Source organism: Peromyscus leucopus, chromosome 7, assembly GCF_004664715.2.
Source record: "Peromyscus leucopus breed LL Stock chromosome 7, UCI_PerLeu_2.1, whole genome shotgun sequence".
NCBI classification, from domain to species: domain Eukaryota; kingdom Metazoa; phylum Chordata; class Mammalia; order Rodentia; family Cricetidae; genus Peromyscus; species Peromyscus leucopus.
In genome coordinates this window covers 9,974,768-10,100,000 of record NC_051069.1, presented here as the reverse complement: position 1 = coordinate 10,100,000, position 125,233 = coordinate 9,974,768, and the positions used below count along the sequence as shown (strand labels likewise).

The 125,233-nt window shown below is 45.9% G+C and overlaps 5 protein-coding genes across 8 annotated transcripts in view; 3 read left to right on the top strand and 2 right to left on the bottom strand.

The window, feature by feature from the left end:
* The window catches only part of Itga11 (integrin subunit alpha 11), a 101,340-nt gene extending 99,576 nt beyond the window's left edge, over positions 1-1,764 (top strand). Inside the window, exon 30 of the mRNA XM_028867101.2 lies at positions 475-1,764. Coding sequence (XP_028722934.1) covers positions 475-546 — 72 coding nt within the window. The 3' untranslated portion in view covers positions 547-1,764. The remainder of the gene's footprint in view (positions 1-474) is intronic.
* Positions 1,765-8,374: 6,610 nt separating this feature from the next.
* On the bottom strand, positions 8,375-28,787 carry Fem1b (fem-1 homolog B). Its single transcript, XM_028867089.2, has 2 exons — positions 28,219-28,787; positions 8,375-14,288 (listed from the first exon to the last, which is right to left on the bottom strand). Exons 1-2 carry the CDS (start codon positions 28,464-28,466, stop codon positions 12,653-12,655), a joined length of 1,884 nt encoding a protein of 627 aa, XP_028722922.1. The 5' UTR covers positions 28,467-28,787; the 3' UTR covers positions 8,375-12,652.
* Positions 28,788-49,545: 20,758 nt separating this feature from the next.
* Cln6 (CLN6 transmembrane ER protein) lies at positions 49,546-64,421 on the top strand. Its single transcript, XM_028867076.2, is given in 8 exon segments — positions 49,546-49,649; positions 49,652-49,685; positions 56,016-56,130; positions 57,576-57,674; positions 58,430-58,618; positions 59,382-59,437; positions 60,925-61,047; positions 63,039-64,421. Coding segments are annotated over 8 exon segments (942 nt in total). The 5' UTR covers positions 49,546-49,594; the 3' UTR covers positions 63,310-64,421.
* Positions 64,422-69,975: 5,554 nt separating this feature from the next.
* On the top strand, positions 69,976-83,259 carry Calml4 (calmodulin like 4). 3 transcript variants are annotated; one of them, XM_028867065.2, is made up of 5 exons: positions 70,222-70,299; positions 70,379-70,409; positions 75,304-75,444; positions 79,267-79,455; positions 82,986-83,259. In XM_028867065.2, the coding sequence occupies exons 1-5, from the start codon at positions 70,297-70,299 to the stop codon at positions 83,081-83,083; spliced, it is 462 nt and encodes a 153-aa protein (XP_028722898.1). In that variant the 5' UTR covers positions 70,222-70,296; the 3' UTR covers positions 83,084-83,259. The 3 variants fall into 3 exon arrangements, with proteins under 3 accessions (XP_037063318.1, XP_028722898.1, XP_037063319.1); XM_037207423.1 differs by lacking the exon at positions 70,379-70,409 and having other exon boundaries at positions 69,976-70,299; XM_037207424.1 differs by lacking the exon at positions 75,304-75,444.
* A 2,754-nt stretch (positions 83,260-86,013) lies between these two features.
* Positions 86,014-125,233, bottom strand: part of Pias1 (protein inhibitor of activated STAT 1) — a 113,937-nt gene continuing 74,717 nt past the window's right edge. For both annotated transcript variants that reach the window (XM_028867044.2, XM_028867051.2), the window contains exons 7-14: positions 121,946-122,051; positions 111,115-111,188; positions 104,329-104,489; positions 101,579-101,709; positions 100,395-100,575; positions 95,869-96,011; positions 92,998-93,035; positions 86,014-89,849 (exon numbers count right to left, since the gene is read on the bottom strand). In XM_028867044.2, coding sequence (XP_028722877.1) covers positions 89,556-89,849; positions 92,998-93,035; positions 95,869-96,011; positions 100,395-100,575; positions 101,579-101,709; positions 104,329-104,489; positions 111,115-111,188; positions 121,946-122,051 — 1,128 coding nt within the window. In that variant the 3' untranslated portion in view covers positions 86,014-89,555. The remainder of the gene's footprint in view (positions 89,850-92,997; positions 93,036-95,868; positions 96,012-100,394; positions 100,576-101,578; positions 101,710-104,328; positions 104,490-111,114; positions 111,189-121,945; positions 122,052-125,233) is intronic.

Below are 125,233 nucleotides of genomic sequence, written 5' to 3'. Positions count from 1 at the left end.
GCGCATGCCTTTAATCCGGCACTCGGGAGGCAGAGCCAGGCGGATCTCTGTGAGTTCGAGGCCAGCCTGGTCTACAGAGCGAGACCCAGGACAGGCACCAAAACTACACAGAGAAACCCTGTCTCGAAAAACCAAATTTTAAAAAAAAGCAATAAAACTGCACAAAATTTCCTCCTCTGAAGCTCTGGTTAAGAACTCTGGGCTCAGTCTCCTTCTGCTACAGATAAAGTGAAGGAGGCCCAGAGAGGGATGTTAACTAGGGTGGGTGACAGAGCATGACTTCTTGTCTCCTGCCCAGGACTCCACCCACCTGGCTCCAATCCACACAGTTTGGGAGTAGGGGTACTCAGAATGAGCTGGAGTATTTAGGGAGCGAACCTGAGGGGGCTGGTGGGGGAACGGCAGGAGGCGACCCAAACATGGCCAGGCATGTCTGTCCACCCTGAGACTTTCCAAACCTCTGCCTCCCCACAGCTCGGATTCTTTAAAAGTGCCAAGCGCAAGAGGGAGCCTGGACTGGGACCCGTCCCCAAAGAGCTGGAGTGAGCATCTATTGGAGGCTTCGAGTTGATCGGGGCCAGGCACCAGTCCAGGAGCGTGCAGGCCCAGGCCTGTGGCCCCACAGAGCCGGAGTGAAGAGGACGCCTGTGGACTTTGTGTTGAGCTCATCTCTGGAGAGATGACACCTGATCCCTGTGGGATGGACCTCAAGCCCGTGTCCGCAACTTCTCTTCTAGAGGTTGAGATGCCTCGGTGCTGATCCCTAAGGACTTAAAGGGGCCACCCAAAGACCCAGGCTCTGTGGAGGGAATCTGCTGCCCCAAACATGAAGGTGCTAGGGCTCTGTTATCATGCCCACCTCTGAAGAAACCCAAGGGGAAGCGGGCAAATACAAGCCCACTGTGCACGCTCCATCTGGACCTCTAGTTTCAGGACTCCATAGCCCGGCAGCATAGCCCCACCCCTGCACTTGGTTCCCAAGCCACAGCCATCCCTTCTCCAGACAGACCCCAAAGTTCTCCAGACGGAACCAGAGTTGTGTAGCTTGATGTGACAACTGCTGGTCAGTGGTGAAAACAGCCGTCCGAGGACTGTGCTAGATGGGCAGGTGAGAGCCAGGATGCTGGGTACTCCAAACGTCAGAAGGCAGCGGAGCTCTCTTGCAGTGACCTCCACCCACACACTCCTGCCCGCCTGCCTCCTCTGAAGCTCCTCCCAGCTGCTTTGGTTGCTAGGCAACTCACAGGGAGCCTGTGGATGATATAAATCCATGGCTCTCCATACCCACTGTCTTACAGCTGCAGCTTGTCCTGGCACAGATGCACTGAGGTGGGGAGCCTCTGTTCCTTACATCAGCCCTACACACACATACACACACACACACACACACACACACGCACACGCACACGCACACGCACACGCACACACGCACACATAAACACAGGCACATGTGCACACACCTCCCACTCACTAATGTGTGGGAGAGGGGTTCCTGTAGGGGCACTGTGGAGGGGCCCTCTTTGGCATGCACTGAACGAAGCCCATGCAAGGCCCCTCAAAACCTTAAACCTCAGAGGCAGACAGGTATCTCACCTGCCAGCTCGCAGGACAAGCCCCAAAGACAAGGGGCATGTATGTGGGTGCCCAGCAGAGTAATTTATGCCTTAGCCCTTTTGTTGAGATGGAGATGGACACATCAAAGCCATCTGCTCCCCTGTGCAGTCCAACCTTTACTGTCAGAAATATATTTAAGAAAACAACCAACAGACATTCCATTCTGTGACAGATCAAGGCCGAATTCCGCTGTAAAGAGGAAAGGGAGGTGGGTGTCTGCTTCCAGCTAAGTGTTGGGGGCAGTCTTATCTATTGTGCGGCCATCTCTCTCCCAAGGACTACCTGGCCTCACTTGGAGTGGTGCACTGTTCCCCCCAACATCATCACCTACCCCATCTTTGGGTAGGTGCTCTCCCCTCACAGGTCCCCAGTTCCTCCAGGCTGGGCCTTCAGTGTTGACCCTCTCACGTGCTGACTCATGTTTCTCTTTTAGGGAGAGACCACACTTAAACCAAAGCATCTCCATTCTAGTCTCACGCTATTCACTTCTCATAGCCCTAACAAATAACTTACAAAGTATTTGGGTTGGGCTTTTTTTAAAGATTATTTATTTGTGTGTATGCGCACATAGGTGCGTGTGTGGTGTGGTTTGTGCACGCGTGCGTGTGTGTGTGTGTGTGTGTGTGTGTGTGTGTGTGTGTGTGCACAGTGTGTCTATATGTATGTGCACATAGGTGCCCAAGGAAGTCAGAAGAGGGTGGTGGCACCATTCACCATAGCAAAATCAAAACTTAAGCCAAGAATGCCATCTCTCCAGCTTCAGGAGAGCTAAATTGAGGGCCAAAGATAGAACAATGGAACTAACCCGTGAACTTGGAACCCATTTCCTTCTAACAGAATCTCAGTGTCCGCCCTTAGGAGTGAGGCCACTGGGGAAAAGAAAATGAATGAACCTACACTCAAAAGCGTGTTATCAAGCCGGAAGTGGTGGCGCATACCTTGAATCCCAGCACTCAGGAGGCAGAGGCAGGTGGATCTCCGTGTGTTCAGGGCCAGCCTAGTGAACAAAGCCAGGGCTGTTACATAGAGAAACCCTGTTTTGAAAAAACAAAACAAACACCAGCACCTGTGTTGCGGGACTCAGCATGCCTTTCCTCCAACACCATCAGATCTCACCAGAGTGCTGCCGTGGAAAGTCGGACATCAACAGGCTGACCTGTTTTTGGAAATTGACACCTGTACTACTATGACGTTAAACTGCTCCAGTCATAACAAGGCAGACAGCTCCAGGGCTCCCATCCCATCATGTCCCCTGCCTACCCCAGACCAACTAAATGACCAAAAGGCAGATAAATCAGGCCCACTTGTACCTACTCAGCCTTCAGCCCTTACTCTTTTTCTTAATTCTACCTTTCCGAATCTGTTCATTCTTAAGCAAAAACATCCAAGACTGGCCACAGAGTGCCTGCCCTTTAGAGAGAACAAAGCCTCATCTAGAAGGCAAGGGCCGAGGCCCCTGGGGATTCTGATCCAGGGTATCACCTGGTGAGCAAAGCCTCTGCGGGTGGCTTGTGCTGAGCTGAGCTCGCAAGCAAGTGGCATGACAGACAGCAAAACGGGATGGGGGGTTCAGCACACACAGGCGGCTTTCTGTGATGAATACTGGAAACTGTTTTATTCTCAAGGTTGGTCATGTTAACCCAGCCCTAGCCTAATCTGGAAGGTCTTGTGGTTACCCTACAGCAAGTTTTCAGGGTGGGTTTGTGCTAGATTTCACCCCATCAAGGTCCTGAGAACCCCAGGGACACTGACAGGGTGTGGGTACATTTGCTATGACTGGAAGGACTGAACGGCAGGTTGATGACAACCATCTTTAGAGAGATGCTCCCTCAAGTGCAACCTCCAATCAACAGGGAAGTCCCACTCCAGCGGCACGGCACTTGTAATGCTAGCATCATGAGGTGAAGTCAGGTCAAGGTAGGTAAGCTGGGTTACATAAAACCCTGTCCTAAAATAAAACATTGAAGTCAGGCACAGTGGAGCATGCCTTTAATTCCAACACTCCAGAGGCAGAGGCAGGCAGATGTCTGTGAGTTCAAGGCCAGCCTTGTCTACATAATGAGTTCCAAGATAGCCAGGGCTACATACATATTAAGATCCTGTCTTTAAAAACAAAAAAAAACAAAACAAGCCACGCAGTAGTGGCACACACCTTTAATCCCAGCACTCAGGAGGCAGAGCCAGGTAGATCTCTGTGAGTTCAAGGCCAACCTGGTCTACAGAGCGAGAGCCAGGACAGGCACCAAAACTACACAGAGAAACCCTGTCTCAAAGAAAAAAAAAAAAAAAAAAAAAACTGGGAATTAATAACTGTGTTCTAGCTGCTAATTCACAATTATGTGCAGACAGGGGTAGTACACAGCTGTACTCTCAGCATGTAGGAGGCTGAGGCCTCAAATTCAAGGATACACTAAGACCATCTCAAACATTGGTCTTTGAAACACTGGTCATATAGTCCAGTGGTAGAGTACTTACCAAACACATTCAAGGTCCCAGGTTCAATTCTTCAATCCCCGGTACCACAAAAAATAAAATTCAGATGAAGTTAACAGGAAATAAAACTAACCTAAAAATGATTCCTTGAAGGGAGAGCATTTCATGTCCAACCTTGAACACCACTCTAAACAGCATGTGTGGAGTGCCTATGGTCATTGGATAAATTACCATGGAGGCGGTGGAGATGGGATGGTGATGGTGGAGGGGTAGAGCTGTCAGGATTTCTTTTTTTTTTTTTTTAATATTTTTATTATTTTTATGTGCATTGGTATTTTGCTGTGTGTCAGGTCCCCTGGAACTAGAATTACAGACAGTTGTGAGCTGCCACATGGGTGCTGGGAATTGACCTCTGGTCCTCTGGAAGAGCAGTCAGTGCTCTTAACCACTGAGCCATCTCTCCAGCCTGCTGTCAGGACTTCTGAGGTCTCAGCTTGCTACCTGTAGAGCAAACAGCTGCAAGTAGCTGAGAAGCAGAGGGGCAAGACTTGCCAGGGGACACTGAGGTGTTCCCTGAAAGCCACTCCTCTGTCCTGGTGGGGACAGTCCTCAGAGAAGATGCAGAAGCTAAGGGTCAGCCCTGGGTAGACTTGGGAGAAACTTCTGTAATGTTCTGGAGAGTGGGTATCATTTAGCACCCCTCAGTTCCATTGTTCTGTGAGCTGAACGGAGGAAGCCAGTCAGGAAAGCATCTTCCTGGCATTAGATGCTGAGGCCTATGGGCTGGGGGTCTCCAGGTTGTTTCAAGTGTGGTCCCAGCGTGGCCTCAGTACTAACTCGCAAGTGCCATCCTGGGCCTCACAGATGCAGCAGCGTCTGATTCGGGGGTCTGTTTCCTACACAGCCTGCCCTTGTGGCTTTCAGCTTGGTCCAAGCCTAACTTGGGACACAACAGTCTATAAAAGCACCAGGAGTTGTCCTTCTGGTCCACACAGTGGGTATCACTTGTGATTTAAAAAAAGGTGTTGGTTCTCAGGAGGGGCCAATACAAGCAGGACACATGCAGAGAGACAACATGGAGTGCAGCTGAGAAGGTGACCTCTCCTCCCCAGAGGTCAGTCAGCACAGGACGGACTGCTCTCTCCACTGCCACTCACTGTTCTCGAAGAATAAGACACTGGAATTGAGTAGTCCCTCTGGCTTCAAGTTCCAAGGTGCCAGCGGGTGACAGAAACAGCTGGCTTCATCATGCCCCTTTCCTGAGTCATTGCTATTTCATCTACCAGAGAAGGGACAACCAGGTCTCTCTCCCTACAAAGGGGCCATCTGTAGTTAGTAGGTCCCTATTAACTGATGGAGGAGAAAAGCCCATCTGCTCTGGTGGATGAACACACCAAAATTTAACACACACAGACAGACTGGTCCCCAAGTGAGACTTGATGGCCCGGATTTTGTGTCACATTGTGGTCTTCTAGAGCAGGTACTGCAGTTTGCCCTAGACCTGTCATGTCAGTACACAGATGTCACCTGAAACAAGGAAAAACATGCTCTGAAATCTCAAAGCCATCTGGGTTCTTCAGGCCAGGAACAGAATGCAAAGCCACAGCAGCCTCACAGAAGCATCAGGGGCATTACCTGGCCCCGGTGCAAGTACAGCACCATGGGCCGAGAGACACACAGCCCACTTCCAACCCTGAGCTGGAAGAAAAAGTCAAGTCTGGGCCTGAATCCTCGATGATAAAATCAAAGGGTTGCACTAAGTGAGATTTCCTGATCTCTATAGGTTAGAGTGGCCACCCCAAATCTAAGCCTCTAACACATTAACACTTAGAAGAGTGTACATACAATTAAAATAAATGGAATATATTTGTTGGACGAGAGAGAGGGAGAGAGGGGGAGGGGGAGGGAAGGAGAGAGGGGGAGGGGGAGGGAGGGAGAGAGGAGAGAGAGGGAGGAGAGAGAGAGAGAGAGAGAGAGAGAGAGAGAGAGAGAGAGAGAGAGAGAGAAGAAAAACAAGAACTAGAAGAAACTGGGTCTAATGGCATAGACCTGCTATTCCAGCTACTCTGGAGGCTGAGGCAGGAAGATCCCAAGTTCAAGGCCTGCCTGGGGAACCTAGTAATAAATAAATTAAGTAAAGTAAAAAGAAGGCTGGAAATATAGCTCAGTGGTAACCTTGACTACAAGCATGAGACCCTGGGTTCAATACCCGGTCCCAAAAGAGTAAAAAAATTTAAAAAAGTAATGCCGGGCGGTGGTGGCGCACGCCTTTAATCCCAGCACTCGGGAGGCAGAGCCAGGTGGATCTCTGTGAGTTCGAGGCCAGCCTGGGCTACCAAGTGAGTTCCAGGAAAAGGCGCAAAGCTACACAGAGAAACCCTGTCTCGAAAAACCAAAAAAAAAAAAAAAAAAAAAAAAAAAAAATTTAAAAAAGTAAAAAATTAAAAAATTTTAAAAACCTCTGGATATAAAGATATTTTTATTACTCAACTAAAGGCTGTATCTTCTTGGAGTGGAGAGGACTCCATAACTGGGCCAGGTATGGTGACATGCATCTATAATCCCAGTCCTCAGAAGGCAGAGGCAGAAGGATGGAGAGTTCTATGTTGTGTCAGGTTTTTGGTTCACACAGGTCAGTGGAAGAAACAAGGTCACTCTAGGATGACTTTTAGCCTTGGGGCTGCAGGGACTCAGCTTCTGGTGAACTGACTGTAGCTTTGCAAAAGGCTTTTTTATTGTTATACAATTTTCACCTTAGCAAGTCAGTTTCCACATACCAAAACCTCTTCTCTGAAGCTTCACAAAGGAATTAGCCACAGAATCTCTTAGTTCTCCAAGTTCTTCTGCAACCAAGTTTTTGTATAGACTTTGAACCTTTAGGAAACTCAGGTAAGACTTGCATACTTCAAACATAAGGTAGTGGACACAAAAGGCAGCAATCACAAAAGGCAGACCAAAGCCCAGGTGCTAACGCTCCGGAATCAAATCAGCTGCAAAGCTCTGTGGAAACTCTGCTACAGTTCTAAGCTAGCCTGAGCTATGTAAGAAGGCCCTATCTCAAATACAGAAGAGAAGCACCAGAGAGATCAGAGAGATGGCTCAGAGGTTAAGAGCACTGACTTCTGAAACTCAGGTAAGACCTCCACACCACACACACACACACACACACACACACACACACACTCACACTCACACAAGCATGCAAAATAAATGTATTTTTAAAATGCAAAGTTCTAGCCGGGTGGTGATGGCGCATGTCTTTAATCCCAGTACTCGGGAAGCAGAGGCAAGCAGATCTCTGTGAGTCCGAGGCCAGTCTAGTCTACAGAGTGAGATCCAGGACAGGATTCAAAGCTACACAGAGAAACCCTGTCTTGAAAAACAAAACAAAAAGTAAAGTTCTGATATAACTTTAAAAAAAAAAGTACTAAATGAGAAAGAAAACCTTTAAGCTTCCACAAAATTTCTAATAAATACTAAGTAAACAGCCACAGCCACAACTCACAGGAAACACAAATATGTGTTAAAGGAACACACATAAAAACCAAATGAAACTGTTCTTCATTAATCACCCTGGAAAAAAATGAGGTAATCTCTAGCATCTGTCAATACAGGACCAGGAAAGATGGCAGACAGTTTAAGCACCTGTCAGAACTGTAAATACATTTAGACATTTAAAGCAGAAGATCCAATGCTAGCAGTGAGCTTAAGTGGCTGTAAACCATGTGAGTGTTCACTATCACATTACTTAGAAAACTAAAAACCTAAATAAATGACCCACCAATAAAAATCTGGGTAGCTGGGCGGCGGTGGCGCACGCCTTTAATCCCAGCACTCGGGAGGCAGAGCCAGGCAGTGTGAGTGCGAGGTCAGCCTGGGCTACAGAGGGAGATCCAGGACAGGCACCAAAACTACACTGAGAAATCCTGTCTCAAAAAACCAAAAAAAAAAAAAAAAAATACAAATCTGGGTAAACAGACTTTAAGACCATATACAGAAATAAATGCTATGTATTTTTTAAAATACATATGGAAATGAAAACATGCTTATTATATTAACTAAACATGAAGTCCACCTGCATTTTCAAGTGAAAAGAAATTATATATACACACACAGAAAACTTAGGAGAAGCCACTAAAAAGATGTTTTGTGATGACTGGCTCTAGAGAGTCCAAATGGGACACGGGAGAGTTTGGTTTTACTAGTTGAGCTGTTCTTTAATATAGGATATTTTCCCCCCCACACAGATATAACTTCAACAACCCTTTTAAAAGAAACTCAACAAAAGATCTCACATTGAACAATAAAGACACAAACTTCAAGATACTTTTTTTTCAAACATTTACTGAACACAACACCATTTTTCCTTTTACACAGCAAAGTTGTTAGTTTCAAATTAGCCGAGCCATTAGGACTGTCAATTGCCATGAAATCAAAAGTGATTCTACATGTCAAACTCAAACAGAAGACATCATGCAATATATAAATCACTGATAGACCTCGGGTGCAGTCAGCAAGGTTACTATGCTTATTAAAGTCACATGAATGGCTTGACAAGAGTGCACGATAGAATGGCATCACTGGCTTGTAATAAACCATGGTGAATTACTAGACTACAACTATGTAGCTCCTCTGCCCCGAGGACGGCAGGATGCAGGGAACATTACAAAGGACAGGGTCTTGCCAACAGGTTACGGCCAGATGTTACTCCCCAGCTGTGGACCTCTGAAAAGACTGGGTAGGAAAGCTGGGGGGAGGGTCCCTTCATCCTTTCTCCTCTACCAATTACTGAGCAACAACAACAACAAAAGCCATGCACACATTTTACAACACCCAATAAGAAAGAGAAAACAAAACCTGTCTGTTTCCTCGCCTTGCAGGCTTGCATCCTCATGCCTTCATTTTTCTGGTGAGGCCACTCATCCCATGATTCACCCCTAAAGGAAAGCTGACAGTAATTCAGCAGTAGTCACCCCTGCAACACACCAAAGATATCCTCCCCATAAGCATCAAGCCACTGTCCCTTCCCAATACATTAACACAAAGGTACACTCCACAAACCTAGGACTAGAGACCACATTTACTTTACATTGGAAAAGTCAATGTATCAGCATTGTCACTGTAGGATTTGTTCCAGATCCCAGGGTTGGGAAAGGGGATGTTGTATGCCCTGGCCCATCTCAAGGTTTGGGCAGGTCTATCTATCAGACATGTCTAAGGAAGCCCCTCTGTGTATGTACATAGTGAGGGACTGGTCGACGATATTCAGAATGGAGCTGTGCACTTTCAAAGTGGGAGTGGGCACAGCTTAGAATCTGGACTGAAATCAGTTCATAGAGCAAAAGACAGAGTTGAAGGTTTTACTCCTATTAACATAGCAGGAAGTCTTGTCAGTGAGAAGGATGTGCTCCCGAGCGCACTGACATCTGAGCAGCTGATAAAGAACACTTCAGATTTTTATAACTGTCCTAATGAAGTATATATAGACACTTTTATCCACCTACTCAGAGTTCAGCCACTGGTCACTTCTCAACCAGCAATGGGCAGACAACTCTCTCCTCTGGCTGCCCTACTCCAAGAATAAGGAAGCTCTTCTGCTTGGATTATCCAATGTGGATCTCCCAATTTTGAGGAGAAAAATGCTGTTAACACAGAACTGCTCTCTGGAACTTGAATTTTCAGAAACATTCGTCTAATGCCGTGTTGCCTTTAGGGAGGCCTTGCTCCTAAATCATAGCTGATGCCAGTCAAACAGTGCTCAAGTCCTCCCAATCACCATTTATCAACTATTGGTGTAATGAGATCAAAACCCTGTCAGAAACTAGCAAAACCAAAGCTTGGCAGGTGGGCTGCTCTGGGGTTTGCATGTTTCAAGTTCCTACAGTGGGGAACCTTCAGGTGGTTGGGCTGTCAGAGCGACCAGGGTGGACTATAAAAAGCTATGGTGTCCAAGTCAGTTACCCCCTTCTTCAGCAAGTAAGGGGATGGGTTTGCTGCCCAGACTGGGGTGAGTCACTGACACGCAAGTGTTCACTTCCTAACTGCAGAAGTGGAAGACACCCTCCTGCACTCCTGGCTCATCCAAATTTACGTGACAATTTACATGACAGAGAAGTGTTCTGGGAAATCACTAACATTGCCAAGGAAGAGTTGGAATTCAAAGCATGATTCTACCAATCACAAACAAATGACAGCCGAGGCTGCAGGAGACAGCCCAGGAAACTAGCTACAAAGCTCCTACCTTCCACACCTACTTATTTTTCTTTAAAAACAAAAGTTTATGGAACATTTGGCTGAGCTTATTTTTAAAGAATTCTACCAAAAACCAATGATGGAAAAAACAGGCATGAAGATCACTTCTTCCAGTAATGGCTTTATACAGGTGCTCCCCAATGCGCAAATGTGGAGTGACGTGACAGACAGAATTAGACCCTCAGCCAGAGTGCACAATGTGCAGCTACAGTTTAAATAAATCTAGCCAGTTTACCACCAACATGGCTCAGCCTGCTCCCCATCATCAGCAGTCTTCCCCCTTCAAAGCTGTCCTTAATTCCATCTTTGATATGGACATATTATCATTATCATCATATATAATATCTAGAACAGTGTTGATCCTGGGTAGTGAAGGGGAAAAAATGTTTTTAAAACATGCAACATTATCTGATATTTTAAGTTTAGGTGCTTAAAACCATACACATTAAAAAACGGAACCAACTGAATACTAAGTGTCACAGCTATTCCTCACTGTCCCTTTCAGGCCTTCAAGTCTGAAAAGGAAAGACCTGACCTGAGCCTGGGCAGAGGCAGGACTGACTCACCTGTGCAGTGCATCATCTCCTCCAGGCTGCTGAGAGCTGCCAGAGCAAGTGGAGACATAATCTCCTTGAGTCATGTCAGGAGGGTCAAGGTCAGTAGTTCCCAAATTAGGGTCATTCCAACACCTCCCCCCTTTAAGCCATCAGGAAGCCTTCCTTGTAAACTCTCAAGTTGGGAACACAGAAATCTATTACCATGGAAGAATTCACCATCCAAACACTCCTAACTGAAGCAAGAACACACACGAAGCACAATGACAGCAACTGTGTCTCGACCCTTGGAGCAGGAAGTTCGTCAAGTCTCTCCTGCCCTCCCAGGTAGTTCATTTTGTGGGGTATCTCTGTTAAGGCCCTAGGTGCTGATTTTGGCTTGGTCATTTTTTATACTGCTCCAACTGCAACCTTCCTTGTCCATTTTAAAAAGCACAGGTAAAATGTTTGTGAAATCTTACAGGTTGTTTAAAGTTTATATCTGATGTTGCATCATGACAACGCTTTTCACTAAAGGAAAACAAGAAGCTGCGGGTCTCCACTTATGGTACCATGCACTAGGGGTAGCTCAGGCATTCATTTGGCACTAGAGAAAAATTACAGGAACAACTAGTTTTACTTTCATTATCATTCCCAGCATCAGGAGAAGCAGGTGTTCCTTCAACTTGAATTTCTGTGATGCTTATAAGAAAAATCACAGAATACTCTTGAGAATTGAAATGTTGCTGATATAAGAAAGCAAAAAAAGACCTCAGTACCACATTCCGTGGTAGAAAAGTCTGCAGCTCTGAGATATACCTTCCGTGTGGCATTGAGAATCATTTTTCCTCATCAAATACTTCATTTCCTATACCCTACTCCCGGTTTTCCTACATCTTACAATGGACTAAGTAAAGACATCAGAAGTGTGTCCTCATTCATCTTACACCTAACAGGGAGACAGAAATAAATGTCCTCTGGAAAGGCAGTTTCCAAATTTTAAAGATACAACACAAGAAGAAAGGGCTAAAAGGGGGCAAACAGACTATCCAGCTATACTACGCCAATGTTTCATAATACAGTGTGCTCCTTATTTAGGGCTGTGAGCCAAAAATCAAATGCATGACTGCAATTTAGATCCATCATTACAACAGAGACCGGAAAACAAGACTAAGGGTGGAGTCTAGCAATGTCCACAAGGTTGAGCTAAGATCACCAGTTAGAAGACACTACCCAGCAGAATGCAATCATTTCCATGAATTCAACTTTCCAACAATAACTGCACATAATTTCCAGATTAATAATCAGTAGCTAAGTGTTTCGAGTCCTCCTGATGTAAAATGTGCTGTATCATTCTGCACGCACAATGAGAGTGAGAACCATCCACGCAGGGCATGAGCATCTCCCATTGCTCTCAATGTTCCTTTTTAGTTCATTTTCTTCATGAAATCCTCAAAACTGCTGCACAGATGACATGCTGACATCAGCTTAACAGAAATACTTTTGTAGGCAGCTGTTTAAAACATCATCAATTTCAAATCACAAATGCCCTCTATTACACAAAATATCTTACATTCATTCCTTTAAAAAAAGAAAAAGAAACCAAGAACTGTCCAAACACCTTCCAGTTATACCTGAACAGTGCTGCTCTGTTTAGTGCTGAAATCAATACATGAGACAAGAGCCAAAGGGAACCAAGGACGGATGGGCTGAAGGGAGTGGAAAGAAAAGGACAACCTATGAACACATACTTCTATTGTCTGTGATTAAAGTTCTTTACTTTTTAGCACCACATTAAACGATTTTACACATCCAGTCACTTAATGAAATCCAACAAACTCTTCAAGAGTCCGGGGGATCTGGTCTTGGTAGTTAATGTCATTAGCCCGAACTGCTCGGGCAGCCAGGCACTTGAGGCTCATCTTCATCTGAGTTTTAAGTAGTATTTCAGACACCCCAGTCGTACTTTTGTCTAGTGGAGTCTTATTTTGCTTGTTTGTCATGTCGGTGTGAGCGCCGGCCTCCACAAGGCTGATGATGATGGAGTGCAGGGTCAGAAAGTCACTGATGGGCCTGTTGTACTGGACGATAATGTGGAGGGCGCTGTTCCCCTCGTTGTCGACGGCATTCACCTCAGCACCACAGTCCAGCAGGAGCTTCGTCACCAGTGCGTTGGGAAAGCTGCAGACGTCGTTGGTGTGGAAATCATCGACTGGTGTGTTCGAGTTGACAGCCAGGTGTAGCAAGGTAAAGCCTTCCCGTGTCCTGGGGTCCAGGTGGATCAGGTTGTAGATCTGCTTGTTAATTCTGCACTGGTCTTCTTCACTACACTGGGTCTTGGTGGAGATGCACACCAGATACAGGAAGGTATAGAGGTTACACTCATAGTTGTCCATGGCACTGTGGACGTCAGCATCGGAGATACTTTTAACTCTGTTCATACTCTGCTCTATTTCCAAAACACTGCATCTCAGAACACATTCTATGTCCGGGGCCTTCACAGCTTCATTGAGGTGTATCATCTGGGAGAAGACTTGAGCAAATCGCAGGAGATCCTTGTGGGTGTTCCTATTACCTTTCTGCCTGAGGTGGAGAGCGTGAAGCCACAACTTGATGCACTGCTCGAACTCCATGTTGTCAGCATAGACAGCCCCTCTGTAAATGATGGGGTGGGAAACATCAATGTTGTCAGCACCTAAAATCCGTTCCCGCACTATAAGGCCCTCCATGTGAAGAGCATCTCTGTCTTGCCGGATGGACTCCAGTTCCTGGGGGTTCCTACACTCAGTTCTGTTCCCATAAGCATGGATGGGTGGGAGAACCTCTTTTTCAAGAATGTTGTCACCATCCTGAAACCTCTCCAACATGGCTAAATATAAATAGTGGTATGTCTTCATGATGTCATAGTTCTCACGGTCATTTGCAAAGGAGGCACCCAAAAGCTCCAAGGCTTCAATCCGACTTCTGCGGTCACAATCGGCATGAGAGAGCAACAGTTCAACAACATCAGCTTTACAGCTTTCGGCAGCTACTTTTAACGGTGTCATCCCATGGCCGTTCACCACTATTGCAGCTCGCCATTTTATCAGCTCTTTCACGATGTCGATGTGACCAGCTTCAGCTGCGAAGTGCAGCGCTGTGGCCCCACAGTGTGCTTTCGCGTTGGGGTCAGCGCACTGTTCTAAAAGGTATCTGACAACATCGGTGTGACCCTTATATGCTGCGATCATCAGACAGGTGTTGTCATACTTGTTGGCAATGCTGATGTTGGCATTATTTTCCACCAAATATTTCACAATGTCCAGTCTGCCATCAAAGCATGCTGCCCGCAGTGGGGTTGAGTTAGTGACTGTGGTGTGGTTCACATTGGCTCCATGGCTGACTAGAAGTTTAACAACTTCAAAATGTCCGGCTCCTGCAGCACACCAAAGAGCAGTGGCACCATCAATGACATACCTACACACAGAAAGAACAGTCAGTCAGACAATGGGCTCACAGGCCCTGACGCGTTTAAAAGGGTGCATTCACAGACACTAACTGAAACGCCTCTCTCCCAAACGTTAATGGAGTATCAGTTTGGGTAGAAATAAAAACCATTTCAGCAAAGCGCTTTATTCTAATATGAAATCAATAAAATTATTATTACTGTTATTTCTAAAGTTTCAGTTTTTTTAAATCTAAAGAATACTCTCAGTGGTTGCAGAGATGGCTCAGTGGTTAAGAACACTGACTGCTTTTCCAGAGGACCCGGGTTCAATTCTCAACACCCACATGGCAGCTCACAACTGTCTGTAACTCCAGGATCCAACACCCTCACATGCACACAAAATAAAAATAAATAAATTTAAAGAAAAAAATACTCTCTACTGGCAACAATACCCTTCAGAAAACACAAGAGGGTCTGGGGCCAGGCATGGTGGCGCACGCCTTTGATCCTAGCACTTGGGAGGCAGAAGCAGGAGGATCTCTGTGAGCTCAAGACCAGCCTGGTCTACAAAGTGAGTTCTAGGATAGCCAAGGCTGTTACACAGGGAAACCATCTTGGAAAACCACAATCACAATCAATCAATCAATCTCTCTCTCTCACTCACTCACACACACACACACACACAAGGGGGGTGCTGGGAAGATGGCACAGTGGGGAAAGGACTTACTATGCAAGCATGAGGGCCTGAGTTCAGATGTACAGAACACACAGAGTGCCAAGAGCGGCACGTGTCTATTATCCCAACGTTACTACTGTGAGCTGGGAGGTAGACAGGAGAATCCCAAAGCTATGGGCTAGTTCCTCAGGTGCACATAGCATCTAACAACAAAGTAACCTGTCTCAAAGTGGAAGGTGAGGACAAATACCAAGGCACATACAGATTTAAACCACCTCCCCCCGAAAAAGAAAAGCAAGCAAATGAGAGAAAATGTCTGCAGGTCTGTATGGTCTTCACCAAAGGCATGCTGACTTTTCAGAACATAGCATGATCTGCCTCTCAGTAGACCAGGACCACTCCAGGGACCAGGATTCCCATTTAGGAAAACATCTCCAATTCCTACATAATGTTCTGTTAGATGTTGCTTTAGGAAGGAAAAAATAAAAAGCAGCAGATGATTAGCCCTAAGACAGCAATTCTCAACCTATGAGTTGTGACCCCTTGGCAAACCTCTATCTCCAAAAATATTTACAATACGATTCATAACAGTAGCAAAATATGAAGAAACAATGAAAATAGTTTTGTGGTTTGGAGATCACAACATGAGGACTGTATTAAAGGGTCACAGCATTAGGAAGGTTGAGAACCGCTGTCCTAAGATTACCTGAGCTACAGCAACAAGAATGAACAATCACTGGTCCATACAATATAGACAGCTGTATACTGCCTTCCTTTGGGAAAGGTACTGGATGGCAAGATGCACATGGAGACTTACTAAACAAATATGCTCAGCATGTAAATATAATGCTGTATATAATAAATGTGTTTTCTTTATCATGCTATGCTATGAAAAGTTAAGCTGTGTGTGTATACTGTGTCAGTATTTATTCCTGAAGCAAATCATTATGCGGTAGCAAGAGCAGGAAACACTAGCATTTGGAATTACCCAGGTACCTCCCTGACTTGACATTATGAACACCAAGGCTTCGGTTACCAGTTACTCAGGGCCTCAGCTACATGCAGGGTTTGCAACCTCTACCAAGTTAGGTTCTTTTGACAAGTCCAGCCTGTCCCACTTTTCCCCCAATCTCCTTTTCCTAATTTTAATCCTACTGATAATGGTTTCATGGAACCTAAAAAGATTTTTGCTAAAGATATTTAGAATTACTGTGCTAGAACCAGTAAGTATACCTGACAGGTATTAGGGTAGAACACTGACCAAATCATTATTCACTACAATTAGGCACACCAAAAATCTATTAATGAGCTTCTTACTACACAACCTTATGCTGTGAGGCAGGCCAAATTATAACCCCTACAAAGTAAGAGGATGCAACACCCATAATGCCTCGCCAAAAGTCAGGTGCTACCACGGCAGCTGGGGCACCTCCCTGTCTCTTTCAAATTCCAGCTCTTATGAAAGAGGCTCAACTCTTGGCTGTGGCAGGCTGCCCTGCTTTTCTGACTTCTACCAGGAAAGACAGCATTCTTCTCTGCAAGATGAGGCCCTCACCAGACAACCTAACCTCCCTTCATCTTGACTGTCCCAGCCTCCATGATATGGGAAATAAATTTCCACTCTAAGACTCACCTAGTCTTAGCTATTCTGCTATTGCAGCACAAAATGCACTGTGACTTAGAAAAGCAGCTGGGCGTGGTGGTGCACATCTTTAATTCCAGCCCTTGGCCGGCAGGGGGTGGGGGTGGGGTGGGGGTGGGAGTGGACACGATGACACAATGACACACGATGACACAGATACAGGTAGATGTATGAGTTTGAGGCCAGCCTGGTCTACAGAATGCATTCTAGGACAGCCAAGGCAAACAGAAAAACTCTTCAAAAAACAAAGACTTATGGGGGGTGGGAGGAGGGAGGAGAGGGGATCTGTGGCTGGTATGTAAAATGAATAGAGAATCTAATAATAAAAAAGGCACTCCAGTATGTGTGCATGTGTATGTGTAATGCACAGGCACAGATGTCACTGCACATCTGGAAGCGAGAGGACAACTTGAGGGAGTTGGCTCTCTCCTTCCACCATGTGAGTCGCAGGGATGGAACCAAAAGATCAGGTCTGGCCACAGTGATCTTTACTGACTGAGGCCATCCCACAGGCCCTGTGTTTGTTTTTGATACAATGTATTAATAACCAGTCTGGAAAAAGTCCTTTTGAAACTGAAACAAATGTTGATATATGATGTTTCCCTGCAGTTGATACTTTTTATGATATTCAAAGACCTTTTGGAGTATTTGGTCATAGGCAAACCTATTAGCTACTTATCTGTAAGATGGGCATGGTAATACTATCTACCACATAGGGCTATTGGCAAGTTACTGTGAAGACTGAACTATATTGCATAAGTAGTTAATATAGCACTAGAGATAGTGAGGTACAACCCTGAGATAGTCTGAGGAATTTGATGCATTTGAGCTATTTTTCTTTAAAGTCAGCTGTACCTCTTTAAGTCTGTATAGCTTAGAACTATAAACCTAGTAAAATTCAAATTTTTTACATTTGAATTTAGTTATCATATATGCATGTATATTTGTGTGTTCATGTAGCACAGCATGCAGGTGGTTGGAAGTCAGAGGACAATTTGTGGGAGTTGGTTCCCTCTCCTTCCATTATTCAGGTTCTGCAACTGAACTTGACAGCAAGTACCCTTATCTATGAGCCATCTCACCAGCCATGAATCTTGAGTGTAAATCTATGGACTCATTTTCTGATCCAGGTGTAAAACATTATGGTCACCCCAAATGTTCTCCTTGTGCCTCTTCCCAGTCATTTCCTCCCTAGATCATTTACCTGCATATGAACTTCCTATTAATGAAGCCATGCAGCATCTTCTTCATATTTGGCTTTTTTCACTAACTTCTGTGAGAGTCTTCCATGTAGTTGGATGTATCAGCAATTTCTTTTTGAGTGCTTTATTGCATTTTATTGTATGAGCTTTCTATAGTTTATTTTTGGTTTTTCCAAGACAGGGTTTCTCTCTTATAGCCCTGGCTGTCCTGAAACTTGCTCTGTAGACCAGGTTGGCCTGGAACTCAAGAGATCTAGCAGCCTCTGCCTCCTGAGTGCTAAGATTAAAAGCCACCAACTACTTCCTAGTTCCCTACACTTTACTTATCCATTGTCCTCTTATTGGGCATTTTTGCTTGTTTCCAAGGGTTGACTTTTATAATAAAGTTATTCTGAACATTGTTTTGTTTGTTTGAGACAGCGTCTCAGTACATAGTCCTGGATATCCTGGAACTCACAGAGATCCACCTGACTCTGCTCCCACACCATCCTCCTCCTGTACTGGGATGAAAGCTATGTGCCATCACTCCAGTTTCTCATCATTGTGAAGGCTGAAAATCCAAGACCAGGAGTCAGCAGGTTTGGGTTTTGAGCCTTCTCCTCCTTGCATGAGGTCATTTCTCTGCTTCCCTGGTTTCTCTTCTTCTAAGAACACTTTCTTACTGCATTGTGCCCTGTTTAAAATAATGAACATTCTCCCCAGGTTCCATAGAGAGATGTACTGTGGCAGATTTCAGGTGGCCGTGTCCTTTGATAATGCAGCTCCTCACAACAAGGCAAGATGGAGGGACAGGAGTCCAACACCATGGGCAGGCAGTCTCACTATGTAGGCTAGCCAGCCTGGCCAGTAGATAGCTCAGGTTGGTCTCCAACTCACGTTAATCCTGTCTCAGCCTCCCAAATGCTGAAATTACAGACACATCCCACTTCCCAGAAGCATATTAACTTTTTTTAAAGTTTATTTATTTGTATTTTATGTATGAGTGCTCTACATGTATACCTGCATGCCAGAAGAGGGCATCAGATCCTGTTATAGATGGTTGTGAGCCACCATATAGTTATCGGGAATTGAACTCAGGACCACTGGAAGAGTAGCCAGTGCTCTTAACCGCTGAGCCATCTCTCCAGCCCATCATATTAACTTTTTTATAGTGTCTTTTGAAGAAGAGAAAATTTTATAGCTGTGATTTTCATAACCATAATTTTGATTTTTGATTTATAAGAAATCATGACCGGCCGGGCGGTGGTGGCGCACGCCTTTAATCCACATCGGGAGCAGAGCAGGCGGATCTTTGTGAGTTCGAGCAGCTGGACTACAAGTGAGTTCCAGAAAGGGCAAAGCTACACAGAGAACCTGTCTCGAAAAAAAAAAAAAAAAAAGAAATCATGACCAATCCTAAAATCATTAAGGTAGTCTTAAGGTAGTCTATGATCCTTTTGGGTTTCTCTGTGTAGTTTTGGCTGTCCTAGAACTCACTCTGTAGACCAGGTTGGCCTCCAACTCACAGAGATCCACCTGCCTCTGCTTCCTGAATACTGGAATTGAAGGCATGTGCCATCACTGCCCAGCAGTCTATAATCTTTAAAACTTCATTTTTTGCATTTACTTGGGAGAGGAAGGGAGGCATGTGTCAAGGTCGGAGGACACCTCTCAGGAACCAATGCTCTCCTTCCACTGGGTAGTTTCATGGGACTGGACTCAGGCTGTCAGGCTTGGAGGGAAGCACTTTTATTCATTAAGCCATCTTGTCAACCCTGAGATAGTCTGAGGAAGAGAGGAAGGAAAGAAGGGGCGGGTAAGGAGGAAAAGAGGGAGGGTCTCTAATATTTGCTTTTTAACTTTGAAATATTCGATTTATTCTTATGTATATGGGTATTCTGTCTAATGTATGTCTGTGTACTGCATGCACGCAGTGCCTGTGGAGATCAAAGGAAGGCATGGGATCTCCTGGAACTGGAGTTACAGGTGGTTGTGAGCCTCTATGTAGTGCTGGGAATTACACCCAGATCCTCTGCAAGATCAGTAAATGCTCTTAACTACTGAGCCATCTTTCCAGGCTCTGATAGTTGAAATGTTTGTGCACCATGTGAGGTAAGAACAAAGGCTGACTTTCTCCCACACTAATTGTTATGTAGAAAGTGTGTCTCCTACCTGAATCTCACTGTTTTTCTGAACTTGAACCCAGGGTATCACACACCCTAGGTAAGTATTCTACCACTGAACTACATTCCCAGGCCCACTGGAGCCTTTTTTCATTAGCAGGTGACTCTACGTGAGTTTATTTCTGGAATGTTTTCTTGATACATTATTTTACCCTTGCATCCGTGACACACTTAATTACGGTAGTTTCTTATTTTTTCTTCAAAACTGTCTTAGTTACATTTCTACATACTTTCAGGGCTGACGTGTCAGTTTTCACACAGGTGCACATGCGCACAGAGCCTGCTAGGAGTATGACTGGGGTAACAGCAAATGCAGATTCCTTCGGTGGAATAGTCACACTCTGAGGCTACTGAGACTTCTAAGCCAAGGACTTGGAGTCTTTCTGTTTGTTACCTTCTGTTTATCTCAGAGATACTTTGTAATTTTCAGTGCAGAAGTTCTGTACATTCTTCCTTTGGTTTACTACTACAGAGTGATTATTTTATGATAGTATTTCAAATGGTATGTTGTGACAATGAAAAAACATTTTAATTGAACTCTGTATATTAAGTGAAATTTAGATATACTAATTTTTTTATCATTTTATTTATTTTTTTAAGATAGATATACTAATTTTAATTAGAATGAATTTTAATTAGACAATTACTTTATTTCATTTTTGAGACAGGGTCTCACTATGTAGCTGCTGGCTGGCCTGGAACTTACTATGCTCTAGGACTCAGCTGGCCTCTCTCTACCTCCCAAGTGAGAAAAGGTAATATTTTAATTGCTAGAGTTAAAAATAACCTATGTAAAGGACCCATTTTAATGTAACACTTCTTGAGATTTAAATAGATTATATTTGTATCCCTAGCATATAACAATTTCATCTTTTAAAACCAATACATAGGGCCTAATGAAGCAGCTCAGCTGTAGAGTATTTGCAGAGCACGTGCAAGGCCCTAGGTTTAACCTCTAGCACCAACAGCTTCCTACTACTCATGTATACACACAGACACACAAAAGCAAGAGCTCCCCAAGCCAGTGCAAGGACATGTTGTAGCTAACCATGTTAATACCAACATATATTAACTATGTATTTGTTTTTTATTACATTGTACTTACTTTCCTTTTTTGGGAAAGTGTGTGTGTGTGTGTGTGTGTGTGTTCCCTGAGTCCAAGTACTATATGAGTACAGGTATCCATAGAGACCAGAAGAGGATGTTGGATTCCTTGGAGCTGAGTTACAAGTGGTTTAGCCACTTCATACAGATTCTGGGGACCAAACCCGGGTTCCCTGGAAGAGCAGCACAAGCTCTTAACAGCTGAGCCATCTCTCCAGTCCCCTCTTTTAAGCATTAGGGGGAGGAAATGAAACAAAAAGTTACTGGAAGAGTTTTCCAACCTCAAATTTCCCATAATCTATGGTGAAACCGTAAAAAATAATTTCAGGTACATATGTACTTCACTTGATTTTTTTAAAACTTATTATTAAATTTTATCTTTTGTTTTTTGAGACAAGGTCTCGTTATGTAGTTCTAGCTGTCCTAGAGCTCCCTATGTAGACCAAGCTTGCTCGAACTCAGAGAGATCCTCCTGCCTCTACATCCTGAGTGCTGGAATTAAAAGCATGCACCAGCACACCCAGCATTATTACATCTTAATTACTTAGTGTGTATCTGCACACCCATGCACATCTTGACATGAATGTGGGGATCAGAGGACAACTTGCAAGAACTGGTTCTCTCCTTCCACCTTGTGAGGTCCAAGGATTAAACTCAAGTCCTCGGGCTTGGTAGTAAGCACCCTTCCTCATTAAGCCATCTTGTTAGTCCTTCACTTTTTATAATGGAAAGCACTTGGTCATTTTACTCTTTCCTGAGATAGTATGGTAATTTCCATTTTTCCTTTATTCATATGAAATGTGACAGGAATTACATAACAATTCCAATAACCTACTCTTTGGCTTATTGTTTTGCATGTTCATGTGTGTATGGTGTGCATGTGTGTATGGTGTGTATGTGTATTTGTTTTTACTGAGTCAACTAAAATTCAGATATTTTCTTACAAAAAAATGTATATATACATGTGTGCATGTATGAACATGTGTCTAACCTATATAGCCCTAAAATAAAAATACCAAATTTTTTAAAAATAAAGATTTTTAGATGATAAAGACATAATAAAAATAACACACCATTTACTAAGTTCCCATGAGAGAAGTGCTGTAGAACAATGATCTTGGAGCTGGTAAGATGGCTCAGCCAGTAAAAGCACTTGACACACACCCTCAACTGAGTTCAAGCCCTGGATCCCACATTTAAATTAATTATTAATTATTGGTCGGGCAGTGGTGGCTCACGCCTTTAATCCCAGCACTCAGGAGGCAGAGATTGGCAGATCTGAGTTTCAGGCCAGCCTGGTCTACAGAGTGAGTTCCAGGACAGCCAGGGCTACACAGTGAAACTCTGCCTCAAAAAACAAAAAAAACAAAACAATTATTAACTATTAAATAATTATTAATAATTTAAAAAGCAAGATCCAGTGGCTCACATCTGTAATCCCAGCCCCAGCACTGCTAAAGCAAAATGGGAGGTGGGAACAAGAGCCTGCATATACAACTCTACAAGAGAAAAAATAAGACCCCCTACCTCAAAAACAAAATAAATAGAACATAAAATAAGCCTGCTTAAAAGCTGATCTTTCAGGTCTTGATCCAAAATTTTAATGTAAATTCTCTACTATATTTTAACTTTTAATAACAATAACCTGATCAATCCAATGTCTTCAAGAACGAAGGCCCCCATGAGGCATGGAGGTCTACAGTAGAGAGGGTGTTCCTACCACTATTTCCTGGTTCTGCTTGCCACGGAACTAAACCACCTGGTTCAGGCACTGGGCGTGACATGAAAACTCATTAGACAGGCATCATCAGCACCTTAACTAAAATCCTGGAAATCATTCTCAAGGTCAATGGAGCTCCCTGACACACTGCCAGTTTTTTCTAAGCAAAGTTGGTGGAGAATGTGGCCCTCCTGCCTTTCCTATCACTGGACATTGATCGGTTCCTAGCACTAAGAACACTCTACAGAAGACTTCAGCATTCTTCCCATGTCCCCCACCCATGGCTCAGCAAACTTGCTCAAGAACAAGTGGTTCCCAAACTCGGCACAAAGGAGTCAGCCTTCAGCATCTATGGCAGCACGATTATCCCCCAGCTGCAGGAGCCTTCCTTTGTTCTGTTCCCTTTCTGCAAAAGTTTTGGTAGCTTCCCACCACCAACTAAAAGTTCTTTTTCATTACCTCAAGGAGCTCTACTCACCTCTGCCAACTCCAGTGTTCACATACTGAGCCACAAGCAAAATAATCTCAAATAGTATTCCAAAAAGTGTGAACACGGAATCCAATTATTGACATGAGGCTTAATCTAGGTGGTGACCCCTTCCCTCTAGAGCAGTGGTTCTCACCTTCCTAATGCTGCAACCCTTTAGCTCCTCATGTTGTGGTGACCTCACCATAAAAATATTTTTGTTGCTACTTCATAACTATAATTTTGCTACTGTTATGAATCATAATGCAAATACCTGATACGCAACCCCTTGAAAGGGGTCATGACCTACAAGCTGAGAACCACGCTCTAGAGCCTATACTATGAATCCACTTTGGTTTCCTAAGAGGTTATAAAAGCTTTTAGGGGGAACACAGTGTGATGGTTTATCAACTACACGAATCTGGAACTACCTAGGAGACAGGCCTCCAGGCACACCTATGAGGGAGGGATTACTGAGCCTCTGAGCATGCCTAAAAGGGATTATACTTATTTAGGTAGTTGAGGTAAAATGGTCCACACTGAAAGCAGGCGACACCATTCCAAGTTTGGTCCTGGAATGTATAAAGGAAAAAGGTGAGCCAAACACCAGCATCATGCTCTGCTTCCTGACTATGGATGCCATGTGACAGATGCTTCTAGTTCCTGCTGCCTTGACAACTTCAAGTTGGACCTTTGAACTGTGAGTGGAAATAAAATCTTTCTTCCTTGAGTTGCTTTTGTCAGAATATCTTATCATAGCAATACAAAAAGAAACTAAGGCACACAGTAAACAACAAAAGCAAGCAAACAAAAACCCGAAAGTGGGTGTGGCAACACATACCTGTGATCCCAGCACCAGGGAGGACTTGAGTTTTTGGCCAGCTTGGGCTATATAACAAGTCCCTGTTCTCAAAAATAACTAACAACACAAATAATTTCAATGTCTATGTCTCTCTTAGACACATATACACACAAAGCACAGCATATTGAACCTGTCATTACATGAACACTGCTGTGCAAGAGGAAACTAAAATATGACACATGCTACAGCAAAGTTATCAAGCAAACACCTGAAACTTCAAAGACTATATTTAGTAAACAACAGGATAAATGAACAACTTTGCCTAAAACTTCGGAGGATGGTATGTAAATCGCTACAAATTAAAAACATTAAATCTACTTTAGTAAACAAGAGCCTTACTGGCTTCCACCTGGCCATGGGTATCCAGTGCCAACAAAATCTAGGGGAAGAGGTTAATTTTCAAACTTCAGCCCCAGGGTGGGGACACAGCAAAATGGCGGAGCACCTGCCTAACACGGGTGGAGGCTCTAGGTTCTGTGCCCAGTGTCACAAAAATTGTTTTTAAAAAACAAAAACTAGGCTGAGCACGGTGGTGTACCCTTTTGATTCCAGTTGTCAGGAGACAGAGGAAGGCAGATCTCTGTGAGTTCAAGGCCAGCTTGATCTATATAGCAAGCTCCAGGCCAGCCAAGGCTATATAGTGAGATCCTGTCTCAAAAAACAAATAAATAAATAAAATAAAAGGCTAGGAGCTAGAGCTATGGCTCAGGAAGAGCAGAAGCCTAAGAGTTCAGATCTCAGGACCCACCCCGGGGCAAGCCACAACCATCTGCAAGGCAACTCCGGCTCCAGGGGATCTGCTGCTCTCTTCTGGACTTCTCGGGCTCCTTCACTACCATGTGCACGTAAATATGTATCCCATACAGACATATTTAAAAATAAATCTTCCAAAAAAAGTTGGCCTTTACTACATGAGTGAGCTTCATACTGTTACCAGCACTCAGGCTAACAGGCTCTACACAGCTGAAATTAGTCAGTGAAAACCATTACACATGTAAATGACCATCTTATCCTGGTTTTCAAATGTGAAAATCTGAGATAACCTACAAAATCATCTCAGAAACTTGTGAGTCAGCTGAGATGTGGTCGTGAACTTCAATCCTTCTCTTTTATTAATTGGCAAACTTGTCAAAAGTAAAACCTTCCATTTTTTTCTCCACAGAATGTGACTCGGGATTGGACCTACCACAGGGATTTAAATACTTTAATACAGCAGCTCACAGCCATAACAAGCCATAGGCTAAATAGACAGATTCCAGAAGTCTCCTCTGGCAAAACTGCAAACGGTGGTAACACTTCGGGCTGCAGTTTCACTACTCTCCCTTAGTTTTTGATGAACAACATCAAAACCTGATCTCTGCATCCACCCAGTACCCCACACTCAACTGATCCCTCCATCCTCCCAGTACCCCACACTCAACTGATCTCTCCATCCTCCCAGTACCCCACACTCAACTGATCCCTCCATCCTCCCAGTACCCCACACTCTCTATTGATCCCTCTATCCTCCCAGTACCCCACTCTCTATTGATCTCTCCATCCTCCCAGTACCCCACACTCTCTATTGATCTCTCCATCCTCCCAGTACCCCACACTCTCTATTGATCTCTCCATCCTCCAGTACCCCACACTCTCTATTGATCTCTCCATCCTGCCAGTACCCCACACTCAACTGATTTCTCCGTCCTCCCAGAACCCCACTCTCTCTCAAATGATCTCTGCATCTTCCCAAGATCCCAAATCCTTTCTCAATTGATCTCTGCCATCTTCCCAGTATCCCATACTCTAAATTGTCCTAGCTTGTATCTTTTCTTGCAATAAGCACTGAAACACTGAAGAATATCAGACTGCTGTCTTCTCTTCATGCCCCACTGTTCTTTAAAGTCCAGCTCAAATACTACCTCCTCTGTAAAGCCTTTATTCTCCACCACCACAAATCTGAGCACTTCCTCTTCCTCTGTTCTCCCTCAATGGCCTCAAAGACTCCTATAAGCCTAAATGGCAGGGCATGTGCAATTACTCATGTTTGACACCACCCCCCACCCCCACACCAAGCTGTCAGCCTCTACAGTGGGAACAGTCTCATCTGTCTCTGAATACAGATCCCCACCAAAAGCTTGGCACACAGTAGGTGTCTGACAATTGTCTGCTTTAGAGCTCCCTAATCTCACTAGCTCGTGCAGAATGGTGAACAAGATATTCAGATACAGAGGCTCAAAACTGCATTTTTAATCATTTCAGGAGTTAGGGGTACTTATTTGTTTTTAGTTTGGGGGGATTGTTTTGTTTTGGAAACAGGGTTTATGTAGCTCTGGCTGACCTGGAACTCACTTTATATACCAAGCTGTCCTCAAATTTACATGATTTTCCTGCCTCCCAAGTGTTGGAATTACAGGCGTACATCACCACATCTGGCATCAGGTTCTTTTAATTATCACCTCAAAACAGCTTTTTCTTTGATGATCCAAGAAGAGCATTAACCAGAGCGTTTCTAAATCCTTAAGATAACTAATTTCTTTCCTGACGGTTCTCTTATCCACCCAGATCTCAGCAAGGTCCGTAGCAGCAGCTGCTCTTGCAAGGATTCCTTCCTAACTTAATAGACACAGGTGTTTACATAGTGGGCCATCCTGCTTCACTCCTCCAGGTGTAGGTAAGGCTGTGAGATGCTGGAAATTTCCAGGACACAGAGACCAAAGGGGAAAAGCAAACATGAAGCAGGTTGCCATCTTTGTTCAATACCACCTTGCTACTATCTACAGTAGGACCAAAGATAAGCCACGGCCCAGGGGCTAGCATTTCATTAGACTTTAACAGTCCAAATAATTTCCCTCTCATTTAAAATAGAACCAAAAGCTTTTATTGTTTAAGGGGAAAAAAAAGCAACCAGAATTTAACATTACTCTAATCACCTTAAAAACAAAACAAACAAACAAAAAAACGTTTTAAAACCCACACCTATAATGCTAGCACTTAGGAAGCTGAAGCAGGTTGGGGGATTCCAGGACAGCCTGGGCTATTTAGCAAGACCTGGTTTTGAAAACCAGAAATAGCAAAGATGGATAGATGGATAGATGGATGGATGGATGGATGGATAAATAGACAGATGCTTTCAAACAGGTTTTTGGTCAGGCAGTTTTCACTAACCAAAACTTAACTGCACATTTCTATGCTTAGATTCCATCTATTTCAAAAGAAGAAAATGTTAAAATATGAATGCCTTATTTACTTGCAGGTCAACAAAAACCAGCGTAATCAACAAAGCAAACTCTGCATGCAGCTGCAATGTGCCAATCATTCCACGATCCTTCAGCACATTCAACAAAAAAAAAAAAAAAAAAAAAAAAAAAAAAGATAACGTCAAACATGATGATTCTGTTATCTTGCCCCCCCCCAAATGTGTACAATTAACCTTAAAGGAAAAAAGTTAACTAAAATAGTAATTTGTGAACGATATTAAGTGTTCGTGAAGCCTTCCCACCATATCATCTTATAACATGTAATTTAGCAATGGCGTAACTTCTACTCCAGGTCCAGAGCCACCTGTGCAGCCAAAAATACCGGCCAGCAATGTGGGAGAGTCAGAATCGTGTCTAGAGATGCCTGGCTGCATGACGAAACCAGGAGTCTGCATCTACTGCTCGTTCCAGGGGCTTATTTTGATAGGAAGCCCTAGAAATCTGCTTGAGGCTTGATCCGACCACACCGGGGGTGGGGGTGGGGGTGGGGATGGAGAGGTTAAATAAAGCACCAGAAGGTCTTCAATTTTAATTGCTGATCTCGTTAATTTCCTATCTCGATTACGACAGTGCTGAGGGAATGGTATAAAAACCTAGAAAGGCAGCCACCACTCCGACCCTGCGTGTTCGCTGACTAATGGAGAAGACTATAGCTCTCAAGACCCAGGGTGTGGCTACCACCTACAGGGGGAATGAGGTAGGAGCGGATCAGAAAAGACAGCAAAAACATAGCCTTGGAAGATGGGGTGGGCATCAATGGGGACTGAAAGGGGATATGAAAGGATAGGAGTCCACATATGAAAACGGGGGGGGGGGCCGGGGGGAGGATCCAGGACTTGGGAGGTCCGCGCGCATCCGAGGGAGGCTGGGGTTGGGCTGTACCTACCCGTCGAAGCGGACGGTGCCAGTCTGCTGGGTCTGCACACGGTAGTGTTCTAAGAGCAAGCGCACCACCTTGGCGTGCCCGTTGCGGGCTGCGATGATGAGGGGTGTGGAGCGCTGTCCTCCCTGCTGACTGACATAGCCCAGCAGGTAGCGGATATCGCTTTCCGACCGGTTAAGGAGCAAGGCAGCCAGAGTGAGCACCTTGCCCTCGCTGGCCGCCTTGTACACATAGCCAGCCAGGCCCTCCATGGCCGCCGCCAACTCCAACACCCGTTTGGTCGCCACCGCTGCTGCTGCCTTGCGCCCCCGGAGGCCGCGTCCGCCAGCACTTCAGACCCGGGCCCTCACAGCCCATTCAACAGGGCGCCGCCGCCGCCGCCGCGCCCAGGCAGCAGCGCGACCCAGCGAGGGCGGAGACACAGAGGTGGCCGAGCGCCGCCGGGGGCACAACTGTGACCCGGCCGGGGCGGGGAGGAGGACGGTCAGGGCCGCCCCCGAGGCCCCAGGCACCGGCCCTGGGCCGAGGGGATCTCCATGGCGGCCGCCGCCCCGGGCCTCAGGCCGCCTCCTTCCTGCGGGCTGCGACAGGCGCGCGCCCGAGCTACGGGTCGCCGCTGGGGTCTCGAGAGGCCCGCGCGCGCCCCGGATGGGCGAGCGATGTGCAGCGCCGGCCCCGCGCCCGGCCGGAGGGCCTGGAACGGCCTCCGCTTCGCCCCTCGCCGCAGGAAAACAACCGCGGGCACTCGCCCACCCGCAATCGGAAGCGACGAGTGCGAGGAGGGCCGCCGCGAGCCGCGCGTGGGTGTTCGCGGAACGCTCCGGCAGCACCAGCACCGGAACTTGGGCGAGAGGAAGGCAGCCTCCGCAGGCAGGGCCGAAGGGAGGGAGGGAAGGAGAGAGTGGGAGGGACGCTTAAGTAGGTATCGCCTCCTAAACCGACCGGCGGGCAAACGAGGCACTCCTGAAGAAAGGTTCCGCTGTGCGCTGCTAGCCGAGCCCTGATTCTGGGCTTCAAAGTCCCTAGTGTCCTTGACGCAAGGAGCCATATCCTCGCCCCCACAGGGACCCTGGGATCCTTAGTCAAGACTGGGGGCGGAGAGAAGGCTACTGAACCTACAGGCTAGAGAGCCCAGCCAGTTTTATAATTGATAGTGTGGGATACTAATACTTTCTGCCTTTGATGGGGGAGGGCAGGGAAGGGTAAGAGCACCCAAAAGATCCACTTTTGAAAGAGGTCTGTATGTCTCTGAGCCTCCGAAATTTGGAAGAGCGTAAGAGACGCTGCACTGAGAAGGAACTGAAAGACTGAACAGACCTCCCAGGAAAAGGGGATTAAGTGTGTAAGATAAAGAGCTAAGAGGCAGCAGTCATAGGCAGACTGGTCCTGAGCCTGCAGAACTTCCGTTCTCACGTACGTCACTGAATTGTTAGGATTTGAAATCAGCATTTATCCAAGGATAAATGGTTCATCCACGTACCAGGCTTTGCTTAGCATCAGGAATTTCTTGGTATAGGCCAGTCCTTTCTCTCCTGTGGTTTGTGTGGAGGAAGCAAATGATGTGGAGTAGTTGGATTCGTATCGTTACTATTTGCTATGAAACAGGGATGTGGTTTTGGACTAGGAGACTTCGTTTGGGTGGTCAGAAAAGACCTCCATGACAGGTGACCGGAACAAAGGCCGGGCAAAGAGAATAGCTAGTACAAAGATCTTGACCATCTGCTGAGCTCTGAACAGAAAGCAATGTGGCTGTGGACTGTAGGAAGAGTTCTAAAGAATTAAGTCAGCAGGAGGCAAGTCACGTGGACCCAGTGACCTATGTAACGGCTCCATTTACTCTGATGGCATCTGGCAGAGTTTTAAATAGGAAAGTGACAAGGTAGTGCACTTTTTTTTTTTTTTTTTTTTTTTATAAGATCACGTTGCCTGCTGCCCGATGTGTGGAGAGCATACCCCAGGATGCAAGAGCAGAAGCACAAAGGCCAGTTAGGAGAGGCTGGGATTACAATTAGTGGCGTATCAGGCCGCTTCTCAAATTCTCTTCTATTCTATGGCACAGCTTTACCGATTTACAGATCCCTATTCAAATGTTGGGGTTGTTCCCCTCCTTACAATATTAAACAAAAACAGCCTTGGAAATAGGACTGAAGATGAGGGGTTTTGATCTAGCTTCAGTTCTTGCCTCCAGGTTCCTTCTTTGAGTTCTTGACTTAGCTTCCAACATGGAGAGACTGTGACCTGGAAATGTAAGCCAGACAAAACCTTCTGTCTCAGTTGCTTTTGGTCACAGTGATTATCACAGCAAAAAGAGACGATCTAGAGGGGCTTAGCACTGTGTCCCTGGCTTCCTTCTGTGACTCTGGAGCACAGGATTGTCATCGTCCCTCTCTCTCCCTCTCTCCTTTCTTTCTATATCCCTCCATCCCTCTCTCAAACTGACAACCTGGACACAAACTGGCAACCATGAAAGTGTGCCTGCCTCCTAAGGAAAGGCCATTTCACAGCCCTTTTGACTCTGCCACATCCTTACATTCTTTTCCCACCTGATTAGCTGAAGAAAATAAGTTAAAAGTCTGGCCATGGACCCATTATTCCGAGTTTGTTTTCTACCGGAGGAGACCTGGTTCGTTCAGATACCCACTGCTCCGTGTGAGACTTCCTTCTTCCTCCTCTCTCCCTCCTTAACTCAGTTCGGTACTGTAACAAACTAGACAAGGGAGCCCTCTGAGAGGCACTGCATGGTCACACACACACACACACACACACACACACACACACACACACACACACGTAGGCCTCTGCTCTGGCAGCCCGAGGTCAAGAGTCCTGAACCACTAACACAGTACTCACTACAGGGCTCTGGGCTCCCATGGTTGCTCAATGGCCATCTGCTGACTGGAGACTATTTGGTTGCCTCTATTTACCTGGCCTTGGAGGTTGGTTTTTCTGTGGTCAGGCTGTGCAAATCTGGAGAGAGGATGTGTAAACAGGATAAGGCTGCACAGCCAAAGGCCAGAGTCCAGAAATAGTTCCTTGTGCTTCAGACCCCTCACCCTCTCCCTAGACAGAAAGCCACTGAGCAACTGAAAATAGAAAAACACAAGCAGGCGCATCCTCGTGGGTTCGCTGATGGCAGTGAGCTGAAGCGTTCTCTCCCTGGACAAAAAAAGGGCAGCTGGCCCTTCCCAGCCCCTGACTTCCTAGAGAGTGTGGTGGCCTGCAAGCAGAGTGGCTCTGCCTTCCACAGAATAGACAGTCCTCTTTCCAAACCAGGCTGTCCAGTTTGAAGCAATGGGCTTTTCATAGAGAGATCTTATGTCATTTTCAAACACCAATAAAGACACTCATTTTAGTGCCATGATCCTCCTATGGTATGAGAGAAGAGCTGACTCTGGTGTTAAACAGATTCCCAGTGGGACTCCCGTGGCTGCAGGCTGATGTGGCTGCAGGCAGGTTTCACTTGTGCAGTGGAGTTTAGTCCATTCCTTTCGGGACTGTGTGATGAAGACATGCAGGCTTTATTACCAAGTTGATCCCATGGAGGGGTGTCTGTCTGTATGTGTCCTCTTCCTTTTTCTCACCCTGGCATGCATCCTTCTACTGTGCCGTTATCCTGCTCAAAAGAGGAATGCCCATACCATGTGCATTTTCTCCGCAGGATGTATGTGTCTCTGAGAATAACAGCATGGTGTACAGGGCTGGAGGTGGGTTGGCAGAAGGTTCATTCAGAAGGGTTCAGAGCTAAACATGACAGCTTATGTTTATGAACCCAGCACTTAGGAAGCTGATGCAGGAGAATTACTATGATGAGAAAGGATATTAAAAATCCCAACAAAGCTATAGAAGGAAAATTTCAAAAATGAGAGTAACAACCAAGAAATTACAGCTGAACCCAGGTTCAGCAGACTGTGTTAGCCCAGGTTCACGGGATGGGCAGCTCGTCAACCTCTACTTCCTTTGCTTCCCGGTTCTGGCTTTTCCCTGGCAACCAGATCTCCTTCTGGGCAGCACTGAGGCCGTTGAGAGATGGCAGCCAGTGTGTGTTACTTCAAAGACCAGCCGTGCCTGGTTCAATCGGGAGGGCAGAGTGAACAGTGAGGCTGCTGTGTTCAGCCATCCTTCCCTGGAGGTCACTCCAGCCAGGTGTCCGAGACCCTAATGATGACAGTGGCAATAGCAAGCTCTCATTGGATGCGTCTTTGTGTGAGGGGTCATAGCAACCACTTCATGCAGGCTAGTTCAGTTTGCGTAAGCTGCTTAAGTGCGGGCTATTATTTCCATCTGCCACTAAGGAACTGAGGCAGGAACTGTGGAGCAGCTCATCTGTGACCTCCTAACTAGAAAGTGCTAGAAAGCCTTATCTCCTCTCACTTGCCTCCACCCAGTCAGCTCTTGGGGTAGGTGCCTTGGGCTTCCTGTTGCCCTGGGCACTTCACCTGGCCAAGACACCAGTTAACTTATCTGTCACTTTATGCTCCTGGAGAAGGGTTCAAGCAAACCTCAACCCACCCACCACACACACCAAACACTCCTCATTCCCAGAAATGCAGGTAGGTCCAGATCCAAACTCTTGCTGTCTCCTGCTAGAGATCTTCTCACACTTTCCCTGAGAGCCACAGCACCTCCTGAGTCCCTTGTCCCTTTCTGATGATAGTTTGTGTCTTCTGCACAGCACCTGGCCATCTGGAGAGCGCTTACCTACCCACCTAGTATGGCTTCTTCACCTCAGTCTTCCTAACCACCCTCCAGAGCTGGGCTGTATCCGCTGTGCTGAAACCCTCATCCCACCACTTCCTAGCTGAGTGATGCTGGATAAACTACGTGCTGAACTTCCCAACCTCATGGTTTCCCTGTGTGTGAAATGAGGGTAACAGTAGCACCTGCCTGTTGGTCTAGAGGGCTGAGCAAAGTAAATACTGCTGTTTTCATTATCTCACTGAGCCTTTCCCCCAAACCCTGTGGGGATAAGCAGAGCAAGTCAGTTCTTGTCATCCTCCAAAACGAGTTTAAACCACATGACCTCTAGGCGCTCTTCCAGCTCTACCCAGCTATGATCCTGCCATGAATCAGTTATTTAAGGAAACGTCTTTGCTCCTTATGCCGTAGCCATCTCCAAAGACCCAGCCCTTCACACAGGGCCTTGTGTATAGTCCACAGTCCTGCCAGATCAATGTTAGCATATAACAATAGTCCCTGCCTCAGCCAGGCAGTGGGAAGAGCAAATGAGGAAACTTCTAAATAGCATTTAGCATAGTGCCTGGCATTGAGTGAGCCAATAAACCATAGTTATATTGTTATGCTTCTGACGATAGCACTCCCCAAGCCCATCATTAAAAACACAAGCTCACAAGGCATGGTAATGTATGCCTATAATCCCAGCACTTGGTTGGCTGAGGTGTGAGGGTGGATAGCTTGAGCAACATAGCAAGACCCTATCCAAAAAAAAAAAAAGAGAGAGAGAGCTTAGACTGCAGCCACACTTCCTGTGACCTTGAAACAAGTTAACTACTTTGTGCCTCAGTTTCCCCATCCGTAAGACAGATATAATGATCACCAGAGTTGCCTATCATTGCATGGATCAAGTGAGCACATATAAGAAGAGCTTATATGTGAAGGCTTGATGTGTGGAAGTGACTTTTATTATCATTTCCAGATGAGCCCCATGCTCAGTGACATCAAGTAGCACTGTCAAGCTGGAGGGAAGCTGGGCTCTGGGCCTAAGTCCAACTGGCCCCAACTCTTGTTCTCAGACAAGACTACACCGGGGCTCCATGGGATCCACGCATGCTCTAGCAGGGTTCTGGATCCAGCCTTCCAGATTTCCCTGCTAGCAAGGAAACTCCTCCAGTGGGGAGATCTAGGGAGGTCTGCATAGCGACCTGTGAGATGGGAGGACCACAAGAGCCCTGAGAGGGAAGCAGGCTTTTGCTCACTGGTGTTTGGCCACAACACTTCAGCATTTATGAAGCAGGGCCCGAGTCCCACAGCCCTGAAACAGAGCAGCATTCACACCTGCCTTTCCAGCCTGGGACCTGCAGCAAAATCCTTAGCATGCACATTAATGTCACCCTTGGAACCTGGCCCCAGCTCCGTCAACAGAAATGGGCCTCTGGGTCTTTTTCCATTTCTGAGGCATGATTCACCCAGCAGACAAGACCAGACAGACTCCTATCAGTAGGAGGAGGGACTGAGTGGCAGACCCAGAATTAAAAAGAGCAAAACAAGCCTGTGTAAGAGCTGAGCAGGGCTCACAGGTGCTGGGCTCAAGGCAGCAGGGGCAGAGCAGGCAGAGGAAGAGAGCCAGCTGCCTCGTTAACCTGAGGAGTGTGGCCTCCTTGACCAATTTATCTTTCAGGCAGCCAGCTGCATCCATTTCAACATGAATCCAACTGTGATTCTAGAGGGAAAATGCCAATGACATTGCATGTTAAGATCTACAAAGACTTCTGTAAAACAATAAACTATAATTTCCAATTGCTTTTTAAATCATTTGCTCCTCAGCCTGGTGAGAAAAGGCACTCATTGCCAATTCTAACAACCTGAGTCAGGATCCATGTGATGGAAGGATCTAGAACTGATTCCCACAAGTTTCCCCCTGACCTCCACATTTGAGCCAAACACACACACACACACTCACACAAATAAATATTTTTAGACAAAAAAGGTTTTGCTTTTCTCTTGTTACAAAACAGCACGTGCTTGTTGAGAAATTCTGAGAAAAATGTTCAAATGTGATTTTTAAAATTCCAAGTGTGTATATAGAATTCCACCAGCAGGAAGAGTTTCTATAAATTGCCAGCTAGTCTTTTTTTTTTTCTTCTAAATCTGAATACACATGTACTATTTAAACAAATTTGTACTACATTAAACAAAACTGGGGCTGTGACGGCTGGGTTTGCCCACATGACACAATATAAAGCCACCTGGAAAGAAAGTCTCAATGAGGAACCGTCTAGATCAGGCTGACCTGCTGGCATGTCTCTGGGGGATTTTTGTAACTGAGCAAATTGGAGGGGGAAGACCCACCTGAGGGGCAGCATTGCATTTCCTGGGGGGAGGGGCGTCATATGCATTCTCTCTCGGCCCCTCACTGTGGCCGTGATCCAGTTGCTGCTGCTGCCTTGACTTCCTAGCAATGATGGACTGTAACCTGAAATTTCGAGCTAAAAATAAATCCTTCCTCCCCTAAATTGCTTTTGTGGGAGTATTTTATGGCAGCCACAGGAGGAAAAGGAATCTGGGAGGGGATGCACTAAAAAGATAGATTCATCAAGAATTTTGTGTCTTGTCTTCACTTTACAACATTGTGATTTACAATGTTACCAAACATTCTTCTGTAACAACTCCATCCTGGAAATATCCAGGTGTGTTGCTATTTCTTTTCTTTTCTTTTTTTTACAGAGAACTATCCTAGGCTAGCAGTGTTCTTTCTCCACCTCTCCAGTACTGGGGCTAATATAGACTGTCTCGCCATGCCAGGTATATGTAGTGGGATCAAACCCAGAACCTGTGCAGCCGGGTACTCCCTCCCTCCAACTGAGCCACATTTCAGCCCCCAGGAACATCATTTTTAATTACATTTTTAAATAAGTCTTGAGATTTATTTCTTTGTGTTTTGTCTGTGCACCATATGCACCCCTAGTGCCCTTGGAAGTCAGAAGGGAGTGTCAGATCCCCCCCCAACAGGAGTTATGGATGGTTGGAGGCACCATGTGGGTATTGAAACTCAAACTCAGTCCTCTGCAAAAGCAACCAGTGCTCTTAACGACAGAGCCACCTCTTCAGCCTTTCTTTATGTTTTCCTCATCTAGCAATATCTCAATAATAATTTTTCAGTGATGGATTTACCAACTCAAAGTGTCTGAAGTGGTTTTGTTAGTTTGTTTTCCTCCCAGAAGCAGGGGGTCACTGTGCTAAACAGACTAGCCTCAAACTCCTGAGTTCACGTGATCCTCCTGCCTCAAACTCCTAAGCAGCTGGTACCACTGTCACATGTTGCCATGCCAAGCTTGCATATTTTTTGAGTTATACTAATAGTCCTTTTTATCCGTGGTTTTGTTTGCCACCATTTCAGCTACCCATGGTTTGATAAAACTATTTGTCTTGATTCTTTCAAGAGAAACCACACTCATATTTTTGATTGTAGTATATCATTACAATTATTCAATCATTGTTGTTGCCAAACTCTTACTGTGCTGAAATTAAAAAATTTTAGATGTGTTTACATGTATGTTTTGCCTGCATATATGTGTGCGCACCACAAATGTGCCTGGTGCTTGAGGAAGTCAGAAGAGGGCATTGGATCCCCTGGAACTGGAGTTACGGGTGGTTGTGAGCCACCGCATGGTGCTGGATATCAAACTCAGTCCTCTGCAAGAGCGACAAGTGCTCTGAACTTCTGGGCCGTCTGTCACTCCTGCCCACTGTAATTGTAAATTAAGCTTTGTCATAGGGATGTATGCACATGAACAACAGACCATATAGGCCTCAGGTACCACTTGGAGTTGCATCCTTAGGAGTCTTAGAACACATCCTCTATGGATAAGGAGGGAACGGATGTGCTCACAGATGAATGATTACCCAAAGGACATACATATTCAGTTCACATGAAGTGTAAAAACACACCTGTGGCACGTGAGCATCCTTGAAGCAAGCAACTGTCATCTCCAGGAGTTCAGCTGTGCTGGCTCACAAAGGATCATCCCAACTGGGCTTGTTGACTGTTTACCCGGCCCTCCATACCACCTGTTCTATGTAATTCTTCCCTAATGGCATGTGGCCTCGGGGAGGGGCTAGACTATGTAGGCCAGGAAGATCAGGGGTGGGGGTGGAGGACTCGCCACCTATGTTGCTATGGGTAAAAGTTTCCTTGATGGGTAAAAGTTTCCAGTACAGGTCTTTTGGGGAGAGGCACTCCAAACTCCCATAAGTCATTCCTTACCTATGCTTTTCAAGTAAGCCCCATAACTAATGGGTTCCCCAGAGTGCACTTTGGTGGAATGGTATCTCCATTTGTCACTGGAACCTTAAGAGGAGGGATAGATGTTGCTTATGTGTCCCCCAGGGAAAGAATTTTAGCCACAGCACCTCTCCGTTTTGAGACTCTGAGACAGTGAGTTAGCTGTATGTCTCTTGTTCCAGATGAGGAAACAACCTCAAAACATTTGTGTAAGTACCATGGGTGGTGCCTCTTCTGGACGGGTTGTCCTGGGTTTTCTAAGAAAACAGGCTGAGCAAGCCATGAGGGGCTAGACAGTAAGCAATGTTCCTTTATGGCCTGTGCTTCAGTTCCGGCTTTAGCTTCCTCAATAATGGACTGCCATGACCAAGTGTAAGCTCTTTCCTCCCCAAGTTGCTTTCGGTCATGACCTTTTCACAGCAAGAGAAACACTAAGACACTGTTCCTGCAGAGGCCCTGGGTTCTGTTCCTAACAGACATCAGTCAGCTCACAACCACTTGTAACTTCGGCTCCAAGTGCTCTAGCTCCCCCTTCTGACTGCTGAGGGCACTGCACTCACATTCACAGACACAGGTAGGTGGTTGTGGCACACTTTAATCTCAGCACTTGGGAGGCAGAGGCTGGTGGATCTCTGTAGACAGAAGTTTCTCTCCTGTCTGCCTGTTTCCAAATACCCAGCAGCCACTTCCCAAATAATTGACTCAAAGGCTTAGTAATTTATAAATGCTCAGCTGGTAGTTCAGGCTTATTACTAACCAGCTCTTATACTTAAATTAACCCATAATTCTTATCTATGTTTAGCCACATGGCTTGGTACCTTTTCTCAGTGCAGCATTCTCATCTTGCTTTCTTTGGCTGGTGACTCCTTTCTCTGTTCTTCTTCTTTCCAGAATTTTCCTAGTCTGGTCACCCCGCCTATACCTCCTGCCTGGCTGCTGGCCAATCAGTGTTTTATTAAACCAATTTGAGTGACAAGTCTTTACAGTGTACAAGAGCATTATCCCACTGCAGATCTCTGTGAGTTGGAGGCCAACCTGGTCTACAGAGTGAGTTCCAGGACAGCCAGGACTACACAGAGAAACCCTGTCTTGAAAAACCACACACATACACACACACACACACACACACACACACACACACACACACCCAAAACAAAACACCAAAGACATGCATAAACACATTATCAAAATAAGATGGATCAGCAGTTAAAGGCTAGACTCACAACCAAACTATTAAATAAAGATAAAGGCCAGGTGTGGTGGCACATGCTTTTGATCCCAGCATTCAGGAGGCAGAGACAGGTGGATCTCTGTGAGTTTCTGGCAAACCTGATATTCACTGTGAGTTCCAGGCCAGCCAGAGCTATACAAAGAAACCTTGTATCAAAAAATAAGGAAATATTTTTAAGAAGTGCAGCACTGGCACCTGGAGCTTTAGGTTTTCAAGACAAGGTTTCTCTGTGTAGCCCTGACTGGCCTGGAACTCACTCTGGCCTGGAACCCAGAGATCCTCCTGCCTCTGCCTCCCAAGTGCTAGGATTAAAGGCATGAGCCGCCGCCGCCGCCGCCACCACCACCATCACCACCACCACCACCGGGCTAGCTATAAACTTTTAAAAAACTAAATAGTTTGGGGTCACAGCTGATGGAGAGAAATTTTCTGGAACAAGAGCACAAGAGCAAAGCCCGGGTCCCAGCCCGGCCCCAGAGCAGGAAGAAGAAAGAAATCAAAGGCAGTTCTTCAGGGCTTGGATGTAACCCTGATGAGTGAACCTGAGAGAGTGGTGGTCTGAGGGCAAATGTCCCTCAGAGGCTCCTGGGTTGGAACATCTGGTGCCCAGTTGGTGGTGCTGTTTGAGGAGGTTTAGGAACTGTGGCTTTGACAGAGGAGGTATGTCGTCGCTTGGGGTGGGGTATGAGAGAATGAAGACCCCTGGTGTGTTAGTATGTCGGTTACTCTCCCTGGTTCCTGTTTGTGTCTCGAGGTAGGAACTCTCCCGTTCCTGTGCTTGCCTGCTGTCAGACCTTCCCACCAGGAAAGACTCCTGTCCCTTGGAACCATCAGCCAAACAAACCATTCCTCCCGTGGGTCCCTTAGTCATGGTGTTTTATTACAGCAATAGAAAAGACACTGAGACAGAGACCAGCCTGGAACGCGCGAGACCTGTCTCAGATGAGGAGCGGAAGGAGCACAGAGGGGAGAGAGCGACTCTTCTAACGGAAGACCCAAGTGCCTAAGCAAATGACAGGCTCTGTTACACCCAGTGAACGGAAGGCTCGGCGCTGTGAGGATGTCAGTCTTCCCTATTCTCCTGCTGATTCAAAGCAATGCTGCTCAAATGTCCCCTTTCCCGGCCTTTCTGTAGAAATACAGGAGCCTGGTAGGATTTCTACGGACCACAGAGGAGCAGAAGAGGATCTTGAGGAGGAGGAAGGACCATACTGAGGATGTAAAGTACACGCATCAGGGAGGAATACAGAGCCACAGCCATTAACGCTGTGCGCATTTGTGCAGGGATAATCACAACCGTGGGACAGAGACTAGAGAGTCCAGAAACAAGCTACACATGCGACCTGCTAATCCATCACCAGAATCACATTAAAATACAGATGAGGAGCGGGGCGATAGTGGCACACACCTTTAATCCCAGCACTCGGGGAAACAGTGACAGGCGGATCTCTGTGGGTTTGAGGCCAGCCTGGGCTACAGAGTGAGTTCTAGGACAGCCATGGCTACACAGAGAAACCCTGTCTCAATAAAGAAAACAAAACAATCAAACAAGCAAATACAGTTGTGGCTCTCTGTCTCTCTGTCTTTGTCTCTGTCTCTTCTCTCTGTCTCTTTCCCTTCCTCCTTCAAACAACTAAAAACAAGCCCAGTATGATGGAGAGACGGCTCAGTGTATAGGAGTCCTTGCTGCTCTTGCAGAGGACCAGAATTACATTCTCAGGACCCACATCAGAACCTGAGCTCATTTTCCAGCACCCACATCTGGCTTTGGCTCTGTTCCCTCTCCCTCTCCCCCTCCCCCCTCTCTTTGAGAAAGAGTGTGGGGGGGGACTGAAGGGGCAGGGTCCTCAGGGCAGCCAGGGCTCCCTGGTATCCCCAGTATCTTGTTATCTTCTTCTAGCACAGTGAGATAAGACTTCGGGTTTCTAGGATCCACAAAGTCCTGTGATGCAGGACAGTGTCCAGGAGGCTCCAGAAGTGGCTTCTGGTTACCCAGGCAGGGATCCCAGAGATGTAAAGGACCAGAGTTTGGTCCAGAAGAGAGGTGGTGGGGTGGGGAGCTGGAGGGATGGCTCAGTGGTTAAGAGCATCTGAGTTAGGTTCCCAGCATCTACTCTAGGTGGCTCACACCCACCTGTAACTCCAGCTCCAGGGAATCTGGCTGTGCAGGTTTGAAGAGATGGACTGGGTCTGGTGAGATGGTTCAGTGGTAAAGGCATTTACCGCCAAGCCTGACAATCCTCCACACACACAACTCTCGTGCCTGTGTGCATGCCTGTGTGTGTGTGTGTGTGTGTGTGCGTGTGTGTGTGTGTGTGTGTGTGTGTGTGTGTTGAATCCCCTGAAGCTGGTTTTATCAGTGACCCCTGAGCGAGCCTGAACACACATACACACGCACACACAAATAAAGATGTTTCAAAAAACACTCTATTTTATATGTCCTATAGGAAAGTAGAGCACTACTAGATAGAGTTCATATTGTTTTATTTTTCCGCAACCTTTCCCAACCAGGATTTACTTTACTGAACACACTAAACTGCCACATAGCGGTGAAAAAGAGGAACTACAGGCTCCTTTTAAAGACTGATCGTAATATTTGATGTACGGAAAGAATAAATGCAGTATCAAATAAACACTCGGAGACAGGTGTGGTAGCACACCCCTTTAATCCCAGGTGTGGTAGCACACCTCTTTAATGCCAGCGCTCGGGAAGCAGAGAGGGGAGATCTCTGTGGATTCGAGGTCAGCCTGGGCTACACAGCGAGTACTAGGCCAACCAGTGTGTGTGACCTTGCCGCAAAACAAACAACAGTAACACACACAATAATAATAATAATAATAATAATAATAATAATAATAATAATAAACATTCAGAGAGACCCAACTGAAGGACTAGAACATGACCTGTCGCTGCATCCTCTTTCCTATCTTACTATGTTTCCAAAGGTACAGCACCAGGGCCAGCAGGAGAAGCCCCTCCCTCGCTGAGAGGCTCTCCAGGGTTCCCTGTTGAAAAGAGCTGAGTGACATTCCCGGTCAGTTTGCACATTATCACAGAGCAAATACTGAAAAGGGAGTTTGGAGTTAAAAGGCAAGAAATGGTCTTAAGTACCCAGTACAGAAAATCCCGGGCTTATGCAATCTGTGCAATCTTCAAGAAGGCGGAAGGAGAAAGGCAGTTTGAACCGCATCTCCAGTGTGTGGCACCCAGGCCTGACCTGAAACCATGGTAACATGATTAAGCGCTTCGTTGCCGCTCCCACGCACGAGCTTGAGCTGCAGCGCCCCTGCAGGCTGTCCTTAGAAGCACACTCGGAAGCTGCAGGGAACGCCCTTCGGCCTATGGCTCTGCCTGCAGCACCTCTGCACAGATGTTCTCTTACACCCACGTGCCAAACGTCTCTTCACTGTTGCGGTCCCTGGGGCTGACACTCACGCGGTCAAGGATTCTGGGAAATGTAGTTCCCGGCTCTCTATGAGGAAGAGTCTTCAGAATGGGAACTTCAAGTCCATTCCCCTGCACTGCGTTTACAGGAGCTGGCATGGGCATTACCCTCAAACAAACCCAGCCTTTCCTTGTCTCTCCTGCCTCAACTCCTTGATTTTTTATTTTATTTTATTTTAGTGGTGGTAACATAATTTTGCTCATTTTTTTTTTTTAGGCAAGGGCTGATCCTGTAACTCAGGCTGGCTTCGAACTCAGCAATGTAAAAAGCTGTCTCCTCCTCCAAGTCCGATTGTTACATGGAACAATCCTAGTTCATCACACTGGCAAAGACAGAACACCTAAGATACTGGCTTTATCTTGCTGTGCTGAGGATCAAACCCAGAGCCTTGCACTGAAATCACACTGCTTCCCGCTTACTCCTCCTCTAGCTAACGTGTGTCGTTTATATGTGTGTGTACACACGTCTGTGCTGGTAAATGTGACTACAGAGGTCAGAGGTCAACGCTCGGTATTTTCCTCCATCCCCCATGTGAATAGAGGCTGGCCCTCAAGGCCGGAGATCCTCCTGTCTTTGCCCCTCAGTGTTGGAATAATCAGTGTGTGCCATCATGCCCGGTGATTTTTGTTTGTTTGAACTGGATCGGAGGTGTCAAACTCAGACCCCCGTGCTTCTGTGGCAAGCGCTTTACTGACTGAGCTATATCAGCAGTCCACCTAGGCTAATTTTTAAAAGAATGATTCCCAAACTGGCCTGGTGGTACACACCGGTGTTCCAAGTCCTCAGGGGTTTGAGTCCAGGGCCTCCTGGGCTACACAACCGAATTCTTCAAAAAAAGGAATTCTAACTCAAAACTCTCCTCTAAAACCAGGAAAATAAACACATTGCTTGTGACACAAAAACAAGAAAAATTGAGAAACAATTCAAGTTAATCCCAGCACTTGGGAGGCAGAGGCAGCCCATCTCAGAACTCAAGGCCAGCCTGGGCTACACAGTGAGTTCCAGCCTACATAGTAAGGCCGGTAGAACCTAGTGTGAGACTCAGAACCTCAGAAAATCTCTCTGTTCAGTTTCCATAAAGAGGCCAAAATCATTAGAGTTCTTCTTCTGACACTTTCTAAAAGCACACAAACATTTCTAATTAAATATCCACTGTTAACTACTGTTAGCCCATTAGTTTTAAGTTGTATTAAAAATACAGTATAGTAGCTAGGAGTATAGGTCAGTGGTAGGGCACTTGGCTAGCAGTCATAAGGTCCCAGGTTCCATCCCTAGTACACACACACACACACACACACACACACACACACACATTCACAGAGACAGAGATTGGTTGTTACATTAAAGATATTGTTCTAGGGGATCTAGTGCCCTCTTCTGGCTTCTATGAACATTATACACACATGTAGGCAGAAAAAGAAAAAGAAAAAAGAAAAAATTCATATAGAATTATTGTGGAATATAATTTTAACTGGGCAAAGATGTGTTACACTTGTTTATGCTGTGGAATATTACTTTAACTGTGTAAAGGTGTATTACTTTTGTTTATGCTGCATTTGTTTAATAATGTAAGGATATTGTTTAATTATGCAAAGATGTGTTGCATCTCTTTCACTTTGCCTGCCTAAGGCACCTGATTGGTCTGATAAAATGCTAAACAACCAATAACTAGGCAGGAGAAAGGATAGGCGGGGTTCATAGGCAGAGAGAATAAATAAGGGAGAAATCTAGGCTGAGAGAAGAAAGACAAGAGAAGGAGGAGAGAAGGAAGGACATGTCCAGGGCAAGAAGCCGGGCAGATGCCAGCCAGACATCACGAAGCAGTGAAAGTAAGACGTACAGAAGGAAGAACGGTAATGAGCCCCGAGGCAAAAGGTGGATAAAGAGAATCAGGTTAACTTTTTCTTTTTTTTTTTTGGTTTTTCGAGACAGGGTTTCTCTATGTAGCTTTGCGCTTTCCTGGAACTGGCTTTGAGAAACGAACTCACAGAGATCCGCCTGCTCTGCCTCGAGTGCTGGGATTAAAGGCGTGTGCCACCACTGCCTGGCTGGGTTAACTTAAGTGAAAAGAGATAGCCAGAAATGTGCCTAAGCTAGGCCGAGCATTCAAAACTATTAAGTCTCTGTGTCATGATTTGGGAGCTGGTTGGTGGCCCCAAAGAAAAAGTCTGGTACACAGAATTTCTAAAAACTTAAAATAGTAAAGATTAAAAAAAAAATACTGTTATAGCCAGTGTAGTGGCACGCCCCTTTAATCCCAGCACTCAGGAGGCAGAGGCAGGTGGGCCTCTGTAAGCTTCAGGATAGCCTGGTCCATATAGATAGTTCCAGGCCAGCCAGGGTTACACAGTGAGATTCTGTCTTTAAAAACAAAACAAAACAAAAATACAGAGGCTGGAGAGATGACTCAGAGGTTAAGAGCACTGGCTGCTCTTCCAGAGGACCTGAGTTCAATTCCCAGCAACCACATGGTGGCTCACAACCATCTGTAATGAGATCTGGTGCCCTCTTCTGGCAAGTAGGCACACATGCAGGCAGAACACGTATGCCTTTCCCACAGCCTGTCCCACAGCACGAGGACCTACATTCAATCTCTAGGACCCACGTAAATACCAGGCGTGGCAGCACAGGCTGTGCCCCCAGGCCTGCACTGGGGAATGGGAGACTGGGTGAATCCCTGAAGCTCCTTGGCCGGCTGGCCCAGCCCATGGGTGAGCTTCAGGCTCAGTAAGAGACACCGGCTCACACGATAAAGGTGGAGAGTGATGGCAGGAAGACACCTGACTGGGACCTTGGCCTCCACATAAGCACGTGAACCTGCAGACACTGGAACACACACACACACACACACACACACACACACACACACACACACACACACTACAAGTATACACCTCACGTTACACAAAATAAAATAGAGGAGGAAAGAAGAAAGGGAAGGGAGGGAGGAATGGGGGGGAAACACTGGTCTGCGGGTGCCTCATTCCCCTGCAGCTCAGCAGATGCTTACTGATCGCCAGGCATCTGAGAACTGCCTCTGGCTTATTGTCTAGCTGGGAAGGAAGAACCAGTTTTGCCTCCCGGGCCCATTAAGAATTATGACTAGCTTATTGTTTGGTTGGGGATCTTGTATCCAAGTCAATGAATAGTTAATTTAATGTCCAACAAGTAGGGTTTTCTACGCTGGCTGGAAAGTTAATTCCCAGGTCATCCATGCATTATGCATAGATTGCCTTGGCCTGATTCTTTGGCACCGAAGTCCATCCAAAGAAGATCAGGAAAGGCAAGGGAGTGTGAGAGACAGGAATGGAGGTCAGGGACCCTGTCTAGAGCATCTCTCTTGAACTGCAGGCATAAGGAGCCTCTAGGCCAAAGGAGGTTGGCTCTTAGTTTGGCTTTCCAGCAGGCTGAGGATGCTCCAGTCTGTCACCCACTGCTCTGAGCTCAGAAGTAATCAATCCCTCTTGCCTCCTGCAAGACAGGGCATCTCAGGTTTTCAAGATTATACATCACTTGAGTTGGTTCAGGTATTTTGGAAAAGAGTTAAAAATTTCCTAGAAAGTTAAATATGTGTTGGCACATGACCCAGCCATCCCATCTCTAGATATTTACCTAGCATCTGTCCACACAAAGCCTGGTGCCTGATGTGTCCCTGGCAGCCTTACTGTAATAGCCCTGAACAAAAATAACCCAGGAGAACTCACAGTTGCATGGATTAACTGGCAGTGGTACATCCAAGTCATGGAGTCTACTCCCTCACAAGAGCAACTGAGCTCCTGGTATAAATAAAAGCATGGCTGAATCTCAAAATTGTGGTACTCTGTGAAAAAGTCCAACAGGCAATTCTGAGCCATTCCATAAAATCTAGGAAAAGGTGAAACTATAATGATGGCAGGCAGATGTTGTGGCACGAGACTGTAAAGTATGGTAAAGACAGGAGGGTCAGGGTTCAAGGTCGTCCTCGGCTGCAGAGCAAGTCTGAGGTTTTCGGCAAAACAAACTAAAATAAATAAATACTAGCTGCAGTTTGCATTGGAGAGGACTAAGAAACTTAGCCCAAGGAAAAGCCTATCTATGCTCTAATAACCCCTAAGGGCTCCTCTATAGATTCCTCGATTGCTGGACACTGAAACTAATGCTCTTTTGGTGTACCGGAATCATGTCCCCAGAAAGTCACAGGCAAGATCCTGAAGATGCATGGCCCTCAGTGGCCAGGAGTTGGCACTCACTTTACCCTCCACAGCACACTTCCATGAAATTTAAGAGCTAAAGGAGATAGTGTTCTTCAAGGGGGCTGATGGGATGGGAAAGAACAGGTCTGTGAGTAATCAGAAGCGGGATTCTGGGCTGTGTTCATCCAGGAAAGCCTGCCCCAGCAGCTTGTATTCCTTCCCTGGGGGCCAGGGGGTGGTATGTGTGTGTGTGTGTGTGTGTGTGTGAGGTGGGGAGGGCGATGGTCCTTCAGGCAGAATGCCGATTTGTTGGTATTTAAGTAACTGGAGGATTAAATGGGCCACAGGCTCCCCCCTCTCTAGAGGCCCCCCCAAGGGTTATTAAATTAATGATTACATCTGGGTACTGCAAACCCCTCCCTCTGCAGCCCAGCAGCATTGCAAAGCCACAGAGAGGGAGAGAGATTGGGGTCAGAGTGGGAAGGCTACACTGGCATCGGTCTGCAGATCAGATTCCTGGGAATTAAGCCCAGGACCCAGTTTCGGGGTTGCCATTGGCTGACCTTGAACATGTCACTTCAGCTCAGGATGTTGGTTTTCTGTGCTCCCAAATCAGGACATTTCCTGCTCTGGTTATGACATAGGCAAGATAAAAGAGATAAAAAAAAAAAATAAAAAATAAAAACCACTGAAGAGGGGCTAGGGATGGAGTTGCCTAGCTTCAGAGAGTCTTGAAACTGAGCAAAGTGAATAGCACTCAGGGATGGAGACAAGAGCATCAAAAGTTTAAGGTCATCCTTAGCTATATAGTACGTTTGAGACTACCTTGATTTACATAAGACCCTATTTAAAAAAAAAAGGATAGTAAGGAAATAAGATAAAGAAAAAAATAAAAGAATGCATTGAAACAAATATACCACCCGGTAGAGTTGGCATAGCAACAAGCTAGGTGTGACCTGTGGGCTGAGGGAGAATGACCTTGAGGCAGACAGCCCCTAGCCTTCCATGGTCAAGCAGTCCATGCAGGTCTGACCAAAGTAGGGAAGAATAATCTCAATAAAACTCTTGGGGGGGAGGGAGAAGTGGGGAGCTCTTCCGCCCGATACCATAGAAGAGGCCCTCAGAACAGAGAGACACTGATACAAAGAGCCAGCCCAGGAGCTGGGCAGACAAGTCAGTCAGTGAGGTGGTGCTGTACAAGCAGAAGGACCCGAGTTTGAATCCCACCTTCATTTGAAGAGCCAGGTGTATGGGGCACATTGTTACCTACGGCTGCAACATGGGGACAGGTAGATCCCTGATGCTCACTGGCCAGCCAGCCAGTCTAGCCAAATTGATAAGCTCCAGGCCCAGTGAGATACCCAGTCTCCAAAAACAAGAGACAGAGCAGCTGAGATAGCCAATGAAGACCTCTGACTTCCATATGCACCTGCCTGTACATGTGCACATTCTTCAAGATCACACACACACACACACACTCCAACAAAACCAGCCCAACAGTGTCAGATGGTCTGCAAGGGCTCGTGTTTTTTTTTATTCCACCGTACCCTAATGCTGTAGACAAAATAGTTTTTCCCTTGCTACAGATGAGTAAACTGAGGCTGGGGGAGGGGGGGCTGAGCAATTTATCTCAGCAATTGCTAGACTGGAACTCAAGCAGTATACCCTGCAGGTGCTTCTTCTGTTTGGCTTCTGTTCTCTTTTCTCATTGGGACGTTGTCTTCTTAGGTTCTGGACGCCATCTGTGTTCCCTCGACTCAAGTCCATCTGCCAGGCTCCAGTGTGTTACCTGAGCTTCAGATCCGTGGGTCCAACAGCACCCCAACCCAACTCAAGCTTCATGTATCCAAAGATGACCCCTCATTTACCCTGTACCTGCTCCAACCCACACCCGCCCTCGCCCCACTTAGACACAGAACCCGGTGGCATCTAAACTCCTCTCTCCCCTTGCAGCCATGCATCCAGCCAGAGAGGATACCTCCCACATCACTGTTCATGCCCCACTCCCTCCATCCACCATTATTACTACAGTCCAGAACCCTCATCAGAACTCGGTACCCTGCAGGCTGCACCCCCTCCATCTCCATCTTCTGCCTCTTCTCACCCACCTGGACTCCGTGGATGGGCTATGTCTAAAATGCAAATATATGCCAGTCTCCTGCCAGTACCCTCAGCTGCTTCCAGTGGTTCTCCGGGATGGAGGGGGTCTGATCTAAACCTGTCCCTTCTCCACCTCAGCCCCTGTCACTCATTTCCCTGCCCAATGTGGCTCTCACAGGGCTTTCCATTCCTCCAGAAACCAGCCAGTCTCTGGACAGGGGTGTGGGGTGTGGGGTTTGGGGTGGGTGAGGCTAGGTGAGGTGGGTAGGTGGGGGCCATTCTGGTTAGACCCTCTGCCTGGAGCTCTTTCCCACCTCTAGTCCACACTTCTCTGTCAGCTCAGAGGTTCAAAGCCAAAGCTAAGATTTCCTTCTTGTGCTTCCATGGTTCCACGTCCGCACACCGCTGGGTACTTCCTCCATCGCTATCATTGCCTACATACAGGAGCATTTCTGAACAGGGCTCATGGGTTCCTCCTTGCACAGAACTCACAGCAAAGCTGTTAACACATGTGAATGAGGGAGGAGTGTGGCCAGTGACAGAGCCAGGACTGGATTCTGGACCTCCTCACTGCACCTCCATTAAGCCCAACTAAGAGAAAATTCACTGCTTTTGGGGGCCCTACCCTCTTCACCCACCAAAGCACAGAGTTGGTAGTTCATTGAGCAGTCTTTAATGCGAGGAAGGAGGGTTCTCAGCACAGCTTGAAGGGCTCAAAAGACCCTAGGCCTCCTGACCACTCTTGGGTCCCCAGTACACCTCTGTCCATCACCCTCAGCCAGGCTAGGCAAGGCTTCCTTCCATCAGAAAAGCAGAGGACCCAGAAAACACACACACACACACACACCACACACACACACACACACACACACACACTCACACACACAACACACACAACCACTACCAAGGCGCCAGGTGACCTCACTCTGCAGATCCAGCTCAGACCCAAGAGACGGCCAGGACTTAGGTTAGGCCCCGCCTTCCCAAGTGGAGATCACCCTTCCCACTACGTTCTCCCTCCTCTTTTCCTGCGTCCTCCTCCTTCTCTCGTCCTCCTTCAGTGTCTGTGGTCCCCCACCCTCTGCCCCGCCCCGCCCCACATATCCCTCACCAGCCTCCTCTCCCTTCCCTACCTAAGTCCCTCCCCATCCTCCGCCCTCCTCCAGTCCCTCCCCTTGCTCCCTCCTCCCGCTTTCCCCTCCCTCCTCCAGCCCTCCTTGCTCCCTCCTCCCGCTTTCTCCTCCCTCCTCCAGTCCCTCCCTTGCTCCCTCCTCCCGCTTTCTCCTCCCTCCTCCAGTCCCTCCCTTGCTCCCTCCTCCCGCTTTCTCCTCCCTCCTCCAGCTCCTCCCTTGCTCCCTCCTCCCGCTTTCCCCTCCCTCCTCCAGCTCCTCCCCGCCCCGGGGCCCCGCGCTCGCCTCTGGGCCGGTCTTCCCCGCGCGGCCGGCGCAGTCGTCTCTGCTCCAGGAAGGCGATGCCGAGCGGGGTGGCCATGGAGGCGGTGGCGCGGCGGCGGCAGCTCCCGGGAGCGGCGGCGGCCCTGGCGGCGCGTTCGTGCAGGCCAGGTGCGGGCGGAGCGGGGACGGGAAGGCCGTGCGGGGGGGCCCCAGAGTTTGAGAGACCTCGCCGGGGTCGGGGGAACCGCAGGGGCCGGCTGCTCGGAGGTCACCCCGGCCAGCTCTGCTGAGTCCCCGCGCCTCTTGCAAGTTTGCGGAAGCCTCCTGCTCTGGGCAGGACTGTGACTCAGGAGGCTCGGGGGCCCAGGAAAGTGAGCCGGTAACCGGGAACAGCGGGAAGTGGCACGCTCCCATTCGGAATGAGGGGAGATGTTTGGGGTTTAGCCGGCTGGGCGGGGCAGAGCCAGAGGCACAAAACCCGCCCTTTGCTATTTCCCTCCAGTCTGCCTCCGTCCGCTTTACCGACACTGACCGTAAGCATGCCTCGCGTGTCACCTATGTTGATTAAGCGTCTGTCGTGCGTGTGCCTAGCACTGTCCCAGGTGGGAAACAGGAAAGTCGGAGCCCACTCAGGTGACAGCTAACCCTGGAGGGCTTTCTGGAGGAGTTGAGCAGTACGGGACTTTGCAGAGAACACTTAAGGCTTGTGAGGTCGGGCATGGTGGCTGTGTCTTTAATCCCAGCGCTCAGGAGGTAGAGGCAGGTTTCTGGGGGAATGTAGTTTAGTTGGTAGTGTCTGCATAGTATGCAGGAAGCCCTGGGTTCAATCCCCGGCACCGCAGAAACTGGTTATGGTAGCCGGTGGAAGAATGTGAGGAAAGGCAAGGAGTATATTGGTGTGGACAAGTCACAGCTGTAAGAAAAATGACAGGGGGCTGGTGACTTGAAGTGCCCTAAATGCCCCAGAGTTAAATGAGAAGGCCCTAGAGTCTGAAGTTTGAGGAGGTAGGTACTCTGGATGGGAACAGTCCTGAAAGGAGATTGCTCACTTCTTGAGCAGTAGGCCCTTACTTCCTCATCCTAAATGACCTGTTTAAAATGTATACACTTGCACGCCTTTAATCCCAGCACTCGGGAGGCAGAGCCAGGCAGATCTCTGTGAGTTCGAGGCCAGCCTGGTCTACAGAGCGAGATCCAGGACAGGCACCAAAACTACACAGAGAAACCCTGTCTCACGGGGGTGGGGTGGGGTGTATACTCCCCTGTCCCATAGGTACCAAAGAGCCATGGAAGAGTTTTGAGCACTAGTGTGGTCCATGTGAATTTTCGGAAGTTCCTGGTGTGCTCTGGGATGGTGGGAGAAGTTTGGGGGGCTGGGCTGAGGTTAGCTCTTGCATTGTTCCCGAAGAATGTGTGGACTGTTTGCCTTTCGACTTGGAAGCCAGTTTTCTGAGCATGTGCAGTTTTGTGCCTGGTAATAGTTCCATGGCAGGTAACACAGACGCCATCTGAGTTTGTATGTGCTGGGTCATGTCTGCACGGGGGCAGATTTGTTTGTAGACACACGACTGAACATCATGTCACTTTGCAGTCCTTTTACTTTTTAAAAATATTACTTCATCATCTCCCTTGATAAGGAAATAGGTCCAGAGCAGGCTGAGGAGCCTGATCAGATGGAGGCTCAGACTGTTTTACCGGTCAGAAACATCCCACAACTTCAGCACGCATTTAGTAAGCGCCTCTAGTATGCCTTGTGCTGCCCACGGTACTAAGGAGGTCAACCTTATCTTCCACATTGGGGGCTGGCACAGGTGTTTTCTACCTGTTATCTCTGGATTAAGTCTGAACCCTGGAAGTCAGTATACAATGCTTACACTATTTAAGCTGTCTCTCGTTTTCTGTTTTGAGACAGGGTAGCTCTAGCTGTCCTGGAACTCACTCTGTAGACCAGGCTGGCCTCGAACTCACAGAGATCTGCCTTTCACTGCCTCCCGAGTGCTGGAGTAAAGGTGTGTGCCGCCACCACCACTTGCTCTTGGTTATCTTTCTTTTTCTCCTTGTTCTTGTTCGTCTGCATTTCCTCATTTTTCATTCAAGTGTCTCTTCATGTCTGGTATTTCCTCGTCCTTCATAAAGAGCCCAGAGTCAGTCTCTTTCTATCCCCATTCACACTTCCTTTACCTCTCAGACAAGCCCTTTTCTTCCCTGCCATCCAGGGTTGCAGAAGCCGCTGGGCTCACTGGCTGCCCAGCTGTCGTGGTGTCAGTTTCCCCAAGTGGCAGCCTGGGGAAGCTGTGGAGGGGCAGGAGCAAAGACGGGCGGGCGGCTCGCCTCAGGTTACCCGGCATTGTGCTCTCACCGCGCACACTCCTCAGTTCTGCCCGCGATTGCTCCCCATGGGGACCCAGGACCAGCATGGCCTGCGGGGCTCAGCCTGGGAAGTCTGGAATCAGGAACTTGGGACAGGCTTGAGATCACTCATCCTCAGGACCATGTTGAGGGGAGACATCCTTACCCTGTGTGATCTGCCTTCACAGTCAGCCCCAACAAAAGAAATTAGATATTGGTCAGTCTTTTGTTTATTGACTGTTGGTAAAGGAAGGCTTTTACTGTTGTGAGGAAAAGCACTCACACACACACAACAAAACACGGAGTGAGGGAAGGAGAGAGAGAGGAGGGGGAGGAAGGAGAGAGAGGAGAGAGACCTTGCAAAGCAGAGCCAGGATTCTGGAAATCCCTGTGTTGTCAGCCTTGATTCCCAAGCTGCTGTCTTCCCTGTTGCTACCTGTTTCCCCACCTGCCCTTCTAAACTAGGCTGGACTAATGTCGGGGTTCCCATGGATGGAAGTGCTTCCTGGGGTAGAGGAAGAAATCGTCACTGAGCCTCTACTGTGAGCCAGTAGATTCTAGAGGCGTGCACCAAGTACCTCCCTCCCCATGGGCTTCCCAAACCCCTTTATTCTTTGGACTGAACATCACAGCTCTGTCTGAGTTGGAGGGTTCAGAATGGAACACTGAGGGCACTCGGCTCCTCCCTCCTAATCCTTCCTCACTGCTTGTTTGAGGAGAACAGGGACTCCATGGGGGCGCTGTCACCCAACTCTGAGCAGTCTGCATAGCTAACTTGCATATCTGCCCTGTCTTAGGCCTGGCCAGCCCCTGCCGGTTTGTCCCTCACAGGCCTGGGGTTTCTTCGGTGCTCCCCTCCCTCCCCCCAGGCCTTTCCCTCCTGCTCACAGGCAGCTTTTCTTCCTGGTGGAAAGTGCCCATCCCTGCCTTAAAGCTCCCTTCCGTTCTGCAGGTTCTTCATGTTGTTCCTGGCTACACTGGTCCTTTTCTAGTTTGACCTCAAATGTCAGCTGGCTTATTACAGTAACACATAGTAATCAGTAATATACAGTAATCAGAACAGTAGGTGGTTAAGAGCACAGAGACCCTGGCTTGAGTTCTGTGCTAGCCAGAACTCCTGCATTTGGGTGTCAGTCAGTGTGAGCTCAGCACCCCCAACAAAGAGAAGGTGCCAGTTCATATGGTCTGAGGCAGCCTGCCATGTGACACATGAACACTCTGCATGCATGCATGCATGCATGCATGCGCGCGCACACACACACACACACACACACACACACACACACACACACACACCCTTTCTTTGAGGCCCTTTCTTTTTCTCTTGGCTGTCTCTGGAGGATGGAACCTTGGCCACAGTCAGCCTTGGGGCTTGCATCCCAGAGAGCCAGCATCGGAAGGAGCTCATCCCCCAGTCGCCAAGGCCTCCCTGTGGCTAATGAAACACTACCTTTTGGGAAGAAGTAAGAGTCCGGAAACAGGTGGTAAAAGTCGTAGTCACAGCAGCTCTTTACTAAGTGGGTGACGTGGGTGACGGTGACTGACCGCTCACCGCTGAGCCTTGGCATCTTCATCTGAAAGCAGTGGGGGGCCAGCTCCTGCCTCTGATGCCTGGGGCAGCTGAGATGGCACAGGTACAGCTGTAGCATCATGCGGAGTTGGTGATCAGTGTGTGGTGGGGGAGCACTGAGTTGGGGACAGGAAGGCTGTATTGACTTGGGGGGATGCCTACTCTACCTGCCTTGCCTTCTTATAGGATCACAGACCCCCACGGGCCTGACTCTCAGGCCCCGGTGGCTTGATCTGTCTATTCATCTTTGGGATTAGCATCAGCTAATTAGCTGAGGATCCCAGCAAATTATGGAAGTCAGCATGTGACCGAGGACCGCCTTCCTGGTGCTGCCCAGCTCATGTGGGCCCATAGGGGAGGGATACGGAACACGGGCTGTGGTGATGGTTTTAAGTCAGCCTGAGCCAGGGACAAGAGCTGACAACTCTGGAGGCCAGGGACCCGGTCTGGTTTGACCACATACACAAGATGAGGCTCTCCCCATCATCTTAGGAGTTAGTACTGTCTTGTCTCTGGGTGGTAAGCATGCTGTAAGAGGATCCGACTCTAATGAAGAGGTTACAGAGTCGGGGAACCTTAATGCTCTCCCCTTTGGGGCTGCTGATAGGGCTTTGTGAGTTAAGGCAACCACTAAACCTGAAGACCTGGGTTTGATCCCAGGACCCACATGATGGAAAAGAGAGCAGCCTTGAACACAACCTTTTATCCTCCACATGCATGGCATGTGCACATGCTCACACACTCAAATAAATAACTATTTTAATTTATTTATTTATTTATTTTTTTTTTTTTTTTTTTTTTTTTTTTTTTTTTTTTTTTTTTTTTTTTTTTTTTTTTTTTTTTTTTTTTTTTTTTTTTTTTTTGTGATAGGGTTTCTCCGTGTAGCCCTGGCTGTCCTGGAACTCACTCTGTTGACCAGGCTGGCCTCTGCTCCCCCACGCCTCTGCTCCCCCACCCTGGATTTGAGGCATATACCACCACCACTAAGCTATTTAATTTTTTAAAAAGTCTCCCCTCCTGAGGGCTTAGATGGAAGAACCCAACCCCAGGCCCACGCTGCCATGACTGGCCTGAGTCCGTGAGGAAATGCTTGTTCCCTGTAGGACTAGTGTGGGCTGGGAAAAGCTTTCTCAGAGAAGCCCTCCCATAGGAAGTAGCAATGCCCTTGAACTTCAGAGCATCTGTGAACAGCAGGGAACCAACTGCTTTGTGAGAGGGACTTTGTGCGTCCGTGGTATGTTTCTTACACCACTATGGCCCTGCTGGCTTCTTTCTCAGGCTCTGGTGTGGACTGGTAAGGAATGTAATATTCCAGCGGCCCCAGGCACCTCCACACAGCTGAAGAGCCAAGGTGGAGGGAGGCTCTGCTCCCACCCCCCGGTCCCTGTTAGAGAACCATGATTGTTCTCAGGAACCAATCACCATGGACACACTGTGAGATAGAGATTAAAAAAAAAAAAAAAAAAAAAAAAAACTGAGCCAGCCCTGGTGGCGCATGCCTTTAATCCCATCACTCAGGAGGCAGAGGCAGGCAGATCCCTGGTCTACATAGCAAGTTCTAGAACAGCCTAGAAGGGAACCCTGAGTTGAAAAAAACATAAATAAATAAACTCAGCCAGGAGGTGGTAGCACACACCTTTAATCCCAGCGCTCAGGAGGCAGAGTCAGGTGGATCTCTGTGAGTTCGAAGCCAGCTTGGGCTACAGAGTGAGTTCCAGGAAAGGCACAAAGCTACACAGCGAAACCGTGTCTTGAACGCCCCCCCCCAAACAAACAAACTCTTGAGGCCTAATCATTTAGATTCTAGTCCTGGGCAAGAAACTTAGTCTGTTGGACCCTTTACCTCCAATTTATAAAATGAAGGCAACAATGAGATCTCGGCGAGTTTCCGTGAGGACTAACTAAAGGAATCGAGTGAGTGACGGGGTGTAGCTCAGTGGTGGAACACAGGCTTACCATGTGCAAGGCCCTGGGTTCCCTCCCCAGCATCATTCACACACAGATTAATCGACTAGGGGCTGGCGAGGTGGCTCAGTGGTTTGAGTGTGCTCTGCAATTGCAGAAGACCAGAGTTCGGTTCCCAGCACCCATGTCGGGCGGCGCACAACCGCCTGTCACTCCCAGAGATCTGGCCATCTCAAGGCACCTGCACTCTGTGCACATACAGAGGTGCATATTCATGTCTCTTAAAAATTAATTCATAACAAATAAAGAAGTGAGCTCACACAACAGATAGCATCCCATGGTGCCTGGGGGGACAGTGGGTGCTTCGTGAAGGTTGTCTGCCTCTGTCCATCATGTTTGACAGTTTTCATTCATCTTTCCTGTTTTGCCTTGTTTTATTTCCCCATCATTTTATAATGGAAGCTTGATGTTACTTCACCCATGGGTCAGTTTCTTCCCGAGTCACAAAGAAGTTAGGACAACTGAAATCCACTGTCCTCTTGACTAGACTCTGGGTTTCCTTTCCCTAGATAACACGCATGTCCTGCCTTCCCGTGCCTGGACCTCTTTGTCTTTCTCTTGGGTTGATGGCGAAGCGGGGAGAGAGGGCTGACTCTCGTCTTGTTCCTTGCCAGGCATGGCTCCGTGAAGGCTGAGGAGACAGAGCGCACAGCTCCCTTCCACTTGGACCTCTGGTTGTACTTCACACTGCAGAACTGGGTTCTGGACTTCGGCCGCCCCATTGCCATGGTAAGTGTGAGGCTGAGTCCGTGTGACTGGCCAGTCATGCCAGTAAGAGAGCCTGGCTGGGTCCCAGTAGTCATCCCATGAGGTAGAGCATAGTTGCTGTCCTCCCTCATTACCTTGGGACAGATAGTGCTGTCCTCTGGAGAAGCCCATCAGCTGCATTTGCATACGGTAAGTGACCAAACTAAAGTCACTTCCAAGTAGTGACAGTAACATGTAGACCTTTCGGGTTGGGGATTTAGCTCAGTGGTAGAGCGCTTGCCTAGCAAGTGCAAGGCCCTGGGTTCGGTCCTCAGCTCTGGAGAAAAAAACAAAAAAACAAAAACAAAAAAAATGTAGAAGTTTCAAAATAGGGAGGTGCTAGACCTTGCTGAGGCTCGGGCACACTCTCCACTCCTGTCTCTGTTTATGTAACATATATAGAAGTTCTTTTTTTTCTCTAACCAAAAGAAGATTTTGTCTTACACCTTATATATCTCTGCACCTTGATTGTTTTACGTTAGAATGTATCTCTATAGCAGTGGTTCTCAACCTGTGGATCGTGACCCCGTTGGCAAACTTCTATCTCCAGAAATATTTACATTATAATTCATAACAGCAAGATTACAGTTCTGAAGTAGCAATGAAAATGATGTTATGGTTGGGGTGACCACAACATGAGGAGCTGTAGTGAAGGGCATTAGGAAGGGTGAGAACCACTGCTCTAGAGCAATATATGCAAATTGCTGTTTCTATTAATGGCAACTTAGCCTCCCATGGTAAACATGTGATATCATGGCCTGTCAGAGCTCCATGGTAAGACCCTGTCACAAGACAAAAGAAACCTAAGTGCTGAACACTTCCAGCAAAGAGGCAGGCCTCAGTTACCACAGTTACCACAGTTACCACAGTTACCACAGCCTTCCTCCATACCAGATACAGACTGAGAAGGAAATCCGGAGACAACCCTGTTCCATCCCACAGAAGCCTGAAAAATAAAACAAAATGCCTTGAAACAAACCTAATCAAGGAAGTAAGACCACACCATGAAAAGTTCAGAAGGCCCATCCTGCTGTCCCCATTCAGCAGAATAAAAAAGATGTAAATATGATAGAATATTTTTGGTTTAAAAAAAGATTAAAGGAGAAAGGACCTTTTTCAAATTAGGAAAGATTTTAGATTGTAAATGTGTTTTGTCCTAAGATAAAAGAGTAAATAAAATATAAAACAGTAAAAAAGTACTCTTCTGTAGAGTACTGTTATGTAGAGAGCCTAAGACACTCCCTGGATATCTGTGTATCAAATATGACTAGGAACAGTCCATTTACTGTCTACAGGACTCAGTTTCTCTCTCTGGCAGTCCCTTTGGCCTAGGGCTTCCAAGAGAACACAGGAGGAGCTCAGTGTGTGAGGGGGCTGGTGTCCAGTGGCCTGCAGGCCTTCCTGTGAGCCCATGCCCTCTTTCCCAGTTGGTGTTCCCGCTCCAGTGGTTCCCTCTCAACAAGCCGAGTGTCGGGGACTACTTCCACATGGCCTACAATGTCATCACGCCCTTCCTTCTGCTCAAGGTACAGACTGGCCTGTCTCCCTCCCATCCTCTCTGGTAACAGAGGCGCGCGTGTTCGTTCTCTCTCTCTCTCTCTCTCTCCCTCTCTCTCTCTCTCTCTCTCTCTCTCTCTCTCTCTCTCTCCACGAGCTGGTGAGCTGGTTCAGTGGGTCAGGCTGCTGACTGCCAATCCTACATTTTATCCCCACATGATAAGAAATGACTTCCACAAATTATCCTCTGACCTTTACATGTCTACCTACATATATATACACTCACACAATAAATGGAAAGTGTTTCTTCAAAAATTAAAAATGAAAGAAATTTCAAATCTCTAAAAGTAGGAGAAGCATCACTTCAGAACTGTGGTTTTAGAACGCCCACCCCATTCTGGACTCCTTGACATTTTCTTTCTGTTTACTGGGGACCTGTCACTTGGGAAGCAGACCCCTTCAGCTTGCTGGCCCCCCCAAGAGCACACATGGGACACCCTGAGGTAGTGGAAGGGTCTGGCCTGGTCAGGACTCCTGCCTTGAAGGTCTGGTATCACACTGCCCCCATCCCCCACCCTCATCTGATCTTCCTGAAGAAGGGTGTCCTTCAGCAGACCCTGCTGGACTTACACCGTGCCATGGTCTGGAGCTAGGCTGTCCTACTAAGGAACCCATAACCCCCAGAGGGACTTTCTATCCCACTTTTCTGGGGGAAGGGAGGCAGAGGTTTTCACACATTGTGATGGAGTGTGAGACATGCCATGGACCTCATTCTGAACCTCAGCTCATCGAGCGGTCCCCCCGCACGCTGCCGCGGTCTATAATCTACGTCAGTATCATCACCTTCATCATGGGAGCCAGCATCCACCTGGTGGGCGACTCCGTCAACCACCGCCTGCTCTTCAGTGGGTACCAGCACCACCTGTCCGTCAGAGAGAACCCCATCATCAAGAACCTCAAGCCAGAGACGCTGGTGAGGCTCTTCCCCCACCCACTCTCCCAAGGCTGCCCTACTGGGTGTCTGTACTTGGAGACTAAAAAGGCTCCCCAGCCAGTCATGTCTCATGTAGCCCAGGCTGACCACAAATTCTGTAAGTAGCCAAGGATAACCTTGAACTTCTGATCCTCCTGCCTCTGCCTCCTGGAGTGCTGGAATTACAAGCATGTATCTAAATGAGGGCACTGTTGCCTACCCAAATTAGTATGCTCCTAGATTGTAAAGGGACACAGTATCTGTCTGAATGTGGGGTGCATGTCTGGAACCCCAGCACTCAGGAGGGAAAGAGAAGAGGATTGCTACAAGTTCAAGACAGCCTGGTTTATATAGTGGTTCAAGACCAGCCTGGTTTATATAGTGGTTCAAGGCCAGCCTGGTTTATATAGTGGTTCAAAGCCAGCCTGGTTTATATAGTAGTTCAAGACCAGCCTGGTTTATAGTGGTTAGCATGTTTATATAGTTCAAGCCAGCCTGGTTTATATAGTGGTTCAAGACCAGCCTGGTTTATATAGTGGTTCAAGCCAGCCTGGTTTATATAGTGGTTCAAGCCAGCCTGGTTTATATAGTGCAACAGCCTGGTTTATATAGTGAGACTATCACCAAAAAACAAACAAAACCGTGGTACAGTGGCTGGCTCCCCGTGCCCCTCTGGTACCCTGGGGAGGGAATGAGAATGGTGTGTGGGAGGTGGTGTTTCAGGTCCAGCCCCTCTCACTCTGCCACCCCTATGCCTTCTCAGATCGACTCCTTCGAGCTGCTCTACTACTATGACGAGTACCTGGGCCACTCCATGTGGTGAGTGAGGGGCTGACTGGGCTGTGTTCCGTCCAGGGCCCAGGCACCAGGAGACACTGAACAAGGCTCCCTGGACCCCGGGTCTCTAAGAATCAAACGGAGCATCAGGAATGGAATTCTCTTCTCAGCGAAGGCGCTGTGGGGGACCCCTGGTCAGCGTGCCAGGGAGACCCAGTTGCTTTCGGGTGGCCTCCTCCCTAACTGAAGTTCCCACGGTAGCCACTAGAGGGCAGCAAGCAGGTGTTTGTCCACCTTAGCCATGTCTGAGCCTGGGGCTGGGGAGGGAGGGACGGCTGTAGCCCTGATAAACAAACACCCTAGAATCTAGTGACTAGATGGTTGCCCGTTGGATGCAGGAGACAGATGGGATGTAGGAAGTTGATAAGAACCAGTAGGGCCAGGTTTGGGTGGCACAATTTGTGTTCCCCATCTTGGAACTCCCCAGGGAATATCCCCACCCCACCCCCACCACTGCCGCCACTGCCACTTTGAGGAAAGTCTCAGAAATGTGGAGTCAGAACCAGAGACTGAGAGCTCAGATACGGAGGCTTTCTCTGCCACCCCTCATCCTACACTGGATAAACTAGAGCCGGCGAGAAGAGAACACTCGTCAGCTGGGAGGTGAGGGGCTAGCCCTGCACCCAGGAGCCTCACCTGGACTGAGGCGCTTCCCTCAGCACATGCCCCACACCACTGTCTGTGGGTCTGTCTGAGGTTGAGGAGGTTGATCCTTCTGGTTTGGAGGGCGATAGGGGACCCCTGCACAGGCTCTTGCCAGCTCTTCCTGACTCTGCCAGAAGTTGGAAAAGGAGGAGGAGGTGGAACAGGCCTGGGAATTCAGGAGAGGTTGGGGGAGTGGACTGAGTATTGGAGGGTGGGGGTGTCATGACAGAAAAGGGTTTGTGTACAAGAGTGTGCATGTGCGTGTGTGTGTACTGGAAGGAGAAAGGAAGCCCCTGTGTGGGGAGGAGAGAAGCTGTACTCTTGGATGAGGTGGGGATTGTTGGCTAAGTGTGAATGAAGGGCTCCACCTCCCTCCTCGGGATCTCCCAGAACTATGTTCTCTCTGACTTCAGCCCTGCTGGGCACCCCATGTCCAGGTTAGTGTGGTACTGGACCTGCTGGTGTCTAAGTCACATAGGCGAGACAGCCCCACATCCCCTAATCTCCATGTGGAATGAAGGACAGGGTGGGCACCAGGTCCAGAGAGGGAATCCTGGCAGGGTGCAGTTGCCATGGCACCCACGCCCTTCACATTAGTACTTAACACAAGGAAACCCGGACCCTTCTTTGTGTGAGCCTCACCTTTTGGTTTCTGTTCCTCCCGCCTGGACTCCCAGGGCAGGAAAGGCTGAATGTAGAAGGGTGTGCCTAACCCATGCCAAGGGTTTTACAACACCCTCTGTGACAATGCAAGGGACCAGTGGAGAGATGATGGGACCCCCCCACCCCCTGTCAGGTTTTAAACTGTCGCCTCTCCGTCCCAGGTACATCCCCTTCTTCCTCATCCTCTTCATGTACTTCAGTGGCTGTTTCACCACCTCCAAGGCTGAGAGCCACATGCCAGGGCCAGCCCTGCTCCTGGTAGTGCCCAGTGGCCTGTACTACTGGTGAGTGGACACTGACATTTGGGGTGGGACAGAGGGTACAGACACGGAATGAGCCACCACAGTAAAATCCACACGTAAACAGTGCTGGGTGTGGTGACCCACTTCTGTAAATCCCAGCACTTGGGAGGTGGAGGCAGGAGGATCAGGAATCCAAAGTAAGCAATGGCTACATAATGAGTTTGAGGCCATGTTGGGCTACATGGATCCTGCCTCAAAAAGAGAGAAAGGAAAAAAAAAATCACGTTTGACTAGAGACCTGCAGTGTGACCCCAGGTAAGACTTGCTATCCCCAGGCCTCTGCTTCCTCCTGGGTAGAGGGCTGTGCCTTGTAGTGGCTTCTCTGTTACCGTGATGCTCAGCTAAGTAGACGGAGAGAGTTGGGGCTATCCTCTGTACCCTACCTCCCAGCACATCAGAGCTGCCTTGAGGCCAGGCGTCTACCTCTAGCTTCATGCCTTGTGAATCCTCCTGAGCCTCAGTTTACCTCAATAATGGAAGTTATACCTGCCCGTCCCCCTCGCAGGAGATGTTGGGATCCAGTGGGGAGAGACGAGCACCATGGTGACAAGATGACAGGGACCAGGGACAGACCAGGGACATTCTCAGCCTAGCCCTGCCTCTCTGCCTCCTTTGTTCTCCTGAGGTCCCTTCCCCTACTCTGGACTCCCCTCTCAGACCTCAGGCAGACCCTTATCTTCCCATTGCTTCTTCGGAGGCAGCTCTCTCTCACACGCCCAGAGGACTGGGATTACAGGAAGGTCCCAGCACAGTTGGGCCTCCTTGGATGGGGAGCCCCCTCTACATAAGAAAATCCCTTCCTCCCTGGGCCAGCTCTAGCTACTTCCAGGACCTGTCCAGCCTGCAAGAGGGCCCACTAGGGCTAACCTGTGCTCTCTCGGAGGATGAGACGAGGGATAGCAGCATTTATACCAGGGAGAAAGAGCTCGACCTGGGCATGTTGACTGCCACAGTCCTCCCTTGACACGTTAGTGCAACAGCGGTAGATTCACCACACACCATTCCCTGAACAATATGCGTTTCCAAGTGAGAGATGTATACAGCCCCTGTCAGACACCTTGAGAGGTGGGGCTGTTTATGTTTCCCCCGTAAGAGAGGAAGCAGCCTTGAAGTTGTCGTTCAAAGGAGTCCACATGCCATCCCCAAGGTCGCAGGCCAGGAGGCTGTGGAGCTGGAGTTCCTTAAGTGAATGGGTGGGCATCAGGACTTCTAGAGGCAGAGACCTAGATAACACTGCAGAAGCCTCCAAGTGCCTCTGGGTGCGCTGCGCTCCAGGGTGCAGCATGCCAAGGAGATGACAGTGGCCTCCATGTATTGGGATGGCATCCCCAAACTCAGATGCCTCCAGAAACCAAGCAGGTAGCAGAGTGTGGAACTGAGGCCATGCATCCACATGTTCCCAGCGAAGACTGCATCATCCTCTTGTTCTTCCAGAGCCAGTGTCCATCATGTGGGTGTGTCCTCATGTGAGAAATGCCAGAAACCAAAGCCAGATAGCTTCTGAGTCTCAGTATGTAGCCTTGGAATTCGCTGTGTGGTAACCAGAGACCTTCTTGCCTCTGCCTCCTGGGTGCTGCATAAACGTGTGAGCCACCGCACCTAGCTGACTGTTATATTTAGTAGTAGTAGTATTACTACTACTACTACTACTTATTATTATTATTATTATTATTATTTTGAAACATGGTCGATGTAGCCCTGGCTGTCCTGGAACTAAGTACTGGCCTCAAACTCATAAAGATCTGCCTGCCTCTGCCTCCTTCGTGCTAGGACTAAAGGCGTGCACCACCATGCCCTGCAATCTAGCTGAGTATTATTAAACCACTTAAAGTCATAGGATGCCTCTGGGCTGTGGTTTAGATCGTCCTGGCACATTGGGTCCTCTCACTAGCGGCGCCATTCTGATTGGCTACCAGGCAGGATGGTGTTGCCATGGCACCCACTTCATCTCCGCACCTGTCCTCTTTCTCCAGGTACCTGGTCACCGAGGGGCAGATCTTCATGCTCTTCATCTTCACCTTCTTTGCCATGCTGGCCCTCGTCCTGCACCAGAAGCGCAGGCGCCTCTTCCTGGACAGCAACGGCCTCTTCCTCTTCTCTTCCTTCGCCCTCACCCTCTCGCTGGTGGCTCTGTGGGTTGCTTGGCTGTGGAATGACCCTGTACTCAGAAAGAAGTACCCTGGTGTCATCTACGTCCCTGAGCCCTGGGCTTTCTACACGCTCCATGTCAGCAGTCAACACTGAGGCTCCCTGGGAGCAACAGGCCGTGGGTGTTTGTGCCGGGGTGTGTGTGTGCATCGTGGTAACATGGGCTGTGCACTGTGCACAGATATCTCTGCAGAGTTCATTGCTGAGAGACTCGACTGTTTGGGTCCGGGATTTTTGTTTGGTTTTTTGCTTTGGACTTCAGATGGAATTTTAGTTTGGGGACGTATATGAAGGCCAAGATCCTGGCCCTACCCTACCCTGTATTTCACTACTATTAGGGGTGCCTAAGTAACACTCCTATCTCTCAGGCCTGGGCTGGCCTCACACGGAAATGTCTTCTGGTGGCCATGCAGGTGAGGGGTGGGTAGGGCAGAAGCAGGAGACTCTGCCACCCACCCAGAAGCTGGCTTGCCCTGAAGCTGCCTGCCCCTAGACCCAAGGTTTCTAGGTCACAACTTCTGTGCTTTGAACAGAGTATTTCCATCTGGGCTTCATTTGTTCTAGAGGGCCCTGTGGTCCCCAAGTAGCTCTGTGGACTGGGGGTTACTGGTTCCCCTGGGGTAGCCTCAGCAAGGAAGAGTGGTTCTGTCTGTTACTGCGTCCCCACCCTCAGCCTAGAGGGGTATGTTCCTCCCACTCTTGTCCAGCCTAGGACCTCACTGACATGCTACTGAGAACCCAGTCTCCAGGGAGCCAGAGGTCACTGTCAGCTGAACTCTGGAAACCCGGCCTGGGTTTTGAGCTACATGGAAGGTGGAGTTCTCAAGTCCTTGTTTTATAGATTCCCTGAGACCTGTTGTAAGGGTCTGGGATGTTACAAATCCCAATCTCTCTCAAGATTTCACATCTCCACCTGAATCTCTCACCACCTACCTGCTGGGTGCCTTTGTTCCCAGCACGGTGGCTCCTGCTTCTCCCCAGCCCCGCCTCCTCCCAGGTTTAGGTACAGGTCTCCTTGGCACAAGGCACCACCACCCCCGTTGGCAGACAGCATTGGCCTGTGCTGTGAGCTTTGGGACACTCCTATGCATTCTTTTCTGTTGCTCTCGGAACAGTGGGCCACAGATTTTCTCTTTTGTTGTGGTCTTTCTACTGGCTAGACCATGCTGAGTGCTGAGAGGTCTGAATAAAGGCTGATGTGGAGCCCAGCCTGGCTGGGGGCTGTTTCTAGCTTTGGGAGTGTGCTGGGAGGCACTGGACTAAGGGGAGAGACTGGTTGGTCTGGGGCCTAGGCTGCAGGGTAAGAGGCTTTCTCTTGGGGCAGGCCTTGAGGGCCCTCTCACTGCCCCCTCCTCCCCAATTCGCCTAGAGCAGTGGCTCTTAACCTGTGGGTTGCGACCTTCAGAAAACTTATTGCTGATGGTCTTAGAAATTGAGACTCTGCTCAGTCGCAACAGTATGAAGTAGCAACAAAAATAATTTTATGGCTGGGGGTCCCTACAACATGAGGAACTGTATTAAAATGTCACAGCGTTAGGAATGATGAGGACCACCAACTTAGAGATTCCTGGGGCTGTGGGTAAGAAGGATCTCTTCCCAGTCAGTACAGTGTCCTTAGATGAACCTGGGCCACTGCAGGGGGGGAGGGGGATAGAGCATCTCAGACCTGTCGCTAGGGGTTCTCCTCCAGTCATCCCATGTGCTGGGAGGCAGCAGGAAGCTATTTTGTAGGAGGCGGCCCTGAGCCTCGGGCAAGTTGACTGCACTCTTGGTGGCCAAGGTTCTCAGCCTGGCCACACCTCACCAGAGACATGGGGACCATGGCTCCATCCATGCGTCTGTCCCCTCAGCTGCCCAGCACATTCCTTGTCTGCCTCTAGGATTCTACCATTTCAGGACTATCATCATCAGGTCTAAACAGCTATCTCATAAGCAGGGACAGGCCTGATTTGTGGGGCCTGAAGACTTTGCATTTTGGGGAGCCCTTAGTAAGAAAACAGTGGGAATGTGGGCAGTGTGTAGGCCAGAGGACAACCTCAGGAGTCCTCTAGGGACACTATCCACCTTGTTCTTGTGACAGGGTCTTTCACTGGCCAGTGTGGGCTGCAGAGATCCAGACTCCACCTCCCCAGGCCTAGATTGCAAATGTGCCACCCCTGACCTTTCTTATGTGGGTCCTGGGATTAGAACTCAGGTCCTTGTGCTTGTAAGGCAAGTGCTTTACTGACTGAGCCGTTTCCTTGACCCTAAGGGAACATTTAAAAACATTTACCAAAATGAGTATTTAGGAATAGCAAGTTCCTGGAGCCCTGGGCCACTGTGTGCCTCTCGGGCAGTTGACTAGCGATGTGGTGCTGGAAAGCTGTCTGGATGGCAGCCTGGCTTCATCTACCTGGATTTCTACCAGCAAGCTTCTAGCAAACTGGGTCCCAGAGTGAGTCAGGTTGTGGGAGAAACCAGGCACTGGGGACGGGCCCTGTAGGCCACTGTGATGTAGGCTCCTCTGGGGACCACCACTCCAGGCCCTGGCTGCCCAGTGTGGCCCTGGACTTGAGCTCCAGTTCCCTCTGGAAACAGCGTCTTGACCCCCTTCTGGGTTGAACCTAGCGGGATCCACGAGACCCTCGTTCCTTACTGCCCAGGTGCAAGTGCGCAGCCCATGTGGCCTTGTGAGGCAGCTGTCATGGTGCCGTGAACACCGTGAGGTCGAGAACAGCCGCTGTTCATCCGCTCGCTTCTGAGGGTGAGGCGTTGACTCAGAGGCTGTCCCCACAGGCTCTAGAGGATGCTTCTCTGCCTCTTCCAGCCTATGGTGGGACTCAGGCTATCTATCCTGGGTGTTCTGGGCTGTGGGCCCACCCTGTGTAGTGTCTGAACCCCCTTCCTTGAGTTAGGACCTACCCCACTCACTTGGGAGGACCTCATCTCAGTTTAATCCACAGACCTGCTTAAGTCAGATTAAGTCCCTTGGCTCTAGGTGGACATGGATTCTGGGGACAATAGTTAGTCCGGGAGAGGCCTGAAACAAAAAGGCACATAGAATGGAGGTGAGGAGAGCAAAGTCAGAAGGCCTTCTTGCCCTTCCACGCTTTACCCAGCAGGCACACAGGAAGCCTGCCAAGACTCACTCTCCTGGAGGGGGGAGGGCTAAGGACTGCCCTATCAGCTCCCACCTGTGTGAAAGGAAGGGGCCTTGGCTAAGAGCTTGGCTGAGGAACACAGCTCCATAAGAAAGTGTCAAGAGGAAGATCTCGCTGTCTGCATCCCTTTCAAGGGCAGGATATAGGAAGACAGGGCTGGGGTCAGGGACTGAGTCTTCCATGGTACAGGCTGGCTTTGAACTCACTCAGTAGCCCAGGGTGGAACTGAACTTCTGATCCTCCTGCCTTTATTCTCTACTGGGGTTACAGGCATGTGTGTCTGATTCATGCAGTGCTGTGGGTCAAACCCAGGGCTTGCATGCTTGAGACAGGGTGTTTCTAGCTTTGGAGCCTGTCTTGGAACTCGCTCCATAGACCAGGCTGGCCTCGAACTCACAGAGATCCGCCTGCTACTGTCTCCCGAGTGCTGGAGTTAAAGGCATGCTCCACCACTGCCCGGCCCCTACATAATCTTTCTAAGACATTCCGGAGGGGAGGAGGTGCCACTTGCCTGAAGCCCCTTCCACAGGGAAGGGGCTTAGTCCAGGGTGGTAAAAAGAGGGAAGGGACCCAACAGAAGTCGGTGATGCCCAGGGGAGGTGCCAGCCCCTAGCCAGGAGGGCCATGTTTCAAGAATAAAGTGAATAAATTCAGCCCCAAGTGGTACTGGAGTGGTTTTCTGTTCCTTTTGACATGAAGAGTCACATGCAGAGTACAGTGTAGCCCGGTGGGCATAGACCATGAGCCCATATGTAGTCCCAGCCTTGGAGCAGGTCCTTTAAACCAGCATGAGACATCCTCACCACCTACAAACAGGGAGGTGGGTGTGGCTGCAAATACCTGACGTTTACTTGGGAGGTGGAGGGAGGAGGAGGAGCAAGAATTCCAAGTCATCCTCAATTGTATAGTGACTTTGAGGGCAGCCTGGGCCACGAGATCTGTCTCAAAACAACAAATGGCTGCTGGAGAGACAGATGACTCCCTGAGCACCTGAATTTGCAGAGGACCTGAATTTGGTTCCCAGAATCTACCTAGAGTGGCTCACAACTGCCTGTAATTCCAGCTACAGGGGCTCCAACTTCCTTTCCTGGCCTCTGTGGGCTCCTGTACTCACATGAACACACAGACATGCAAACATACACATAATTATAAATTTTTTTTTAAAAAAAAGCGCTTTTCTGTCTGGTGGCAGCCCTCAGGTGAGTCAAGGTAGGTACATATGAGTACAGACTATAAAGCAGCAATTCTCAACCTGAAGGTTGCGACCCCTTTGAGGATCTTATGGCTTTCACAAGGGTCACAAATATCCTGAATATCAGATAGTTACATTATGATTCATAACACTAGCAAAATTAGTTATGAAGTAGCAACAAAAATAATTTTATGCTTGGGGGTCACCACAACATGAGGAACTGTATTAAGGGTGGCAGCATTAGGAAGGGTGAGAACCACTGCTCTAGAGGAAGAAGAGGTCTGACAGGAAGCACTTTCTTCAGGGGTTGCTGCTAACTCAGTGCTACACAGGGTTCCCCACCCCACCTGGCCAGGTAAAGCAAACAGGCTGCTTTACGAGGCTAGGCAAAATTTCATCAGATGCAGGACTTCATGTCCACAGGGGAGGCTGCAGACACCCAGTTCCTTAGAGGCAGGCCCGACCATCATGGTGTTCACCAGCTGGATTGCCCACCCTTCAGTCTTGTTGAGAGAGCTGGACTCTACTGCGGAGCTTTGAGGCCTGAATTCTTACTGGGTGGAAGGATTCATGTACAAATTCTTGAGGTTCTCCTCAATGACCCACTCCATAAATCAATTACCAGAACAAACCCCAGCACCCAGCCAAACCAGTTCATCAGCGCTGGGAGATGCGTGGGCTGCCATCTGCTGGCCACAAAGAGTTGTGGTCTCTGTAAGGGCTACAACGTTCTAACAGTCAGTTCTCCAACACCAGTGGGAGAAAGCGCATAACTATTCAGCTCCATTACCGATGATGTAAGTAATGTTTCTAAAATTTATGCCAATAAATGATTTAGGATAGATGCACACGCATGCACGCACACATGCACGCACACACGTGCGGCTCGCGCACGCAACAAAAAAAAAATGGGATTGTTGACAGGTGTCAGGACACTCTTAGGGCACATGGCTGATCCCAGTACCCACTTACTGAAACCCAAGAAAATGCCTTACCTGTCTTTGGGCCCTTCACAAAGGTAGGTGATTGAGGCCTGTGCCCACCTGTCAAAGTCCTGCCTCCTTGCCTTACTCTCTTAAGGCCGCTGAGGTGCACCCTCCAGTTTCCCCCACCATACCACCCTATAGAGTGCAGTTGGAACCTCAAGACTATTAAGTGAAAAGGTGAATCAGGAGAAACTTGGGGAGAAAAAACATTCCACATGGAGGTGGTCAGAACCAGAGGGAGGTCCCCATGTCCATGTGCCCTCATACAAGTTAGCAGGAGGCCACATACCCATGTGCCCCCAGAGTTAGCAGAAGGCCACATACCCATGTGCCCCCAGAGTTAGCAGACCACATACCCATGTGTGCCCAGAGTTAGCAGACCACATACCCATGTGCCCCCAGAGTTAGCAGGAGGCCACATACCATGTGCCCCAGATTAGCAGGAGACCACATACCCATGTGTCCCCAGAGTTAGCAGGAGACCACATACCCATGTGTCCCCAGAGTTAGCAGGAGGCCACATACCCATGTGTCCCCAGAGTTAGCAGGAGGCCACATACCCGTGTGCCCCCAGAGTTAGCAGGAGACCATATACCCGTGTGCCCCCAGAGTTAGCAGACCACATACCCATGTGTCCCCAGAGTTAGCAGGAGGCCACATACCCATGTGCCCCCAGAGTTAGCAGGAGGCCACATACCCATGTGCCCCCAGAGTTAGCAGGAGGCCACATACCCATGTGCCCCCAGAGTTAGCAGGACAGCCCTCTTCCTCTGGCACCTGCAGCCTTCAGCAGCTGTTAGCTTCCTGTGTAGTGCACAGCCTGGGTGACCACACACAAGAGCCAACTGCGCCTGCCTGGATTAGGTGCCTTGCAGGCAAAGCAGCCACCAGGTGTGGATGAGGGAAGGAGACTTCCAGACCCGTGTGAGGACCAAGTCATGTCCAGGGCTTAATGGCAGTTCTGGGAGCCACCCATATTCCAGTCTCGGGGGTGGGGGTTGGGTGGGGGAGGAGCAGCATAGAGAGATTCAGAGTCAGCGCTAATACAGGAAGGGGTGAGGAGCAGAAGAAGAGTTAGAGGAGCTTCCTGCCTGGGAAAGTCACTGAGAGGTCAAACTCCAAGGCTCCTGAGCAGCTCCAGCAGCCACCATCCCCAGTAGCCACCACCATCCCCAGCAGCCACCCCCGGGAGGTAGAATTGGCAGTGTGCTGGTCATTGGGTCCCTGCAGCCTATAATTATGGCATCATGTATCTGGTGAGGAAACAGGCAGAGGAGAGGAGGGATTCGGGTCCCAAGCTGAAGACAATGTCCTCAGTGTGTCCCCAGCTGCAGTGTGTCCCCAAGGCTGTGTATGAAGTCTCAGAGCCGGGCTCCTTTGGGTAGCCTCTTCTGGAGAAAGTGTGTGTGGTGTCTGGCTCCAGCAAGGGTCCCAAGACAGGCTCAGGCCAGGCCAGAGTCAGTCCCACCCAGGCCCCCTTTCCAGAATCTAGGCTCCCAGGGACACTGGCATTTTTCCTGGGGCTGCAGAGCCTCAGCCTCCAGCGGCAAGGACCTCCAGGAGAGTCTGTAATGGTTTCCTCACAGTCAACGTCAGGATGGTGGGGCATCACTGCTCTGAGAAGGCTGGAATCTGACCCTCGTGGCATTGGGCCCAGTCTCCATGGCAGCAGGGGATTTATTACCAGGCCTCCACCCAGCCTGGTGGACTTTCGACTCCAAGCCAGAGGAAAGAGAACCAAACACGGAACAAGGGGTGCCTGAAGATGGTGAGTGAGGGGCTTTTCCGGAAGTAGGTGAGAAGGCCCCTGCTGAAGCTTCCTCCTAATTGTTCTTTCTCTGCTGCAGGCCAAGTTCCTTTCCCAGGACCAAATTAATGGTAGGTTGGGTTTGCTCTTTAATTAGGAACTCCCCACAAATGTGTGTCTCATTAGGCAATTTGCTCTGCTGGGTTCTGTTGGTAGGAAGGAAGGCCTGATGGGTGGAGAGCTGGCCCATCCACAGGCGTGGGGCCAGGTGCTGTGGGGCGGCTGGCTATCTGGTTGGGGGTGACTCCGAAGATGGGTTTGCTGACCTCCTGGGGCTTATTATATGTCAATGTGACTTTAAAGCTGGGTCATAGACGAGAGATTGCTCCAGAGAGTGGGTCTGGGTGGGAAGCTGGTGATGGCTGGAGAGAGAACATTAACATAGTAGCTGAAGGCCCTAGACAAAGGGGTGGGGCTTGGTAGTCAGTGCAGATGGGGAACAGAGCCCAGGGCTACACCCTCAGCAGGATATTTCCTTCTCTTTCTTTATTTTTTCTTTTTGTTTTGTTTTTTTTTTTTGAGACAGGGTTCTCTGTGTAGCCTTGGCTACAACTGGAACTCACTCTGTAGACCAGGTCTGGCCTGGAATTCACAGAGATCCACCTGCCTCTGCCTCCCAAGTGCTGGAATTAAAGGAATGTGCCACCACCGCCCGGCTGGCAGGATATTTCTTCATGAGCCATAGTCTCTGTAAAACTAGGGCTTCAGCTGACACCGTCCGCCCAACTCAGTGTGAGCACCTTGTTCTTAAGTTTCCTGCAGAGGAGAGGTCTGTTTCCCCAAGACCAGAAAGGCAGAATTGGGTTACACAGGACTTGGCCAAGACCTGGCCAGGGGTCTGGTGGCTGAATACCTGGCAAAAATGGCCAGAGCCCAGCCTGGGACATTCAGGGGACAACCAGCTTCCCCTGGGGCTGTGCCCCTAAACCTACCCCAACAGAGGATGGAAAGAGCCCCACTATCGACTTGTCATTGTTGCTGAAATGACACCTGGTCAGTGAGATAAACTGCAGGTGCACAGAGTGCAGGAAGCTCTGATGCAGGACAGTGGCCAGAAGACCATAGGAGTGGCTTCTGGATACTCCAGCAAGGATCCTAGAGGTGTAAGTGCCCAGAGCTTGGTCTAGAAGAGGGGTGGCAGGGATGTGACCTAATAGGTCCAAGTGGGTACCTTCTCCTAGAATCCTTAACTCCCTATCCCCCAAACCAAGGCCAAGGCCAGAGGGGACAGATGAGGGGACTTTAAAGCACTGGGCCTAGCCCACATTTATGGGCTAGGAGCTGGCAAGATGACTCAGTAGTTCAGAATTTGTACTGCTTTTGCAGAGGACCCAAGTTTGGTTCCCAGAACACATATAAGGACTGCTCACAACCACCTCTAACTCCAGCTCCCAGGGCATCGGACACTTCTTGTCTCCACAGGCACCTACCTGGATGCATGCACACACATAATGAAAAATAAAGCCTTTAAAGGTAGACCTAAGCTAGAGGCCGCCTCCAGCCTCAGAAGTCGCCCCACCATGTAAGGATGGAAGACTCACTGTTCCTCTCTATGGCTTTTGAAACTACTAGAAAGGAAGAAAGCAGATTCTCTTTGTATCCCAGTGTCTGATACCAAGAAGGTGGCCCTTTAATATTTATCAATTGGATAGGGATGGGGGAGAAACGGGGCGGCTGGAGGCTGCTGCCTGGCCATTCACCTTGGAGCACTGGTTTTCTCATTGGAGAGAGGGACAATGATGCCACCTTATGGGGCTGCCGTGAGCTAGGGTCAAAGGAGAGAATAGCATCACGTGCTGGATACTGGGTGTGAGGATACTTCTTGGAATTTTATAAGCTGATATTAAAATCGGGTATTATTAAACAGGGAAGGTACAAACTATGTTCAGTCTGTGTGGAAAGCTAAGAAGACAACCTTGCTGCAATCAGGAGCATGAAAGACTAGAAGAAGTTCCAGTTTAGGAGCTGGAGATGTAACTCAGTTGGGAGAGCTTGTTTAGCATGCATGGGGTCCTGGGTTCAATCCCTAACACCACACAAGCTAGATATGATGGTGTTTCCCTGTAAACCAGCATTCAGGAGGCAAAGGTAGGAGGATCAGAAGTTCAAGGCTAACCTGGGCCACATGAGACTCAAGAAAGTAAGAGGTTTCAGTTTAATGAATATAATTTATATCATGGTGAGGAACAGTTTACTAGAGGACCATTATTGGATTTAATGGAAATACAATCTCAATTCACTGGGAAAAGAATTGCATTATTTTGTTAAATTGAAGCTTTGGGTTAACTCTGAATACAAGAGTGGGCAAAATTCACTTGTAATGTTGAGCTGGTTAGACAGAATTTATTCTATTTATTTATTTAGGTTTTTTTTTTTTTGAGACAGGGTTTCTATAGACCAGGCTGGCCTCAGACTTGGAGATCTGTCTGATTCTGCCGCCCAAGTGCTGGGATTAAAGGCATGTACCACTACCTCTAGGCTAGATAGAATTTATAAGGGAGAACATTGCATATTTTATTATGTGTGAATTGTGCACTGCACATCTTTAATACCTGTAAGGTACATGGTAAACGTATGAATGTGTTAGCACAGCTGTTAACCATTTCTACACACAGACCTTCTGTGGGAAGGGAGGAGGCCTGGAGAAGGTCCTTTTCTTATCTGGAGTATTTGCATATCTCTAAGGATTTTTAACCCAATACATTTACCTCAACTTATTCTTTACTTCAGCAAGTGTCCTTTTTCTGTACTAGCCCTGCCCTAGTTGTTAAAAATTCAGCAGTGAGCCAAAAGATAAAAACCCCCCATTCTTGGAGTCACAATCGAGGGGAGTGAAAGAAAGAATGGAAAGCAGTAAAAGATGGGTGGCTAGATTAAGAGGATGGAGATGTGTGTGCAGGGGATGTGTGTGTGTGTAGGGACAGACTGATAAGAGGGCTAGGTGGATGCCAGTGTCAGAGTCAGAATGTTGTTACAGCAGGATCCAGAGATGTTTGGTCTAGAAGAGAGGTGGTGGGGTGGGGAGCTGGAGGGATGGCTCAGTGGTTAAGAGCATCTGAGTTAGGTTCCCAGCATCCACACTGGGTGGCTCACACCCACCTGTAACTCCAGCTCCAGGGAATCTGGCTGTGTAGGTTTGAAGAGATGGGCTGGGTCTGGTGAGATGGTTCAGCGGTAAAGGCACTTACCGCCAAGCCTGACAATCAGTTCCACCCCCCCATCTCCACCCCACAAGATGAAAGAAGAGAACCGACTCCCTCACAAGATACCCTCTGGCCCCCCCACACAGACACTAAATAAATAAATAAAATGTATTAACATATTTAAGAGAAGAAAAGGTGGATCTGTTGAGACAGGAAGAGAAAACAGTTTGTTCAGAGGCTGGCCTCTGTTTAGTCCTTACCATAGGCCCCAGTTACCAACATGGGGGAATGCGATGTGCCTGTCTGGACAGCCAGCAAATCCCGGGCCCTCTCACAGGCTTCAGCTTCCTTCTTTGGAAAATAGAAGGGATTAGGGGGTTAGGGGAGCTCACCCCGCAGATCTCCATCTGCAGAGCTGCGGTCTTCCCCAAGCTCCCAGGTGGCTGGGCTTTGCCGGCAGGGGCTGCTGGGAAGAGCCCGGACAGCTCTGCCAGCTGTACACCTGCGGCAGGAGGAGGAGGAGGGGAGGAGGAGGAGGAGGAGGAGGAGGAGGCTGCACAGGGAAGGAAGGACTGCAGGGAGAGCTGGGGCAGCACTGCTCATGTTCTGGGCACACTCCGCGGCAGTTCCGTGGTCGGGCCTAGGACCTGCTAGAGGAGGACTTGAGAGTTCAGGAATTAGGGCCTGGGGCTGGACATGTGATAGGAAAGATCACATGCAGCTGTGACAGTAATAAACCCCTACCGAGGAGAGCATCATGGAACCGATGTCCACCACTTGCTTCTGGAGGCATCGGCAGGCAGAGGCAGGACAGTTGCATTAATTTTGCAAAGGTCCCTGTGAGTCTGGCAGCCCTGGAAACAGCTTCTGAGTGGCATCTTAAGAACGGAGAAGGAAAGGGGGCATCCTGGCCAGATAAACCACAGGATACCCTGTTAAGTTTGGATTTCAGATAAACACTCTTTTTGAATCTCGTACAGCCCATGTAAAATTTGATATATGCTTGGTATGTGCTTATACTAAAAATGAACTCAGTGGGGCCTGGAGAGACGGTCTTTCCAGAGGACCTGAGTCAGGTTCCCAGCACCTGTGTGGGGAGGCTTGCAATCACCTGTAACTCCAGCTCCAGGGCATCCAACCTTCTGGCCTCTCTGGCAGAATGCTACACACGTGGCATTCATTCACAGAGTCACACACATACAAATAAGTGAGAACCATATAAATATACCATCAACTATTCGTCTTTCTCAGAATTCTATTTAACTTGGTGGTCTTCTATTTTTATTACGTTTATTTATGTCCTGTGTGTGTGAGTGTACGTGTAGTGTGGATGTCAGGGGACAACTGGCAGGAGCTGCTTCTCGCCTTATACCACGAGAATTCTGTGGATCAAATTCAGGTCATCAGGCTTGGCAGCGAAGACTTTTACCGGCTGAGCCGCCTTGCTGGCCCTTTCTTTTATTCCGCTTTTGAGATGATATCTCATACAGCCTAGACTGAACTCTGACTACTGCACAGTGAGGGAGAACTTTGGACTCTTGATTCTCCTGCCTTCCCCTCCCAAGTGCTGGGATTACAGGCATGCGCCCTCACACTCCATTTTTATGGGGTTCTAGAAATGAGGGAGGGCAAAAGGGAAGAGACCTGGGAGGAGGGGGGAGCTCAATGTCATGGTGTCTGCACAAGTGCAAGGTCCCAGTTCATCCCCAGCATGTGGTGGTTGTGGTGGGGGTAGGGCAAAGGAGAAAGGAATGAGGAGAAGGAGAGGAGCATGGGTCATGGAGTGACCACCTCTACTGACTTCCTTGCCCAATCTGTACAGAGTACAAAGAATGCTTCTCCCTGTATGACAAGCAGCAAAGAGGGAAGATTAAGGCCACAGATCTTCTGGTGTCCATGAGGTGCCTGGGGGCCAGCCCCACGCCTGGGGAAGTGCAGCGGCACCTGCAGACTCATGGGATTGGTGAGTGGACCGTCCAAGTGGGCTTGTGAAGGGCCCAGCTGGGAGAAGCAGATGGTGGTGGTGGAGAAAGCTCAGAAGCCTGAGGTGCTGGTGGTAATGTGCCTCACCAGGACTGAACTGTAGAGGTAGCTGGCCATGTATACAGTGTTTCATTCCCAAGGGGACCCTGGTCTGATGTCCCACCAAGTCTGTCACAGTCCCCAGGAAAGCACACTAGCACTGGTCCCAGTGGCTTTTCCCCCCTTTGCTTTAATTTTGAGATAGGGTCTCATGTAGCCCAGGCTGATCTTGAACCCACCTTGTGCTAGCTCAGGGTGATACTGAGTTCCTGATCCTCCTGCCTCCACCTCCCGAATGCTGGGCTTACAGACGTGTGTTACCACACTCAGCTCCTATATTTATGGGAAAACAGCCTTTTGCAGAGAGTTTGGCATATGCTTAGTGGAATCAGCCCAGCTGTAACAAAGGCCCAGAAGTGCCGGCCTCAAGGACCTTCTCTGAGTCTGAAGAAGACTAGACAAGCAGCTAAGGATCTAATCTGAGGGATAAGGAATGAATCTATGCACACACACCGTGCTCTTTCAGTCCATGTCTTTAGTGTTCTAAGTAAACTTCTTTAAATCTACAGCTTCTTTTCAGCTTTTCACTCTTAGCTCCTCTCTTGCCTGATTATCCATACATTTCTAATCAGAGATTCCTTGCAATCCTGAGAAAAGTTTCAAGACCCTCAAGGTCATAGCACATTCCTAGAATAGACAGTAAGGAGCAGAGCCATTACCATGGTAGTGCAAGGTTTCAAGGTTTCAGGACCAAACAGGGAAGGCACAGTGCCCAGTGACAAACTTTGAGACACAGGTCTACTGTCAGCAGACTTGGCAAGTGAAAAACTGGCAGGCTTTTCTTAGGGTGTTTTGTGTTAGTAACCTAGTAAGACACCTGCGACTCTGACCTTATGGATAGCTGTAAAGTTTTAAACTTATGATCTATTTACAAAGGCCTTTAGTCTAGTTTGAACTTGCTCTGAGGTAAAAATAACCTAAAAGCGTGTAGTTTGTGTTAGACTGAGAGATTATTATTTTCTGTGTTAGTCTGAGCAAAAGGAACAAAGCAGGTTTTCAGTGTCTACAGTCTCATGGGACAATGGATCTGGCTATGAAGCATATCCTAGTATTTTTTTATATATCAAAATTATACAGCTAAATGAAAAGCCATCTTCCTGCCCACCCACATATATAAGTGCCCATATGACTGAGATGTAATTATGAGATTACATATATACATCGCATGAAGATGCATGGTAATGGGGAGATATCATAGTGTAATTGCACAAGAACTTTACAACAAGTAACAGCCAATTCAATCAAAAGGCAGTAACTCCAACATACCTTGTGTGATGGCTTAGTCCTCTACCAGAACCCTTGGTTCTGACAGGTTGACCTTTTGAACACTAGTCGTCTCCTGCTGTATACTTCCATGGCCTTTTGCTACCAGCAGCTCTCAATACAGCTGTTTAAGTCTCTGTGTTGTTATTGGGGAGCTGGAAATCCCACAAAAAAAAGATCGACTACATTTGAGAAAGCTTGCTACATTTGGTGCCCAACTGTAATAGTACTTTTCTTGTCAGGACCACCAGCTCGCAAATAACAACATATATTACTATTATTATTGTTATTATTTTTTAACTTTTTTATTTTATGTGCATTGGTGTGCATGTATCAGATCCCCTGACTGGAGTTACTAACAGTTGTGAGCTGCAATGTGGGTGCTGGGAATCGAAACTGTGTCTTCTGGAAGAACAACCAGTGCTCTTAACTGCTGAGCCATCTCTCCAGCCCCACAGAAATTTATTATTAATTATGAAAGCTTGGCCTTAGCCTAGGCTTTTTTCTAACTAGCTCTTATAATTTAATTAACAGCTTTCTATTAATCTATGTTCTGTCATATGACATTACCTCTCTTCCATCTTGCACCTCCTGTTTCCTCTCTGTGTCTGGCTGGTGACTCTGCCTTTCTTCCTCCCAGAGTTCTCTCACTGCCCTGAAGTCCTGCCTATACCTCCTGCCTAGTTACTGGCCATTCAGCTTTTTATTACACCAATCACAGCAATACATCTTCACAGTGTACAAATATCCCACAACATTTCCCTCTTTTTGTCTAAATAAAAAGGAAAGGCTTTAACTTTAATACAGTAAAACTATATATAATGAGAACAATTATCAGGTAACAATTACATTTACAATTTCCAGTCCATTTGTATTTGGAATTTTGGAGAAAATAATCTATTGTCTATGCTATCTTGATGAGTCAAAAGGTTTTTTTGTTTTGTTTTGTTGAGGCAGGGTTTCTCTGTGCAGCTTTGGAGCCTGTCCTGGAACTCTCTCTGTAGCCCAGGCTGGCCTTAAACTCACAGAGATCTGCCTGCTTCTGCCTCCTGAGTCCTGGGATTAAAGGCAAGCACCACCACTGCCAGGCTGAGTCCAAAGTTTTATACCTAAGCCATTTTCTATCATAACTTGTATTATCATCCTAAAAATATCTTTTAGACCTTAAAGCATTTTCTTAGATAAACAACTTAAGCTTTTATGTCTCTCAACTTGATAATTGTTCTTATTGTATATAGTTTTACTGTGTTAGAGTTAAAATCTTCCCTTTTATGTAGATAAAAAGGGGGAAATGTTGTGGGATATTTGTACACTGCTGTGAAGATGTATTGCTGTGACTGGTGTAATAAAAAACTGAATGAGCCGGGCGGTGGTGGCGCACGCCTGTAATCCCAGCAACTCGGGAGGCAGAGGCAGGCGGATCTCTGTGAGTTCGAGGCCAGCCTGGGCTACCAAGTGAGTCCCAGGAAAAGGCGCAAAGCTACACAGAGAAACACTGTCTCAAAAAACCAACCCCCCCCAAAAAAAAAACAATAAAAAACTGAATGGCCAACAGCTAGGCAGGAGAGAATAGGTGGGGCTTCCGGGCAGAGAGAAAGAGGAAGTCAGAGGTATGAATCAAAGTGCGTGGGAAATGCCAACGGGATGCAGAATAAGTAAGAATAGGAATAGGAGGAAAGGTAATTGAACTACATGATAGAACATAGATCAATAGAAAGATGTTAATTAAGTTGTAAGAGCTAGTTAGAAAAAAGCCTAGGCTAAGGTCAAGCTTCATAATCAGTAATAATCTCTGTGTTGTTATTTGCAGGTTGGCAGTCCCAATGAGAAAGTACTATTATATAGCTTCATCTGGTCCTATGCCATGATTCAATACTCTGAGTTTCTGTTGTCATCTTAGCAAGCAAGATTGGGGGAGAGATTAATAAGCATAGTGTCTTATGTTGCTTTGTTTTGTTTTTTTTTCTGTTGCTATAAAATACCCTGACCAAAGCAACTTAATGATGGAAGGGTTTATTTTAGCTCATGTGTCAGGTAAAGTCCATCATGGCTTGAAGCACCTGATCACATAGTAAGAAAAAGGTAGCAATGAATGTGTGCATGCTAGGACTCAGCCCACTTCTCCACTCTGATATAATTGGGAATGGTGCCATCTATAATGGACTTGTCTTTCACATCAACTAACAAAATCAGGATGGTCCCCACAGGTATGCCCACAAGCCTTTCAGTAAGGTCCTAGGTTCTGTCAAGTTGACATCAACACTATCACACACTGTTACTGAAGACTGTAGGCAGGGTGAGATGGAGACTTTCCATCCTGGGGTCAGGACAGCTCTGTCCCCCTTACCATGACCAGTGCCTTGAGAACTAGGTAGCCTTGGCGCTGGCTCTGACAGCCAGCCAGTTTCCTCCAGCTCACTGTGCTGTTTGGGGTTTCCAGACAAACATGGAGAGCTGGATTTCTCTACCTTCCTGACCATTATGCACACGCAAATCAAACAAGAAGACCCAAAGAAAGAAATCCTTTTGGCCATGCTGATGGCAGACAAGGAGAAGAAAGGTTACATCATGGCATCTGAGTTGCGGTCAAAACTCATGAAGCTGGGAGAGAAGCTCACTCACAAAGAAGGTAACAGCCTGGCCAACTTGACTCTGAACCGTCTGGGGGAGGGTTAGGGAATCTCAGGGAGGACAATGCTGTGTACACCACCCAAGGCCGTGCAGATGGCCAATTGATGAATGGCCCAGAAGCTTTTAAGCACAAGTCAAGCTGGCTGAGGGCTGAACTGGGGCTCCAGGCAGAACCAGAGGGGACAGGCAGAAGTGGGCCAGGGTAGAGGGTCTGCCCAGAGACCCCAGTTGGGGTCCTAGGAACGGTGGTGGCTATTTTCATGTGAACAGTTGGGGCGTCTGTCATTGGGGGTCTTGATGTGACTCACGATGGCCAGGGATGCAGCCAAAGACAGAATCCTGAGCTTACTCTAGACATTCTAAGTGTTTTGTTTTATTTAAAGAACTTTACTGTGTGGTTATCAAATATCAACTGTGTAGGTGATATTCTGTCATAATGTCAAAAGGCCATGACGGGGGCTGGGGAGATGGCTCCATAGGTAGTTTGCCCCACAAGTATGAGGACCTGAGTTTGGATCCTGGGGACCTGTGTAAAAAAGCTGGATGAGTGTGTGTGTGTGTGGCTGCCTGTAATCCCAGAACACACTCAGGAGGCAGAGACGGGATGCCAGGACAAGCTGGCTAGCTAGACTAGTCTGAACTGTGGGCTCCAGGTTCAAGGAGACTCTGCCTTAAACAAAGGTAGATAGCCATAGAGGAAGCTACCAGATGTCAACCTCAGGCTTCCACGGGCATGTTGCACACATGTGCCTCCACACAAATGAACAGGCATACCCATGTGCACACAAGCTCCACACATTAAAAGCTATGACACAGGACACACTGGCAGCACCAGTGGCCCTTCAGTTGATAGAAAGGGCCAACTGAGTGAGCAGCTCTTGAGTGGAGCTGAAGCAGAATGCAGGGTCCTTCATTCCCAGGGCCATCCTCTTACCACAGCTGGCTCTCATGTGGCCACTGATGGTGTTTCCAAATTGAGAGGCCATTGTGCTCCTGCCCCCAGCAGCCCTAGGAGCTGGGGGTATGAGAGCTTTTCAGAGAAAAACTTGCTAAAGAAACCTGCCCTGGCCACAGATCAGGAGATAGTCTTGCCTGTTACATTCCTTGCTTCAGAGCAGGATAAGGGCACGGGGATTCTGAGAAAGCTTTAGGTACATGCTTGGGCTATTTGCAATCTTTCCAGACTGACAGTACTGTTGGCAGCCCTGGTGCTGACACAGTTGTGGACCACGGCCTGGCCCTAATCTTCATCATTGATCTCCAAAGCCAGGCTTTTCAGGTTGGCTGGCCAGCTTGAGGGCTTAGCTTAGGCACAGTGGGTTGAAAAGGACCCAATACCCACAACTTTTGGTCTGATTGCAACTAACCAGTACAAAGGTTTCAGGTTGTGGTTTGAATTGAGTTTGAATCTGGGCCCCTCTTTTAGGGAGCCCTGGAATGTGACAGACATCCCTGGGGTCCTCTAAGAGCTAGCATTCTATGGACCAGCCTGCTCAGATTTTATCTGCACTCATGAAGGTCCTGACCAAAGCCTTTAGACACAGTGCCTGGCAGGTAGATTCATCTCCCAATTCCTCTCAGTTGGCAGCTTTTACTGCAGCTGTTTTTCATGTGAAGGGGAAAATGGCCTGCCCTTACCTCGGACTCCCATGACACTGCTGGTGGAGTGTCCTCTGAGGTGGTTAGTGATCTGTTTACAGTAACAGGTCCCTAGACTTCCCTCACGTGTTAACCAGCACAACACACTCAGAAGGAGCTGATGGAGACTAATCTCCCTCTTGGCTGCAGTGAAACACAAGATACCAAAAGTAGTAACTATTTCTTCTGGGGATTTGGGAGAAATGGTCTGTTCTTTTCGGGAGCATTTTTATCATGTGTAGCACCCTCACCAGCCATCACCCGCCTGTGGAGTGCTGCCTCCTTCTGGTCAGCACTGGGCTGTAGTGTGCTGCCCACTTCTGGTCTGTCACTGATGATGGAGCTGATCCTTGCTTGGCCTGTCCAACTGGCTGGAGGTTAGAAGCTTTCCCATGAAATACAGTGCATCTGTCTCCTCAGGCTCAGAGCACCTATGGGTTTGAAGAGAGAAAACTACATTCTGTCTATCATCTACCTATGTACTTATGTACATATCTATCTATCCATCATGTATGTATGTATGTATGTATGTATGTATGTATCTCTCTATCTGACATGATCTCACAATATAAATCAGGCTAGCCTTAAACCCAGAGATTCACATGTCTCTGCCTCCAGAGTTTTGTGATTAAAGGTGTACACCACGATATCTGGCTAAATTAGTATCTTTTTCAAGAGCAATGCTATTTTCAGAAAGATCTCATGTGGCAAGCATGGTGGCACAGGCCTTTAATCTGAGCACTTGAGGCAGAGGCAGGCTGAGCTCTGCTGAGTTCCAGCCTGCCAGCCTGGTCTGCACAGTAAGTTCTAGGTAGTGATACCCTCTCAAAACAACAAAACAAACAAAAACCTCGTAGAATTTCAGAGAATCCATGTGGGCATGGGTTAAATAAAATGGAAAAAAAAAAAAAAGATCTTGTGTATGTACCAGTGTGAGGGTATGTCATATATGCAGAGGTACCCCAGGAGGGCAGAAGAGGGCGTCAGATCCCTTGGGACTGGAGTTAAAGGCAGTTGTGAGCCACCTACGTGTCTACTGGGAATGAAATTAGGGTCCTCTCAAGAGCAGTTTTAACTGCTGAGCCATCTTTCCAGCCCCTGAACAATGAAGTTTGATGTTTTGAACTTCAGATGCAGTTGGATTTTTTTTGCATGTACATTGACAAGATGCATTTCAAATTAAGCTAGGGATCCAACTCCAAACCCAAGGTGCACATAAGCCAAGTGCTCTTGTCACCCAGCCTTCTGCAATGAGGTGATGATAACAGAGAGCTTGTCACTCTGTCTTCTGTTGGCAGGGGGCAGCGATGGGAGATGTGGGCTTATCTGGAGGAGAGGGGCAGGAGTGAGCTTGAATCAGTGTGGCTGTGTTTGGAGCTGGGGATGATGCCTGCGTGACTGGAAGGTTGCAAGGGTAGGCTGTAAGGTAAAACATCCCTGCTAAAGGTTTCTTGAAAGACAGACACAGCGGTCAAATGTTTCTTTAAAAGAGTTCCGTGCTGGCTGCCGAGTCTGCTGACCTGAGTTTGATCTCTGGAACCCACATGGTAGGAGAGAGCTGATTCCCACAAGTTGTCCTCAGACCTCCACACATGTGGCATGGACAATAACCCCCACCCTCAATAAAGAAATAAATGTTAAAATTAAAATCAAGTACAAGGCAGTCTCAGCGACCGAATCCTCACCAGTATACTCTGCTATATGCTGGGCCCTGTACAGAGTGGGAAAGTTGAACCAAGTGGTCTCTGGGGGCCTTGGAAGCAGGTTATCCTTCCTTTTTTGGTTTGTGGCCCAGTCCATGGGAAAAGTCCATCAGGTTCTCAGGGAAGACTTCTGGGAACCCCTAACCTCAGCAAACCCAGACTGAAACATTAATGTGATTTATTGCAGTGGACGATCTTTTCAAGGAAGCAGGCATCGAACCAAACGGCCAAGTGAAATATGACACATTTATCCAAAGGATCACCCTTCCTGTCCAAGACTACTGAGGGAGCTGAGATCCAGGGAGCGGAGTATGAGAGCTCCAGGGCCTGAAAACCCAAACTGATTCATTTTTTAAAAGGGAAATCTAAGATGGCAAACATGACAAGAAGACCACGCGGCACAACTGCTGCAGGGACTAAGTACCAATAAATGATGCCGCCATGGTATGACGCACCTGTAATGAGGTCTGTACTGAGTTTAGACTAACTAGTTAGTCTAGCTCCTTGCAGCATGGAAGGGCCTATGATTTGAAGTCAGGTCTGTGTGCCAGTGCTGGGTCTGCAGCTTCATTACCCTCACCTTGGGTAGACCATTGTGCTTCTCAAAGCCTTTGGATCTCAGAGGAAAAAGATCATGACTTGAAAATGATTGGCAACTTGGGAGCATGTGCAACCGGCATTTCCATGGTAGTGTTTCTCCAAATGAACAGTCTGCCAGAAGACCAGCCTGCTTTTGGGTACAAGAACCAACTTTGGCACTTCCAAGATAAGGCTAGGGTTGGCTGGGAACCGGGAATAAGCAAAGTACATGCACACGCATGCACATACAGACAGCAATGAGGACACACACACACACACACACACACACACACACACACACACACACACCAAGCACTGTGCACATAGACACAGAGCAACAAGCACAAAGCATGGGCACACAGACACCATTTCTTACAACTCTACAATCCCACCGACAAATCTCCATTTTCAGTTTACCAGCAGGATGCTCTTTCATAAACAGGTATAAAGTGGAAACACACATTAGAGTGAGTGCTAAGTGTAGGATCAGTGGAGTAGTGGGAAGTGATCCAACTTTATATTCCACACCAAAGGAAGTGGGAGGCGTGGCCCCTTCAGAGGCCTTGCAGAGTTAAGCAGGCCTCTGATGCTCCTGGAAGAATGTGCTGACCATTTTTAGGTTCCAGGAATTAGGATGGTCTGCTCAAGTGATCTGTGATCACTTCAAGTGACTTTAAGCCACTTTCTTGGAACTAACAGAATAAGGAGATGTAACAGGCCATGTCCAGAATCTGAGAGGCCCTGAAATCAGGAGCAGGAAGCAGTGGCTCACCCAAAAGTACCCCTGGGACACACCAACACGGGCGGGTAGAGCTCTTGAACAGGAGGCCCTTCATTCCTGTGTTAGGACTGGCTGTGGCTTTGTTCCTTAGCGAAAGCACAAAGATGTATCAAGTCACGAGTGTCTCTTGGGAAGTTTGACCAGAAACACATCTTTTACTAAGGTCTAGGCTCTGGAAACACTCCAGGGGACCAAAGAGTGTCAGTCTTGATTCAGCTACCTCACATACACTGTATAGCTCAGACCAAACAGAAGACCTGAGAAAGGAAGGCCTCATTTTCCTGAGAGTAGATACTATGTGTTCCCTGAGAAGCTTGATTATAGGCAACCTGGCAGATTCCTTTAATACAAAAAACAGGCTAGATAATAGTGGCACATCCCTTCAAAGAGGATTTTGGTTTGTGGCCAACATGATATACAAAGCAAAAGTCTGTCTGGGAAACATAAAAATAAAAAATGAATTCTGGGCTGTTCTAGGGAGCCTGAAAGAAGCCAGAGAGCAACACATGGTAAAAATCTTCTTGACTCCCATAGCAAGTCCTCCTGGGGGAGGCTAGAGTTCCAAAGAGAAGGCTCTATTTCCGTGCTGGATGGGAAGGTTCCAGACCCAACACCTCTGACTCCAGCCATGGATTCAGAAGCACATCCGTTGTTCACCAGTCTAGAATACCAAAGACCTGACAGGTGCTCTAGGCTGATGCTGAATGTGGGACAGGGTGAGGATAGTCTGGACCCTTACAGAAGAGGTTCTTCCCCTTGTGTTCTGATGTCTGTCAGCAACTGTTCTCTTTTTTTAAAGATAGGGTCTCGTGTATCCCAAATTTACCTCAAATTTGTGGAGGATGCCCTTGAACTTCTGGTCCTTCTGCCTCCACCTCCTGAGTGCTGAGATAACAGGTGTGCACTGCTATGCCTCTTTTATTTGCTGCTGGGGATTAAGTCCAGTGCTTCTTTATACATGCTGGGTGAGCACTCTGCCAAATACTTCCAGCCTTCTGGTAGAGCCCCTATCCCCACTCCGGCTTCTTTTGAGACTGGGTTTCAATGTAGACAGGGTCTATGTAGCCCAGGCTGGCCTCGAACCCACAGAGATCTGCCTGCCTTTGCCTCCCCGAGTGTTGGGATTAAAGGTGTGTACCACTGGGCCGGCAGTGGTGGCGCACGCCTTTAATCCCAGCACTCAGGAGGCAGAGCCAGGCGGATCTACTTGAGTTTGAGGCCAGCCTGGGCTACAGAGTGAGTTCCAGGAAAGGCGCAAATCTACACAGAGAAACCCTGTCTCGAAAAAACAAACAAACAAACAAACAAACAAACAAGTGTGCACCACCATATCCTGCCCGCGGTGTAGTTTTAAAGCATGCTTTCTGAATCTTACTTGGCTGAGTGGGATCTCCAGTACTGCTTGCAAAGAGCGCTTGGCTAATGGTCTGTCTGCATAACCTGGGCTGACCTTCCCCACCACTGCTCTAGTCATGGTGGCAAAGTAAGCTCAAACTCCTCCAGTCCGTTTACACAGCACCATCAGGAAAGGCTGTGTGGCTTCAGGGTCCCCACTTGTGCATTCCTCAAATTCCAACGGGTTTACCTAGCACCAGGTCTGCTCACTATAAATACTGGAGGTCCAGGTGTTTGGACAGCCGACAGACAACAGATACCGCTAACATTAAAGGTGCTGTGGTTCAGTGTAGAGCTGGCTGTATTCTAGTAAGGAAAGACCTCAAGGCATGACGTGGAGACAGCAGTTACTTGTCATGCTTGGAAACCTCTGACTGACCGGGCCCTGGGAGCACGCTGCACCAGCACTGTTCTTTCTCATCCCTTAGAGAACCAGCAGTAGTACTTTACAGAACACAAATTAACTGAAGGCTTTTCTTTTATTACATCTAAAGAGCTCTACATAAACAGGTAACATTCAATAAGGAAACAACTTTTCTCCAATGCATGTAATAAATATTTTCACTTGGTACTTTTATACAAACTGACATTGGTCTACTATACATTTTTAAAAGCCATTTTACTGGTTTGGCATGCGGTATGGAAATTCTAAGAGAGAAAGTTTTAAGGCAATGAATCACAGATTTAAGTTCATGGAGTTTATGGTAACTTTTATCTATTTATATACATTTCCCCTTTGTTAATAAAACAACAGCAGCACACTCTGGGCCCACCAGCTATTCTCCCTCCCTCTTTGAACTCTGCTTTGTGTTTAAAAAAAACAAAACAAAACAAAACAAAAAAAAAAAAACAGAATGCAATGTGTATCCATAAAAAAAAGTTCTTACCAAAATAAATTCAAATGTGCTCTTTACGAGTCCTGAAGATCCCGAAAGTTTTATGTATTTAAAATTCAAATTGCTTTAAAAACTAGGTTCTTTCTACATTAATTCATTTACAATTGGGGTATATTTTCATTCAGTTTCACACACTTGTCCTCAAAGGAAAACTGGCCAAAACACTCCCCACGTTTTTCAAACCACTTAAGTGATTCTTTAAGTCAGTAATGTAGATGTGTAATACCTAAATTAGCAATGGAAAAACTTTAATACTCAAAATGAACTGGCCAACCAAGTATGCATGGTTAAGTTTCATCCTAGAAAATGTGTCCAGCAATGCCCACATAGTAAATAAGAAGCCACCTCCACCCTGCTAGCTGATCAGCTACTTCACTGATGATGTGTGCTACAGAGAGACAGGGGCACACACACGCGCACTGTACAGAGGAATGTGTACATGCTAGTAAGAAAGACTAAGGAGGGGTTCCTGGCAACTTGCTGAAAGATGCTGAGAACGAACGATATCTGTCCACAGCCTATCAAGGTTGGCAGGGTTGCAGAGTGAAGGTGGGCTAAGGAAAAACAACAAAAAAAGAGATGGAGTGACCATGCGCTTCTTCTTGTAAATGTAGGAAAGTAGTGCATGACTAATAATTATTAAAGATTGTGAAAGTCTCTGAACTTAACCACATGCAATGTTTTAGAAAGTCAACAGCTGAAGAAATGAACTCCTTCCTTACTACATGGAATGAACTAAAATCCACAGTCAACTAATGGTTGGCTCTCCCGTGGGGACATGACAAAGCCACAGGACATAGGTTTCTCCCTGTTACTCACTCTCCCCTTAGGTTGGTACAATGCAGGACTCAGAAGGAAAGCAACCCTCCACCACTGGGCTGAAGAATGCAGAGGGCGGGGTTTCAACTGGATCGTTCTAGTTCGTAATTCAGCATCAGACACAAAAACTGCTGATCAGAATCCTAAAACCACTAACAAGTTAAAAAAAATAAATCCAAGAATAAGGAAAACTATTCATTTTATCTCAGATAGTTGAAATAATAAAAATATGCTTTCTATTGCAATGTTAACAGAAACACCCACAATTTTAGTGATTCCTACTCTAGTCCCAATTTAGACACAAATTAAGACCTTATGTGAAACGAGCCTAAATTAATACAGTAATGAAAAAAATCGAACGTGTACTCACCACACCAGATGAATTTAACAACGTAACCATTTCTGGTTTGAACTGACAACAAATGCCTTGTTTTATTGCAGATTGTTTTGTGACTCTAACAGCCGTTTCTGTGTGGAACACACATGCGCAGGGGAAGACGATGTTACTCACACACACTTGTTTATAAATACATATATACACACACACATATACATATCAACACCAACTTTTCTCAAAATTCAAGTTGACAGTTTAGTAGCAGAGACGCTATAAAAAACAGATAACATTTTTAGTTGCCACTCTGTCATGTGAACCATTTACTTTATCATACAACTCAAGATACAGCCATCTTGACTTCTACCTGGATTAATATAGGTACTTCTGTTACTGATGCAAGGTTTGAAAACAAGTTTACTATACACAAAGGGGGTCCTTCAACTCTGAGAACACAAAGTGGTAACATAAAATGCCAGTCTGGGAACTGGCGATGGTGTGCCCCTTCTCTGCTGAGAAACCTGCGCCCTCCACCAGCTGCCATCCATCTGCCTTCCACTGTAAGCGCAGTGCATCTTCTCTGATGACTCTCAAGTATAAGACGCGCTTTTTCCTTCCTTTGACCCTTAATCATCTTCTGAAGAAATTGTAGTATATTTACATAGTCTGCTATTGAGAGTAGATAAAACCAACTGATTCTTGAATTAAAAATGGCTTCCTATGTCATGCTTGTCATTAAAAGGTGAGTAAAAAATAAACAAGGCTAAGAAAGGAAGTATACTCAGAACCAGAGGAACAAAAATAACTAAGGTTAGTTTTGAGTTTCAACTGTTGATCCAATAGATTTGCTACAGATCCACATGTGGGTTGCACTGTACTGTCAACTTTGGAGGAACTCAATTCTTTCTTTTTTGAGGTGGAATAATGTCCTCTGCCAGCGGCATACAGCACCCCATGGGGCTTCTAGGGCTCTTTCATATCCCACTTTGGTATGAAGATTCTCAAGGAAACTTGCTACCCTGTGGCCAAAATGCAGGTACTCACAGACTTGGCTTACATACAAAATACTGGCAATTCAGATTCAGAATCAACCCAAGTGTATCATGGTTCACAGGCCTGCCCTCAGACTGCTTATCCAGGCAGCTTTTGCTCTAGCACTTCTAGGAAACACACTCTTAGGGGGTACTCAGCAGATCACAGAAGACCTGTGATGGAGAACATGCATTGGGAGAGCTGAGAAAGATGCTCATGTGAGCATTCAAGACCTCTGAAGCACTCTGAAAGAAGCAGGCAACTGATATTAACTAAATGCCAACCCAGGAGGAGAGGGGACAGTGATGACAGAATAGTACACACAGGAACACACTGAAAACACACACCCCCACGAGCTATGTCCTGAAAACAAAGGGAATGAGTGGGACAGGTGAGATTCATAACTTAAGGCTGGTAAAATCCACGCATACACAAACAGAATCCAAGTCTGATGCTTTTAAAAAATGGAAATCAAAACTATCCCAACCCCCTCCCCACAACAAAGCCCACAATTTAAAACTTCATACATGCAATTCTGTTTCTGTTATTGCAAGTAAGATAATGCCATTGAAGTAAAATAAAACCCAAACCATAGGACAAACGGTGAAAAGTCTTCAGAATCCAGAAAAAATGAACTGAAGGAGGTTTGTGGGTGCTTGTTTTTTCTTTTCTTTCCTTCCTTTTTTTTTTTTTTTTAAACAAGTGTTTTATCAGACAGGCAGTCTTAGATTTATATACAAAAGTAAAACTGAAAATATAGTTTTGTTCTCTGTACATTTCTTTTAATTTTTTTTCCCTAAAAACAGGAAAAAAAAACCACGCTTGTGTACTTTTCTAAACAGGATAAGGTAAAACAGCACAGAGTTCTCTTCTGCCAAGTCATTTAATGTGGGACAGGGTGGGAGCAGCAGGACGAGGCCGTCAGTCCAACGAGATAATGTCTGGGATTATGCCAAAGATGGATGCCGTGTCCGCGCTGCTCCTGCTGGCCACACCATGGCCGTGGCTCTCCCTCAGACTGTTGGAAGACACAAGGCTGCTGTTGCTGCCACTACTGCTTCCGTTGGTGGCTGGCAAAGAAGTGCTTCCTCCAGCACTTAGCTGGTCCAGAAACATCTGCGAGGAGGTATACGGGAAAAAGCGGGAGGAGTGCAGGAGGTCCTGGTCATCTGAGACCGCCGCCGCCGCTGCGGCAAGCAGGGAGGTGTTGTAATGCTAGGAGGGACCAGAGACAAAACACTCTCGTTACAATCAGATGCACCTCGGTACTCTTCTCAGCAGAGCAAGTCCCAAGTTAGCATATCCCGAGTGTCTGGCTCCTCAAATGACAACACATTCTGCAGGGAAATGACTGCTCACTCATACTGAGAGCGCTTTGGCATGGTATCTGAAACTGGAATAACATTTTTGATTGTGGTGTGTGTGTGTTTTAGTTTGCACTGCATGCAGTTCTTAAAACTATTTCTGAGATGCTCAGAAGCAGCAGGAAGGAGCGGCCGCCCCTCTCCTCAGACACACCTCGCATTCCCACTGACAAGTTCATCCTGAGAACTGCAGCATGGGGCAGCTCAGCTGCTATCGTGCCCAGCCCGAGGCCGGCTCTGTGCAGCCCATCACTGCTTTCAGCACTGCGGGCATGGGGCACGTGTCTGTGCACACGAGCGCGTCTGAGCTGGAAAAGGCAGGGAGGATTTGCTGTAAAAGATAAGCCACGTCCCACTCGTGTGGGCACTTCCAGAGTCGGGTGTGTGGGGCTGCAAGTGTCTCAGTCAGGGACTGCAGCTGAGTGGCTGTGAAGGCTGAGGACATTATCTCTGTACTACTGTGGGCTTTACCATCACTCTATGCTTAGGTTACTCTACATTTATTTTTTTAAAAAAATACCAATGCTCATCTTTTCTTTAATTAACTACAGTTATATAACAATTTTACTTTGTTTTTAAACTTTTTCATTTTTAAAGATTTTATAACATGTATTAATTTTACACAATGGGTTTCACATGTATACAATGTCTTTTGATCATAATTACTCCCTCCTACTTTCTCTTAGTCCCCTCTCCCTCTAGCTGATCCCTCCTCTTCTCCACACTCTACTTCCAATGTGTATGTGTCCCAGTGAGTTACTCAGTGTTATTTACGGAGCATGGACAACTTACCAGTGGCTAACCACTGAGGAAAAAATGTCTCCCCCACTAAACATTAACTGCCTATAGATCTTCAGAGAGGCTGGGGCTCCCTAAGCCCTTCCAATTACTTTATTCTTTAAAATAACACTTAAAACATGAATAGACTGTATAGCTGTGCAAAAACATTCTTTCATCATCTCTATACCCTATGAGATCTAATTATGTATTCTGCTGAAAAGTAAGACAAAAATATACATATACTCCTAGGTCTACATAGGCCAGGGGTCAGTATCACTGTCTTCTAGGCACATCTTGTTTCCTGGAAGGTTTTCAGGGCAGGGACAATGCCTACTTCTGGATCCCCCCTGATGACCCACTAGAGCTCATCCGAAGCAGGTGCCATTCTCCCGAAACATGCTGTGGTGCTTTGCTTGGCCTGTCCCTTTCCATGCGAGATGCGCTTGTGAACAGTGCAAACAAACACTCTCCTTCTCTGACATTCTCTTCTCAAGCATCGGAGAGGACTGCTGCTGTCTGCACAAGTTCCCCTAGCTCCTCTATGAAGCTTCTTGGGGCTCCTTCTGTCTCCTCCTCCAGTTCCCCTTTCTTTGCCTGCTTTTCAGTTCCAAGGCTCCCATAACAGTTTCCTTAGGAACCTCTCTGGGGCACCTGAGTGTCACACATACCATTTTGGAGTTACTACAGCATTGCTTTGCAACCTCCTCACCAAAAGCAAATTCTCTGCAATCAGTAATAATGTCTGGAGGGTTTCCTCCAGATGCCATAAGTTCTGTTACATCAGCCCAAGCCTAAACAAGGCTACTGAATAGCACTGGTGCTGCCACTGAGGACACAGGTATGTCTCCTCAGTGTTCCTGCTGCAGGAGAGCCTGGACAAAGGTCCTACTCGGGCAGTGGGCTCAGAGGCCACGGAATCTCCTTGATCAGCCAGCAAGATGGCCCAGCAGATAAAGGTGCTTGCTGTACAGCCTGAGCACTTGAGTTCAATGGCTGGAACCCATACAGAGGCAGAGAGAACTGACTCCATACAGCTGTCCTTTGACTTCCAAACATGTGCTGTGTTGCACATATACAACCATGCATACAATAGTTATAAAAAATAAAAATATATATACAGAGAGGGGCCACAGGAGGAGCTGGAGGAGGGGTGGGTTGAAATAATGTGAATATAGTATACTCATGTATGAAATCCTCAAAAACGTTTAAAAAAAATCTCCTTGATCTATTTCTCTTGGTTGGGTCAGAGACATGGTGTCGGAACGAGACCACCACTGTGATACTGGGATGAAGGACGATGTATGTGAGCACTATCACCAATGAACATCTTGCAAAGTTTGCTCATCTCCAACCAGTGCTCCAGCTTGCTGGCACGAAACTCAGGAAGGCATCTAGACAGTGGCTGGATCACTGCTTTGGTGGTGAGATGCGCTTCTGCCTCCTGTCCTTAATCCATGTCCTTAGCCATTTCTCCATGGCTGAAGCAGGCCTTTCTCAATCTGTGTTGTCTCACTGTTTTCGATGAGACTTTGGTCACTTTGTTCTTGCTCTTCAAGTCTGTAGCTCTAGTGCAATGGGACAGCCTGACTGGTGAGTAATACTCACTGACTTTCTCCTTCTATGCACCGTGATCACTTTTAGTTTTGTTTCCAGGTCACTACATGTGGCCTTTTAGCAATTGATTTTGTACATTTCGGGCCTGAGATTAATAAAACAGCAGGAGCTCAAGACAAACGTGGGAGAAGCAGCAGCAGCAGCAGCAGCAGAGCTGCAGTACACAGCGTGTGAGGAAGCACAGCATACTGTACGACTGAAGTCAACAGTCACTCGCTACCACTACCTAGTGCTTATGGACTGCACACAACCGTTTGCTTTAAACACCATTGGCGATGCAGCAGCAGCACAGCCTAGGATGCCTTGGGCAACAGACACTCTCACACATGTGGCCAAGAATGAAATCTACCAGTCACATGGTTCACTGCCCTGTGTCTTTATACAGCAGTATTGAGAAATCAATAGGCAGACATTGCTTTTACCCTCTACTGGGGGTGAAGGTGGTGATGAATGGTGGCTTTTATTTAAATTCTTACAGCCAGAGCAACACTGGTCATAGGTACTCTACTTTCCAAGGAAATTTACTCTTTCTTCTGGCTATGTATTATACTTTTAGATATTTTAATATACAATTAAAGAAATGGATTGTTTTCACATTAACGTACCTGATTGTCTCCTGATAAGAAAGGAAAGAAATCTAATCCTGTGGAAAGAATAAAAAAAACTTAGTTTAGAGGAAAAAAAAACCCAACAAAAAAGAAAAGCAAACCTTTCTAAATATCCCAGCACTTAAGTCTTACACTCTATGCACTCTGGATTCATGCTTAAACACAAGGAATGCTGGACATGGGGTGCACACCTTTGATCCCAGCACTTACAGGAGGCAGACAGAGGCAGATCTTTATGAGTTAGAGGCTAGCCTGGTCTACATAGCAACTTCCAGGCCAGCTAAGGGGACATTAAAAAACTTTCAAACAACAAAAAAAGCCTATCAAAACAAAACAAAAAAACGAAGAGCAAAACAAAAGCCATAGAATGCTAAGCTGGGTGTTCTATGGCTCTTCCACCTCTAGGGTATGAAGGAGGAAGTCCAAGTTTGGAAACAAACACCTTGCTTTCACTGATTCCTCACAAGTAAACATTCATTTATTCATTTATTTTTGGTTTTTCGAGACAGGGTTTCTCTGTGTACCTTTGGTGCCTGTCCTGGATCTCGCTCTGTAGCCCAGGCTGGCCTCAAACACACAGAGATCCACCTGGCTCTGCCTCCCGAGTGCTGGGATTAAAGGTGTGCGCCGCCACCACCTGGCTAAACATTTATTTATTTAGATAGAATCTCATATAGTGCAGGATGGCCACAACCTATACTGACTTTGAACTTTCATTTTTTTGGGGGGCGGGGGTGGGGGGTGAGGAGGTATTGGTTTTTCGAGAAAGAGTTTCTTTGTGTAACAAAGCCCTGGCTATCTTGGGCTTGACTTTGAACTTCTTAATCGTGTCTTTACCTCTAAGTGCTGGGATCACAGGCATATATCACCATGTTCAGTTTATCTGGTGCTGCGAATCAAACCCATTGCTTCATGCATACTTGGCAAGCACTCTACACACTGACCTATGTCCCTAGCCCTTAGATTTCAATCTAATTTACTGTACATGAATGCCTCTTGGGGTCTTTCATTACTTTTGGTTTGATTTTACAACTGAAACTTTAAGAGGCCACCCAAGTTGTAGCGAAGCTTTTCATTCTCCTCCTCAGATGTGTTGTTCACTTCCCATCATCTAGACCAGATTAAAACCCAAGTGTGACTGTAGAGCCCGGCATGATGGTGCATGCCTTTAATCCCAACATTTAGGAAACAGAGGCAGGCGGAGCTGCTACACAAAGAGACCCTGACTTTAAAAACAAGTGTCTGGTGGCACCACAGAAAAGCTCAGCCCTGATTCCTGGCCGCAGGCAGACCCTTCCTAACCTACATACTGCTTTACACCGCTCAGCACTACATAACAAAGAACACGAAAAGGAGTGTCTCCCGCTGACGCCTGACCGTGACGTACACGAGCAATGCAGTGCTTTGGCAACCACCCCCGCCCACACCAGGAGAGACTCCAGTATGAGGACCTACAGAACGTGGTTCAATAGTGACGGGTGTGTGCAAAGAGCTAGGAAAGCTCTTTAGAAAACTGCTGGGGTAACCAGCTTCTGGGAAGTTCAATGACTAGTCCATAAGCCATGAAGTTTTAAAGATAACACCCAGAATTGACATTCTTTTTGAGATACAAATGAATATATTGGCATTTCAAACTCCTCTTAAAAAGGCTAAAGTCTGGGCCGGGCGGTGGTGGCGCACGCCTTTAATCCCAGCACTCGGGAGGCAGAGCCAGGCGGATCTCTGTGAGTTCGAGGCCAGCCTGGTCTACCAAGTGAGTTCCAGGAAAGGCGCAAAGCTACACAGAGAAACCCTGTCTCGAAAAACCAAAAAAAAAAAAAAAAAAAAAAAAAAAAAAAGGCTAAAGTCTGGGCATGGTAGTGTACACCTGCAGGTGGATATCTGTGAGTTTGAGGTCAATCAGGACTACAAAGAAAGACTGCCTCAAAAAAAAAAAAAAATAAAATAAGAAAAGAAAAAGAGGATTAAAAAAAAAAGATTAAAAAAAGAACCAAATTAAAAAAATTTCTAACGTCTGGGCTGGAGAGATGGCTCAGAAGTTAAGAGCACTGGCTACTCTTCCAAAGGTCCTGAGTTCAATTCCCAGCAACCACATGGTGGCTCACAACCATCTGTAATGAGGTCTGGTGCCCTCTTCTGGCCTGCAGGCGTACATGCAGGCAGAACACTGTATACATAATAAATAAATCTTTAAAAAAAAATTTCTAATGTCTTAATTCATTGCTATTACAGGGCTAGCAAGAAGTCTCAGTGGGTAAAAGTGCTTGTCACCAAAGCTAGTGACTTGAGTCTGATCCCTAACAGCCACACAGTGGAAGGAGAGAATGAATTCCTGCAGGCTGTTCTCTGATCTCCACACGTGTGCCATGGCATGCAGCACCTCTACAATATGGTGCAAGCCTAAAAACCTAGCTCTTGGGAGGCAGAGGCAGGAGGATGACAGCAAGTTTGAGGCCAGTTTGGTTTACTATATGGTGAGCTCCAGGCCAGCACCAGGGCTACACAGCAAGATCATGTCTCATAATACAACTCAGTTACACACAGTGTCTGTTACATGAAGCCATAAAGAATAAAAACCAGCATTCAACCCCACCAAAATGAAGGCCACATGCAAGAAGTGTTCCAATGGCCTACAGAATACTGGGAAGTTCACAACACCTGAAGACCACTGCCTCAGTACTCCTACAGCAGTGAGCCCTGGCTGCTGAGGAAGGTGCCACCAAGCTCCAGGCTGTTTTTTCTGGGATCCAAAGGCCTGTTCTCCCCATCTCCACTTCTTCCCTCTATCCTTCACCCCCAGACTGCAGCCACACAGAGTGAAGGCATTCCTCAGCCTGTGTGACGGCAGTTGAAGGACCAGGGACTCACCTTGTAAGTCATAAGGCATGGGCGTCATGTGGAAAGGGTGCCTGTAGTCCTGGATGAGGGAAGTGTTGATGTAGCTTGTATCTACAGCAGGAAGGCTGGGGGTGCGGGACACAGGTGATGCTTGATGAGGAAGACTTAAAATACTGTGGGGAAGAAATGTTTAGAAAATGTAATAGTCACTCTAACAGTTTAACAAATGAAACTGTATCCCACAATGAGTCCTACTTTTTATTATGATAAAAGAATAAACAATAACAACCAAACAAAAAGCAAAACAAATGGTAAGAAATAGCTGGCATGCAGTAGTCTTTTTGCAGAGGCTGTAAGGAGAATCAGATAGATGCAATGGAATCACCATTTCTAGTCCATACAGTCCTTAGATGGCCATCCTCCACTCTAAGGATGCAGGAGCAATGCAGAGCTGAGTCACCGTAACAGGACGTGAGTGAAAGGTACACACAACAAAGGAAACTGTGGCCCTTTGAACGCAGATACTCAAGGGGCAGAGAGTGAGAAATCTAGGGATACCCTTCATGCTGGACAGTTTTATGTTGACTTGACACAAGCTAAATCATCTGAGAGGAGGGAATCTCAATTAAGAAAATGCCTCCCTAATACTGAGCTGTAGACAAGCCTGAGGGCATTTTCTTAATTAGTGATTGATAAGAAAGTAAGCTAAACAAGCCATGAGAGCAATCCAGTAAGCAGCTCCCCTCCATGGCCTCTGCATCAGCTCCTGCCTCCACGTTTCTGCCCTGACTTCCTTCAATGATGAACAGTGATATGGGAGTGTAAGCCAAACCAACCCTTTCCTTCTCACCTTGCTTTGTCATGGTGTTTCACCACAGCAATAGACACCCTAACTAAGAGACTCTGGTAAGGAAAACACAAAGAGAGGCAACTACTGGAATGCAGCAACTCGAGCACCGAGGAGAAAACAGATTTATGAGCTTGGTGAGAGAGTGAACTCGGAGCAGTAACTTTGGTTCACCCAATGTCTAGCTTGGCTATCAGTACAGTTGAAATGACAGAGCCTTTGAAGCCAATCAAAGCCTCGAGACATGGTAAAGAAGTGTCCTGAGGTGAAGAGGAAGAGAAGTTTCCAAGGGAGAGTGGTACAACTGCAAAGGAAACACAGGAACTCCAGAAAAGCAGTGACACGCTTCATCAGCTAGAGGCCAAAGCTTTCTCCTTATCTCCTGTAAGAAATAAGGAGGAAAGCCCAGCAGTGCTAGTGCACACCTTCAATCCCAGCACCCGGGAGGCAGAGGCAGGTGGATTTCTGAGTCTGAGGCCAGCCTGGTCTACAGAGAGTTCCAGGCTGGTCAGTGCTACAGAGAAACCCTGGGTATGTGGGAGAGGGGGGGTGGAGGGGGGGGAAGAAGGAATAAAGAACTGACTTTGAAAAAAAAATAGTTATGATAGTCCTAGGAAGGCTTATGCATCATTACACATGATCCCAATCGTGTAAGGCTAACAGGCACAGAGGAAAATCAATTAACAGAAACAGAGGAATAGAGACGTCTTTTACTTTGCATGCGCACGACGAGTGTTTGTATGCTAGTGTAAGCGCACAGGTGCTACAGCACACACATGGAGGGCAGAGGACAACCTGATGTATTGGTCCTTGCCTGTCCCCTCATTGCTCATGATATGCTAGGCCAGACAGGGCTTCTCCTGTCTGAGTCCCTTCTTGATGCAGTAGTGTTGGAATTAGACATGCACAATACTGCAGCAGGCTTACATGGGATCTGGGGATCTAAAATCAGGTCATCATGCTTGCACAGCAAGTACTTTATCCAATGAACCACATCCCCAGCCCGAGCTTTTGCCTCTAATACCCCACATGAAGTACTTGCAGGTAGGGGTACAATTTAAATGGTATGGAGTACTTCATACCAAGGTTAGAGTTCCTGGAACAGAATCCTAATTATGAGTATGCATTACACTTTTGTGAGTGGGACAGTAAGTATAAGACACGTTCAGGTGCTGCACAGAAGTGTTCCATCCAATGAAAATGTAAACCTCTTACACCTACAGAGAATGCCATGTTCCTTAGCTATGTTCTTTGTCTATGCTCAGAAGATTGCAACAGGAAAAAGCAGTTGACTGCTAGTCTTTACAAACATCCCAGTCTACCACACAGTATGGAACTTCTGGGTGAATGGAACACTTGGCAAGATGCTGCAGTCCTTATCTCCTGGCTATGGGATGGCCGCCATATCGTCTTTCAATTCTGTGACTGCTTTCAAGTGCACTTCCATATTACAGTACACAACAGCAGGGACAGTACTGTTCTAGCTGGCAGCTGGTTGCTGCTGTGACACTCACAGTGCTGCACAGTTGTCATTCTTTTAAAGATGCTAGAGACACCCAGGTTTTATCTACACAGTCAGAGATCAAGGTGTAGCATTTGCAAAGCTATATCTAGGCACAATCCATCACGGGCAAAAATTCAGGGAAGTAGTTAATGCAACTAATGTAACTTTCCAAACATAATAAACAGAGCTATTTTGGGAGGAACTGTAAAGTAAATATACAAAGAAGAAATACTAGAAATACTAGATTTCTAAAGACTCCAAAGTTTTCCTGATGAAAAAAATATACTCAGATAGTAAAACTACTGTAGAGTTCACATATGACTATTTTGAAGAGTAGAAAACAACCATACAATTAACCCTAAAGTATTATATACTTGTTTTAGAAAGTGTATTGGGGTTTGGGATTTAGCTCAATGGTAGAGTGCTTGCCTAGCAAGCACAAGGCCTTGGATTCAGTCCTCAGCTCCAAAAAAAAAAGAAAGTGTCTTTTAATTTTGCAATTATAGCACAAAAATTTGACAATACAGTTTTCTCCAGATATCTGTGGGGGGAGAGGGGTTGGTTCTAGGACCTCCTGCAGATATCCAGATCCAAGGTCATTTTTTTTTTGGTCCCTCATGTGTCATAGGATTTATGTATCATCTAAGCATATCCTCTGGTCTCTAAGTTCCTCAGAACACTTACTACATTAAAATTGTTATGACAACTGATTTTTTTTATAGGATGTCATCTAGTTCAGGCTGGCCTCAAACTTGTGGCAATCCTATTGCCACTATTGCCAGCCTTATGAGTGATGAGCTCCAAGTTACAACATGATAGGAGGCTCCTGGGAAACAAAGGCAACAAGAACAGGGCTACTGTGAAGGCAAGCCAAGTCATCACAGATCTTGCCTGGCAGCTCACACACACATCTATAGCCAGCTTCAATGGTCAGGTGTGCTCAGCTTTCTACTGTAAGTGCTCAGAGTTAACTTGATAGCGAGTAGGTTCCAGTTTTTAGCCAGTGTTCTAAACCCTACATGCATGCCAAAATGAAGTCTAATCCCTTTGTGGCTTCTGACAACTATGAAAGGCACTTCAATCACCTCCTCAGATTCAGAGGAAGATCAGTCTTGCCCTCTTTCCCAAGAGCTGAGATTGCACTCTTCTGTCCATCCCTCCCCCGCCCCCGCCCCCAAAGGGTGAGGAAGTCTGGGTTGTTCAAGGACACCATGAGGGTCGGCAGAGCAGTCTGAGTTCACAAAAGGAAATGTATTGTCTACATTGAACAAACCCAGTGTGGGAAAGACTAGTGGTTCAACTGTCTGTCATGTGGCACTCGCTCTAGCAAGGTGGCTGTCACCAGGCACCAGGATAAAGACTGCAAAAAGATACTGGAAGGAAAGCCACACCACAAACGAAGAGGAGAGGACACAGGGAAAGAGCATGGGGGTGGGGGAGTCCCCATTCTATAGACCAGGCTGGCCTGGAACTCAGAGATCCACCTGCCTCTGCCTCCCACGTACTGGGAGTAAAGGTGTGCACCACCACACCTGGTCCAAGAGTAATTCTATTTACAATATTAATCAAAAATTGGTTCAATGAGGGCTAGTGAAATTGCTCAGCAAGTAAAGGCACTTGCTACTAAGTCTATCGATTTAAGTTTGATCCTGGGACCCACATGGTGGAAGGAAAGAACCAGTTCCTGAAGGTTGTTTTCTGACCTCCCGACACAGACACAAAACAAACGAGTCTTTATTAAAAACAAAACAAAAAAGAATGGTTAAATGTAAGCAAAACTCTTGATGATTCTGATGTGTATCAAAACTACTGTGCACACTAGAACCATCTTTTAAAAAAAATTGTGTGTGTGCATGTGCACTCCTGGAGGCCAGAAGGCAGCATCAGATCCCTTGGAGCTCAAGTTACAAGTAGTTGTGAGCCATCATATGGATGCTGGGAACTGAATTTAGGTCCTCTGCAAGAGCACCAAGTACCCTTAATCGCTGATGCATCTCTCTAGGCCCAGAAGCATCTCTTGATATGATGAATCTTATATCTAAACTCTTGTAGTGTAGTACTCTAATTCCTCAAGAATGCTACATCCCTGGGAAAAGTCAATCTACATTCTGCACTCAAGCATAGTGGTTTATCTGGCGGCCTTTACTTTACTTACCAAACAAGCTTTCACAACAGAGATTTTGGAAAAGTTCTAGCAGTACTCACCCTTTATTGTTTAGTGGTGATGTAGGAGACAGGGAAGGACAGGTCCTCTTGGCAGAGGGTTCTTCCTCTTCTTCATCTGATGAACTGTCTATGGTTAGGTCAATCACTTCAACTTTCTTGTTTTTATTTGAGGATTGGTTGTGTGAAGTCACCTGATGCTCCAATGTGGAGCTCAAGCATCCTGTGTGGGAATGATTAAAGCGTAAGACCTGTGTCAACTCTCCTCTTTTCTCAGGGTCCCTGGAGATGAGCTTATCAGTTTAGAGGAGCAACACTACTGTAGCTAGAGCTGAGAAGTAACAGTGGCTCTGTTCTACTAAGTTTAAAACTGCCACTTCTTATTGTTAATGAACTATTTTGAAAAACAATTTTCAAATAGAATAATCAAAATGTATCTTATGGCTGGCTGGGTGTGGTGGCGCACGCCTTTAATCGCAGCACTCTAGAGGCAGAGCCAGGCGGATCTCTGTGCGTTCAAGGCCAGCCTGGTCTACATAGTGAGTTCCAGGACAGCCAGAGCTATATACATGAAGAGACCTTAAAAAAAAAAAAAAAAGTATCTTTTATGTCCACTTTAGAATAAAAGTATTTTAGAGCAGGACTGTATAGATATGTTTATCTATACAGCATCCAAAATACCTAGGAAATACTAATATATTTTAAAAAAAGTTTCATTGTCTCCTAGCAAACCACTGAAAGTCAAACCTATCCATATATTTAAAGAAAAAAGGAGCTGGGTGTGATGGCACACACTTTTGGTCTCAGCACTCAGGAATCAGAGGCAAGTGAATCTCTGTGAGCTCCAGGCCATATAGGGCTACATAGTGAGACCCTGTCCAAAAAAAGAAAGCAAACGAAAGAAAAAGAAAAAAAGAGAGAAGGAAAAAAAAAAAAAAAAAAAAAACTAACATTCAATATTGTACACCAAAACTATAAACCCTTTGAAAGGGTAGTACTTCAAAAACCACAACTTGAAAAGTGACTTTAGACTACTCTGAAAGCTAGCAACATAAAAATCTTAAGGCTGGCAAACAAAGTTGATTTAAAAGGAATCTCACTATTTGTGGACATGTAATCAATTACCTAACAATTATTGAGCTATTTGTACTGCTCAGAACGTTCCAAAGTGTGAAAACCACGGTACATCACAGTGGCGACTACTGTACTGGTGGACAGGTACTCACCGTCGACTCCGTTGTATGAGGCAGTAACTTCCTGCACTTCCTTTTTTGATCTCATCGGAGCCCAGGAGCCATCCTCTTTAAACTGTATCTCATCACAGTCTGTACAGTACTTTAGGATTTCCATAAACAACCTGGACAAACAATCTGTCCTTATTATAGCAGTTTTAAATGAAGAGAAATGAGAAACCTGACTCTTAAAATACTTAGAATTTTCTATGTTTTTATACAAATAGTAAATGGGGGAAAAGAAAGAACAGATAAATTACATTTGTTCTCAAAACCTAATGCTAAATAGGGAAAATAGTTACTCAAATTGTGGAACATTCATATAAAATGTTATGTAACTTTGAAAAAAAAAAGACAATTAAAAATATCTTTATATTTTAGTGTGTGTTATATGGGTAGGTAGCTGCCACAGTGCATGTTTGGAGGTCTGAAGGCAACTTGTAGGAGTTGGTTCTCTACTTCCACCATGTGAGTCCTGGGGATTGAACTCTGATTGTCAGCCTCGGCAGCAAGCACCTAACTCACTGAGCCATCTCAGTGGCCCCAAGATTTTTAAATATACAAATACATCTCAGTTCACAAAAACTGAGATGGTTAAGAAAAAAAAAGGTATCTCAAAACAAGATTCTCTGTGTGAATAAAAGCACACACTAGTTATCTCTGGGCAGTGGTTGTCTATGTGTTCAGTTTTCTTCTTTATACTATACACTTGTAAATTGCTCATAAGGTCTTATTTTATAAACTAAAGTCATACATATAAAAACGTAACAACTACCCGGGTGGAAGTGGTGCATGCTTTAAATCAGGAGTTAGAGGCAGGCAGTTCTCTACGAGTTCAAGGCCAGCCTGGTCTACAGAGTGAGTTCCAGGACAGCCAGGGCTACTTTGAGAAACTTTATCTCAAAAAAAAAAAAAAACCCCAAAATAAAAACAAAACAAAACAAAACCATACAACCAACAGTTAAGTCCAAATAAAATAATACATCGGCACTAAAAGAATATTTATAGGGAATGCATAAAGTTCACTGTGGCCAAATTATCTGGTTATAATGTTAAATAAAACCAAAGACTCAAGGTTATTAATAGTATATAATTAGAATTTATATAAAAATAAAACCAGAAGTTATATCGAAAATGCTTTCTATTTCCTGTTTTTTCTATTTTTCAGAGAGAGAGAAGAGATTTTATTACAAGGAAAGAACTAAGATATATACTATACAGAGCTGATAAAATATTACTATTAATTTAAATTTATGTTATTATCATTTCATTTCTGAAAAATCTAACAGGAAACAATACTATCTACTCATATTTTCCCAAGACTGATATCTTTAAAGTTCTGGGTTGTAAGTCTATTGATAAATACATTCAATTGCTTGTATTATTCCCTTCAGGCTCATATGCCTTCTCATATACTATAAATAAACTGTCTTGTTTGAGTGTTTTACTGAAGAATATTAGAAATATTAGTAGGCATTTTCCTTTTTCACAGTTCATTTCCTTGTTTCTTGTTCAGTGGAAAAAGGCAAACAGAAGCCGACAGAAGTGACAGACTCATGGCCAGAGGTTCAAACACCACAGACAGATGGATTTTAAGGAGAGCCGTGGAGCACTGTGAGGCAAGGGTAAAGACAGAGAGAAGAAACACGAGGCAAGGATAGAAACCCAAGCAGCAGAACAAAGGGAGATGCTATCAGCTGGCTGCCCTTTTCCAGGAGCCCTGAGAGTGGAGAACAGGGCTTGATGGACAGGACAGAAGCAGAGCTAGTCTCTAGAAACTGGCTACCTTCTACTAAAAAGTCCAACTTTTAAAAGAGACCTTTTTATTTATAAATTGTTTAAATTGTGTGTGTGTGTGTATGTACGTGCACATGGAGTATGGAAAAGGGCATCAGATCCCCTGGTCTGGGAACTGAACCTGGGAGAACTATAGAAGCAATACAGGCTCTTAACTGCTGCGCCATCTCTTTAGCTCCAAAAGCTCTCATTTATTTATTATTTATTTATCTATTTATTTTGGATGAATTCCAGTTTACCAGAACCTCCTAATAACCATGCTTTCTCCAATGCATTCTGTAGGTCTTAGATGTACTCAAAAGTATATGCATACCCTGTTTAGAACTAGTGGTGCTTAAGATGGTAAACAGAAGGTACTGAAGGAAAAGGAAAAGGAAAAAGCACTTGTGCTTTTTAAAAGATCTATTTATTATGTACACAGTGTTCTGCCTGCATGTGTCCCTGCACACCAGAAGAGGGCACCAGATCTCATTACAGGTGGTTGTGAGCCACCATATGATTGCTGGGACCTCTGGAAGAGCAGCCAGTGCTCTTAACTGTTGAACCATCTCTCCAGCCCGCACTTGTTTTCAAAACAAGATGAACACACACGACATAAATAAAATTCAATGTTAAAAATTTTTTAAAAGGTTGGGGAGACACCGAGATGGCTCAGTGGAAGGTTCCTGCTGCCAAGTTTGACCCCCAAAACACACATGGTAGAAGGCAAGAACCAATTCTCCAATGTTGTCCTCTAACTCCCATGTGCACACTATGCCACCAATAAATGTTTAAAAACAACCCTGAAAGATGGAAAGTATTTACAATGTTAATTACTCACTGATTTCTAGAATAATGAAAATCCTACTTTGAAAAATGTCCCTCTAGGTTTTATCTCAAACCTGATGGTGACAAACTGGGCTAACAGGGTCATTTTAAAACACAAGGAGAAATGGAAACATACATACCCATCAATAATAAGATGTTCATATGGAGCCTTCTTATCACAGACAGGACAAACCCACGTTGGTTTTTTCTCATTCATTTGAATATAAAGAGTTGCATCAAAACACTGAAGGTGGGAACAGGTAAGTGCCCGACATGGAATTGTCAGCCGCATTTTCCCGAGCTTTCAGAGAAGGGGAAGGTCAATGTTAGTATCTGCTATTCAAACTTAGGTTCTGCTAATGATTTCCTGAAATACAATGTACATGTATTATAATTTAAAGCTTGTTGTGTGCACAACCCCTGCACCTAAGGCACAGTGAACATCATGGAAGAGGGGCAGAAAGACATCAGTCAGAGAAGCATGAAATCCGCTGACACTGTTTCCTAGAAATGACAGGGAAGCTTCTTACCCACAATACCGAACAACATGGTTGCCTGAACAGGACCTGAACAAGGATAACACCAACAGACATGCTAAGATGGTACAGGGAAATCTCATCGGGCTCCAATCCTAGACAAAGAACTGTATAGAGGCAACTCAGCAAGGCTGAGAGCAGGAGCAGCAGTCTTCCCCAGGGATAACCTAACTGGTTATCAGATACCCAATGGCCAGCCCTGAAACTATATACATACAAGTAACAGTCCATCATATGGACTGAGCAGGCTGTATTTACATACTTAGGAATACATATGTGTACAAATACAAATGTAAGTAATAATAACACTTGAAGAAAAAGAGGCCATGATTTTAAGAGGGAGCAAGGGAGTGGGTACCTGAGAGGGATTAGAAGAAAGGGAAATGGGAAAGTGTTATACGTACATTTTAATTTCAATATTTAAAGTTTTAATATAAAAAATATGCTGCATCTGCACTGTTTGTGTTTTAATACCACAGAAGAACATAAAACACATTATTTTGAGAAACCTGCCTGCAGGTTAAACACTACAGTATATCTTTGAATATCAAAACAGTGACTATTTAGTCTACCACAAGGCCATTTACTACCTCTACAGGCTGCAAGTGAGTTTCTTGTTGGGAAGGCCTGAACCCCTTTGAAAGCGCTCTCATATTGTGTGTGTGTGTGTGTGTGTGTGTGTGTGTGTGTGTGTGACGTTGGGAATTGAACCTGGGGCCTCGTGTATGCTAGCCAAGCACTCTACCCCTGAGTTATATTCCCATCCCTCTCACACTCTCACATTATTAAATCAGTCTTTGATCTGAAAAAAGTTAAGAAGCATCTAATTAAACATTCACAAAAAGAATGAACTATGGCTAGTCACAGAGATCAGTATGGACTCTATCTTCATCTCTGAATGACCTCTAGTTCACAAGATGAAGCCAAAATCACCCATTTCCTCCAGTGTGAGGCATAATGGCTGGGGGTAGCTTGGAACAGAAGGCAGGTGTTGTGCACTCTGTATTCCTCTATAATCACACAGTCAGCATCCCTGGGTTTCAAGCATGACTAGACAATTCAGGATATTTTTCTTGCCTCATTTTAATTGTTGAGTTGACACAGACTGACTCTATCCCACATATAAACTTCTTTGTCCTAAGCTGCTTGTTTGGGCCCAAGGTAGAAACCTTGCCTGGGGACCTGCACAAGGAATGCTGTATCATGACTACTATAGGTTCCCCAAAGTCTATAATGGCCACAGAGCATGTAAGCTCCTCACTTTATATAATGACATTACTTTCTAAGTTCATGGAAAAAGACTTTCTGTATGTTTGTGAGTTAAAAGAGAAAAAAAGTTCTTGGCTTACAAAAATTTTAGGGAAACGTGTAATTTCCTGGTCTACCGAGGAAACCAACTGTCACAGGGCCCTAAATTATTGTTCTGGTACCAATGATTTACTGTACTTCTTGGGCAGACACTTAACCTCTCTGGGCCTCCTTTTCTATCTGGAAAGTAGCACCATTTCCTCCTTATTTCCACCGGATGCAGTGATGAAGAATTTAAAAAGGACACTGGACACATGATCAGCTTAAAACAGGAGGAATGTCCCTTTATTATATCCAAAGCAGGGAGAGGAGAGATCCAGAGTAAAATAAGCATGCTCATCTCTTGTGTCCCAGCTCTAGCCTTACCTAAGTAAGATTATACTATTTGTTTGTGTATCTCCTATGGGAAATAGGTCAGATTCATGTCCTTGCCCCCAGCTTTGGAAAAGTACCTGCTATACTGCGGAATGATAGTCTTGTATATACTGATAAACTGTCAGCTGTACACACTAGCAGTCCTAAGAGAAACTCCTTATGTCTGGAAGATGAGACTGACAGCTAGGGATTATAGGAATAAAGGCATGTGAAAGGAAAGCCTTCGAAAACTACCTCTGTCAAAGTGTAAATTCTATGGCCTGGTGCTTGGATTTTGAAACCATCCTTCTTCCTATCTTACTGTCTCCATGAAGCATCAGGAGGAGCCTAACAGCTCTGCAGCTGGGAGCTTAGTGTGCTGGCACTGAGCTCCCACAGGACTTTCAGCCTATGGTTTCTTCACTTAATATTAAGCAACCATAGGAATCTGCATTTCACAGTTAAGGTCTAATTTAAGATAAAAACTGAATGGGGAATGAGGTATAGTCCATAGAACATCTGCCTCACATGCAGGAAGTTCTGAGTTCCCGTGTTGTGTGTGACTCAGATGTGCGGCTGGAATCCCAACACTTAAACACCAGAAACTCTTCAAGATCATCCTTGGACAGAATAGCGAGTCTGAGGCCAGTCTGGGCAATATGATTCTCAGTTTCAAAAACCAAATGGCCCTCCCACTAAATGTATATAAAAATAAAAAGATGAAAATTTAATTTGGCACCATCAACTAGATCATAACTTGGAAAAGCTTGCTGGACTTAGTTAATGGCAAACAGGCAATAGATTTCTGTTGCCAGAACTACTGTGTTCTTTGGCCTTTTCTTATGTGCTTATGGAAATCAAATCATAAGAACTGAATACAAGTTCAGTAAAAGGTGTTATGAAGCTGTTTAGTTAGCCCTTGGTGCATATAGGCAAGAAAACGATCCCACGCCTTTGTGGTGAGCGTCACCGACAAGGTGACCTACAGTCTGAATGCAAACTGATAGGAAAACAGTACAGGAATGAGAGTCATAAATAGCATAAGAAAGCAGAAGTTCATGCTCAAAGGTATGGCCTTTTAGTATTTATACTACAAATGCCACCTCAAAGAATTATAAAATAACTCTTGTGTAAAAAATCCTCCTGTCTCTGATTTTTAATATCAGTCACTAAAGATTTAAGTGTCTATCAGACAAACACACATCCATTATCTCTAAGTTGGTGTGGTGGTATTGTGTTCCCCGAAATATTGTGCACCCTAATAAACTTATCTGGGGTCAAAGACAGAACAGCCACAATATTAAACATAGAGGACAGACAGGGGGTAGCACACGCCTTTAATCCCAGCACTTGGGAGGCAGAGCTAGGCAGAAATCCATGTGTTCAAGGATACAGCCAAGCATGGTGACTCACACCTTTAATCCCAGAAATCGAGCCTTTAATCCCAGGGAGTGATGGTAGAAGGCAGAAAGATACAAAAGGCATGAAGACCAGGAACTAGAAGCATTTGGCTGTTAAGCTTTTGGCTGGTTAAGCTTTTAGGTTTTGAGCAGCACAGTTCAGCTGAGAGCCATTCGGATATAAGGACACAGAGGCTTCCAGTCTGAGGAAACAAGATCAGCTGAGAAGTTGGCCAGGTGAGGTTAGCTGTGGCTTGTTCTGTCTCTCTGATCTTCCAGTGTTCACCCCAATACTTGGTTCCAGGTTTTATTTTATTAATAAGAACTTTTAAGATTCATGCTACAAGTTGGTGTCGGAAAGGGTGAGCACTGAGCAGTTTAGTCTTTTGATTTTAAAGTTCTCTTCCTTTGTGGGACAAATGGATGTTTGCGTCATTCACAGACACACATAAACAAGCCCCGGATGTTTTCTAGTGAGGCTGACTTTACTCACGGTGTGTACAGCTCATGATGCTGCACGAGAAAAACCTAAGTCTAAGCCAGTGTCCACCAGCAGGACCCTACAATGTTCATGACAACGTGGACTTTTTCTTATAAATACAAAGGATGATTGATATTAGGAAAAAACATTTCCTAAGTTTTTCATACTAATAAATACTCATAAAATAAATTTCTAGTTTATTTTTTCTTCTATAAACTCTAAAATATCTGCATTTGGATAGATCCGTGGCACAGCTCATATCTGAATTCTCAACATTTCCGTTTCTGTTCTTAATAAATTAGAACTGACAATCCTCAAAGAGCAAAGACATTTTAATTATTTTTGTTGCCTTTAGCTAAATGGCACACAAATAACAGAAACTCATTTATTCTGAGCTCTGCATATTACAAAAGGGAAATAGAAATGCACACTAAGATGGCATATTTACATATTTCAAAGAACAAATCTCTTTTTATGATTCCATAAATGTGATATAAAGATGAGTTATCACAACTGTATTTTATTTTTGAGCAAAAACATACCTAAAATATATGGCCTTGATGTTCCAGTAACTGTAGGAAGTTATCCCTTTAGTCAGATAGGAAGTCATGACTTATTGTAATTATATATTATTTATAGTAGTTTTTTTTATAATCTGAATTTTGAAAGCAGATGCTAATTTACAATGAATTGCTAAAACTGTTGGAACTAATGAGAGAGGAGCACAGGGGGACTTGGAATAAAAATTAGAAGCTGGCTTACTAAATCAAGAAGTGTAAGAAGCAAAATGTGATCAATATTTCTAGTAACATGGGAAAGCACCTGAAGCATAGAATGCAAAATTCATTCCATAAATAAAAATGCCACCGTATACCTTGGGCTGCTTCTTTATATGAACACATTTCGTGTGACTGCTCAACATTATAAATACTACATATTAGCGCAGCTGTAAACACTTCTAGGTTGGGAATGCCAAGAAACAAGACTCCTCTAGTGATCTGAGTGGGAAATGAAGCTTCTGTATATTTCTAAATTTATCATAACCTCTCCACTGGGGTTTTACAATGAAATGAAGTAGCAAGAAACAAAGCAGTTAAGTTGGGATTTGGAGAAACAGAATGAAATATGACATTTTAAAATATTTTGTTTATTTTTAAGTTTTTTTCCCCTCTGTCTTACCTTCTATCTTCCTGGTCTTGAGCCAACTTTATGCTTCTTAAAAAAAATTGATTGTCCTTTTATTCTCCAACTATTTCCACATGTATATTTATCAATTTATAAACAACAACAACCCTAGGTTCCTTTTTTTTTTTTTTTTAAGATTTATTTATTTATTATGTATACAGCATGTATGACTGCAGGCCAGAAGAGGGCACCAGATCTCATTACAGGCGGTTGTGAGCCACCATGTGGTTGCTGGGAATTGAACTCAGGACCTTTGGAAGAGCAGTCAGTGCTCTTAACCACTGAGTCATCTCTCCAGCCCCCAACCCTAGGTTCCTTTACAGCCTATGTTTAGGCTGTTATAACATTTATCTGGTTATTAAAGAACTTTTAATAATAATAACCTAGCTGGGCAGTGATGGCACACTCAGGAGGCAGAGGCAGGCAGATCTCTGAGTTTGTCCTGGTCTACAAAGTGAGTTCCAGGACAGCCAGAGCTACACAGAGAAATCCTGTCTTGAAAAACAAAACAGCCTAACTAACAAAACTTTTCTTAAGGAGATGGGCTATAAAGAAGATTCAGAAGGAAAGCCCTCCGTAGAGCAGTTGACAGAGCCATGGCAACAGGTCTTAGTGGCTCCTGCTGTGTTTCTTCTATGGCCATGAAAGTGTGTAAAGAGTACGGATCCCAGCTTTAGGAAACATGGAAAGGACAGAACTGAAAACTAATCATTCACCAATGACTTTATATTCAAGTCAAGGCTTAGTAAGCAATACAAGGCTAAGAAACCTTTTACTCCTTTAAGAACACAAGAACTACCAGTTAGTGGGATCTCAATGCTGAAAGCTTTCACTATGATAGCGCCTTTCTGAACAATCCAGGCAAATCAGGAAACACATATATCCTTTCATTCTTCATACATTTAAATAGTTCATTTGATTATAGAACAAGAGGTAATCAAAATGCCAGTAATTTATTACTAATTTTCACCTTCTTTCATATGAAGGCAATATTCAATTGCCATCCCTAATGCTGATGGGCCCAATAAATTAGGTATGAAATGAACTTCAACAACATTATTTTTTGCTTATAGGTTTAATAATTTGGTAAAATCTTATGACTTGATATTTGTTTCATTCAAACGACTGTTTCTTAAACTTCCCTTTCTGGTTTATAAGTACTCTTAAGTTAATTCTATAGGCATAAGGAATGCAGTCAGGCACAACAGGATTTTCTCCTCTTTCTTTTTTTAAAAATTGAGACCGGGGGTAGTTCAGCTGGCCTTGAACTCATGGTAATCCATCTGACTCAGCACCTCACCTCACCCCAAGTTCTGAGATTATAGGCATGGGTCACTAGGCCTGGTGCTCGTGTGTGTGTGTGTGTGTGTGTGTGTGTGTGTGTGTATGTATAAACAGTCTACAGCACTCCTTACTCCGCTCTTTTAACTGGAACCTGAAAAACAGCTGTGCAGTTATTTACTGAAGGCAGTACTTAGATGATCTACACCATTAGAGAAGCACACTTCAGAATTATTCAGCTCACAGTCCTACGCCTCAGTGTCTCTCCATTTTGATAAAGTGTAGAGTGGGTAGATTCTTGAAGTAAGCAGAATTTCTCATGTTCAGTAGAAAGAAGAAGTGTATATACTACCCTAAAGACAAGCATTAGCAAACACTTACTGGACACAGCAGGGAAACCCGCAGGCTGGTGGTAGCTATTTCACTGTCTGGATCTGCAGTTAATTTCTCTTTAACTGAAATGCATTGAAGAGAAAACAAACAGAATAAGTTTATTAAAGATATTACCAATATAACATATTTAAAAAGGAGCTTAAAATCTAAAAGCTAAATAAGTCAAAAATAATCTACTCAATTCTCTTCTAATCAACCGAAGGAACGCTAAGAGCAGTCACACAGCTTATATCCTTCAGAGGAAGCAAGGGAAGAAGAGCCTCACTCCGCAGCCTAGCTGAAGCTCCTGCAGAGCACTGGCCCTGCATCATGGTCCATAGAAATGCTCAACAGCAGCTTACATGTTCAGGGATGGCTGGCCCCTTTTAGTTATTATTCTAAGACACCAGTGATTTTCTTTAAAATTATGATTAATCTGTATTCTCTTAAAGGAAAGTAATAAAGTCGGGCGGTGGTGGCTCATGTCTTTAATCCCAGCACTTGGGAGGCAGAGGCAGGTGAATCTCTGTGAGTTCCAGGCTAGCCTGGTCTGCAGAGTGAGTCCCATAACAGGCTCTAAAGCTGCACAGAGAAACCCTGTCTCAAAAAACAACAAAAAGGGGGGGGGAGTAATAAAGATCAATGATAAACATGTTATGAAAAGAAAAGGTCCAACTATTTTCTTTACCACAAAGCTGAATCCTGCCGTCGACCCATTAACTCACTGTGAATCTTTAGCAAGTCAATCTGCCTCTTTCAGCTAAATGTTACTGTCAGTAAATCTGGAAGGTACACCAGATAACTTAAGTCTTTTCAGTTCAAACTTCTTACAACTTTTAAAAAGGAGCCAGCAATAATTGTACTTTTCATGGCTCTTCTTTTACTGTTCTCCAGTTTACTAGAAAAGATTCTCTATCTGTCCCACGTGTGGGGGTTTGAGTGAGAACAGCCCCCACAGGTTCATACAGTTGAATGCTTAGTCACCAGGGAGTGGCACTATTTGAAAAGGATCAGGAGGCGTGGTCTTGTTGAGGGAAGTGTGTCAATGGGGTGGGCTTTGAGGTTTCAAAAGCCCAAGCCAAGCCCATTCTCTCTTGGCCTGCGGGTCAGGATGTAGTTCTCCCTACTGCTCCCTGTGCCTGCCTGCCTGCCTTCATGCTCCCTGCCATGACGATAATGGATATGCCTTTGAAGCTGTCAGCAAGCCCTAATTAAATGCTTCCTTTTGTAAGCACTGACATGGTCATGGTGTCTCTTCACAGCAACACAACACTGAGATTCCAAGTGTGAACCCTGGGCAGCAGTTAACCTCCGAAGACAGCAGCCAACAACAGAAAACAGCGAGTCAGGAAATGACCAGAGAATATATTCTGAAAGTCTTAGAAATAGGGGCCTGTGGTGGAGTGGTTGTGAGCACAACCAACCACAATTTCAGGGCTTCTGTGCAGTAGTCGTGACAACACTGATGACACAGTGAAGAAAATGGAGTGGAGGAAGGACAAACTGACAAGCAAATGTCTGGGTACTGACTGCCACTAACAGAACTAAGAAGCCAGCCTTGATGAAGCACATGATCACACACACACAGTTTGGAATTTTAAGAATGCCCAAGTTTTGGACAGTCTACTAAAGTATTTTCTTACATTAGGAATCTCCACATAGAAGTACATCTGAATTACACCTGGAACATTCTAATTTATTAACCGACCACTACATTAGACTAGGGAAGAAGGATATGAATCAATGGTTTAAAAAGCTCAACAGAGATTCTGATGCCATACTAAGAAGGTAATTTGTAGACTACAAATCCAAAGTTTTCGAAGTCCGACTTTCATATCCCTTAAGTCACAAAACCTCTGGATTTCAGTTTGAAAAATAGGGCCATCAAGACACCATACTAACTAATACCAAATATAAATTAGGAATGTATGTGTTTGTCACTATTCACCCAACCTTAGCTAATTCTTTCTTATAAAATAATTTGAGCCGGGCGGTGGTGGCGCACGCCTTTAATCCCAGCACTCGGGAGGCAGAGACAGGCGGATCTCTGTGAGTTCGAGGCCAGCCTGGGCTACCAAGTGAGTCCCAGGAAAGGCACAAAGCTACACAGAGAAACCCTGTCTCAAAAAAAAAAATAATAATAATAATTTGAAAGAATACTAACTTAATTAGTAGGGCAAAGTGACTTTGTAATCCCAGAAGGATTGCTGTGAGTTCCAGGCCAGCCTGGTCTACACAGTGAATTCCAGGATAGCCTGGGCTACAGTATGAGACTCTGTTACAAAACAAAAATTCCAATTAACAGTAACAAATTCTAACTCTCTAATCCCCAGGGACAACAAATATCGGCCACAGAAAATAAACATGAAAATAGAATTCAAATGTGTTCCCAAAGGAGCCAGAAGAGACTGGCATGGGAGTCCATGAACTAGGTACGGTAAGAGCTGCCCTCAGTGTCAGTGGGACTCTCCAATTAACTGTGAAGGGAGCTAGGAAGTGGGCAGGACAGAACAGAAGAACACTGGAATTAGCCTTCGGATTTTAGTGTTCACACTAGCACCCCAGAGCTATCCAGCCACCATCAGCCCTAGCTGGGGGTTATCTCATTGATAACTCTGGACCTCAGCTCAGCCGGGCTTCCTTCCCTGCTTCTCTAGTTTGCAGATGGCACACTGGGACCTCTCAGCCTCTACAAACATGCAAGCCAAGTCCTCTATTAGTTCTTCTCACCAGTCTTTCTTTTTTTTAATCCTCCTGCTTCTCACGTGCTCTAGAGGACCCCGAGTAAGATTGTCTATTCTGCATGCCTTTACCAATCGGTCCAGCTGCACCCTCCTATACTTTAATGGTAATAGTGACTGTCTGAGCTTTGTGTAAACTTGCACTTGAATGCAGCAACAGCCTTCAAATCAAAACTCAGTGGTCAGTACTTAGAAAGGTAACAAACAGAGGAGGTCCCACAGGATATACGACATTGGGCCAGTAAGTCAGAATTTTGACATGTCAAGTCACTTTAGTAACTTTTCCCATAATCTAGTAAATGAGAATAACAGTTATCTCACAGCACTGGATTAAATGAGTTTAACACAAGGAAAAATGTCTTAAAATACCTAATATTATATTTAATAAATGCTAGTAGTTGTTACTTAAAATGATTTGCATGTTCCTTCTCTCGGAGATAGATTTTCTGAAGTCATACTTGCAGATCTCTATTACAAGCAGCAAACAGGCAGAAATCACCTTTGCTAGACCAGACCCAATCCTAGTCTTAAAATACATTTTGTAAAAAGTGAGGTAATGTAGGCTCTGCGTCAGCTATGAGCAGCTCAGCTGCTCCAGATTGAGGGTTCTAATCTATTCCACAATATATTGGTCATCTTTGCATCCACAGGATGTGTGGCAAGGCCATGGTCAATAGGGAGACCATCCAGCAGCTCCTGAAGGAGAATGGCTAGCTGATTGCTGTACTGCAGTATCAGAAAGAGGGCCGTGTGAACAAGTACGTGCAGCACCAGCATGTGTTACAGAAATCTCATTTACTAAGCACCACGGCAGATGCTGACACAACCAGTCTTACAAAGGCAGTGGAATAATCTTCTAGGAGGCTGTAGTTAGAAGGAGTGACAAAATGGAACTCATCTCCCGAGAAACAGAAAACACTGTTACCAACTGAGCTATTCTGAACATGGGTAAAAAGTCTGTGACTCTTTTTAAACTGTGCAGAAACTACTAATTTGACTATATTCTTAATGTAAATGTGTTAGTAATAAAGCATATCCCACAATTAGGGACTGAACCCAGGGTCTTGTGCCTGCTAAGCAAGTGAGTGCTCTCCGGTGGAGCTGGATGCCCAGCCCTGTCCTGTTGAAGATACTTTCAAAGATCTGACTAGGTTCTTGACTGGACTGGATCTCTTGATGATGAACTAGGAAACTGGCATGCAGTCATGCTGTCTTCTGCTCTAACACAGTCTCTCTCTCTCCGTCTAACTCAAGTCTCCAGCTGGGTTTCTCATAGTTTCCAGCATCTACACCTTGCACATCTTTTATGCCACATGTCTCAAAGGATGTATAACTGTCTGAATTTCAACATTTTCCAATTATGCATTAATAATAAATACAATTCAGTTACATGTATTGATCATGAATTCTCCAACTCATGTATTTATTCTAGCAGCTTCTTTAGAGATTTTTTGGGTCTTTTTTTTCTGTGTAAATAATCTGCAAATAAAGATAATAATTATTTCTGACCCCCTAATCTTTATGTTTCCTTTCCTTGCTGTGCTGGCTAGGACCTCAGAGCAACCAGTAGACACCAACACTCAACAACTTTATTCATAGTCTTAGAAGATTCAAGTTTTTACCATTAACTAGGATATTAACTCGAGTTTTTTTGTAAATGTTTGTAACATTGAGGCAGTTTCCATCTTGTTTCATTAATATTTTGCTGAGAGTTTTATCAGGAATAGATGTTAAATTTAGCCAACTGTCTCTTTTGCATCTAGAGAGGTAGTAATTAAAAAGTGAATTATAGATTAACTTTCCAAAGCTCAGTCAACTTCCTGGAATACCATTTTAAATAAGGGACTTATAATAATCAAAATATCAGAAAAAGAAAAAGGGGGGAGACTCTTGATTTCAAGGCTTGCTAAGAGGCCACAGTAACTGAGAATGTGGCCAATGGAAGAGTCCAGAAATAGATTCACATACCTATGGTCAATCAGTTTTTGACAAAAAGCCAAAGAAATGAAATGAGGGGAAAATATCCCTTTAAAGCAACATTGCTGGAACAGTTGGACACCTCGGAGGCAGAAAAAGCAAACCTTTGCACCCTGCTAATAACTAATGCCCTGTGATCTGTAGGAGGTTCTCTAGAGGTGGTTTTCTTGTGTTACTATGAGCTGCAGGGGTAAGAGTACTTTATGACTAAAGTTAGAACTAGTCAGGTATAAATGTCATCTTGCTATTGAATCCATGTTTGTTTTGTTTTTAGAGATAGAGTTTCACTGTGTAGCCTTGGCTATTCTGGAGCTCACTCTGTAGACCAGGCTGGCTTCGAACTCAAGAGATCTGCCTGCCTCTGCCTCCAAAGTACTGAGCTTAAAGGTGTGTACCACCAATGCCCAGTTGAATTCTTATGAGCTCCTAGTGTTAGCAACATGAGCCTGTAATGTATTAAATAAATTGAAATATAGTTTAATTTAAAGTTCAGCATCTTGGTTGTCACATTGTAAGTGTTCAGTAGCCATGTTGCTGGTGACAGCCACATAACTGTACAATTGTTTCAGACCGCCCTACTAGATGGTGCTGTTCTGGGTTCTAAGATTTCTCTCCCTCATTTAATATCAGACTATTTTAATTCAATATTTTAGAATTTTAAGGGTGAAAACAACTGAACACACTAAGCTCAACAGAGGAAACAAAAGGCTTTGAAGCCTGATTTCACTCTAGTTCTTTTCATCAGTTAACACTGATCACTGAGTACAGAAGTACATGCATGTGGGAAGCTGTGGCAGCAAGACCACAAACAAGAATAACTCAACAAAATGTCAGTTTACTATGTGTCAAGGGACTGTGTGGGGCACTAAGAACTCCAAGAAGAACGATATGAGAGCCAGCAGGAGAAGATGCTCAGTGGGGTCCTCTCCAGATGATAGGAGCCAAGAGACTCTGGAGGTGCTGGGAAACAAAGGACCATTGGAGTGAGGCAGTAGAAGCAGCTGGAAGCATAGAGAACACTCGGTGGAGGAAGAGATGGAGAGTATATGATGGGTCTTTACGAAGTAAAGTATGGGAAGAGTAAAAGAGAGATCTGGGGACGTACTAAGAACATCACATCCGTGTTGTGTGTCACACAAATGAAGCTGGAGATTTCATTCCACTGGTGTCAGGAGTTCAGGGGATCAAAGAGAATGCTAAGATCAGATGTGTGTCAATAATATAGGCAGCTACCAGGGAAGAGACAAGAAAAGCCAAGAAAGGGCGGAATACATCATTTAGGACAAAGCTTCTAAAGATAAAGACAAGATGTAAGGGTTTGAACGAGGGCAATGGCAGAAGACAGATTTGAGAAAGAGTTAGTTGGCAGTTGACAAAGCTGGATAAACTTCAAATTCTTGCTTCTGATGAAGTAGAGCAATGTTTAGGAGAAGGCAGTCAGCTTATGCAATCTCAAATTGGAGAAGAGAATTGAATGAAGATTTGTATTTGGGAGTTAGGACTAGTTTAAGCAGTAACAATGGACGTGAAAAGCAGAACAAGCATGGAATTCCAGGGAACATTTACAATATACTCCCACCCACACCCCCAGGATCTCACTACATAGTCCTGGCTGGCCTCTTAACTTCCAGTCTCCCTCTCCCTCCCCATGCTGAGATTAAGGGCCACTATGCCCAGCATTAGGATGTTTCTCAGTCCCCTGAAGGAAGGGGTTGAGGTCAGAAGAGGGAGGGGACAATTTCAAGGAGAAGAGGTTGGTATCCAATGCAGGAAAGCATCCAAGAGGTTGGACAGAGCAGTGAGAGCACCACTTCAGTCACTGCCTGAGCACATTCAGGGGAACTTGAGGCTCAGACTATGTGAGCGGCACAGAGGAGGTACACAGAGCAATGCAGACCGCCTTTGTTGAGAGAAATAGGACAAAGAGGCAGCAGAGTGGTTGTGTTTTGTTTGTTTTTGTTTTTGAGACAAGGTTTCACTGTCTAGCCCTGGCTGGCCTGCAAGATCAGGCTGGTCTGGAACTCAAGAGATAGCTGCCTCTGCCTTCCAAGTGCTGGGATTAAAAGCGTGTGCTATCACTACCCAGCAAGACGCAGGGTTAAGATATGAAGAAGACTTAACAGGAGAGCTGTCAGGAACACCTGAGGAGACCAGAGGAACTAGCAATGTGAGTGAAGGTCCAGTGAGGTGTCAGGTGTATACCGCTCTTTCTGAGCACTGTCACCTCAAACACCACAGGTCTAAAAGTGCAGTCAGCTCCTTCACAATCTCCTCTTTAAAATTTCATTTGCCAGTTCAGAAATAGCATTAAGGTGGAATAGAGTGCTTAAGAATGCAGGCCAGTGTGGTATTCAGTGAGCTAAGGGGCATGCTGCACAAACTGACCCCTGGAGCATATGCAAAGGTGGAAGAAAGGACTCCAACGGTGTCCTCTGGCTTCCACCCTACTCACTCACTCACTCTCACTCTTTCTCTCTCTCTCTCTCTCTCCCCTCTCTCCTCTCTCTCTCTCCTCCGCGCACACACACACAAACTTCTTTTTTTTTTTTTTAAGATATATTTATTTATTATGTATACAGTATTCTGCCTGCATGTGTTCCTGCTGGCCAGAAGAGGGTACCAGATCTCATTATAGGTGGTTGTGAGCCATCATGTGGTTGCTGGGAATTGAACTCAGGACCTCTGGAAGAGCAGTCGGTGCTCTTAACCACTGAGCCATCTCTCCAGCCCCTTCTTTTTGTTTTTTAAGTGAAAGGTCCCTAACTGGCTCCAGGGCATCAGACTTTTGCTGTGGATATTGCTCTCTATAAATAAAACACTGAGACACTGCAGCCACCGCCAGGACAAGCAGCATGTAAAGACTCTGGTAAGCCACCAGCCACATGGCAAGGTATAGATTTATAAAAATGGGTTAATTTAAGATAAAAGAACAGTTAGCAAGAAGCCTGCCACAGCCATACAATTTATAAATAATATAAGCGCCTGGGTGATTATTTTATACATGGATTGTGGGACTGCGGGGCTTGGTAGAGCCTGGAGAGAAGCTCTCCAGCAACAGACTTTCCCCCCTTGCTCAGCTGATGATCAGATGGTTCAAAACTGATCATGTCATTCCTCTGGTTAAGAATCCTTTTATGGCTTTCTACCACCTACCTTTATAGCACCTATGAATTCACACAGTGCCCCCATCCCACCCCAGCTAGTCTCAACCTTTTCAATATTGTAGTTTCCCTGGTCTTTTCACTGGGCACACTCCCTTCCAATCCTGGGGCATCACAGACAGAGGACCTGAATGCCCCAAGCTGTCCTTCAGAGTTCCCTGCCTTCCTTCCTCAAGGCACATGTCACAACTGTAACTTACTAATAATGACTTGGTCTGTCTTTCCCATCAGACTGTAAACTTTCGGGAGACACAGAGAAGGTGAGGTCTTGTGTAATTCTGTGCTCTGCTGTTCCTAGAACATAGCAGACTCTGCATTTAATTTCTTGAATGAAAATACAGAACTCACTTCATCTTATCTTGATGTTTTGGTTGTGAGCCTAGCCTTTACTGGCTGAACCATCTCTCCAGCCCACAAAATGCATTTTCTCAATGAAAAGTCTAAATTTTAAATACTATCAACCTTATTCCAAGACCATGATCATGCATGGACTTGACTAATATACAACTGTCAGCAGACCTTCCTTACAAGGTTAAGAATCACTTATAATCAGTGCAATTGTAAGCAAGTTCATGCTTCAAAAATTCCAAGAAAGCCTGGCGGTGGTGGAACCTGCCTTTAATCCTAGCACTTGGGAGGCAGAGGCAGGCGGATCTCTGTGAGTTCAAGGCCAGCTTTGTCTACTGATCAAGTTCCATGACAGCAAGGACTGTTACACAGAGAAACTTTGCCTCGAAAAACAAAAAACAAAAAATCCTGAGAAGTACATTTCTCGTAACTTAATTTATTTTTATAAATATAAGCATATTTTATAAGATATAAAATATTTTAATGACATAACTTTTGGGGAAAGTTATTTCTTCATAGGTAGCATGGAGGTGAATGCCTTTAGTTAACTGCAATACATTTCTTACTGGTAAAATCCAATTACTGTTCCATTTGTTCACCTGGCCAACAAGTAAGATAAAACAGGACTACCCTAAAACTCACTCAGACTAGTAGGGCATAAAGATGCAAAGGAACTAGCTTTGGAATTGAGCAGTTTTGTTGCTTAACAGCAGCTGAATGGGGTTCCTAGAAATGCCAACCCACGCCCCCTGACATGACCTTTAGGTGGCACTCTAGCTGCAAGTGCAGAAGAAACGAAGGCCTGTGCAAGAGCCTTTGTTGTTAAATCCAAAAGCTTCACCTTCCTTTTTCCGTGGTATCTCTGTCTTTTCCACCACTGTTTACCACACAATTCCATAATGCTTTCTGACTACCTGAAATCTATCAATGCAAGGCAAGAAGTCAGCCAGGAATGACTGCAGCTAGGCTGTAAAAAAGGAAAAATGCTTCTTCTCTTGTGCATTACTTCCAAGTAGATGTCTATCCTCTCTTCTCTGTCAGGATCTCCACTATTTTCTTGTCTCTGACTCCATTCCCCTAGATGCACAAACAGTGCTTTCATTTTAGTTCCTCTACTGACTCTCAATTTAAATGATCCTCCTGCCTCAGCCTGCTGAGTAGCTGGGGCTGTAGGTGTGTACCACCATGCCCAGCTATTTGCATTTCCAAAAGGATCCTTTTAGTACAGGGAAAAGAATCTCAAGTGAACTACTGCAGGTGCTCAGCTCATCAGGGGTGCTGGGATCTATCATTCTGCTACAGAAACAGGGTAGAGAAAGGATACAAGCTGTGCTCCAGGGGAGCTGCAATGAAGCTGGCCTTAGCATCTTACTTCTTCCCACCAGAACGCTAACGACAAATCCCAGAATGGGCTGCTATTGTTAACTCATTTTAAGAGCTTCAAGTGCAGGGTGTGGTGGCCCATGCCTATGATCCCAGCACTGAAGCAGGAGGACCACAGGTTTGAAGCCAACCTAAGCTACACAGTCAAGGATAGCTGTCACATTTTGTATGTAATGTACTGCTTCCTAAGCACCGAATCCTACTTTTAATTCTCCTACAAAGAACCCACAGCTCCTGAAAGGAGAATTAAGAACTTAGACTCTCTAGAAAAGCTAATGATGCTCAAGACTTGAGACGCAAGTCCATTTTTCAGATCTTACTTAATTTCAGTTTTAATATATCAAAACAAAACATCCAAGGGGAAGCTGTATGTGTATGTGTGTGTGTGTGTGTGTGTGTGTGTGTGTGTGTGTGTATGTGCGCGCGCGCATGCATGTGCGTGTGTGTCACTGTATGCACGGATAAAATTTTCAAAAATATTTTTTAAAAATCACATGTTAAAAACCTATCGTAAATAGACAAGAAATTCAAAAATGTGTCCAAGGTCTCGCACTTCCTTCTACCATCCCACTGACTTTTTTTATTTTGGGAAAGCAAGCAGACAGCCTCATATAACTGTGTGTATTTCTCTTGGATCTAAGATAGTCTTTTTTAAAAACAAAAAATGATTTATTTATTACATATACAGTGTTCTGCCTGCATGTATACCTGAGGGCCAGAAGAGGGCACCAGATCTCACTACAGATGGTTGTGAGCCACCTTGTGGTTTCTGAGAATTGAACTCAGGACCTCTGGAAGAGCAGCCAGTGCTCTTAACCTCTTAGCCATCTCTCCAGCCCTAAAATATTCTTGAGAACAAAAATAATGTTCTTGAAATTCATGCCAAGATTTCCTTTCCAACTCCTAAAATTTCTTAAACACTGATTTTATAAAGTTTTAATAAAACATTGCACTCAGGAAGTAACTTTACAAAGTAAATATTAAGATCTGTAAAACACAGATCATCAAATATAGCTTCATGACAAAGACATTAAAACTACCTTTGGATCTTAATTTACAAGCCACAATACTAGGTTCTTGGGAGTTTTTAATCCTCTACAATAGGTTCTAGTTAAAAAAGAAAACAAAAAAGAAAAAAAAAAAACACTAAAATCTGAGTTGAGAAAAACACTACTCTAACCTTAACAAGATAGTTTAGCTGCATATATGAAGTAAGTTTATCATACGTACTTAAAGCTCTAGAATGATCCGGATTCCTTATTCCCTTTGCTCGTAACCTCTGAAGAAGAACTGTTGAGGACAACTGTTTTACAAGATATACTGCCATGGAATAGGTCTGGAAAAAAAAAGATGTAGAAAACGAATGACATATTTAAGTAAACAGCACATCTATTTAACCCCACAGTGACAGGGAAAAAAAAACCTAACGCTTCTTGCAGCGTCTGCTGTGTGTCAAGCACTGTCTTAGGTGTTTTGATGATGCCTGACTGATACATTGCTGAGGTGGTGAGGTGGTTAAAAACCTATCTTGTGTGTGTGTGTGTGTGTGTGTGTGTGTGTGTGTGTGTGAGAGAGAGAGAGAGAGAGAGAGAGAGAGAGAGAGAGAGAGAGAGAGAACAAACTGAAGTAAAGAGGTAAAGAAACTGCCCTAACTTGTAGCATGCAAGCATTAAGCTGAGACCTTCCATCTACCTACAGCACTGAATATCTGAAGTTAACAGATTTAAGGTTCTTCACAGAAGAATACTATTAAGGCTAAGTATGAACCAAGGCTGTTAAGATGTTGAAGGTATCATAAACTGTATTTAGTAGGTAACACGTATTCTAAAATAGTAGCTATTAAATATTACCAATGAGATGGGTTTCTAGTCTACTTATTTAGTATCTCACTATGCCTGGGGTAACACTAGATCCTGGAGACACTTGACTTAGGCCAGGCGCACATCTTGCGGGTACATCAGTAAAGGCTGCCCCAAGAAGCGCTGCTTGAAGATGAGCAGGATACCCAATACCCACAGGGACCTCCTGAGAAGAAACAGGTAGCAAGCCAAGCTGAGTGAAGGGTACGTGATTGGGAAAGAGGAAGACTTGAAGGGACAAAAGAGAAAGGTCAGAATGAGAAGGATCTTTTTCTGTTTTGTACTGGGATCAAGAAGATCAAGACATATGGAAAGAATTGAGAAAACAGAGTTTTCAAGGCATTCCTGATACATACTACAGACCTCATTTCAACTCTGTCTGCCTGCAGCCTATAGGGGGAAACAGGTACAGCTGTATCTAGAAAGGCTGATGAAACTGAGTGAGGCACAGATTATATAATATGCTTATGACCATGTAACTGCTTGGATGGCTTAGGCAATAGAAACCAAGAAGAAAGGGCAAGGACTCCAGGAGGCAGTGAGCAAGGACCGTGCCATTCCACTAATTCTTGCTTCTGCACACCAGAGTTTATTAGAACCTCTTAGTCTAGCCCCACAAACATTCTAATCCATCCATCCATCCATCCATCCATCCATCCATCCATCCATCCCACCCAACCACCCATCCCCTCCAAACATCCATCCACCCATCCACCCACCCACCCAACCCATCCACCCATCCATCCATCCATCCATCCATCCATCCATCCATCCATCCATCCATCCATCCACCCACCCATCCATCCATCCCACCCACCCACCCATCCCATCCACCTATCTATCCATCCTGCCGTGTTAGGAACTGAAGCAAGGGCCTCACACATGGTAAGAAGGCACTCCACCACTGAGCTATTTTCCCAGCCTTAGTTTTACATTTTTAAATATGTATCTGCCTCTTAGCAACAAGAGCACACATCCTACAGAACCCTCTGAAGGGTTACATTTCCTGTGAAGTTCAGAAACCTATCTGTGTTCACATGCTGCATATTTTCTGGGAAAAAAAAAATGAAGTAGAAAACAGCAAATTTACTTATTAGTACATTTCATTGTGTTTTAACGAAAAAACAAGTAACTTTACAATGTCCCTACATTTTAAAGCATGTAACTTACTAATCTAATATAGAAGTGATAAGTGTCTTTTAGGAGGAAACCCAAGCCCTGTTCATCATCACTCCTTAATTGCTTAATGTTTCAGGTCAAACAGAAACTTGAGAGATACTAATCAACAATGAGATTCTGGACTAACTTCAATGTTCAAACTTGGAAATACCCCAGGGCTTTCTATTAGCATTTATGATGAGATCAAGTTAAAAAAAAAAAAAATCCAAGTTCAGCAAAAAGGTATGTGTGCTCTAGTTGAAACATGTAACCAGAGAAGAAAACAAAAACTGCAAGAATGCCAGGAATGAAATCCCACTTGTCCCAATGTCACAAGGAGACATCACACACAAAGATCCTCCAAAATGGCAGTGGCTAAGGAGACAGTGCTTCTGCTGCCCCCACAAGGGCCAGCTCTCTATATACATCATCTCACTTTGTTAATTTTGTCTGTATTTCCCCCAAAGTCTGTAAACTGCTTAAGTTCATAAGATATTTTCTCCATAATCAAAACATCTAGTCCTTCTGTCCCCCATTACAGAGGTGTCCAAATGATTCCTCCATCCACAGGAAGAGTTTAATAAATGCTAAATAAAGTAAAAAGCCATAGAGTAGAACAAGAAGTTACAATATGCTTCTCTCCTTTAGGGACTGTGTGGAGTTTATTTTCTTTGAAAAGACAAACTTCTGTCTCCTTTTTGCCTCATCTTCTCTGCTTGCTTATGTTATTAGACAGGGCCTCATGTATCCCAGGATGGTCTTACACTTTTTTTTTTTTTTTTTTTTTTGGTTTTTTCGAGACAGGGTTTCTCTATGTAGCTTTGTGCCTTTCCTGGAACTCACTTGGTAGCCCAGGCTGGCCTCGAACTCACAGAGATCCGCCTGCCTCTGCCTCCCAAGTGCTGGGATTAAAGGCGTGCGCCACCACCGCCTGGCCAGTCTTACACTTTTTATGGAGCCCAAGATGATGGATTTCTGATCCTCCTGTTTTCACCTTCTGACTACTGGAGCATAGGCACATGTCACCATCTCTAGTTTATGGAGTGCTTGGGATAAAACCATGGGCTTCATGGTAGGTAAGTATTTTACCAACTGAATTATATTCCCCAAGCCCCCAATCTGTTTCTAATAAAGAAATTCAGCAAAACAGGAATATTGTAAAGACATCATTAATGTAATTAAGTTCTAAACTAATAGTGGGGCTGGGCATGATGGCACATGCTTTTAATTCTAGCACTCGGGAAGCAGAGGCAGGTGGATCTCTGTGAGTTCCAAGCCAGTCTGGTCTACATGAGTTCTAGGCCAGCTAAAACTACATAGTGAGATCCTGCCTAAAAACAAAACAACCAAGCAAGCAAACCAAAACCCTTCATGGTAGGACTCAGAAGTTACGAGTACTTGAGGACCTGAGTTCTGGGGTTTTCTTACAAAGGTTTGTAACTAGTGGTGGATACAGGAAGAGTGCTGGGTGTATGTGCTGGCCTCTAGCCTAGGTCTGGCT

What these genes read in the sequence shown, in the direction of transcription:
- Fem1b (XM_028867089.2), bottom strand. Translation starts at nt 28,466, where the DNA reads ATGGAGGGCCTGGCTGGCTATGTGTACAAGGCGGCCAGCGAGGGCAAG. An exon ending in GGCACCGTCCGCTTCGACGG is followed by an intron (nt 14,289 to 28,218) that starts GTAGGTACAGCC and finishes TTCTGTGTGTAG; the next exon opens with GTATGTCATTGATGGTGCCA.
- Calml4 (XM_037207423.1), top strand. Translation starts at nt 70,194, where the DNA reads ATGGCAGCAGGGGATTTATTACCAGGCCTCCACCCAGCCTGGTGGACT. An exon ending in ACAAGGGGTGCCTGAAGATG is followed by an intron (nt 70,300 to 75,303) that starts GTGAGTGAGGGG and finishes CAATCTGTACAG; the next exon opens with AGTACAAAGAATGCTTCTCC. An exon ending in CCTGCAGACTCATGGGATTG is followed by an intron (nt 75,445 to 79,266) that starts GTGAGTGGACCG and finishes TGGGGTTTCCAG; the next exon opens with ACAAACATGGAGAGCTGGAT.